Source organism: Hemiscyllium ocellatum, chromosome 2, assembly GCF_020745735.1.
Source record: "Hemiscyllium ocellatum isolate sHemOce1 chromosome 2, sHemOce1.pat.X.cur, whole genome shotgun sequence".
NCBI classification, from domain to species: Eukaryota; Metazoa; Chordata; class Chondrichthyes; order Orectolobiformes; family Hemiscylliidae; genus Hemiscyllium; species Hemiscyllium ocellatum.
Window position 1 is genome coordinate 10,218,290 of NC_083402.1, and position 144,179 is coordinate 10,362,468.

At 43.2% G+C, this 144,179-nt stretch overlaps 3 protein-coding genes across 4 annotated transcripts; 1 reads left to right on the top strand and 2 right to left on the bottom strand.

The window, feature by feature from the left end:
• Positions 1–23,695: 23,695 nt before the first annotated feature.
• haus3 (HAUS augmin-like complex, subunit 3) lies at positions 23,696–59,572 on the bottom strand. The gene is made up of 5 exons (XM_060842721.1): positions 59,434–59,572; positions 55,435–56,433; positions 40,236–40,675; positions 28,728–28,953; positions 23,696–24,726 (listed from the first exon to the last, which is right to left on the bottom strand). The coding sequence occupies exons 2-5, from the start codon at positions 56,347–56,349 to the stop codon at positions 24,493–24,495; spliced, it is 1,815 nt and encodes a 604-aa protein (XP_060698704.1). The 5' UTR covers positions 56,350–56,433; positions 59,434–59,572; the 3' UTR covers positions 23,696–24,492.
• A 544-nt stretch (positions 59,573–60,116) lies between these two features.
• prelid1a (PRELI domain containing 1a) lies at positions 60,117–88,389 on the top strand. 2 transcript variants are annotated; one of them, XM_060842735.1, is made up of 6 exons: positions 60,117–60,310; positions 67,245–67,391; positions 69,515–69,740; positions 71,306–71,419; positions 73,357–73,435; positions 86,765–88,389. In XM_060842735.1, the coding sequence occupies exons 2-6, from the start codon at positions 67,300–67,302 to the stop codon at positions 86,902–86,904; spliced, it is 651 nt and encodes a 216-aa protein (XP_060698718.1). In that variant the 5' UTR covers positions 60,117–60,310; positions 67,245–67,299; the 3' UTR covers positions 86,905–88,389. The 2 variants fall into 2 exon arrangements, with proteins under 2 accessions (XP_060698718.1, XP_060698728.1); XM_060842745.1 differs by having other exon boundaries at positions 60,121–60,203.
• Positions 88,390–95,468: 7,079 nt separating this feature from the next.
• mxd4 (MAX dimerization protein 4) lies at positions 95,469–118,025 on the bottom strand. Its single transcript, XM_060834530.1, has 6 exons — positions 117,705–118,025; positions 117,501–117,588; positions 109,964–109,993; positions 104,246–104,360; positions 102,049–102,217; positions 95,469–100,289 (listed from the first exon to the last, which is right to left on the bottom strand). The coding sequence occupies exons 1-6, from the start codon at positions 117,766–117,768 to the stop codon at positions 100,135–100,137; spliced, it is 621 nt and encodes a 206-aa protein (XP_060690513.1). The 5' UTR covers positions 117,769–118,025; the 3' UTR covers positions 95,469–100,134.
• Between the last annotated feature and the right edge of the window lie 26,154 nt (positions 118,026–144,179).

Here is a 144,179-nt window from a genome sequence, read left to right on the forward strand (position 1 = left end):
GGTCAAGCCCTGCACCAGGTTTTTAGCGAAAAATGCAAGTTGCCACTTATTTGAAAATAAGGCCATAAAGACACAGGAGCAGAGGCACACCATTCAGGCCCATTGAGTCTGCTCTGCCGTTCACTGAGGCATGGCTGATCTGATCATCCTCACCTTTACTTTTGTGCCTTTTGCCCATAACTCTTAATTCACTTACTGAGAATACCAGTATCTATCTCAGCCTTGAATATACTTAACAACCCAGCCTGGGGTAAAGCATTCCATGGATTCACTCCCCTCTGAGAGAAGAAATTCCTCCTCATCTCTGTCTTAACTGTGTGACCCCTTTTCTGAGATGATACTCTCTGGTCCCAGACTATCTCACAAGGGGAAACAACCTTTCCACATCTCCACTATGAAGACCCCTATGAATCATTTTTGTTTCAATAAGGTCACATCTCATTCTTCTAAACTCCAATGAATACAGACTCAGCTTACTCAACTGCTCCCCATAGGCCAGACCCTCCATATCTGGTATCAGCCTGGTGGACTGCCTGGAAAGTGAAGGTGATGTGTTTCATATAACATATTAAATTTAGGTCAAAATGTAGGATTTCCAAAAGACTTTTTCCAATTATTCCTTCGTATGATGTGAGCATCATACCTTGCTGGCCATTGTCCATTGCTAATTTCTATTGTGCTGATTGGCTTGGTCAGTCATATTGCAGATTACTTAGCCAATCACCTCCTTGGTTTGGACAATGCAAAATGCTAAGTGACTATGAAGTCTGCCACTGACATTGTGCTTCAAAGTAAACCCATAGTGTGGAAAACAGATATTTCACAAGGATCTGCATAAATGTGAGTCTTTCCATTTTGTCCACTTGATCTGATACAGAATTACATTGAATCCACAAACAGGAACAGCCCTTTGGCATAATTGGTCTACGTTGCTGTTTATGTTACACAGGAGTCTCCATCATCACACATCATCCGACCTTACCAAGATATCCATCGATTCTTTTTTCCATCAGATGCTTATCTGTCTTCCCCCTTCCTTAATGCTTTCATGCTAATCACTCAATCACTCGGTGGAAGCAAGTTCCGTATCCCCACTTCTTTCTGCATAAAGAAGTTTCTTTGAATTCCATGTTAGATTGATTAGTGACTACCTTGTATTTGACACAAGTTTCAAACACTCCTTGTAGCAGCAATATTTTTCTACATATCTGCCATGCCAAATCCTCAGAATTTTAAAGGCTTTTTTGTCAAGTCACCTAATAGTCTTCTCTTTCCTCCAAAGGCTGCCCATGTGTGGAACCACAGGAGATGAGTATTTTGCATCAGTGTTTACTATGGAGGAGAATATGGAGGGTAGAGAATTTGGGGAAATAAAAAGTGATGTCTTTAAAGGTGTTCATAATACAGGGGTAGTGATGCTGAACTTTGTTACAAGTTACAAAAGTGATTGTTGGGTCCCTTGCTGAGATATTTGTATAATAGATAGCCATGGATGAGGTGCCAGAGACTGGAAGGTGGCTAATGTGTGCCATTATTTAAGAAAGATGGTAAGAAAGATCCAGGAAACTACAGACCAGTGAGCCTGACATCAATGGTGAGTAAGTTGTTGGAGTGGATTCTGATGGACAGGATTTACATTTATTTGGAAAGGCAAGGGCTGATTAGGGATGGTCAAAATGGTTTAATATGTGGGAAATTATATCTCACTAACTTGATTGAGTTTTGTAAAGAAATTATGAAAACCATTGATGAAGGCAGAGCAGTGCATGTTGCCTATATGGACTTCAATAAGATATTCGACAAGGTTCCTCATGGTAGACTGGTTAACAAGTTTAGGTCACATGGAATACAGGAAGAACTAGCCATTTGGATACAAATTGGATCAAAGGTAGAAGACAGAGGATGGTGGTGGAGGGTTGCTTTTCAGACTGGAGGCCTGTGACCAGCACTGTACCCCAAGGATCAGTGCTGGTCCACTGCTTTTTGTCATTTACATAAATGATTTGGATGTAAACATAGTAGGTATTGTCAATAAGTTTACAGATGAAACCAAAACAGGAGTAGTGGACAACGAAGGTTACCTCAGACTAAAATGGGATCTAGATCAAACGAGCAATTGGGCCAAGGAGTGACAGATGGAATTTAATTTAGATAAATGTGAGATGCAACATTTTGGAAAGGCAAATCAGGGAAGGACTTATACGCTTAATGGTAAGGTCCTAGGGAGTGTTGCTGAACAAAGAGACCTTGGAGTGTAGGTTCATAGTTCCTTGAAAGTGGAGTTGCAGTTAGATAGGACAATGAAGAAGGCGTTTGGTATGCTTTCCTTTATTGGTCAGAGCATCAAGTATAGAGTTGGGAGGTCATGTTGTGGCTGTACAGGACATTGGTTCAGCCACTTTTAGAATACTGTATGCAGTTCTGGTCTCCCTGCTACAGGAAGGATGTTGTGAAACTCAGAAGTGTTCAGAAAAGGATGTTGTCAGAGTTGGAGAGTTTGAACTATAGGAAGCGGCTAAATAGGCTGAGGCTATTTTCCCTGGAGGGTCGGAGGCTGAGGGGTGACCTTATAGAGGTTTATAAAATCATGAGGGACATGAATAGAGTGGGTAGTCAAGGTTTTTTTCCCAAAGTAGGGGATCCCAAAACTGGATGGGTATAGGTTTAAGGTGAGAGGGGCAAGATATAAAAAGGGACCTTTTTCACGCAGAGGGTGGTACGTGTATAGAATGAGTTGCCAAAGGAGGTGGTGGAGGCTGGTACAATTCCAACATTTGAAAGGTATCTGGATGAGTATATGAATATGAAGGGGTTAGAAGGTGTTACGACACGGAGGTGAACCTCTCTGTTAATTAAACCAGACAGCCAGAAAAGCTCACCTCACCTCGTAATCTGTTAAAATGTGAGTGACAGAGAACTCATAAAATCCATTCTTTAAAGAAAATAATTTCAATTTACTTTTTAACTCTAACAGTGAACATTAAACAACTATTCACAGTTTTAAGCCCCCCCATTTGTCTTAACTGCTTATTATCTGTCTTCAACCCTATAACTCTGCTGTTCCAATAAGACACTTATTAAACTTACATTAATGTAATTTCAAACCACACAGACCCTGTTTTCTTCTGTGACTTCACTCTTCCAGCTGCTGAACTCCCTGGGTTGTCTTCATTTTTTTTTACTGCAAGTATGTTTCATATGAAAAGGTCCCTTTGATAGAGAGTGCTCCCTAATTTCTTGGAGAGCAAGATGATAGCCCTCCCTTCATTTCTGTCTCAATGGCAGTTGCTCTCTGGCCAATTTTTAAAAGATCCACATTTTAAAACACCCCTCAACACTGGATCATCTCACTGGTTTGATGCTAGCAAAACAATATAATCAAATTTGATTGGGTTTCAGTATTCTGGGGCATAATTTAAATTGATTGGTTAAATTCAAATTGTTGTCAAAACTGCAACCAAAACTCAGGTATCCATTTCACAATTAAATGTTACATCTCTTCAATTTTACAGTACACTCTGGGACTGCCATCTAGTCCTATAAACAGGTGCTTGTAATCTCTCAGTTCACTCTTTCTTAAAGGTACAGTACACGCCTTCATCTTCATAACAAGGGTCATGGACCAAATGTTGACAAATGGGTCGAGATTAATTTAGAATATCTGATCAGCATGGCTGAATTGGACTGAAGGGACTGTTTCCATGCTGTATATCTCTATGACTGTATGGATCTGTGGCATTCTTTTGTGATAGTTCAACCCTCTTTGTATTAATTGTGCATAAATTTTGTTTAATTGTGTCAGCTATGGCTTAGCTGGTAGCACTCTCACCTCTGACTCAGCAAATATTGGATTCAAAGCCCACTCATCAGTGCAGGGATGGAAGGTGTCAATATGGATTCCTCATATATTGAAGCAGTCCATATTAAAATACATCAAGATCTGGACAATATCCATGCCTGGGCTGACAAATGGCAAGTAACATGTGGTCCACACAAAGGCAAGGCTATGGCCATCTCCAATAAGAGACAATCTAACCGCTGCCCTTTGACGTTCAATGGTGTTACTATCACTGAATCCTCTACTATCAACATCCTGGGGGTTACCACTGATGAGAAACTCAACTGGACTCACCATATAAAAACAGTGCCTACAAGAGCAGGTCAGAGGCTAGGAATATTACGGTGAGTAACTCACCTCCTGACTCCCCAAAACCTGTCCATCATCTACAAGGCACAAGTCAGGAGTGTGATGGAACACTTCTCACATGCCTGGATGAGTATAGCTCCAACAACACTCCAGAAGCTTGATACCATTAAGGGAGGCCTCCCCTCCTACTGGCACTGTGGGCAAACCCACAGCAGGTGGACTGCAACAGTTCAAAAAGGCACCTCACCACCACATTCTCAAGGCCAAACAGGGATGGACAATAAATGCTGGCTCAGACAGAGGCACCCACATCCCACAAGTCAACATTAACATTCCAATGTTAGACTGTTTAAGGAACTTTTAAACCCAGACCTTGCTGGTCCTCTTGGGTAGGCATAAAAGATCACATGGTCCTACTTTGGAGGAGGACAGGGAAGTTTTCCATGGCACCTGAATCAAGGCTTATCCCTTAGTCAACATCATAAATACAGACTGTCTGGTCTTATCACATTTTGATTGTGGAGGCTTGGCGTACATCAATCAACTGACACATTTCCCAAATTACAACAGTATCTACACTTCAAAAATGCTTTGTTGACTGTAAAGTGCTTTGAGACATCCTGTTATCATGAAAAACATTGTATAAATGCAAGCCTTCCTTTTTTGGTTCTATGTAGGTGATAGCCATTAACTAGGAATTCATCTATAAAGAGACAGATTTAAACTGTGGTTGTCAGGTTAGGACATGCATTCTTGTAATGTGTAATACTTATATTGTTCCATCCTTCAACTGGCTTTCTAGAATCTTTAATATTTCATTTTCTTTGTAAATTTATTTCGCATTTCTTTCATAGGCTCTGCATCATTTTGGTAAAATTGTGACTAGAATGGTGCAGATTAGCCATAATTTTATTGAATGGTAGAGCAGGCTCCAAAGGTTGATGGCCTTCTCCTGCTCCTAATTTATTTCTTTTTAGGGCGTCACTGGCTAGGCCAGCATTTATTGCTCAGAGGTCATTTAAGAGTCAACCACGTTGCTGTGGGTCTGGAGTCACACGTAGGCCAGACCAGGTAAAGAGGTTTCCTCCTTTAAAGGACATTAGTGAACCAGATAGGTCTTTCCAACACTCGACAGTGGTTTTGTGTTCATCAGATTTCAGATTTTTATTGAATTCAAATTCCACCATATGCTGTGGCAGGATTCAAATCCAGGTCCCCAGAATATTACCTGGGTCTCTGGATTTCCTGATGAAGGGCTTTTGCCCAAAACGTCGATTTTCTTGCTCCTCAGATGCTGCCTCTCCTACTGTGCTTTTCTAGCACCACTCTGATCTAAACTCTGGATGAATAAGCCAGCGGTAATATCACGAGGCCATCACCTCTCTGGAATTCATTTGTTTAAATGTACTCCAAGTATGATAAACATACGTTTAGCATTAGCATTATTTTACAGCTTTTAAATTCTATTCCTCAAGTAATGAACTACAGTGTTATGCTGCACTTTTGTGACCATGTTTAGCTTCAATGAAACTTGCCCCCAGAAGCATCCATGAACAAGATCGGCACAAAGTCCAGTTATTACGTCAGTCTCCAAACACGTTAAATTGTCAAATAATACATAAAAATGATTAGCACGCACGTTCGGAATTTCGGTATCAGCTATTTTGTAATCAGGAGGCAAACAAAATGTTCTGTGACGTAACCACCTCGCAGCCCCATCATTTCATCCACTTCATGCAACAGTAAAGGTCAGCACACAACTGGAAAGCTTTAAAAGTTGAATTGCTTCTCTACTGAACTGCATAAATTACATTAACAAGACTCAGAACAAAAATAGAAAATGTATCTTTGAACAGTGCAAAGTACAAAATAAAGAACAGCATATTGTTTATCAAAGCAATTTGTCGAGTGTTTCTGATCCATATCCTGTAAATTGCCAGGTTGCTTTTTCTGTAATTGCTTCTGTAATTTTGCAGGTTCTCAGATGCAATAGTTCTTTGTTACAACTACTTTACTATGCTAACCACATCGCCTTGATTGTTCTTGTCCCTAGTTTAAGACCCTCGAGTGCAGCAAAATGCATAATTTATCATTCCTTTGCCAATAAGTAGGAACTGGTTTACCCATTCTATTTGCTGTACTTTAAGATCATTAACTACTCAATTTCTGTGAACCATATCTTCAGTTCCTCCTGTGATGCAAACTGCAATTTTATCTAGACAGGTTAATTACTAAGGCAGCACGTCTGTCAATTCTGGCCTAGTTCATAAATTAATATCTAAAATTAGTTGGAAATCTTTGGCATCTCTTTGGCTTGCACTTTGGTGACCCACTGTGTGAGCAACAAATTCTTTCCATGGGTCAGTGCTAGGTTAAGTAAGTGGGAAAAACTGTGGCAAATGGAGTTCAATGTGGGGGGAGTGCAAAGTCATCAACTTTAGACTTAAGAAAGAATGCTGGGAATGATTTATCAATGGAGACATAAAAGATTTGAGCAATGTGGATGACTCTTAAATCACCTCTGAGCAATAAATGCTGGCCTAGCCAGTGACGCCATAATAAAAATTAAATTAGGAGCAAGAATAGGCCATTATCTGTTGGAGCCAGATCTACCATTTGAGATGGCAACATGGTGGCTCAGTGGTTAGCACCGCTGCCGCACAGCGTCAGGGACTCAGGTTCAATTCCAGCCTCGGGCAACTGTCTGTCTGGAGTTTGCACATTCTCCTCATGTCTGTATGAGTTTGCTCCGGTTTTCTCCCACAGTCCACAAAGATGTGCAGGTTAGGTGAATTGGCCATGCTAAATTGCCGATAGTGTTCAGGGATGTGTAGGTTAGGTGCATTAGTTAGGGTAATGGGTCTGGGTGGACTCTCATCAGAGGGTCTAACGGTGATGCAAGTTTCAAAGAACCATGTATCTGAACCCCTAGGTCCCTCTGTTTGACAACACTAGCTGGTGTTGTTATGACACTGTGGCCGTAGGAGGTCCTGGTTTATTTTAGAGAGAGATTGGGGACAGGCATTGAGCAGTCATTAAGAGATAAACATCTTATGAGCTGTTGGGATGTTTTAAGTTGGAACAATAGAAGCAGCCCGAGTGGGTGTGGTCAAGGTCTTACAGATCCAAGATTTTTAATTAACTTTCAGTAGTTGTTGCTGGTGTTTCAACAGGATTCGAAGGCAGTGAATCTCTCCTAGCTGCTACATTCTCTCTCTCTACACAGACTTTAGTAAAGCCTTTGACAAGGTTCTGCATGATAGACTAATTCGTAAAGTTAGATCACATGAACTAAAGGGTGAGCTTGCCAATTGGATACAAAATTGGCTTGATAGTTGGAGACAGAAGGTGGTAGTGCAGCGTTATTTTTAAGGAAAAAAAATATTATAAAGGGAGGATGAGGCAAGCACAGCTGACTAGGGAAGTCAGGGACAACATAAAAACAAAAGAGGAAGCATATAATGTGGTGAAGGACAGTGGGAAACCAGAGGATTGGGAAGCTTACAAAGATCAACAGAGGGCAACAAAAAAAGGAGACAGAAGATTAAATATGAGGGTAAGCTAGCCAGAAATATAAAGGAAAACTATGGTAGCCATCATCAAGGAGATGGTGCTAGAAAAACTTAGTGGCCTGCAAGTGCAAAAATCAGCTGGACCAGATGAACTACACCCCAGAATTCTAAGGGAGATAGCTGAAGAGATAGTGCAGGCATTAGTGGTGATCTTTTAGGAATCGCTAGAATCAGGAAAGGTCCCAGCGGACTGGAATTCACTAATGTGACACTTGTGTTTAAAAAGGGAGTAAGGCAAAAAACTGAAAATTACAGACTGATTAGCCTTACCTCAGTCGTGGATAAGATCCTGGAATCCATTGTGACAGAAGAGATTTCTGAATACTTGAAAGGGTTTCCAAAAAATAGGGAAAAGTCAGCGTGATTTCATCAAGGGAGGTCATGCCTAATAAATCTACTAGAATTCTTTGAGGAACTAATGAGCAGGTTAGACCAAGGAGAGCCAATGGATGTTATCTACCTGGACTTCAAGAAGGCCTTTGACAAGGTGCGGCACAGGAAACTAGGTATTAGCAAGGAAAGAAGCTTGGCTGTCTGGCAGGAAGCAGAGAATGGTATAAAAGGGTTCTCAGGATGGCAGTCAGGGACAGGTGGTGTTCTGCAAGAGTTAGTGTTGGGAACACAACTTTTCACTTTGTACATTAATGATCTAGATGAAAGAACTGAGAACATTCTGGCTAAGTTTGCAGACAATACAAAGATAGGTAGAGGGACAGGTAGCATTGAGGAGGCGGGGAGGCTGCAGAGGGATTTGGACAGTTTAGATGAGTGGGCAAAGAAGTGGCAGATGGAGTACAACGTGGCAAAGTGTGAGGCCATATACTTTGGTAGGAAGAATAGAGGTATGGACTATTTTCTTAATAGGGAGAAAATTCAGAAGTTTGAAGTACAAAGACACTTGGGAGTTCAGGTCCAGGATTCTCTCAAGGTAAACTTACAGGCTGTTAGGAAGAGAAATACAATGATGGCATTTATTTTGAGAGGACTTGAAAATAAAAGCAGGGATATACTTCTGAGGCTCTGGTCAAACCACATTTGGAATATTGTGCACAGTTTTGGGCCCCATATCTCAGGAAGGACGTACTGATCCTGTAGCATGTTGAGAGGAGGTTCACGAGAATGATCCCAGTAATGAAGAGCTGAGGAACATTTGAGGACTCTGGGTTGATACTCGATGGAGTTTAGAAGGATCGGAGGGGAACCTAATTGAAACACATAAAATACTGAATGGCCTGGACCACTGGTAGGAGAGACTAATATACGAGCGCACAGCCTTGGAGTAAAGGGAAGACCTTTTAGAATGGAAATAAGGAGAAACCTCTTCAGCCAGAGAGTGGTGAATCTACGGAATTCATTGCCACAGAAGGCTGTGGAGGCCAGGTCATTGAATATATTGAAGACTGAGATAGATATGTTCTTGATTATCAAAGGGATCAAGGGTTACGGGAGGAAAGCGAGACAATGGGGTTGAGAAACTTATCAGCCATGACTGAATGGTGGAGCACTCGATGGGCTGAATGGCCTTATTTCTGCTCGTATATCTTATGGTTATGATCTTTTTTAGACTGCAGGTCTGCAACCATCAATATTCCACAGGGATTGTTGCTGGGTCTACTGTTGGTGTCTTTTGAAGTTCTATCCTCCTGGATTGGAGAATCAGAGGGTATAGGTTTAGGGTGAGAGGGGAAAGATATAAAAGGGACCTATGGGGCAACGTTTTCACACAGAGGATGTTGCATGTCTAGAATGAGCTGCCAGAGGAAGTGGTCGAAGCTGGTACAATTACAGTATTAAAAAGGCATCTGGATGGCTATATGAATAGGAAGGGTGTAGAGGAATATGTGTCAAATGCTGGCAAATGGGACTGGATTAGGTTAGGATATCTGGTCAGCATGAACGAGTTGGACCAAAGGCTCTGTTTCCAAGCTGCACATCTCTATGACTCTATGGACTGCATGTGAGACAATTTGTTTTCTGAATTTGCTTTGCCAAGCGTCTGTTTATGGGAGGTTACTATATTGAAACAGTTACTATTTAGTAATAAAATAATCTATTATTCTGTTACGCTACCCAATAGAGTTAAGTCAATCCAAGTTACTCTTTCTTTTGTTGTATTTCATCTAAGTGTTTGAATAAATTATGTTTTCCTTAACTTCAAGATGTTTGACCAAACAAATTGCATCTGGAACACAGCACCTCACACTTACCTTTAAAATAAGAAAATGTTAGGGGCTCGGCTACTTTCTGAATATATTTTGAGGGGGTCCCCTCTGGCCCATAGCACTCTGTAAGTCCTGCCCTTGTTTGTTTTACTAAAATGCAATGCCTCACATTTAGACAAATCAAACTCCATCTGCCACTCATCAGCCAATTGGCTAACTGACCTCATTGTTGACAACAATTTTGGTGTAATCTGCAAACGTACTAACCATGCCTCCAAATCGCATCCAAATCATTTACATAAATGACAAATCACAGTAGACCCAGCACCAATCCCTGCGGAATATTGATGGTCGCTAGCCTTCAATCCATGAAAAAACCCTACACTACCACCCTGGAAAGTTCACCCTAAAGCCCATGTGATCTAACTTTATTAATTAGTCTATCATGCAGAATCTTGTCAAAGGCTTTTCTAAAGTCCACGTAGACAACACCTACCACTCTGCGCACATCAATCTTTTTGGTTACATCCTCAATCTAGAAGGATGGGGAAGGCTGAATGGCCTACTCCTATTCCAGTATTTCTATCTTCCCAACGCTTTATATTATTTTGCTTCTATCTTCCCCATTAAGAAATACTTTAGTTAAAAATGACAAACATAGAAAATAGCACAAGTAGGCCACTCGGCCCTTCAAGGCTGCTCTGCCATTTGTCATATTCATGGCTGACCATCCAACTGAATAGCCTGTTCCTGCTTTTTCTCCATATCCTTTGATCCCAAATTTTGCTTGATATTATGTATATTTTATTTATATATTATGTGTTCTCATTGTCGTTTTACTTACATTAATTTTATTTAGTCCCTGTCTCCTATCCACTATTAATTTACTCGGAACCTCTAGCAAGCTATCCTTCTTTTTGACTCTAAATACTGAGGCATCTTTGGATTAGGTCAGGCAGCATCCAAGGAGCAGGAGACTTGTAGAGGGAGGAAGAAAGCTTCTTCAAGGAAGGCATCCTTGCAAGAGGATTCGCAGTAGGTTAAAATCTTCTAGGAGAAAGTGAGGACTGCAGATGCTGGAGATCAGAGCTGAAAATGTGTTGCTGGAAAAGCACAGCAGGTCAGGCAGCATCCAAGGAGCAGGAGATTGTAGAGGGAGGATGCTCCTTGGATGCTGCCTGACCTGCTGCGCTTTTCCAGCAACACATTTTCAGCTCTGATCTCCAGCATCTGTAGTCCTCACTTTCTCCTATCTTTGGATTATCCCAGGCTATGAAGTGCATCAATTGATAATCGATTTATGCACAGCACAATATCAGAAGCAATAAAGAGATAATTGACAAACTTTAGGGTGGTGATAACTAACTGAGGAGTAAAAAGTGAGGTCTGCAGATGCTGGAGATCAGAGCTGAAAATGTGTTGCTGGTTAAAGCACAGCAGGTTAGGCAGCATCCAAGGAACAGGAAATTCGACGTTTCGGGCCAGAGCCCTTCATCAGGATTCCTGATGAAGGGCTCTGGCCCGAAACGTCGAATTTCCTGTTCCTTGGATGCTGCCTAACCTGCTGTGCTTTAACCAGCAACACATTTTCAGCTTCATAACTAACTGAGGACCTTGTTACAGGACAAAAGATTCCGCAACACTTCTTCAAGCTGAACCACAGAATCTTCAACACGCGGCTGAAATAGGGCCTCAGCTCATCTTAATAATGCCACAATTGTTCAGTATCACATGATAAATCATTGTAGACCATCTGTTCAGGGTGAGCCAATAGACAGCATCCTCTTTTGTACACTGCTACTATCTAAAATACAGGAATAGCCTTGAACTCATAAGCTTATGCCAGAGAAGGAACCTAGCCAGGCTTATACAACAAGCAGACTCAAAGTCAACACCACAGCAAAATGATCTGGATGTTGGAAATCTGAAATAAAACCAAAAATGCTGGAAATGTTCAGCAGTGAGTGCGGAGAGAGAAACAGATTTAAAATTTCAGACATATCACTGTTCCTTCAGTGTCACTCAGTCAAAATCCTAACATCGCAGGTGGACCTACACCAAATGGATTGCAGCAATTCAAAAAGATGGTTCACCCCCACCTTCTCAAAGACAAAGGAGCATGGGTAATAAATGCTGTCCCAGACAGCATCACTCTAATCCTGTATGTGAATAAAAACAAGGCTCTGCAGTCTTTCATCAGAATGTCTGATTTCAACTCCGCTGCCCCAATTCTATGCATCTGTAGTCCTCAGGAAATCAGGGTTCATATGACAAATGCTTTTTGTTATCCCATCGTACCTCCTTAAGAGTAAACCTGATTTAATAGAAGGACATTTATGCTGTGCATTTGTGGCAAAATCAAAGTTCGCTCACTATGGTGACTCCTTGTGACAACTCACAGCATTTGTTGTCTCCCAGGTTTTGCATTCTCCTCATATGCTCATATCGAATGGCTTTGATAATCTGCTGAGCCTGTGTAGATAACTGCTTGCAGTAAAGATTGAATCCAGAACACCAGTTATGAGACTCTCTGCTCTCCATCTTCTAACTTCAATGCTAACCAAATAGAAAAAAAAAGTCATGAATCCTAACTGTTCTCAGATTTTTAAAATTCCTTCCTATTTGATATAATGACACTACTTTTAATATATAAAATTACTACAAAAAAAATCATTCTTTGCTTAAGCACAAATTGAAAGTTGCATTTATTACTCAACATGATACTTCTCATCGAATATCCTACAGTTTAATTTATATCAAACATAAACCTTTTGAACTGATTCAATAGTGACTCAAACATTATCTATTCCTATTTATTTACTGCACTACGTCTTTTAGTAACATGAATTAATCAAGTTAAATAAGACACAAAGGCAAATATCGAGCAGATAACTGAATCACAATTGGAGTTAGAACAATTTCTAAGAATATCCTATTTACCTTACAAAATTTCATGTACCTCTATAAACAGTTAAAATTATGCAAAGCATTGGTGAGGAAAATCATTTTAATTCTTTACACACTGATTTATTTCTTAATTTCTTTAAAATTATAAAGTTTATTAGCACAGGTATATGTGCTAATTATTGTTCAAATTATTGCAAGATGTTACAGGAGATTTTCTTCAGTCAGATGGGAAGTCTTCCAATGTACTGGGTAGTGTTCCCTACCTACCATTTCAGGTCTTGATGGCCAAAGAAGGTGCCATGATGTGACCAAGCAACCAAATTACAACACACCTATGGCAGGTGGTAAAAGTAGAAGCATTTACTGGCCAGCCAGAACCATGTAGGCATAAGCTTCCTCATATTAACATATTCTTCATGCAGGTTCTTGCCAGAAGCAAACGTCTTCCAACAGTTTAGCTCATTTGACTGGACTGGTCTGTAATACCAATTTAGAATTGTGATACCAAATGTCTGAGGTTACCATGAAGAAATCTTCTTCTCAACCTCTCCCCTCACCGGAGGTGTGGTGACCCTCAGGTTCAGCCTCAAAGAGCATACCTACTGTCTGCTAAGACAATGGTGACTTTACCTTTATTAATCAGCTTTACTGTGCCTACCCTCCATAATCCCTCACAAACAGCATGAGCCTGAAAGTGCTAATCAAGAATTATTTTTCAGAAATTTAAGAATGTAAATGGTATTTTTAATTGTGCCTTACAATATAATTAAAAAATTGTTCGTATTATCAGAACCAATCCATAACTGTAAAGTATTTTCTGGGTCTGTACATGATATTCCTTAAGAACGTATTAGATTCCTTATAGACAACTAGCAATAGTTCATTAGTAACTAAATTTACAAAGATTGTCTCAGGAAGGGATCAAGTTATGGCCTTGCTTTTGCTGAATAAAACAGTATAAATCATTTCAGAAAGTAGCATTTCTATGAATGGGATGGTTCATATTTGGAGCAAGCAATAGACCAGGGAGAAATTTTTTAAAACTTTTATTATATTTGTTTTAACTTTTTTCCATTTTGACACAAGATAAAAAAGAATGTCACCAAACAAGTACAAAGAGCACATCACTTTATGATAACAGTTGAACATAAACTATAAACAACAAAAATACCAGGCAGGGCCCAATCATTTAGTCATTCAGTATGGATCTATAGGTGTAGTTTGAGAAGTAGAGAGTGAAATGCAAAGATTAAAAAATGCAGGTTCACAAATAAGTAAAAAGGATAGTGAACATGTAAACAACTTCAATGGCATGGTGGCACAGAGGTCAGCATCAAGAGCCTGGGTTGACCCCAGCCTCGGGTGACTGGCTGTGCAGAGTTTGCACGTTCTCCCTGTCTCTGCATGGGTTTTCTTCCAGTCCAAAGATGTGCAGGCTTGGTAGATTAGCCATTATAGATGCTGGGTTACAGAGATGGAATGGAATGTTCTTTGGGCATTGGTACAAATTTAATGAGCTGAATGGCCTCCATATGCACTGTAGGGATTCTATGTTGATGAGAGCTAACAATAAACATAATTCCCTCTGGTGAGTGAGGTTATAAACCTATATCATGGAGGCAACTGATAATGTGGTGATACAAAAAAAAGAGCAATCATAATGCATAAGAAACATAGAAAATGGCAAGATTAAATTAAAATATAAAATAATAAAAGGATTGCACAATTAGGTTAATGATTATTTGGCATTGTAATTATTTGAAAATGTAGTCTCCTAAATTTACAGACTAGAAATGAAAGGTCTACTAAGATCTGCATTGTTATTAAAGTCCATAGAAATAGATGTGGTCAGTTTGAGTCCATTAAATTCATAAACTGCTTATAAAATACATTATGGGGATTGAGCTATCTTTAGTCTATTTGTTCCATATCTCGTTTTCAGATGAGTGATTTTTCTCCTTGATTCCATCACAGGCTTAGTTTTATGTGGTTGTGTCAAGAGATAGTGGCAATATTAGGTGTTTTAAGATACGGAGCAAAGGTAATCTCTGCAAACCGAAGCTGATAACTGTATAAATAAATTTAGACCTTGTGATAAATTTGTTCACTCTCTACCATGTGCAAATAATTAATAAACACATTAAAATCATCAGGATTCAACTCATGAAGATGCAGTGAAAAAAGTTGGAAAAAATTTAAATTGCAAAATTTGCAAGATCCAGCAACTTCACTTATTGGTCTTGATTTTAAAACTGCTGCTCAGAGAAAGAGCATCCAAAAGAAACAAGGTTAACATACAACTAACACCAGAGACCTCTGCTCAAAAGACAACTCCAGTAAGCAGCTCCAGTGCAACACCACCTTTTTCAGTGTTTGCCTCAAATTAGAAAGTAAACAACTAGATGTGAATCACAAAAGATGGCTCTGCATATTAGCTGAAAGAACCTGAAGGCATCAAGGAAGTGCAGAAAATTGAATTGAATTTAGTCATATGTACCGAGGTACAGTGAAAAGATTTGTCTTATGAGCAATACAGGGAGATCACACAGCTAAGTAGTATAAATAGTAAATAAGAGGTACGCAGCGGCATAAAACACTGGTACAGGCAATTGTTAAGAGTTCGACTTCATTCGCTACCTTAACAACAGGAGAGCAGAAACTGTTGCGAAACCGCTGGTGCGTGTTCAGGCTTCTGTACCTTCTCCCTGATTAAGTAAAGGTTGTAGGAAAACATTGCTAGGGTGGGATGGATCTTTAAGAATGCTGGTGGCCTTTCCTTGACAGCGGGCCTGGTAGATGGATTCTACAGATGAGAGGTTGGCCTTTGTGATTGTCCAGGCCAGGTTTACAAGAATAGTTCAAGGGATGAGGAGCTTCAGTTATGAAGGTAAGACTGAAGAAGTTTGGCCTGTTTTCCTTATGAAAGGTAGGAGGGGGATATCTAATTGAGGTATTCACAATCATGACAGGTCTTGTCTAAGGAGGGAGAAGCTGTTCCCAACTCAAGGGATTGAAAACAAAAAGACACAGATTGGCAACTAGTAAAAAGAGTCAAAAGCATCACCAGCAATTTGTTAAGTATGGAATACACTGCCTGAGTGTGTGGTGGAGGCAGATTTAATTGAAGCAATGAAAGGAAAATTAGAATGCTATTTTAAAAGGCAAACACGTAAGGTCACAAAGTAGAGACCATTTGGGTTACACAATGGCCTCCTTCTTCACTGTAACAATGCTGCAATGTTGAGGGGCAGAACGTGTAACAGGCCATTTAACAATACCAAATGCTGTACAGAATGAACAATGTCAACCACTGCAATCTCTTGGTTCAAGATGTTTTGTTGTAACCATTGTCAGATAGAATATGTCAAAGTAAGGCACACATCACGTAGCAGCCAACACAGATTTCAAGACAGGAAACTGTCTCTGATCAGTGCCTTCAGACTTTTTGTGACTAGCCTCATAGTGGTCTTTGAACAATGCATTAACAGTTCTATGAAAGCATGACAACTTTAACTAATAAAATGAAATTGGAGAATGGCTTAGGAAGCAATAGTTGGGACAGTGCAGAACTAAATCTGAGAATGCAGCCAGGAAGCTATAATATGTGCAAGATAAAATGAGGAACGCAGGGGGAAGGCGAAATTTAATATACAAGAAAAATAATAAAAATGCTCTTTGGTGAAATAATTAAAAGTGAAATGGAATTAGTCCTATTTGTTATTAGATGAGAGCAGTTTCACATATTTGTTCACCGTTTAAGGACAAACAAAATGAAAAGAACGTTTAACTATTGGGTAGTTAGTTCAAAGTTATTCATGATTTCTACAGAGGTTTGGCTAGGCTATGCATGTTGTATCAATATCATCAAGATTGTATCGAACTATGAATGCCAGTGTTTTCTATTCATTTGCATTACTGCCTCAATTCAACCTTGCAGCACTTCTGCTTCATTTGTATAACCATATACCCAAGGGGACACAGTCTGCAACTTTCAACTGAAAGTTTTGGTGTGCTCATGTAATGACAAGCTCATGCACAAGAGTATTGTCCATGTCTGTAACATCACTTACCAACTTACACAATGAGCTGCAGTTTGTGCACATTAGATTACCTACAGTGTGGAAACAGGCCCTTCGGCCCAACAAGTCCACACTGACCCTCCAAAGAGTAACCCACCCAGACCCATTTCCCTCTGACTAATGCACCTAACACTACGGGCAATTTAGCATGGCCAATTTAACCTGACCTGCACATCTTTAGACTGTGGGAGGAAACCGGAGCACTCGGAGGTAACCCATGCAGACAAGGGGAGAATGTGCAAACTCCACACAGACAGTCACCCAAGGCTGGAATTGAACCTGGGCCCCTGGTGCTGTGAGGCAGCAGTGTTAACCACTGAGCCACCATGTCACCCCAATCTGCAAAGAGATTTTGCCCCTTCATTTTACAATAGTTTCATATCATAAAACTGGCACCAAATACAATGGAAGGAGAGCTTAATTATACATCGTTGCTTTCCCTACAAATCACACAATGCAGAAAGATTCTTTTCAGCTCATTGTGTCTGTGGGACAAGGTTGCTTGGGCAGGGGGATGGGCAATAGATTTGGGAGGTTAGACGAGGAGGAACAAAGGGAGTTAAAATCATGGAGAGGTATGGTGGCCCTGACCTTTCATAATGGATGTTTACCCCTCCACATCTTTTCAAAGAATATTCTTAGAACACTTTCAGACTCCCACCCCTCTGATCATATCAACCACATTACAGAATGGACCATGTATTAGTTGGAGCTTATTTCTTGAAACATGGGTGGCATTGGCAGGGCCAGCAATTTTTTTTTTTGGCTATTTCTAATGACTAAATGGCTTCCTACAGGCCATTTTAGATTGCACCCCATAACAGGTATCAGTGAAGCACTTTTGTTTTACAAAAATTGTTGATAGTTGAGATGATCACCAATATTGAGATTCATAATCCCAGACACATTTTCCAAATCAACCTGTTGTGATATTGTTACATAATATCTGGAGAAGGTGGGACTTGATCCAGGCCTCCTAGCTCAGAGTGGGGGACACTATCACTGTGCCACAAGAGCACACGATTCCAAATTTATTAACCAAATTTGGATTATTAGTCCAGTGATATTATCACTTTGCCATTTTCGCTCCTGTCCTGCATTGACCAGCTCAATTGTCCCTTTTTTAAAAAAATAGCAATTAGGCTGTCAATTCAGATGCTCACACACCTGTTGTTTAATGGGGAATGGGTTGAGAACAGGTGAGATGCCCCACCAAAACAACAGTTGGCAGGGGCTGTAAAATCTTGCCCAATGATCTAACCAAGGCCTAACGAGTCACTTGAATGGTTCAGCAAAATTTTATTTTTGCACTGCACTGTGCACTTCCATTTAAAAACAAGGACTCCATATCAACAGCTTAATTAACTTGCCCAGCCACCTCCCAGGTTCTGTTGCTATCCAAGCTTGCACTCTTTCAGTTGCATCATATAGCTTACATATTATCATATATTCTGATGCAGGGTTCTCCTCCAGACTTCAATTTCAGTTCTCACATATTGCCCCAATGTTCATCGTTGCAAAAACTTGCATACCTGGGAATACATTATACAGTCAGCTTTGTTTACAGTTGCACTTTTGAAACAAAACTACAACAAGACCATTTTTTTTGTCAGTTTAGGTGAGAAAACATCAAAAGTGCACCAGTACAAGGCAGCACCTCATCTCTCAGTACATTTTTCTCCACGTCAGCATCAGTGAACCATCCACGAGAAGGCATAGATAGACCCGTAAGCACAAGAAGCAGCCTGCTATCTCAATGGCCATCAATTATTCAAAATGAAGCCAGGCAACAACTGCTGCACATGGGAAAGAAAATGAAATTACTGAGAGTAGTGATGACAGCTAAATTGCATATTGAAGTGTGGTACATAGACCATTATGAGATGATCTCTATATTAGGCTGGAATGTAACAGACAAATTAAAAGGTTGAGGGTACTAATTACTTTGCCTGCCACAGGAATAGTTATTACAGCTTCTGCAAGCTCATCTGAGACAGGGTAGTGTAGTGTCAAAGTTCTGGGGATTAGTTCAAATTCCACCACAGAAAATAGTAAAATTCAGATTCAACAAAATCTGGAATTTTTAAAAAGAAAGCTAGGCTAACTCCAACCATGTAACCATCATCCATTATTACAAAAGGCCAAATGGGTTAATTAACGTCCTTAAGGAACAGCTCTTGTGGTACAGTGGCAGTACACCAAATTCTGAACCAGGAGGCCAGCATTCCAATTCTCACCTGCTCAAGAGGGGATCCCTAAACAGGTTGATTAGTAAATATCTTAGAAGAGGATAATTTGGCCTGTGTGTAACTCCTGGCCCATGGCAATGTAATTGGCTCTTAACCACCCTGAAACAGCCAAACAAGCTCTTCAGTTCCAGAGCAATTAGGGAAGGAAGATAAATGTGGGCCTAGCTAGCATTCAAAGAACAAATGTATTAAACTAAAAGGCTCATTTAGAGAGCCTTCAGAAGTATTGTGTAGAATGAGAAAGATTGCTCAACAAGCTCTCCCTGCTTTTTCTCTCATACCTCAACAACCAAGCAAACTGCATTATGTTGGAATAAATGAGCTTATTTTAAAATAATGCAGCTAACCATAAGTCCAAGCAGCAAAATTTGGACATTTAGCCCGAGTCTGCTCCACCATTCAATCTGATAACCCTCAATTCAATTTCCTGCATTTTTCTCACAAAATTGGATTCCCTTACTGATTCAGAACGAACCCAGTGAACCCTGGTCTAATTGCCTCAAATAACAGTATATTCTACCATTGACAAAGAAACCAAAACTGTACACAGTATTCTAGGTGTGGTCTGACAGTGATCAGACATCTAACTTACCATTAAATGTTTTTGGCACAGTCTCCCAGTTTGAAAAAAAAACAAAGTTTGCAAAAGAGTTTCTTTGGAGCAGTTGCTATATATAGTGTCTTGGAGCAATAGAGATTTGCAGCATGGAAAAAGACCCTTCAGCCCAACTTGTCTATGCTGACCAGATATCCCAAATTAATCTAGTCCCATTTGGCAGCATTTGGCCCATAATCCTTCTAAATGCTTGCTATTCATATACCCATCCAGATACCTTTTAAATGCTATTTCTTCTGGCAGCTCATTTCATATACACATTCCCTCTGCATGAAAAAGTTTTTCCTTAAATCCCTTTTAAATCTTTTTCGCTCTCACCTTAAACCTATATTTTCTAGTTTTGAACTCCCCTACCTTGGAGAAAAGACCTTGACTATTGACCCTATTCACGATCATGATATTACAAACCTCTATGAAAAGGTCACCGTCACCCTCCCTCCCTCCCTCTCTTCCCTCCCACCCCACCTCCTGAGGGACACCCGGATTAAACTTATCAAATTCCTTCTCAAACGTGAAGTTTGTTCATTTTGCTCAGGTTATCATTCATACTATTGATCTTTGCTCAAATTTTTGTCATTCAACTTGGGGCGGAGGCTCAGGAATGAAGATGTCTTATTGGGAGAGGTTATCAGATGGAACCAAACTCATTGGCGTTCAACAGAATGAACTATGATCTCTTAAATCTCTCCCCTCTCATCTTAAACTTATGCCTTTAGTTTTGGACCACCCCTACCACAGGGAAAAGACGTCTATTTACCCTATCCATGCCCCTCATGATTTTAAGTTACTCCTCAGCCTCTGACACTGCAAGGAAAATAACCCCAGTCCATTCAGCCTCTCCCTGTAGAAATTGACATCCTTGTAAAATACTTTGAACACTTTCAAGTTTCACATCCTTCCGATAGCAGGGAAATCAGAATTACACACAGTACACACAATCTCCTGTACAACCACATGACCTTCCAGCTTCTATAGTCAATGCACTGACCAATAAAGGCAATCATAATAAACGCCTTCACTATCCTGTCTACCTGCAACTCCACTTCGAAGGAGTTATGAACCCGTACTCCAAGGTCTCTGTTTAGCAACACTCCCCAGGACCTTACCATTAAGCATACAAGTCCTGCCCTAATTTACCTGTCCAAAATATAGCACCTCACATTTATCTAATTTAAACCCATCTGCATCTCCTCAGCACACTGACCCATCTGCTCAAGGTCCCATGGCACCTAGGTAACCTTCTTCACAGTCCTCTACACCATCAGCTTACATTTTTACAGAAACCAGAAAGTGGGGAATACATCCTCTTTTACATCACCTAAAGCAGTTTCCAATTTGGAGACAACACAAAGAGTATGTATGTTTTTTTAAAATAAGGTTATTCGAGAAAGTAGGCATTACAGACTAGACAGTATTTATTGCGCATCCCAATTACATTTGAGAAGTTAGAGCTTGAACTTCTTTAGCTATTAGGTGTAGGTACATCCTCAGTTCTATTAAGAAAGTAGTTCAGGATTTTGACTGAGCAAATCGAGGAAACAGAAATACAGTTTGAAAAAAAAGTCAGGATGGTGCCTGGCTTGGAGAGGAGTGCTATGTGGTAACGTTCCCATGTATTTTCCATCCTCATCCTGCTGGGTGGTAGAGCATGAGTTTTTTGGGAAATTTCCACATTGCTAAGCTCCAGAGCTTTACATGTGCTAGAATAGTTTGGTTAAGAGCAGGGTTAATTCTGGAGCACAGGTCTTTAGTACAATTGCTGGAACGTTATCACGTCCCATAACCTTTGCAGTATCTAGTGCCTTTGGTTTTTCCTGGATATCATGTGGAGTGAGTAAGCAGTGATAGAGGACCTCTGGAGGCAAGCAAATATCAGTCTGAAAATTTAAATTGTTTCAGTCTCATTATTTGCACCGGCATGCTGACCCGTCACATCATGGTGGATAATATTATTTGTGGAGGTTCTTTCTCCAGATAGTTAATTGTCCAACATCATCATTCATGACTGAATGTCACACACAGTCATGCAGCACAAAAAAGGCCCTTTAGCTCATTGGCATGCTAATCCCAATTTCCTGTATTGTTCCATATCCTTGAATGTTATGGCATATAAATATAAATAAAGGAGGTTAAGGTTTCCGGCTTCCACTTTCCCAGACTGTGCATTCCAGATTTCCACCACCCAGAGTGAAAAAGATTTTTCTCAAATTCCCTCCATTGATTTCCTGCTCTTTACCCTAAAACTATGTCCTCTTGTGATTGACCCCTCAACCAACCAGCAGGAACAGCTACTCCTTACCACTATTAGTCTCCCCAGTCTTCTCTGCTCTAAAAAAGAGCAATCCAAAGCTATCTAGACTCTTTATAGCCCAATTGCTCCATCCCAGGCAATATCCTGGTGAACCTCCTCCCAGTTGTGGTCTAACTGCACTATACAACTCCAAAATCACTTTGTACTCTACTCCAATGCTGGTTGTGGGATCACAGATCTATCACATACTACTTTTGCCATTTGACACACCAGTTTTGTGTTGCAGCTTCACAGACTCAAACCTCTTTAGATATGGCTGATGCTGCTCCTGAATGCTCTCCTGCAGTCTTCATTGAATCAGGATCGGTTCCCAGTACAATAGCAATAGTAGAGTGCAGGATATGCCAGGTAGTAAAGTCTCAGATTGTAACCGAATACAATTCTGCTGCTACTGGTTCCCAGTGTCTCAAAGATGCCCCAGATGAGTTGAGTGCTGAACTTCATTTTCAATAGGATGACAGGACTTTGGCCATCCAAGGACTGTGCACTACTTACAGTTTCATCTGTTCATTGAAGTATTGGTACGAGTAACAGACAGACTGGTCATGCCAATATCAAGTAGGTTTCTCCTCTCATTAGTTCCCTCATCAGCTGTAGCAGACTTAGTAGAGCAACTAAGCACCCAACTAGCTTGGCCTGCTGTTACCAAAGCCACCGTTGGCAGTGGACTTTGAAACTCCTGAATTATCCTTAGCTCGTCACCTTTACTGTTTCTTTCAAGTGGCATTCTGCGAGGAATATTGATTCATCAACTTCAACACATTCATGATAGAAACACGCTGCTGATTGCTTAGTCTATTTTTCAGTTGATCCAAATGAAACCTCATGCAGTTCTGAGTCATATTTAAGTGTCTCTAGCAATTCCATTCTGACTGTACTGCCACCTCTACAGACCCAAGAGATAATGGAGGAGTTTAGAGCATTGCAAAACTGTCAGGCTGTTCCATGCCTAGAATGTGGAACAGCTCTCAATAGCGTTCTAGTTTTTCCCCCAGCTCTCAGAAGACCTGGTGGATTGACAGGGTTGGGGTTGCTGTTGTTACTTGTTGTCTTGGCTGATACTAAGCACTCTGCTTTCATTCCTTTAAAAGAAAAACTTTCCTTAAGAACCTTGATGCAACCATGTGACTAGTTAGCTATATTTCAAGAGTCCAGTTAAAAATCAACCACATTGCTGTGTATCTGGAGCCGTATGTGGATTAGATCAGGCAATTTTCCTTCCCGAATGGTTCCCTTAAATTGATAAATTTATGATAAGTCCTCTGGATTACTAGTGCCAATGACATTACCACAACACTACCACCTCACAAAACTGTCAAACAAAAAAAAAACCCAAAAAGGAAACTGGAGATGCCAAGGCCTCATTGTTGTGGATCCTTACTGCTGACAAAGTCATAAAGCTGTCTCTTTCAGAAATCCCAGAAGCAATATAATCAGAGAGATAGTCACCTGAACAAGTTTCAGCTGCTTATTCCTCATCTTTGTGCTAGAAGGAATAAGGCAAGGTTCAAGAAAATAGTCCCCAATAAACCAAAATATTAAAGTTAAAACTGGCTCTGTAAAAATTAAGACTGGGCCTTAGATACATAATTAGGGTAATCAAAGCTTTAGGCTGAAAAATTAGTCAAAAATATTAAAACAAAATCAACTGATTACTATAATCTGCAAATTTATTGTCAAAGATGTTAATAAATCAAACAAACCAAAATGGTAGCTCAACTCCACCCACAGATTTGCAGTTAATGAGCTCCTCACACTTCAATGCAGCACTGAAGAAATTCTCCCTCAGTGGAGGTGCTTTTTCAAATAAACCATGGCTTCAATGGTTTACAATGCTAGAGTACTGTACATGAGATTTTCTACTGTACCCCAACATGGAGCGCCAAACATTATCAAAATGTAATTGCTGTGCACAAAATCATAATAGTTGCTTATATAACAGCTACACAAGATTAATTCATTACACATGAAATGTTTTCAGACAGCTTAGGATGCAAAATGTGCCACATACTGCTAATTTTGTTGTTCTATAATAAGAAAAATCATAAATATATATTTAAGAATACAGGAACTTCAGATACTTTGATCAGATATATTTACTTTTATGGTTAGGAGTGTAATGAGGATTGTTGAAACCTCCAAATCACCACAAGGAGAGTCTAGAGTTGCATTTTAATTGAAGTAAATTAAAAATAAAGCATAAATTCTGATTAAAAAGGCCTGCAATATCTTACACATGCATACAAAACAAATTTTAAAAAGTGCTAGAAGAATATTTTATTAAGAGCATTAAATGCTCAATCAGTATTCACATTTCCCTAGAAACTACGTCTTTCATGTTTTTGAAATGTTACTATACAACCATTTAGAGCTGTTCAGGTTCGAGGTAGGCTTTTTTCCAGAAGCGATTAACCACGTGTTAGAAACATTATCTGCTTGCTGGTACACATTAGCTCTCCGACCCAATATTCTGAGCTCTAATTTTCCTCTCCAAATTATCCACAATCGCTTTCAATTTATCAGGGTCTTGGAAGAAAAAAACATACAGAATTCTCTCGCCTCGAAGATTCAAGTTGCTTGCCAGAATTTGCCGTTTTGATTTAATGTTATCAGCTACATTCCCAATAATTTGTGGCAGCCTCTGCAGTTGACATTCCAATCTTTGAAGTGGTTCTGACAGTTCCTTCAAAATAAAAAGATAAAAGTTTAGATTGGTACCAGTGGAAACTAATTAAAACACTTAAAACGTGTAAATATTTATTTCAACAATGATGTGAATAATTAGTCCTGTCACATTTTGCTGCTCATTTATTTAAAATGCATTTAGAATTTTCTATGGATCAATTATCATAGTCAAGGAAAAGAAAAAAAAAAGTGTGCGCACACAGGTATCAATCACTTAGGTCAACATGTCTGAAATCTACCACAAAAATAGAAAAAAATACATCAGCCGTCTTCTTCTCTCTCCCCTATTTCAAATTTTCATACAAAATGTATTTCTGAGTACAAGTTCATTAAAGTCCACATAGAACCTAACCAACAGAAATCCACAGGATATTAATAGTCAAGTTAGTATATTAATGGCAACAGTACCTCCTTAAATACTGGATTTCTAGTTAAATTTTCATTAAAGTACTTGTTGCAAGTTTATACATCACTCTATGCAAAGAGTTAATAAAGTCACCGATGTATAAAAACAGGCCTATGACCACAAATGGAAATTTTGTCAACACTCTGGGACTTGGGACTTGCTAATAGCTACAAAATATGGAAGTCAAAATGGGAATGGATGGGCACATTAATATCCAAGCAATGAGCACTTTCTTTGAAATCTGTCTGCTCTACTTTCAGCATCATTAAAAAAAAACTATCATTCTTTATCCATGACAAAGTCATTGTTTAGAATTCAAGTTAAGTTACACTATAAGTGCTCCTTCCTACATTAGTTTGTTGGCATAACCATCGGAATTAAGACTTTGTAGAAGCTCTCTCGGGTATGTAGTGCTGGAAAAGAACAGGTCAGGCAGCATCTTGCTCCTCAGATGAACTTGCAGCGTGGGTTGGGTTGGTACCTGGGACTTCGATGTTGTGGCCATTACAGAGACGTGGGTAGAACAGGGACAAGAATGGTTGTTGCACATTCCAGGGTTCAAATGTTTTAGTAGGATCAGACATGGGGGTAAAAAAGGGGGAGGCGTGGCATTACTTGTCAAAGATAGTATCACAGCAGTGGAATGGACGATGGAAGAGGACTTGCCATCTGAGGTAGTTTGGGCTGAGGTTAGAAATAGGAAAGGTGAGGTCACCCTGTTAGGTGTTTTCTACGGGCCTCCTAATAGTCCTAGAGAAGTAGAGGATAATATTGCGAGGATGATTCAGGAAAAGAGTGAAGGTAGCAGGGTGGTTGTTATGGGGGACTTTAACTTCCCAGATATTGACTGGGAGAGCTATAGCTCGAGTTCATTAGATGGGTCGGTGTTTGTACAATGTGTGCAGGAGGGTTTCCTGACACAATATGTCGACAGGCCAACAAGAGGGGAGGCTATATTGGATTTGGTTCTAGGTAATGAACCAGGCCAGGTGTTAGACTTGGAGGTAGGTGAGCACTTCGGGGACAGTGACCACAACTCGGTGACTTTTACTTTAGTGATGGAGAGGGATAATCGTGCGCCGCAGGGCAAGAGTTATAGCTGGGGGCAGGGAAATTATGATGCAGTGAGGCATGACTTAGGATGTGTGGATTGGAAAAACAGGCTTCAAGAGAAGAACACTAATGAGATGTGGGGATTGTTCAAGGAGCAGCTACTGCGTGTCCTCGATAGGTATGTACCAGTCAGGCATAGTGTAAAGGGCCTTGTGAGGCAGCCGTGGTTTAGTAAGGAATTGGAGTCCCTTGTGAAAGGGAAGAAGGCGGCATATGTAAAGATGAGGCGTGAAGGTTCAGTAGGGGCGATTGAGAGTTATAAGGTAGCCAGGAAGGAGCTAAAGAGGGAGCTAAGAGAAGCGAGAAGGGGACATGAAAAGTCTTTAGCTGGTAGGATTAGGGAAAACCCAAAGGCTTTCTATAGGTATGTCAAGAATAAAAGGATGACTAGGGTAGGTATCGGTCCAGTCAAGGATAGTAGTGGGAAGTTGTGTGTGGAGGCGGAGGAGATTGGAGAGACATTAAATCAGTACTTTTCATCAGTATTCACTCAGGAACAGGACACTGTTGCTGATGTGAATATGGAATCACAAATAATTAGAATGGATGCCCTGGAAATATGCAGGGAAGAGGTTTTGGGAATATTGGAAAGGATGAATATAGATAAGTCTCCTGGGCCTGATGGCATTTACCCCAGGATCCTATGGGAAGCTAGGGAGGAGATAGCAGAGCCATTGGCCTGGATTTTTATGTCGTCATTGTCAACGGGAATAGTACCAGAGGACTGGAGGATAGCGAATCTGGTCCCATTGTTCAAGAAAGGGAGTAGGGATAGCCCTAGTAACTATAGGCCAGTGAGTCTGACTTCAGTGGTGGGCAAAGTCTTAGAGAGAATGGTAAGGGATAAGATTTATGAACATCTGGGTAGGAATAACGTGATCAGGGATAGCCAGCATGGTTTTGTGAAGGGCAGGTCGTGCCTCACAAACTTTATTGAGTTCTTTGAGAAGGTGACTAAGGAAGTGGACGAGGGTAAAGCAGTAGATGTTGTTGTGTATATGGATTTTAGTAAGGCGTTCGATAAGGTTCCCCATGGTAGGCTAATGCTAAAACTACGGAGGTATGGCATTGAGGATACATTAGAGGTTTGGATTAGGAATTGGCTGGCTGGAAGGAGACAGAGGGTAGTAGTTGATGGATTATGTTCATCTTGGAGCGCAGTTACTAGCGGTGTACCACAAGGATCTGTTTTGGGACCATTGCTTTTTGTTATCTTTATAAATGATCTAGAGGAAGGACTTGAAAGCTGGGTAAGCAAGTTTGCAGATGACACAAAAGTCGGTGGAGTTGTGGATAGTGGGGAAGGAAGTGGTAGGTTACAGCGGGATATAGATAAGTTGCAGAGCTGGGCGGAAATGTGGCAAATGGAATTCAATGTAGCTAAGTGCGAAGTCGTTCACTTTGGTAGGAATAACAAGATGATGGATTACTGGGCTAATGGTAGGCTACTTGGTAGTGTGGATGAGCAGAGGGATCTTGGTGTCCATGTACACAGATCTCTGAAAGTTGCCACCCAGGTAAATAGTGCTGTGAGGAAGGCATATGGTGTACTGGGCTTTATTGGCAGAGGAATTGAGTTCCGGAGTCCTGAGGTCATGTTGCAGTTGTATAAGACTCTGGTGAGGCCTCATCTGGAGTATTGTGTGCAGTTTTGGTCGCCATACTATAGGAAGGATGTGGAAGCTTTAGAACGAGTGCAGAGGAGGTTTACCAGGATGTTGCCTGGAATGGTAGGAAAATCTTATGAGGAAAGGCTGAGGCACTTGGGGCTGTTCTCATTGGAGAAGAGAAGGTTTAGGGGAGATCTGATAGAAGTGTATAAGATGATTAGGGGTTTAGATAGGGTAGATACTAAGAACCTTTTACCGCTAATGGAGTCAGGTGTTACTAGGGGACATAGCTTTAAATTAAGGGGTGGTAGGTATAGGACAGATGTTAGGGGTAGATTCTTCACACAGCGGGTTGTGAGTTCATGGAATGCCCTGCCCGTATCAGTGGTGAACTCTCCTTCTTTATGGTCATTTAAGCGGGCATTGGATAGGCATTTGGAAGTTATTGGGCTAGTATAGGTTAGGTAGGATTCAGTCGGCGCAACATCGAGGGCCGAAGGGCCTGTACTGCGCTGTATCCTTCTATGTTCTATGTTCTGACCTGCTATGCTTTTCTAGCACCACACACTCTACTCTGATCTCCAGCATCTGCAATCCTCACTTTCTCCCTCTGTAGAAACTCTACAGGGTACAGACTATTGTGATCTGTCTGTAGAATAATTTATGTATTCCCGTAATTCATCCAAATTTTCTGAAGCACTTTCACTCAAATCTAGAGAATTCTTCACAATCGCTTTTGATTGGAAGTATCAAATAACTGTCCCCACCATTTTTCAACACTTGACCAATTCACCCACTTGTCCTATACTGATCAAAACGGTACACAGACAAGCAGGTATTTATAATCAAATAGATTACATGGAAAATTACCTCACAATGAAGCAGAAGTTGCATGGAACCAGAATACATAACACTCCGGAGTCTCTCAATATCAGACTCCAATGCAGACCAAAGGTAAGAGTGCTCACGCTGTGTTGTTCCCAATTGGTCCTTTAATGAAATAACTTCTTGCTGTAGATTTTTGGCTTCCTGTTCTAGACCACTGTAAGTTCTGAATAGTTGCTGTTTGTTGTTTACATCAAACATCTGACAGAGTCTGAAAAGGTTAAAAGTTTGAGGTAATATGTAGATCAGAGCAAGAAAATAAACCCACAGATTATTTCTGCAGCAAGCAGATTTTTCGTATTATCTGAATTCTTAAAGTTAAATGTTGACATTCCTCCTCCAACGTCAAATCCACACCTGCTGCCACCAACCAGAATAAATGAAAATTTGTAAATAATTTTGCCTTTTTGATTGTGGACTGAAATGGATTAGGACTGCTTAAAAACCAAGGGATTACTGCATTTTTAAAAGCAAGCGATCAGCACATTTTGTTACTTGTTAGTTACATTGTCATTTGTTCAACCAGTGGGAGTGGCAAAGATGGTGGGGATGTTTAGTTGCAAAAAAATGGAATCAAGGAGTGTGAATAAAATGAGATTTGGTTAACAGTAAGTAGTTGACAACCGCCTTCAGCCTGCCAACAACTGCACAATTGGTTCTCGGGTAGCCAAACAGCTTGTTGTTAATATAAGCAAAATATCAAGAAGCCCAAAAGACATCTAGCACACAACCACCTGATGGAGCGGCGCTCCAAAAGCTAGTGTACTTCCTATTAAACCCTGTTGAACTATAACCTGGCGTTGAGAGATTTTTAAATCTAGATATAAAGGTTGGTGTCCTTATTCTGCAATTTAAATTTTAAGAAACTAATTCCTGAAGAACACCTATTTATCTTTCCTCACCATTTTCTACAACTTGTAACTTTTAACATTAATTAGAGTCTTTAAGAACTGTGAAGCTACTGTTGTGTCTCCTATAAACTAGTACTTGGAGGAGAGATTGACAAGGAGCAAGAGCCAGAAAGGCAAAGGATTTTCTCAGCAAACCCCTTGGACAGAGACCATTGAACTGTCTTCAGAGATTTGACTCAACCAATAACAACGTTTCTTTGCAGGTCTGCTCCTGGGTCCACGTATATGCAAGGGGCTTTTTTTAAAAAAAACAAGGGTGACATTTGGGTTTTAGTGAGTAGGATTTATGTCAATTGTTCACAACCTTTTACCGGTAGAGTCATTAGAGATGTACAGCACAGAAACAGACCCTTTGATCCAACTCATCCATGACGACCAGATATTCTAAACTAAATTAATCTGGTCCTGTTTGCCAGTATTTAGCCCATATCCCTCTAAACCCTTCCTATTCATATATCTATCCAGATGCCTTTTAAATTTGTACTTGTAACAGCTTTCGCCACTTCCTCTGGCAGTTCATTCCATACACACACCATCCTCTGCATGAAAAGTTTCCCTTGAAGTCCCTTTTAAACTATTCCCCTCTCACCTTAAACCTATGTCCTGTAATTTTGGACTCCACTATCCTGGGGAAAGAACCTCAACTATTCAAGCTATCCATGCCCCTCATGATTTTAATAAACCTCTATAAAAAGGGTCAACTTCTGACTCTCCAGGGAAAACAGGCCTATTCAGCCTCTGAATAGCTCCAACCCTCCAATCCTGGAAAATCCTTGGTAATCTTTTCTGAACCCTTTCAAGTTTCACAACATCCTTTCTACAGCAGTGAAGACCAGACCTAAATACAGTTCTAAAAGTGGCCTAACCAACGTCCTCTACAGCCATAACATGACCTCCTATTTGTATACACAATCACTGAACAATAAGGTAAGTGTACTAAACACCTTCACTACTGTCTTCAAGCTACAAATCTATTTATTTGTAATCATTAGCAATTAAGTACAGAAACTGGTCTGAGAGAGAAAATAATACATCAACACATGGCACTTCAGTACAGTTCTGAGAGGTAACTACTCTACTGAAGATGTTGCCTAACAAAGGAAGTGTTAAAACCTAGTCCACCTTACAATCCATGGAAAAACAGATTTATCCTGGTGTAAACATCATTCCTCCCTAAACACATTCTACAAAAACAGATTCCACCTGCCATTTATTCTTTTGTTACTTATTAGACATTACCCAATATATGTAAGTAAACGGGCAAGCTATTTTGTAACAGCTAATCCAACTTTTGAAGGTACGAGGTTCCAAAGGCGGTCTCTGCACATTAATTTCAGCAACTAAAATGGAAAAGTTTATGCTAACCCACTAATTAAGTTTTGGTTTAAAAATAAAAGTTTATAGAAAACCAGATGAGCTATGTTGTCAAGTTGTTTTCCAGTATTTCCATGGATTTGCTCACAGTAAACAATGTGGTTGAATCCTGATTGCATTAGGAAACAGTCAAACAAGTCAGTTTGTGGACAAATACGGATGGGCAACAAATGCTCGTGAGGCCCACATCTCTAGAATAAAAAGGAAGACAGTGTTTTCTACCATGTAATATAATCTCTGTAATATAACTGTCATGAATGACACTTGAAATGAGTTTAACTGAAGTTTCAAATTAGTGCCAAGAACATCAGAAGTATTTTAATGCCCTTATTTCAATGAAAATTAAGTTTTGCATTCTAAATGTCACAGGTATTCGATGTTATCTTTTATATCTAAAAGCACTGCATAGAACATGCAGAGCCTTATAGATATTAATGGTAGGTGGGCATTTTGTTAGCATAGTTGAAAAAAAGTCTTGGTCCCCAGAAGTAATGTTAGCTCAAAACTTCAGCAGGTCTGGCAGTCCGCAATCTTTTGACACTGGTTTGTAGTGGTCAGTTAACAGATTACAAACTGTTCTGAAGGCAACCCATTGGGCTCAAAATATTAACTGCTTTCTCTCCATAGGATCTGCTGAGATTGTCCAGCAACTTGATTTTGTTTCAGATTTCCAATTCTTTTAGTTCAGCACAAAAAAAATGTTCAAACAAGAAAATGTTTTCATTGCTTGTCAACCTAGACAAGAGAAATGGGAGGTGTCAGAAGACTGACTGCTTGATCTGGAAACACACTCGATGCTAGGAACGTGGCAGTGGAATGGAGCCCTGAGGTCTGGGAAGACTGTTCCTGAAGTATACAGAATAGCAAGGCACAAGGGTTTGCCAATGTTTGCAGAAAGGGACTGCAGATTGTGGAAATGGTCAGCTTCCAAGAATGTTCCCTACCTAAGGTTTTTGAAAACATTGAAATAATCAGATCACAAACACCTTTCACACTTAGCAATATCCGTTTCCTAATTTGGTATGGCATAGTATGGTCTGAAGCAGCTTGAATGATTGCATGTACAATGAAGAATGCTTATACCCATAGGAAACTGTCAATATGAAATTTTAAAGCAGTTTCCCAATAGCAGAAATATCACCAGCCCTTACCAGATTTAAAAGTGTATTTTACGGTCTTTGGAAACCACGTGCTCCCAGAAAGACATGCTACACAGGAACTAACTTGACAGTTTGGGGACTTCGCTGAAAATGCACCAGCAGCATGTAATACCTCAGAACAGATATTTTACTAACCAGTAGGTCTATAGTGTTAAAAAGCAATTATACAGGGCTAAAAAGACTTGAAAAGCCAGGCAATGTCTGATATTTTGTTGGCAGGTGATTAATATGAAGTGTTACATAACATTTTACTCTCTCCATGAACATTAGAGATGTGGGGACTGTTTTCCAAGTATTTCCTAGTTGGATTTGTTGTGAACAGAGGAGTTAAGAGTCGGACATTTGGATCCTCCCGTCTTTGTGACATGATTTATTTATTTAATATTATATCAGCATCAAATTCATGTAGTCCATTATTAATTTGAGAGATAGGCAGAATAGCTTTCTAGCTTGATAACAGGTTCCTGTTAGAGGCAAACACCATTCATGCTGTTCCTGCATAGTAATGATGCCAGGTATATAGACCATATGTCCCATACAAATCAAACCACAATCTGTTCCAAACAAGGTCGGTCCTGATGGTTCCCAAGCAGCCTGCACTTGCAAAATCCACAACAATATTCAATGTTAGAAGTCATTCTGCAATTGGACAACATTTGCTGAACAATATTCAGTGTGTAAAGAATAACACTGACAAACAAGGTAGGATTGCCAGGCTCTCAGTGTGGCACACTTGCAATTACAGAAAGGTACAAATACTAATATGGACAGAAAATACTAATACTTTGCGGACAGAAAGAGCACACACACTATACCGGTTTCAACTCAACAAAACTGATGGTGGCCATTTACTGATTCATTTCTCAGAACCATTTCTGATTAAGGGTAACTATATGCAAAACATTAACACTGCTTCCTCCCCAGAGATGCTGCCAGACTTGAATTTTTCCAGCAATTTCTGATTTTGTTTGATTTTCAACATCCGCAGTTTATTGGATTTTTGTACAGCATTGTTTTCCCCTCAAATTGGTATTTTTACAAAACGTTGTCGACCAGAAGACAAAAACTTTTAACAAAATACATTTTTTCTCAGCAATACTCAAGATCTCAAATATTGTGGAAGTCAACTTAAGAAATTACCGATAGTTGAGAACAGGCTGCTCAAACAAGCGAGGTTGCATTGGATCAAGCTAGACAAATGGCAGTTGATTTTGCTCATGTTAAATGGGCAAAAGTGGGATTGATTAGAAACTCAACTGGACTAACCACGTAAACACAGTGGCTACAAAAGCAGGTCGAGACTAGGGATACTACCGCAGGTTACTCACCCCAAAAGTCTACCCACCACTTACATGGCACAAGTCAGGCATGTGATGGAATACTCCCCACCTACTTGATGAGTGCAGCTCCAACACCATAAGCAGCTTGACACCACCCAGGACAAAGCATCCCACTTGATTATTTGGAGATGTGGTGCCATTCAATCCCTCTACCAATCAGCACTCAGTAGCAGCAGTGTATTATCTAAAAGATGCACTGCAGAAATTCTAAGATCCTTCGACAGCCCCTTCGAAACCCACGACCACTTCCATCCGGAAGGACAAGGGCAGCAAATATATGGGAAATGTCACCACTGCAAGTTCCTCTCCGAGCCACTCATCATCCTCACTTGGAAATATATCATCTCTCCTTCAGTCGTTGGGTCAAAACCCTGGAATTCCCTCCCTACCAGCATTCTGGGTCAACTCACAGCAAGTGGACAACAGTGATTCAAGGAGGCAGCTCACCACCACCTTCAAAAGGGCAGAGAGAGAGATGGGGCTATCAATGCTGGTCAGCCAGCAACGCCCATGTCCCACAAATGAATTTTAAAAAGCCTAATGTGGTATATGCATCATTCTGATGATTCTATTAAAGAGACATTAAGCACTGGACTGGAAAGCTGGAAAGGACAGATAACAGATCTGAGCACACAACTAAGTTAAAGAGATTTAATGCTCAAGATATCCTGAGGTTATCAGATGAAAACCTCAAATACAGAGCTTGGAACTAGGATATAAAGTCAGGCTGCCTGAAAGGAGACATGGCACAGTTAGCCATGACTTAAATAAATAATGGAACAAGTAAATAGCTTACCCATGATTATTTTTTTTTAAAAAAAGAAAATAATATTGCCCACAGATTCCAAGTGAGCTTAAGAATGTTTTGTTAGAATCAAAGACTTACTGCAGATATTCAATTCAGCCAATCAGTTGTTCAGACTTTTTGAAAGAGTAGCCCTGCTTCGTCCCATACAAACTTAGATACACCAGATTTTTGTAAGTTCCAAAGCTGCAAGTACCTGCCAAAGTGCTTTTGAAGTTCAGGAATCAACTTTACCACTTTAACTAAGGAGGCCCAGACCCTGAAAAGCAGTAAGACGACTTCTCAACCCCCTCACTCCACTCTTTTACAATGACTTGAATCTAGGACTTCATCTCTATCAAGACTTCAGCATTTTGACAATTTCTTGGCAACAGTTAACATTCCTTGTTTATAGAACAGGCCTCATTTTGCAACCCCATGTGGAAGCATCCAGGCAAATCTCATCTATACCCTTTCAAAGATTAGCACCTCTTTCCTGAAAGACGATACGCAGAAACAGCCACAACACATTAGCTATCATTTTTGTCTCTGCTCATGTGATTTTTGTCTTTATATTCTTTGCTTCCATTTACAAACGCAGGTAGTCCATATACTCTTTTGAAACCACCTTACCAAGTTGCCCTGCTACTTTTAAAAAGGATATCCATGTACCAAGTTTAACTGCTCATTAGTGTTTTTCAGAGTTGTACAATTTAAAAGATCCTGCCTTTTCACAGTGCTAAAATGCATGATTTTGCACTTCTTCACAATGACCTCCATCTGCCATGCTTTTGACCATTTCCCCACCTGAAGCCTATTAGCTATCTTCATAATCTACTGCCATGGCAAGTTCTGTGCCATATGAAAAATATTTTTGTGTAGGAAGCAGGAAAGTTAAGAGCAATGGAACCAAAATTAGTACCTAGGGAAAAAATTGACTATAAAATAGCTAGTCTGAAAAACATTCATCTTCCACCCTTTTTCTTCCTGTAACTGAGCCAATTCCTTTTGCCCATCAGTTGTGCCTAAATTCAATACATTTCAATGTTAGTATGCCTCCTGCATGGCAATTTATTAAATTCCTTCCTAATGTTCACACATCCCCTAAGAATTCGATCAAGTTGGTTTAACAATTTACCTTTAACAAGGTTCAGTATGGTAGACAATAGTAAAGTTAAATCACATGGGATTCAGGGTGAACTTGCCAATTCGATACACAAAAAAAAGGCTTAACAGTGGGAGACAGTGGTGGTGGAGGGCTGTTTTTCAGACCGGAGGCATGTTATCAGCAATGTTCCACACTGTCAGTGCTGGGTTCACTTTTGTCCATCACTTATATAAATGACTTGGATGAGAAGTTAGGAGACATGGTTATTAACTTTACAGATGGCACCAAAATTCATATTATATAGTCGACTACCTCAAACCAGATTATAAAGAAGGATCAGCAGAAGAAAGACTGGAGAGTCAGGAGAAGGCAAAGCATCCCAAAGGCACATTCTCTGTGAACTTTAAGACACTACAGTTTCATTTGTTGTTTTCTTATAATTTGGATTTATATAAGCAGAATTTGTTTATTGAAACAAGAGACCAGTAGAATTTAGTTCAGCCGGCTTGGCGGTGGAAATGTTCGGGTTGTTAGTAATTCTCTTAATTTGTTCACTGTTAGGGCTTAAATAATTGCTTTACTTTTAAAAAAAAGTAACAAGTTAAGTATCAGGGATTCCTTTCATTTAACCATTAACAGATTTCAGATTTAATTATTTGAAGTTACCATAGAATAGTCTAATTGGTTAGGACTTGTGTTTCAGTTTAATTGTCAGAGGCAGACCTTTTCCCCTTCATCACATGCTATATAATTCTTTGACGTTTGCGTCACATTAGACAGGATAGTGAAGGCACACTTGCCTTCATTGCTACAACCTGGAGTATAGGAGTTGGGATATCATGTTGAGATTGTACAGCACATTGAGGCCTCTTCTGGGAGTACGGCGTTCAAATCTGGTCACCTTGTTATACAGGAGGATATTATTCAGCTGGAGAATGTTCAGAAAAAGATTTACCAGAATGTTGCCAGGAATGGAGTGTTTGAATTTGAGGGGGTCTGGGATATTTTTTCCACTGAAGTATACAAGATTGAGGGTGACCTTCGAGGTTTACACAGTCATGAGGGTCTTGATAAGTGAACTGCAGACATATCTGCTCTAGGATAAAGGGATTGCAAGACTAGATGGCATTTTTTTTTAAAAAGGCAAGAGGAGAAAAATTTAAAAAGGACAAAGAGGCAATTTTTCCTTTTTCCAAAAAAAAACAGATGTGCGTATCCAGAGGAAATTGGTACAGTTATCCAAATGTCTTTTAAACATTGTTAAGTACATGAATAAGAAATGCGAGGGATAAGGGCCAATGTCAAGAGTGTGGGATGGAGAAGCACAGCTGGTCAGACAGCATCCGAGAAGCAGGAAAATTGACGTTTTGAGCAAAAGCCCTTCACCAGGAAGGAGGCTTGTGGATCCGCGTGGGGTGGGGGGGCAGAGAGAAATACAATAGGTACATGAAGGTGGGGGAGAAGGTGATAGGTCGGATAGGGTGGAGCAGATAGATGGGAAAGGTGATGGACAGGTCAAGAGGGCAGTGCTAAACTGGAGGCTGGGACTGGGATAATGTTGGGGAGGGGATATGGGCCAAGTATAGGCAGGTGAGACTATTTAGTTTGGAATTATGGTTGGCATGGACAGAAGGGTCTGTTTTCTTGCTGTACAACTTGAGCAGACCCTTGCTGCCTCTCCTCAATTCAAATCTATTTGTCCAAATTAAAGTTTATTTTGTCCTTGATAACTGTTTCCAACAACTAACAGAGAATAGGAAGGCTGGTGCCTTGTTCATCCTGCTGTCAGAATGGTATAACAGATTGCTAGTACAGGGCTGATCGGGGAGGACCCACGGTTAAATGCAAGTCAAAATTGGGTAGAGGAGGAAAGTCACTCTGAAAAAGGGAATGATGACTCAGATTGTACAGCAATTTTCATCATTTTACTAGTGTTTAAACAAACGAGAACCTTTGAAAAATCTACTTTGCAAATTGCTACAAGATTCGTTCTGTATTAAAAAGTGAGGTCTGCAGATGCTGGAGATCAGAGCTGAAAATGTTGCTGGTTAAAGCACAGCAGGTTAAGCAGCATCCAAGAAATAGGAAATTCGACGTTTCGGGCCCTTCATGAGGATTCATTCTCCCATGTTTGTCAAGATTCTTCCAGACAGTTGACACACAGAACATAGGACCTCCCACTTCCAAACCTTCCTAACAGACTCGATCTTCAGTTTGTTTTTTAAGAATTGGTTAGCTAACAGAAAGCACATTATATAGAGTATTTTTCAGCTGGCAACTATAACTAGTGGAATACCACAACCATTCATAATCTTGGTGATTTGGATGGAGGGACAGAATGAACAATAGCAAGATAGGTAGAAAATTAAGCAAGGTAAAGAATCTGCAAAATGATATGGATAGATTAAAGGTATAGACAAAATTTGGCAGATGGCGTGTAGTATGGGAGAATATAAACTTGACCACTTTGGCATGAGGACAAAAGTAGTAAACTGCATGAATGAGAGATATTGCAGAGCTGTGCAGCAGCGAGATTGCAGCATCCTGGTAGATGAATCACAACATGTTGGCATGCAGGTTCAACAAGTGATTAGGAAGACAAATGGAACATTGGTATCTTGGGAGAGGAAAGGAACAAATGAGTACCTAATATTAAGTATTACATTTGGCTGAAGCTTAGAATATGTGAGAGAATCAAATCAGGAAGATTGTATTCAGATTTTGTCTGGTTTGAAAAACTGATCTAATTCAATTAGCAGCAGCTCACAGAAGGTTCACTTGACTTATTCCTGAGACAAAAGGCTTATAATATACAGAAAGGTTGAACAGGTTGACCCTATATCCACTAGAGTTAAGAATGAAAGGAGATTTAATTGAAATGCACAAGATTCTGTATCCACTTTGAGTTCCTTCAGAGAGAGATAATTCCTCAAGTGGCCACTAGAACTAGGGAGAGTTCAAGAACAAGAACTGTTTTAAAAATAAAAACATAGATGTAGAGGTATTTTTCTCAGGGTTACATCCATTGAATTCTCTACTTCCAAAAAACACGTGGAAGCTGGATCACTGAAGTTATTCTCACTGGACTGAGACTTTTGGTGGACAAGCAAGTTTGGGAGGTGGGCAGATTGTGAACAGATCTAGGCACCACAATTTATGAATTAAAAATTTGTCTTGGGAGGGAGAGAGTACAACCTAAGTTAACCCTGATACCCTGAGGTATCAGAAGTTAGTTATGAGGAGAAATTATACAAATAAAGCTTAGAAGGTTAAGGAGCGTCCTCAAGATAAGGTAGATAAATTATTTCCAATCGTTGGAAATTTTAAAATTAAGGATCAACCAAGATTTGAGGACAGGCCATTTGGGAGCAATACTAGGACACACTTCTACACACTAAAGGGTGGTAGATGTTGGAACACTTCCACAAAAACAGTTGTTTATTTTGGATTAGTTTAGCAAAGAAATATTATTAAGGAAACAAAGACCTTGGAGCGCAGGTTCATAGTTCCTTGAAAATGGAGAGAGATGCAGGTAGATAGGATAGTGAAGGAGATGTTTGGTATGCTTTTCCTTATTGGTCAGAGCAGAGTATAGGAGTTGGGAGGTCACGCTGAGGCTGTACAGGACATTGGTTAGGCCTCTTTTGGAATACTGCTTGCAATTCTGGTCTCCTTCCTATCAGAAGGACATTGTGAAACCTGAAAGGGTTCAGAAAAGATTTACAAGGATGTTGCCAGGGTTGGAAAATTTGAGCTATAGGGAGCAGTTGAATAGGCTAGGGCTGTTTTCCCTGGAGTGTCGGAGGCCGCGGGGTGACCTTATCGAGTTTTATAAAATCACAAGGGGCATGAATGGGGTAAATGGACAAGGTCTTTTTCCTGGGGTAGGGAGTCCAGAACTAAAGAGCATAGGTTTAGGGTGAGAGGGGAAACATGAGAGACTTATGGGGCAAGATTTTCACAGAGGGTGGTGCATGAATGGAATGAGCTCCAGAGGCAGTGGTGGAACCTGGGACAATTACAGCATTTAAAAAAGCATCTGGATAGGTATATGAATTAGTGGAGTTTAGAGGGATATGGACCAAGTGATGGCAAATGGGACTAAATTAGGTTAGGATATCTGGTTGGCACAGATGCCTTGGGCCGAAGGGTTTGTTTCCGTGTTGTACATCTCTACGACTCTATGACAGACACATTACTCACTATTTCATTGAACAATGGAACACGCGAGGGGCTGAATGGCCTACTCCTTTCCCTATGATCAGAAAATGGAGTTGAGACAATCAGATCAAATATATTCAGTGGGGAGCAGGTTTGGACATTCAAATTGCCTACTCTACTTTGAAGACCAGCAGGGCTATATCTAATATACAGCCCTGGCTGTCATGGGGCATTATGTCAAGTATACTGCAGGACTGAGGTTGCAGAAGTTACATGGCCTTGTCTTTAAAGGACAGTAGTGAAGTTAAACCTTTACTTGAAATTAAATCAGTAAATCTCAAGATCAGTTATTCCAGCCTGCTGACTTCCACATTAAATTTACTAAATTCAAATTTCATAACTTGCTACGGTAGGAATTTAGCAAAGCATGCGGGGTAGCGATCTGGACATTTACTTTTGCTTCTGTTTTAAATTCTGTCTTGTGTATACTAAGATGGCACTAGATAATGGCAATTTTGTACAGTTTTCACTGTGTTCATGTACTGGAGTACACATGACAAATCCAAATCTAAAATGGCAGCTGGGTTAGCCACTAAGCAGAACACTGAATACATTAATAGCCTGTCAATTGTACATTTTTCAAACTTATTTTTACCTGATAGTAGAGGCATCACTCGAATCAATTATGCTTCGTTGTTTACTGCTTGGTTGGAGCGATTTATCAGACAGCATGTCCAAACGTTTCAAGAAATCTCCCTTGCATTGTACAAGCTCGGAAGTCAGGTTTTCAAGTTGTCGATGAACATCTCTGTGTTTACACAATTCTATTTCATATGCTAGATGAAGTAATTCAAATCGAGTTTTCTGTTTGAGTAACTGTTTTGCAACCTGGTCCTGCTTGGAGGTGTAGTAGTCTTGACGAGCCATCTGCAGATCAAAATTTCCCTTCACCACAGGCATGTTCAACAGTTGTGCATTCTCCACAATCAAGTCAGGAAGTTGCTTATTAACTAGATGTTCTGTTTGGACATTTACAGGAATCAGTTCTCTGGTTAAACTGCTCTTCTTTGCTTTTGCATCATTCAAGGCAATTAACTATTGAGGGAAAAAAAATAGGTTATGTAGCAGGTGTTTGGTGCTATGGGAGTTGAATATTAGAGATGTGTTAATAAAGCTTTCAGTTTGAAATGATAAGCATAAAAATGTCAAATTTCATACAATTTTACTACACAAGGAAGTAATCCATTTATGAACATACAAACATTCAAAGTAAAAACAGAAACACGCAATTCTAATCTTAGAGTCTGCTCTACCATTCGATAAGATAATTGGTGAGCGGTTTGTGTTTCAAATTACTCATTTCTATCGATTCCCTACCCAACTACAATCTATTCACTGGTCTTAAAAATATTCAAGAACTTCACTCCTCACTCAATTCAGAAACCAATACAGCCCGTCAACCTCAAAATACCCTGGCTGTTGCCTTTAGACGACAAGACAGGAGCAAAATTAGGCCAATCAAACCATTGAGCCAGCTCCACGATTAGATCATGCCTGATGTTTCTCAATCCCATTCTCTTGCCTTTTCCCTGTAAAGCTTGATCTCCTCATTAACTTATTTCCATCTGAAATACACCCACTCAATGACTTGGCCTCCACAGCTCTCTGCAGCAAGGAGCTCCACAGATATCATCCTTGGCTGAAGAAATTCCCTCTCATCTCAGTTCTAAAAAAGGCTATCCCCACACTCTGACAGTGTCCCTGGATGGTAGTCTCTCCAATTAGTAGAAACATTTTCTCCAAATCCACTCAGTCCTCTGTATTCTGTAAGGTTCAATCAAATCCCCCCCCGCTTTCTAAACTCCATAGGATACAGACCTAGAGTCCTCAATTGCTCATGACAAGCCCTTCAGCCCCACTACCATTTTTGTAAACCTTCTCTGGACCCCCTCAAACTGCTCAATATTCCAAATGCAGTCTGACCAGAGCATTACACACCCTCAGCAATATATCTGTTTGGTTTCTAGGCCTCTTGAAATGAATGCTAACGTTGTACGTGTGTTCCTAACTGCCAACTCAATCTGCACGTTAATGCAAGTGTCATAGGGTCATAGAGATGACCAACACTGAAACAGACCTTTCGGTTCAAACCATCTATGCTGACCAGATATTCTAAATTAATCTAGATCCATTTGTCAGCACTTGGCCCTTCCTATTCATAAATCCATCCAGATGCCTTTTGAATGTTGTAACTGTACCAGCCTCCTATACTTCCTCTGGCAGCTCAATCCATATATACACCACCCTCTGCTTGAAAAGGTTGCCCCTTAGATTCCTTTTATATCTTTCCCCTCCCACCCTAAACCCATGTCCTTTAGTTCTGAACTCTCCCACCCCAGGGAAAATATCTTGTCTATTTATGTTATCCATGCCCCCTCTGATTTTATAAACCTCTACAAGATCACCCCTTGGCCTCCGACACTCCAAGGAAAACAGCCCCAGCCTCTTCAGGCTCTCACTCCAGCTCAAACTCTCTGGTCCTGAACTAAGACTCCCAAATCCCTTTGTGCTTCAGATTGCCAAAGCCTATATTTTGAAAATACTCTATGTCTATATTCTTCCTACCAAAGTGCATAATCTCACATTTTTCCAAATTGCATCCCATCTGTCACTTCTTTGCTCACTCTCCTAGCCTGTCCAAGTCCTTCTGCTGTCTCCCTGTTTCCTCAACACTGCCCCTCCAACTTTGTCATCTACAAATAGCAACCATGCCTCTGGTTCCATTGTCCAGATCATTAACCTATAACATGAACAGCTGTGCTCCCAACAGACCTCTGCAGAACTCCACTAGTCACTGGCTGCCATCCTGAAAAAGACCCCTTTATCCCAGTCTCTGCCTTCTGCCAGTCAGCCATCCTTTATCCAACTCAGTACCTTACCCTAACGCCATGGGTTATCTTACTTCGCAACCCCTGTCCAACAACTTGCCAAAAGGCTTCTAGAAATCCAAATAGATCACCTCATTTTCCATCAGCCCAATGTTCACTCTTGCCTTAGTCTTACTTTTCAGATATCTAAAAACACTCTTGCAATCTTTTATATTACTAGCTAGTTTACTTGTATTTCATCTTCTACCTCCACCACTTTTCTTTTTAAGTTTCCCTTCACTGGTTTTTAAAGGCTTCCCACCAATCTTCAATCTCATTGTTTACCTAGCTCTTTCACTTCTCTCTGGGCTCTACCATTTTTTTTTATTAGATTAGACTTACAGTGTGGAAACAGGCCCTTCGGCCCAACAAGTCCACACCGACCCGCCGAAGCGCAACCCACCCATAACCCTACATTTACCCCTTACCTAACACTACGGGCAATTTAGCTTGGCCAATTCACCTGACCCGCACATCTTTGGACTGTGGGAGGAAACCGGAGCACCCGGAGGAAACCCACGCAGACACGGGGAGAACGTGCAAACTCCACACAGTCAGTCGCCTGAGTCGGGAATTGAACCCGGGTCTACAGGCACTGTGAGGCAGCAGTGCTAACCACTGTGCCACCGTGCCGCCCACATTTATCCACTCACCTCTGTTCCCCTGCCTCCAGAATAAATCTTTTTTTCCTATCTGCTAACAGCGCTGAAGAGGAATCATTGGACTTAAATTGTTAACTCTGCTTTCTTCCCACAGATGCTGCCAGACGTGGTGAGCTCCTCCACAAATTCCTAACTTTGCTCCAAGGCTTGAACCAGTTTTCTTTTGTGTCTCGAGTTGCGGTATTTGCATATGAAACACTGTTGCTTCTAGCTAACATAATTAGTTCAACTGATTCTCTTAAAATTTGGTAAATTAGCCTTTAAGATACTCAAAAGGTAGAGAGAGGGTGGTGGTGGTGGAGGGTTGATTTTCAGATTGGAGGCCTGTGACTAGTGGAATGCCACAAGGATCGATGCTGGGTCCACTACTTTTTGTCATTTACATAAATGATTTGGATGGGAGCATAAGAGGTATAGTTAGTAATTTTGCAGATGACACCAAAATTGGAGGTGTAGTGGACAGCAAAGAAGGTTACCTCAGATTACAACAAGATCTTGGTCAGATGGGCCATTGGGCTGAGAAGTGGCAAAGAAAGGAGAGATGCTGCACTTTGGGAAAGCAAATTTTAGCAGGACTTAAACACTTAATGGTAAGGTCCTATGGAGTGTTGCTGAACAAAGACCTTGGAGTGCAGGTTCATAGCTCCTTGAATGTGGAGTCGCAGGTAGATAGGATCACGAAGGCAGCATTCAGTATGCTTTCCTTTATTGGTCAGAGTATTGAGTACAGGAGTTGGGAGGTCATGTTGCGGCTGTTCAGAACATTGGTTAGGCCACTGTTGGAATATTGCGTGCAATTCTGGTCTCTTTCCTATCCAAAAGAATGTGAAACTTGAAAGGGTTCAGAAAAGATTTAAGGATTTTGCCAGGGTTGGAGGATTTGAGCTATAGGGAGAGGCTGAACAGGCTGGGGCTGTTTCCCCTAGAGCATCAGGGGCTGAGGGGTGACCTTATAGAGGTTTACAAAATCATGTGGGGCATGGATAGGATAAATAGATAAAATCTTTTTCCCTGGGGTGCACGAGTTCAGAACTAGAGGGCACAGGTTTAAGGCGAGAGGGGAAAAAAAGAGAAAAGAGACCTAAGAGGCAACTTTATAACTCGAGGGTGGTACGTGTATGGAATGAGCTGACAGAAGTAGTGGTGGAGGGTGATACAATTGCAACATTTATTTGGCATCTGGATGGGTATATGAATAGGAAGGGTTTGGAGGGATATGGGCCGGGTGGTGGCAGGTGGGACTAGATTGGGTTGGGATATCTGGTCGGCATGGATGGGTTGGATCGAAGGGTTGGTTTTGTGCTGTACATCTCTATGACCCTGTAATTGTAGCCTAATCACCAAATTATATTTAAAATGTTTAATTTTAGATTTTGCACATGAGGGTAATCGACTATAGCTGAAGTTCCTAGCCTTTGCACCAGGAATAACATTAACCTACTAAACATAGCAATTGAGTGTAACCAGAACACCTTTTTGGATTTTGTAGAAAATAGTTGGGACTGTTCCTAGAAAGTACCATTCATGTAATCACTCCATATCTCTCCATACGTCACCAACCTTCATGTCATCAACACACTTACTAACCCACCCTTATATATTAAAAACCTCAGAGCATTTTGTCACATCCTCAAAAGAATTCAATAAGGTTCAAGAGGCATGACCCACCCCTCAAAGGCATGATGACCATCTCTAATCAAACTACACATTTCCAAATAACCATAAACCCGGTCTCATGTAGTCATTTGCAGGGTGGAGCATCCAGATAAGACAACATACATATTGATTGATATTCTGATTGTAATAGTCACGCAAAGTTAAAAATCTCACAACACCAGGTTTTAGTCCAACAGGTTTAATTGGAAGCACACTAGCTTTCGGATCAACGCTCCTTCATCAGGTGATAGTTACACTATCACCTGATGAGCTTCAGTGAGTCTCTCTCTCTCACTGCACCCCCCAGAGACAGCAATCTTCTTCCTGACCTCTCCGCCCCCACCCCACTCCAACCTATCACCCTCACCTTGACCTCCTTCCACCTATCACATCTCTATCACCCCTCCCCCCTAACTTTTATCTTAGCCTGCCTGGCACATTCTCCTCATTCCTGAAGAAGGGCTCTGGCCCGAAACGTCGAATTTCCTGTTCCTTGGATGCTGCCTAACCTGCTGCGCTTTAACCAGCAACACATTTTCAGCTCAGTTGTGAGATTTTTAACTTTGTACACCCCAGTCCAACACCGGCATCTCCAAATCAATTAGAATGTCAATAGTAAAGATGAAGGCATCTGCTGTTACACAATTAACGTCCTTAACCTTGTAAAGTGGCTTCACATAATGAACATTTTTCATCTTGTTAACTGACTTTACTTACTGAATGTTTCTTCATCTTGTTAAAGGGCTTTACATAATGAATGCTCTTTCACCTCATGATCCCACTAGCCTTGCCTCCAGCACCTCATTGTTCACCGCAAGCCCTTATCTGATCAGAGTCATGCTAGCTAAACTTTTTTGTTTCATAAAACTGAACTCTCTCCCTATCTGCTCATACCCTAAAAACATTCTCAAAAGGCACAGAAATCTGTTCCCCAGATTCCCGTAGTAACCTTGGGTATATCCCATCTGGTCCAGGGGATTTATCTATTCTTATGCTTTCCAAAGAAGGAAGATGTACTGGAAACTTAACATCAACCTGTTCAAGCATATCAGCCAGTTTCATGCTGTCCTCACAAGTGACAAGTTCCCTCTTACTAGTGGATACTGAAGCAAAGTAGTCATTAAATAACTCAGCTACCTTCTGGGACAAGTTCTTTCCACTGTCCCGGATTAGCCATACCTTCACTCTCGCCACCCTCTTGTGCCTCCAGAAGTACAGAACGTCTCAGGGTTTTCCTTAATCCTACCCCCCGAAGCTTTTTCATGCCCCTAAGTCCATTCTGGAGTTCCTTCCTGGCTAGGTCTATTTGACCTTTGTTTCCACAACCTTGAGCAATCTTCCTTCTTCCTCTTGAAGAAATGTTCAACATCTCATCATACAAGGTTCCTTCACCCGACCATCCCTTCCTTGCTTCACTCACAGCAAGTGCTCCCTAAACAAGCTCCACATTTCTGTCATGCATTTCTGAGAATCTGTTCCCAATTTATGCTCCACAGTTCCTGCCTAATAGCATTGTAATTCCCCCTCCCCCAATTTCCCATACCATCTGCTCCTATCCCTCTCCATGAGGATAGTAAAGGTCAGGGAGTTGTAATCACTATAATTATAGATTTTCCTCTGCAGATTTTCTCCAGGTCGGATAAGATTCTGCTGCGCAAACCTCTTTAGACAGGCACCTTTCAGAGAGCTCTTCAGCTAGCAAGCTATATTTGTGGATGCCCTTGGCAGTTTTTTTAAACTGTTCAAAATGTCCATCTTTATACCAAGAGATCAGATAATTTCATTATCAAAATATTAATATTAAAACAAAATTCAAATTTGATTGAATTTTGGTATCTTAGGGCATAATTTAAATTGATTGGCAGAATTTAAATTTGTTTTATTTCATGACAACTAATGTGGAGCTATGTTTCAAAAAAAGTGTTACATTTTTACTTTGTTCAAGACTCTTTGCTTGGTCAGTCCTTCCTACCTTTTCAATTCTCAAAAGGTATAGTACACACCTACATAACACTATCACCTAAATGCTCACCCACAGATCGGACACATGGCCTAGTTCGTTGCCAAGCACCAAATCCAAAATGGCCTATATACATATTAAGTCAAGAATCCTTCCTTGACACCTGACAAAAACAGCTCCATCCAAAATATTTAAATTATGGAGGTCCCAATCAATATTAGGAGGTTGAAGTCACCCAATGTCAACAATCCTGTTACTTCTGCACCTTTCCAAAATCTGGCTTCCAATCTGCTCCTCTCTGTTGCTATGGGGGGGGGGGGGGGGTCTATAGACAACTCCCAATAAAGTGACTGCTCCTTTCCGGTTTCTGACTTCCATCCATACTGACTCACTGAACAAGCCCTCCTCAATTACCTCCTTTTTTTTCAGCTGTGATACTATCCATGATTAGCAATGCTACTCCCCCACCTTTTTTTTTAACCCACCTTCTTAATCCTTTTGAAACAACTAAACCCTGGAACATCCAAGAACCATTCCTGCCAGTGATATTCAAGTCTCCGTAATGGCCACAACATCATACCTCCAAGTAATGATCCACGCTCTAAGCTCGTCACCCTTTCTCCTGACACTTGCGTTTTATTGGACACTTCGACCCAGCACACTGGCTGCACATTTGCCCTATCAATTGTCTATTGCTCCCCAGACTTTCTGCATGCAATATCTGCCTGTTCACCGGCTACCCCATCTTCTGATCCATAGCTCCAGTTCCCAGCCCCGCCACGCTAATTTAAACCTTACCAAAGAGCTCTAGCAAACTTCCCGCTCAGGCTATTGGTACCCCTCCAGTTTACTCATATAGGTCCCACTTTCACCAGAAGGTATCCCAATGATCTATATATCTGAAGTCCTCACTCCTACACTAACTCTGCAGCCATGCGTTTAGCTATACTCAATTCCTAGCGTGTGGCAGGAGTAGCAATCCGGAGATTACTACTCTGCTCGCCCTCCCCTTTAGCGTCCAACCTAACTCCCTATGTTCACTTTTCAGGTCCTCATCCCGTTTCATTGATACCAATGTGTACCACAACTTCTGGCTGCTTGTCCTCCCCCTTAAGAATCCTGAAAACTGGATCCAAGACATCCCTGACCCTGTCACCTGGGAGGCAACATACTATCTGGGAGTCTCATGTACAATCACAGAAATCTCCTGTCTGTTCCTCTAACCCCATTGAATGTCCTATTGTAATGCTAAGTGATTAAACTGTATTACATCTCCAGAGAGAGCGAGTAGTACAATGTTAAAGGCTTAAACCGTACCGTCTTTCTCCAAGAAGCTGAACATTCTGGAAGTGGGTGGAGGCGATATACTGTTTCACAGACAGCATGCAAGGATTTCAATAACTATCCATTGTAATCCACACTTCATTTGAGCAGCCGTTTACTGGTATTCTACTATTATCAAATTAAATTCTCATTCAGCACCTTCCACTCAAACACTTCCATAGCCACCCCCCAGCCAATCAAATTTATTTGCATTATAATCCCCCAATACTGAAATTTATCACACTAACATAGTCTGTGGAAGTAGCAAGCCAGAACTCATTGCAGGGCGGCCTCGAAGCTAGCACATATCACACCTACATTGTCTTGGGGAAGTCAGTCAGGAAATCTTTTGCATAATGTAAATGTCTTAATCCTGGGGAATCATTATCTCCAAGGATGACCTCATTCTACTATTGTAGGTGGGGTGACATGCGGTTATTGGGGGAAAGAGGAAAAGGATCTGTGAGCATGATCAACTGACCTGTACAAAAAGGGATGTGTTTCCTTTGCTTGGGGCCTCTTTTGACCCAACTTCACACACCTGCGAAATGTGCGAAAGGGGGTCATCTAGCTTGTACAGACTTTAATAAAATTTTAACTGTTTGTAGAAGTTGGTGTGCACGAATTGCATCTAACAAGTAAAACCTCAGGAAAAGAACCTAACACGATCACTCTCCTATTTTCCCCCTTCCCTTCTGGGCGACAGAGCCAGGCTCATGCTAGAGACCTGGCTGCTGGGGCTTTCCCCAGCAGGTTTCCCCCGATGGCATCCAAAGCATTTTACTTATTATAATCTTAGAAGTCCCTCAGCAGAGAGTCTCTCTAGGATTGAAGGGACATAGGTCAGAAGTGGAGATGTTCACCGATTATTGGTTCTAAACATTGCTCATTCAGATACTGAAGCTGGCCACATTCCAATGCAGCAATGGCTTGGATTGAAATACGGCAAATAACACTCGAGCCACACAAATGCCAGGCAATGATCAGCTACAATTCAATATAAACAGCTTACTCAATACCTCTACTTTGTCAATTTTAAACCTAATGACTGGATTATTCTCTTTCATCATTACCTCATACCTTGCTTGTGACTGAGGACACCCCTTAACCACCTCAGTCATATTGTGTAAATCCCTTATTTGCTCCCTACTCAGAACCAGTCCTCCTTTTAAACTGGTTGTGTGTCTATAGCAAAATCTGGAATACCCCTCCCTCTATTTTCCCCCAGAAAGCCCACTGATCATTACATATGTAGCTTGGCTCTCAGTTGTTATATTTTCTACCCAACTATCATAATCATAGACTACACGCTTATACAAAGTGTAAGTTAACACACCAACGTTATTTACATTCTCACCATTAAAGACACAAGATAAAGACATCACATCCAAATTCAAGTTGTTAGTCTCTATGTAAAAATGATGAATTCTGGTTTTTCTTCCTCCTCAAGCGAAAGAACTTTTGGTTACTCTCTCAAGTTTTACTTAACTTGAAAATCAGGTCACCTGTAAAGCTTTTCTTCAAACAAGCAACACTAGCCTATCTTTGCCCCAGTGAATCTCTGTGGAACACTATAATCAAACTCAACACTCAGGACTACATTAAAATAAAAATAGCAAGAAAGAAAGCAGAAATAGCAAGTAAGTTTTCCTGGTTCTTGACAAGCTCTGTATAGACCACAGCTCAAAGCAACTGTGTAGACGAGGAGGTAGTGAGGCCCAAAGACTGCCTTCATTGTCAACACATTTACTAAAGCTCACCATCTCTATTTGAACAAGAAATGTGACTTACTGGACAAGGTGGATGTAAAGTCACACAAGCTCATGAAACCACAGATCGAGCATAAAATTAGAATTTGTAAATGTCTTTGGTGAAAAAACTACACTTCCCTTATTGTCTTTTGCTCTATTCCATTGCTTACTTTTAAATCAGTGATGAGTGCACTAAATTCAGCTTACTATAAATCACATTAAAATTCAGACTGTAACCTACCTCTTAACAAGAACAACATGAAATGTCTGAACATTCTCTCTCTCACTGGAAAGGCAATTGAAAGCCTAAGTGACAACCAGTACTTGGCAGATTGTTAATTTTGTCTAAAGTAGGACTATAGGTGCAGGAAAATTGCAGCCATCCAAATAGAAGACAAACAAACATTTGAATTGTTCTGCTAAAAATGTTCCAAATACAATTTTTAAAAGTCATCTTAGTTGTAACACCATTTACTTTTCCTCAAAGCATTCTTTAATGTGTTTCTTTATAACATCCGAGTAGGATGCTTTGCAGGCAGCTATAAACATTGCCGAGACAATTTCCCTCCTCAAACCACTAACTGCTGGGTTTGCATAATTCAGAAGGTCTTATTTTTATCATTCTGTTATAACTACACCAATGTCTATGCAGAGTTTAAAAAAGTATTTATTGCTGTTGCTTCAATATTTCACTCCACGTTAAGAAGGCATAAAAGCAGAGAAGGACAAACAGAAATATACACAAAGCATCAAAAGTTAAGGAGATAACAGTCGCTGAATGCTATTCTCATGAAATGTTTACAACAGATTCATTTAAGCAGAGGTTGCTAACTCCTGACAAAAACTCTACAGCTCAACCAGAAACTAAAGTTTAGAACTGTATGTTCCTTTGTCTATAAAGGTTAGAATCAAAAGAAAAAAAAAGAAGTGTTTTCATCAACCACCAATACCACCAGAATGAGACAGGTTCCAAGAAAACAAGATATAGGATCTCAAAGCTAACTACAGCAAAAGCCCAACTGGTTCACTGAATTTTTTTTTGGATTAGTCTTTTTCTTTCCCTCTCTGGTTGGGGACATCAGCATCACTGGCATTTATCTCCCATCCGCAATTACCAATTTGGTGGGGAGCTGCCTTCTTGAACTGCTGCAGTCTATTTAGCATAGCTGAGTTCAGAGATTTGGCATTCTGGGATTGTGATCAAGCAAACACTGAAGGGATGGCATATATTTCCAAGTCAGGAGAAAAGGTGTCTTGGAGAGCAACTTGTGGTGTTTTCACCTGCCTGCTATCTTGTTCATCTGGATGGTACAGTCATGGGTAAGGATCCCTACTGTTTAGGGAACCTTAGGTGAATTTCTGCAATGGATTTTGTGGATAATATACATTGATGCTACAGTGGTGGGAATTTTTGTGGATTTGGTGCCCATCAAGTAGATTGCAAAGACCCAAATGGTTTACCGAAATTGTTTAGATTAGCCTCAAGCGGATTGCTTTGCTCTCTATCTGCCAAGCTGACTGCTGTGCATCCAGGTGAACAGTATTCCATCACACTTCTGATGACTGTTTTGTAGATGGTGGACAGACAGGCGAGTCACATCATAGCATTCCTAGTCTCTGATACGGATAGAAGAGTAGGTCAATGATATTTAACCAACATGTTAGGAGACAACTTATACACCAAACAATTGAGCTGAAAATTTGTTGCTGGTTAAAGCACAGCAGGTCAGGCAGCATCCAAGGAACAGGAAATTCGACGTTTCGGGCCAGAGCCCTTCATCAGGAATAAGGAGAGGGTGCCAGGCAGGCTAAAATAAAAAGGTAGGAGGAGGGACTTGGGGGAGGGGCAATGGAGATGTGATAGGTGGAAGGAGGTCAAGGTGAGGGTGATAGGCCGGAGTGGGGTGGGGGCGGAGAGGTCAGGAAGAGGATTGCAGGTTAGGAGGGCGGTGCTGAGTTCAAGGGAATCGACTGAGACAAGGTGGGGGGAGGGGAAATGAGGAAACGGGAGAAATCGGAGTTCATCCCTCGTGGTTGGAGGGTTCCCAGACGGAAGATGAGGCGCTCTTCCTCCAACCGTCGTGTTATGATGTTCTGGCGATGGAGGAGTCCAAGGACCTGCATGTCTTCGGTGGAGTGGGAGGGAGAGTTAAAGTGTTGAGCCAAGGGGTGGTTGGTCCAGGCATCCCAGAGGTGTTCCCTGAAGCGTTCTGCAAGTAGGCGGCCCTTCTCCCCAATATAGAGGAGGCCACATCGGGTGCAGCGGATGCAATAGATGATGTGTGTGGAGGTGCAGGTGAATTTGTGGCGGATATGGAAGGGTCCCTTGGGGTCTTGGAGAGAGGTAAGGGAGGAGGTGTGGGCTCAAGTTTTGCATTTCCTGCGGTTGCAGGGGAAGGTGCCGGGAGTGGAGGTTGGGTTGGTGGGGGGTGTGGACCTGACGAGGGAGTCACGAAGGGAGTGGTCTTTGCGGAACGCTGATAGGGGAGGGGAGGAAAATATATCCCTGGTGGTGGGGTCCGTTTGGAGGTGGCGGAAATGACAGCGGATGATACGCTGTATACGGAGGTTGGTGGGGTGGTAGGTGAGAATCAGTGGGGTTCTGTCTTGGTGGCAGTTGGAGGGGCGGGGCTCAAGAGCGGAGGAGCGGGAAGTGGAGGAGATACGGTGGAGGGCATCGTCGATCACGTCTGGGGGGAATCTGCGGTCCTTGGAGGAGGCCATCTGGGCTGTACATTTGAGGCAAACCAGTGAAGATAATCAACATAGTTCACAGAAGAGTTTCGGAAAACTCAAGGAACTAAATCTGATAAGAGCTTTTGTTCACATCCTTTCATATAGATTCAATCAATCAATCAATAAGCACATCAACCTGGACCCAATATACCGACCACTGCAGTGGACAGCTGGAACTGACAACCAGAAGCGGCAGATTCAAACCACTATAAATGCTGGAGGAAACATCACAGAAGCCCTTCACAGGAGGCTCCCAAGCACTGAGGATGTCACCCAGACAGGGGACGAAACGTCTGCAACACAAATTCCCAGCTCAGCGAACAGAACCACAACGAGTACCCGAGCTACAAATCTTCTCCGACTTTGTCCTTAACCTTGTTAACTAGCTTCACATAATGAACACTTTTCACCTGGTTTACTGAATGCTTCTTCATCTTGTTAAAAGGCTTTACATCATGAATGTTTTTTCACCTCATCAGCCCACTTCCCTTGCCTCCAGCACCTCATTGTTCACTGCAAGTCCTTATCTGATCCAAGTCATGCTAGCTGAATCTGTTTCATAAAACTCGAAATTGAACTCTTTCCCTACCTGCTCATACCCCATACACATTCTCACTGTGATGTAACAACACCCATAGCACTGATCAGAAGGTCTGATGTCTACAGAAACAGTAACATAGATGCAGAAGATGCTGGTCATGATTTTCCAAAGCTCCCTAGACAAGAAAACCACCGCAGAAGATAAGAAGTTGGCAAATCTAATACTGCTATTCCAGAAAACAAACAGTAGTGCAGGCCAGTTCTTAACTTTTTTTTTAAATTTCACTCTGAGAACAGACTGATGGGTAATAAGTACCAGTCCAGCAAATTATTTCCAAAAGTTTTTTTTAAAATTAAAAGAACCCTGCCGATATCCTTCAACCTTTTGTGTTTCCGTGAAGTAATCTCTCACACTCCAGTGAATATAGATAGACACAAGAAAGCAGGAGTATTTGCAATACCGGGACAATCAGGGTAATGGGTCAATTAGGACTAAAGACGAGGAGTGAATTTCTTCAGTCAAAGAAATGCAAATCTTTAGATTTCAGTATCTCGAAAGATTCTTCCCCCCCCACCCCACCAATATATTTAAGTGAGAGGCATTTTGCTGACTCAGACAAAGGGAGAAAGAAAAAAAAGGGTGCAGGCAGGAAAATGGAGATCAACATATCAAATAGCAAAGAAGTTTCAGTGAATATAATTATGAGCTGAGTAGCTCAATGAAAATCGATTATGGATATGACAGAACAAGGAGTTTAAAATACCAAAACTGAACAAGTAACAAGATTACACAAAATAAACAAAAAGTAGCATTTTGCTTGTAATGAAGCCCAGCAAGAATGCAATCACCAATTTGCAAGAAACAGGTCAGAGTTGAGTACAAAAAAAAATAAGTATGTGTAAAAATAAAATCTTATGTTTACCTCACATTTAAAGTGCTTTGCAAAAGAAGCTGGATCCCTTAAAACTCTGCCTGAATTGAATGTTTTAGGGAATCTCACTAACACCCCTACTATTGTCTATGCAATGATAGAGCAAAATAGAAACGTTAAGGCAGAGGAGGAGGCAATTCAGTCGATATTGGCCAGGAGTTTCACAACTAAACCTGCTTTTGTATTGTATTCAATTAAAAAAAATAGTATCCTCGATTTCATTAAAGGCCTTCTCAACATGTCTTGTGACTTTCATAAGTGGTATATACATCCACAGGTCTCTAATCCCTGATCCCCTTTAAAACTGTACCAATTGGATCTAATTATCTCATTCAAATCAACAAATCATGTCACATATACTGCTACACCAGCCTCTAAGTCATTCCTGATCACTTCTTTCCATTCTGATAAAACAATTATTTTGCAATCTTCATATGCATGTTGCCAGTTTCCTTACTCTCCATGGGCCTTAAATTGGACTTCTTCAAACATGTTTTGGTGAGGAAAAAGCCAGACAGCCAAACTAAAATTATTTTGCAATAGCACACACAATGTTACAAGAGTTTTGATAAGTATTCTATCAAACATTTCACAAGATGGCAAAAGGTGAGAAATCCCATCAGAAACGAATTTCCAGAACACTTCCACCCCCCCCCCCCCAACAATGTATTATTACGTGGGATGCAGGTTTCATAAACATCTCCAACAATTGTTGCTCATCCCCAATTGTCCTCAAACTGAATGGCTTGCTAGGCTATTTCAGCAGTAATCACAGTTATGCCTCAAGTCACATATATGCCAGACCAGGTAAGGATTGGGAGATTTCCTTCCCTAAAAAAGGACATTAACAATACAGATGAGTTTTTACAATTAGTGCTTTCATGGTCAGCATTTCTGAAATTCTTTCAATTTTCTTTACTAACAAAGCAAATTCCATCAGCTGCTGCGCTGGGATTTAAACCAGAGCATCCCAGAGGCTTAGCTTGGGCCTTTGAGTTGCATGACTGGAAAAATATCTCCCCCTTGTCCGGTGCAGGTCCAAATCCTAGCATTTTTCTTTTAAAGTTTAAAAAAGTGTGGGCAGTTGGAGAAAAATGAAATACAAAAAAAAACTGGCAACAATAAATTCTGAAGCCGCCAGATTGTGGTAAACCTCCAATTCATTCAATAACGTCCTCTTGGAAAGGAAATCCACCACCCTTACCTTGGTCTAGGTTTCATGGTTCCAGTATTAAATGCCTTATGAAGCATCCAGTTATATTTTGTTTAAGTGAAACAGAAGATGATTTGGGCAGACATGAGCCTTCAAACTAAGCAAAAGACTATAAAAAAAAATCAAGATTTTCATTATTCAAGAACTAGCTTACCTTTCTGTTTCGCATCAAGGAGATTAGTTGCTCCATATGCTGCAGTCTAGCCTTGGTGCTCTGTTCTTTTGCTTTTGCTAAAATTAACCGTTGCTGACCACTGTTGTATGCTGCTTGAATTCGAGCCATTTGTTGTTGATAGTCTGTGCGTACCTCACTGCACTCTCCCTGTAAGGATTGAGAGGTTATGTCCACCAGTTGAAACTTTTTTATGTCGGAGCTCTCAACTAGCTCAGTTATGCCTTTAAAAAGCTGTTTCTTTGTATATTCAGTAAGAGCTGCTGTGCATTGCTCTTCCTGCTGCAGATAGTTATCCAGTAAAAGCTGAGACAGAAATATGGTCTTATGCACAGGTCGCCTTTCTGATCCAGTAGTTGAATATATGGCAGTAAGCTGCTGAACTTCTTCAAATACCTTTGACAGAGTAACATTAAATTTAGCATTTTCAGCAACCAACTGTTCTTGTGTCTCTCTCAACAACTTGGCACATTCTTCCTCCTCATCTCTTAATCTCATTGGCATATGATGTATTCCCGAAGCCATTAACTGTTGCTTATTCCGTCGCTGGACCTTAAGTTTACGAATCAGTTGTAGCGCCTTGACTTCCTCTTCCAACTTCTCAACCGTCATTTCTGGCAGGTTGCTGTGTCTTGACTCTGCACCCTTAGGGCAGGTTGCCAAGACCTTATCCAAGTCTTTCTGGCTCAGATAATTTTTTGGTCCAAGGCTTTGTAACTCAGTCAACTCTTCTGCAGTCAATACATGCTGTTCATTTATACTATGACAGAACCATTCGATCAATTTCTTTTCATCTCCAATATCAAACCACCAATCAAAATTCTCTCCATTCAGTTGACTGGCTTTAGGATAAGCAATTCTCCTTAAAGTCTCTACAAATATTTTCCCACCACTCATAGTGGTTAGTGCATTACCATCTGTTCTGGGGTCTGAATGAATGGAGTTTTAAAATATCCAACTGCAAAGTGGTATGTTGTATGTCTGCATTAATCCCAAGCAGAAACATTGCATTAACAAAAATAACTAACATTTCTAAAATCAAAACAAAATCAGATTAAAAAAAGGGACAAAGGTTCAAACAAATTCATACCTTCAGCGACAATGTTTCCTTTAACAAGGAAAAACATTATTTTCGTCAATACTTGAAATAACAATTAAAAGAAATTATATTTTCTCAAAGACAAGACAATGCATTCCAGAGATTTAGATTAGAAGTATTGTCTTTTTTTCCAATGTTAGGATGAATGAATTTTTCACCGATTGCTGGAATGCTACTTGGAAGGGGAAGCAGTTCACCTGGGCAAGGCAGACACAAGTGGCATTTACCAAGAAGTTGTAAGATTTTAAGAAACTTGAGGGAATACAATAAATTTAAGTGACTTTTACAGCACATATATGTAAATACACATAACATGTTGAATGAAGTTGATGAACTGCAGTCTCAGATTGTAGCATAATGTTATGATATACCTGGTTAAAGAAAAAGACAGCACTCAGTACTAAACTTTGCAGAATATAGCATGCTGTCAAAAGATAGGAAAAAAGAGGAAGAAGGTCCTACAGTATAATTTATTATAAATGACATGATTATGCTGGGGAAAGAGAGAGAGAGAGAAAATATTAAAGGCAGAATCTATTTATAGTTAAAATCAAATGCTAGAAAAATCCATCAGGTCTGGCAGCAACTGTGGAGAGAGAGAGACAGAGCTAACACCATGAGTCCAAGACATCAGAAGAAAAACTATCATCCTCCTGGGCATTTTCTACTGACAAGACAGTTGCACATTTGCAAGGAAACTATTGAAAAGTGCAAAATAATATTAATAGAAGAGTGGGGGATATTATTTACCCTAATACAGACTTTGATAGTAATGTAAAACAAAGCTGTAGATGCTAGAAATCAGAAAATTATTGAACAAACTGAGTAGGTTTGACAGTGGCTTGAAGAGAAAGCAGAGTTACTGTTTCAACTCCAATGACCTTTCTCCAGAAGAGTCTTTGATCGTCTAAGAGTGGATGTTTAATGGTTTTGTACATGGTTGTACACAATTTTGTTCAGGAGAAAATTCCTCACCAATATTCTATTCCAACTAGAAAAGAGACATTTATGCCAAAGTCATTGGAAAAAGGAAGTAATCAAAATACTGAAGGAGCTACATAAATTGTTAAAATGATGCTAGCCTTTAAAGTTAATAAGTGACTGGAATCGGATGAGATGCATCACTGGGTAATGATGATGTGGAGGTGCCAGTGTTGAACTGGGGTGGATAAGTTAAGCCACAACACCAGGTTTAGTCCAACAGCCACCTGACAAAGAAGCAGCACTCTGAAAGCTTGTACTTTCAAATAAACACGTTGGACTATAACCTGATGTTGAGAATTTTTTGACTTGGTTCACTGGGTCATGAGGGTGGAAAAAAAATGTCAATAATCTTCCATGCTTGCTTAGGTGCTCACAAGACAACTGGAGAACTTAAATGCTATGCATAACCATTGTAGACAGTAGAAGAGCTTGAGTTAGTGAATAGAATCTTAAGATTTGTAATTAGCAACAATAATGACAAATGCAAGGTGTTATGATGAATTTTTATAGGAACTATAATTTGGCTTCCATTGGAGTAATGTACAATTCTGCCCCCCAAGCATGATGTGAAGACACTGGAGACACTGCAGAGAAGATCCAAGAGAATGATTTTCAGGATGACGAACTTCAGCAAGGTGAACAGATTAGAGACGGGTGAAATTGAGGACTGCAGATGCTGGAGATTAGAGTTGAGAATGTGGTGCTGGAAAAGCATAGCAGGTCAGGCAGCATCAAAGAAGCAGGAAAATCGACATTATGGGCAAAATCCTTTCATCAGGATGGGATCAGTCATTTGCTAGTAGTGTTGCTGCAAAAAAAATTGAAGCTTTACGTCCTTGTACTCACTGGTCATACTTCACAATTACCAAATCAAAGAGAAAAATTGCATGAGGATTAGATTAGATTTAGATTCCCTACAGTGTGGAAACAAGCCCTTCGGCCTAACCAGTCCACACCGACTCTCCAAAGAGTAACCCACCCAGACCCATTTCCCTCTAACTAGTGAACCCAACACTACGGGCAATTTAGCATGGCCGATTCACCTGACCTGCACATCTTTGGACTGGGGGAGGAAATCCACACAGACACAGGGAGAATGTGCAAACTCCACACAGTCAGTCGACAGAGGCTGTAATCAAACCTGGTGCTGTGATGCAGCAGTGGTAACCACTGAGCAAGTGGATTAACAAAAACCTGCAAAACGTATTTCTAAGCATTTTTTTTTAAATAATGCATTTATAGGGTGCAGGAATTGCTGTCAAGACCAGTATTTATTGCCCATCTCTAATTGCCCAGAGTTGATGCAGGAGTGTTCCAATGGATGAACCAGGAGACGTTGGTTCAAATCCTACCCACTCGAGAGGTAATAACATCTCAAATATATTTAGAGTAAGGCTCAGTTAAAAGGACATTAGTGAAGCAGAGAGTTTTTTTTAACCTCCGACTATGATTTAGTGATTAGACTCTTAATATTTTAGTTTTTTGGGGTAGCTCTTTTCTTTGAGGGAGTAATGAACGAGATGAAATTTGCTGATGGGACACTCCCGGGCGGAGTAAAACTGCTCCGGTTCTTGAAAACACCAAAAGAGAGAGAGGGAGGTAGGGTTAGCCGCCGAAGGGCGGAACGGCCCGGAGGGGCCGAGTGGCCTCAGGCACACGCACGTGACCCATCGCGGGGGGGGGGGGGGGGGAGAAAAAGGCGGGAAATCAGACCGGGCAGCATCTCGAGCACCGCAGATGGGAAGCAATCCGGGTGGTGTCTCACATCCACACACACACACTGACTGAGAGGGTCCGGCATGGGGGGTCCCTCCACAGCCCGAACCCGGGGCGGGTAGGCCTCAGGCATCACTGAGGTAAACGTGAGGGAAGAGGGGGAACCCCAGCCCGATTCTCACCTCCCGGCTCTCCGTACAATGTCGGTACACTATCCTGAAGCGCGATCCAGTTCAACCGAGCCTTGTTCGATAATTTTTTTTATCTCTGTAAACACACTCAAACTTTCCCGCCACTCCTCATCCGTCCGCCGGTTTCCGTTAGCGCGTCTGCGCATTTCATGCAGGTGGGGGGGAAACAACGAGTTCATCGGGGAGACAAGAGGGGACAACATTGCCGACGGCGCCCAGCAGCTGGGAGGACCGGGTTTCACAGGACCAAGCCGCTGGGAGGACCTGGTTTACAGCGCCCTGACGGTGGGAGGACTGGGTTGACAAGACCAAGCCGCTGGGAGGACCTGGTTCACGGACCAAGCCGCTGGGAGGACCTGGTTTACAGCGCCCTGACGGTGGGAGGACCGGGTTGACAGGACTAAGCCGCTGGGAGGACCTGGTTTACAGCGCCCTGACGGTGGGAGGACCGGGTGTACAGCGCCGCGCTAGTGCGGGGCTAGTGTTCAGTGGGCCCCGCAGCTGGGCGGGACCAGGTTTGCGGCGCCCCGCCGGTGAGAGGACCGCGTGTATAGCGTCCCCATCGGTGGGAGGACCGAATTTACGGCGGCCCCCGCCGCTGGGAGGACCGCTCACAGCGCCACCAGCGGGTGGGAGGTCGCCTTGGGAGGAGTGTGGGGGCGGGGACAGAGCTTCCTTGCGCTGGAAGGGGATGGCGAGCGAAGTGTGCCGCGGGCCGGTGGTGATGGGCGGCGAGGAGTAACGGCACATGGGGGGGCCGGGTGAGAGGAAACGCTGCTTCGAAGAGGGTCCAGAAGAGTTTGGAGGGGCAGGGGAGCGAGCTGGAGGTGGTAGCGGTGCTGGCGGGCCGAGCCTGGCCATGGTTAAGGTGAGTGAGTGTCAGGCTGGGGCCTGCTGGCAGCACCAGGAGGTCACACTGACTCTGCTCTCAATGAGAAAAGGCTCCTTCCCCACCTGGAAGACCGAAACTGCCACCTTCTCAACTCAGACTGAGCCATCACAGTGTTTAGGTGATCACTTAAACCGCCAGAGCATACCAGGCCCTTGTGGCGTGGTGGTAGTGTCCCTACCTCTGAGTCAGGAGGCCCAGGCTCAAAGGTGTGTGACAGCATCTGCTGAGATAGCAACTATTTCCCCCCGTTCCAGGAAAATTGCAAGGGATGTGGGTGAGGGCCTTTGTGGCGTGGTGGTAGTGTCCCTATCTCTGGGCCGGAATACCTGCACTCACGTCCTGCCTGCTTCCAGAGTTGTCTCATCACGTGAAACCCTGAACTGCGGATGCTGGAGATCTAAACATAAATTGCCGGAGAAATTCAGCAGGTCTGACAGCACCACGGCATGAAAACAGACTTAACATTTTGTGTCCTGTCACTGTTCAGTTCACGGCACGGTGGCTCAGTGCTGCCTTAGAGTGCCAGGGACCCAGGTTCAATTCCCACCTCGGATGACTGTCTGTGTGGAGTTTGCACATTCGCTGCGTGAATTTCCTCCGGGTGCTCCAGTTTCCTCCCACAATCCAAAGATGCGCAGGTCAGCTGAATTGGCATGCTAAATTGCCCCATAGTGTTAGGTGCATTAGTCAAGGGTAAATATAGGGGAATGGGTTGGGTGGATGTGGGCTTGTTGGGCCGAAGAACCTGTTTCCATACTGTAGGGAATCGAATCTAATTAATCATTTTTAAAAATGTTGACGGTGTTTTCTCCTCACAGGTGCTGCCAGACCTGTTGAGTTTCTCCAGCAATTTTTGTTTCTCTGTCATAACATGTCTGAACAGATTGAATGTAATATCTACAAGTGCTGGAAAGTAAAACTAGGGTAGATAGGTGCTTGATCAGCGGACTGAGGAGCCTTACTTTTTGCTGTAAAACTCTATGACTCTGATTGGCATTAGAGCAGGTGCAGAAAAAACTCATTAAGGGATTTTTTTTAGATTAGATTACTTACAGTGTGGAAACAGGCCCTTCAGCCCAACAAGTCCACACCGACCCGCCGAAGCGCCACCCACCCATACCCCTACATTTACCCCTTACCTAACACTACGGGCAATTTAACATGGCCAATTCACCTGACCCGCACATCTTTGGACAGTGGGAGGAAACCGGAGCACCCGGAGGAAACCCACGCAGACACGGGGAGAACGTGCAAACTCCACACAGTCAGTCGCCTGAGTCGGGAATTGAACCCGGGTCTCTGGCGCTGTGAGGCAGCTGTGCCACCGTTTCATTTGTGATGAGTTTCATTTTTCATGGGTTGAAGAGTTTTCCTTGGAAAAGAGGATGTTTGATTTGAAGTATCCAGAGTCACTGTGGGTCTGGCACTATAGGTATGTGGAAAACAAAACTGTTCCCACATATAGATGGATGGAGAACATAAGGGAGGAGAAAGTGAGGACTGCAGATGCTGGAGATCAGAGCTGAAAATGTGTTGCTGGAAAAGCGCAGCAGGTTAGGCAGCATCCAAGGAACAGGAGATTCGACGTTTCGGGCATAAGCCCTTCTTCCTGAAGAAGGGCTTATGCCCGAAACGTCGAAACACCTGTTCCTTGGATGCTGCCTGACCTGCTGCGCTTTTCGGAGAACATAAGGGCTCAATTTCAAAGAAATTGGCAAACACAAGGGCGAGATGATGAAAAGAGTTTTCATGCAGTGAAGAGTTAGGATCTGTAAGGCACTGCCTGATAGTGTGGTGGAAACATGTTCATTCAAGGCACTTCAGAGGGAGTTTGATTACTATCTGCAGAGGAAGAAAGTGCAAGATTACAAGGAGATAAACTGGGGAAGTGGCACTTGTTAAATTGCCCATTCGGACAGCCAGCACAGACAAACCGATCTTCACACCAACAGTGTTCTCCGTCATATGAAGGGCTTATGCTCGAAACGTCGAATTCTCTATTCCTGAGATGCTGCCTAACCTGCTGTGCTTTAACCAGCAACACATTTTCATATGGGGCACTATAACATTATGAATGGGGCAGACCTAACAACTAAAGACTGGGCATCCATGAGGTGCAGTGGGCTGTCAGCTGCAGCAGAATAATACTTAAAACACAAACTGCAGTCTCATAGCTCAGCATGACCTCTAACTCACCTTTACCATCAAACAAAGGGATGAACCCTGGCTCAGTGAAGAGTTCAGGAGGACATGCCAGGATCAGCACCCAGCATACCTGAAAGTGAAGTGTCAACATGGTGAAGCTTCAAAACAAAGACCACTTGTATGCCAACCAGTATCAGCAGCACGTGATAGACAGAGCTAAACTTTCCTGCAAAGAGCGGATCAGATCGAAGCCCTGCAGTTCTCCCACATTCAGTTGTGAATTAACCAACTCACTGGAGGAAGAGGATGCTGCTGCACAAATATTCCCATTGTCAGTGATGGAGGAACCCAGCACGTCAGTGCAAAAGACAAAGTTGAAGCATTCACAGCAATCTTTACTCAGAAGTGCTGAATGGGTGATTCTTCTCTGCCTCCTCCAGTGGTCCCCAGCATTACAGATACCAGTTTTCAGCCAATTTGATCCACATGATATCCAGAAATAGCTGAAGACAGTGAACACTGCTAAGTCTTATGTGTATTGACAGCACTCTGACGATGGAACTGCAGACATGCACTCCAGAAATTGTCACCTCCCTAGCCAAGCTATTCCAGTGCAGCTACAACATTGGCATCAACCTGATGTGGAAGTTTGGCTAGGTATGTCCTGTACACAAAAAACAGGATAAATCCAAACCAGCTGATTGCCACCGCATCATTCTATTCCCGATCATCAATAAAGTGACGGAAGGTGTTATCAAGTGCTATCAAGCAGCAGTAACCTTCGCATTGCCCATTTGGGTTCCACCACAGCCACTCAGCTCCTGACCTCATTACTCCCTTGGTTCAAACATGGACAAAACAGCAGCATTCCTGAAGTGAGGTCAGAAATTGAGAAGGATACTCCTTCACAGTAACCTTCGCTGGTTCGGGAGTTGAACTCCAATAGTTGGTGTCTCTCTACATTACAAACTGGGCAACTGAGCTGACCATAAAGCTGTATGTCAGCAATTCATAATTATTTATCTGTAGCTAGAATCTATGTAGTTGTAATAAATAGTAACCCTTGTGAAGCACAGTTACCTGGTCGATGCTTTCTATCGGTCTGAATCTGAAAGACAGCTAAATTGGGGAACTCTGCGTACTTTTTTAAATGTGTAACGTTTGAGATTACATGAGAAATAGCATGCCAACCCAGTGTCTGGTGACAGGGTAGGGTCATTGGGCTAGTAATCCATCAGTCAGATAAACATTTTGCATTTTAAACAATAACCCAAACCACAGGATACAAAAATTGGTGACAGTAATATCCTATACATGGTAGTTTGGTTGAAGACCTTCCTAGAAATTATTCAAAACCCCAAAATTGATGCAATTCCTGCAGCAAGTGACGTCAATCTGAAAGCTACATTGAGTCACTTCCTGAGTTTCAGGTTACATTTCTTGCACGATCTTACTCACTGTGGTTAAAGGCCCAAGGTAGCACATCCAGCTGGCTACTGAAAGCTGTTTGGTAATGAAGCAGTGGAGACAATTAACATTCAAACTATTTGATATATAATTTAGAACATTTGCTGGAAGAGGGATTGTATTATTCTGTCCGTATTTGATGCCCCCGTACTGGGAAGGAACTCTCCGAGATGGGACAATTTACAGATTTGAAAAAGTCAAGGTCTGCCGTAGTGAGCACAGAATCCAGGCTGACATGTCGCTGCAAGACTGAGAGAATGAGACATCAACGGTTCTGTTTGCCCTCTCATATGGGGACATAAAAGGTTCAATGACCAGCTTAGAGAAACAGCTTTCCTGGCTGATATTAATTGCATAATCAACAGCATTTTTTAAAAAAATAATGATTTGCACATTATGTCAATGCTATTTTTGGGAGCTGTGGTCAAATTGGCTCCTGCGAATTCTACATTACATAGTTGCTAAACTTCATAAATGAAGCATTGGATGTAAAGTGTTTTAGGACATCCTAAGGCTGTGAAACCAAACTGTTTGCAGCCTTGGTGTTATATTTGAACCTGAGATGCAACCAATTTTTCCCACCAACAGTAATGTCACCTATCTTTCCAATTGTACTATTGTCCATCTCCACCCTGTCTCAGCTCATGTATCTTCACAGCCTTCAGTCATGCCCTTGTTTCTTCTCCCATTTGATCTGTCAACATACGTCTGGTCAGCCACCCACCATTCTCTAAATTTGATGTTATCACCTCTGTGCTCATAGATCTGCATTGAGTCACGCAGAGCAGGATGATTCCCAGTATAATCCTAATCTACTAGTGTCACCAGTTTTATGCAGAGGCTGTGCTACAGATGCAAGAATTTCCAGAATTCCCTTGTCTGAATATGATTTAGCAGTGTGTAAAGACAAAGGTGAACTCGATGCTGTTTTAATATGTGAGGAGTAGAAGTTCAGCCTGGCAAGTTGGCTGGATATTTGATGCTCAGTGAGACAATTTTCATCTCTATCTGGCCTTGTCTGTAAAGAATGGTTATCTGTGGACATCTCAGGACCGTTACAACTGTATCTGAATTTGTGGTGCTTAATGACTATAACTTGCGGTTAAAAATATGATTCCACTGCTGATGTTGTGAGACAGCACAAGAAATGGCGCTGTGTGCGCCCAGTGGCACTTGAGCTTTCTGGTCTCTTTTTTCCTGCTCCACACCTGTTTTTCCCAGTCTTCTGTTTTATCACATGGAGTTTTTTTGTGCATTAAACATTCTCTCTGCCCTCTTTACTGTCTCTCTCTCTCTCGTCCCCAGTTCAACAATGAGCTGCATTCTGTGCACTATGTTGCTAAACTCCTTTTAGATTTGTGTAATAGAACATAGAACACTACAACGCAGTACAGGCCCTTCGGCCCTCAATGTTGCACTGCCCTGTCATACTAAGCTGAAGCCCATCCACCTACACTATTCCTTGTACGTCCATTTGCCTGTCCAATGGCGACTGAAATGCACTTAAACTTGGTGAATCTACTACCGTTGCAGGCAAAGCATTCCATACCCTTACACTGCTCTGAGTAATTTCACACAATTGCCCAAGGCCAATTCAAATCTGAAGGGGCAAAACAGAGGAAACCATACATGAAGCAGGAAGTCTCACTAGAAAATTAAATGTTAATAAGTCTTAAGGCATAAGATGTAGGAGCAGACATAGGCCATTCAGCCCACCAAGACTGCTGTGCCATTGAATGAGGTCATGGCTGATCGGATAATCCTCAGCTCCTTTCAGTTAGCAAATAAATGATTTTCTGTTTCCGCTTTTATTATGTACAGTTTTACCCTTTCACTGCCTTAACTTTACATCTCCACCTCAAACCCATCCAGCTTACCCACAGCCCATTTCATTCATTGATCCACATCTCTTTGAATCTGTTTATCTCTAGGGCATTTATTACTTCTCCATGTGGTTTGATAGGATCTGTGTGAAGTGATAAATCATTCTGTGAAGGTTCTGCCATTGGCAAAACTGATACAATATTATGGATATCCTTTATACAGATTTATTATCATCAGCAAATTTAAAACACAAATTGTTGATAAGGTGGGCAAATTCAATGCAATCACATTCTTTCTCCGAGTGGCACTGACCAATCTTATTCCATCCTTTTCTGTTGCTGAGAGAGATTTTCAGCACAGTTGGCTGATTTGTCATTTATTCCATGAGCCTTAAAATTTTCACCAGTGGAACAAAGCCTTCTGAAAATCCAAGTAAATGTTGTTTTGTAGATAATATTTCATCCAAATATCTAACTTACTTCCCAAATGTATTTCCACGGTTGCGTTGTTTGGTTGCTTGTCCGTATGTTACTACGGAGTGAAATGTCAAGCTTCAAGCTACAAATAGCTCCTCACCAGCAAACTGGTGCTCAAAGCCCTGGTAATTCAATTCTGTCTCCTATCTCATTCCGTACTGTGATTTATGACCCTAGCAACTTGATAAATGCCTCCTTTTAACAAAGTTTCCCACGTACCATGCACTACCCAACTTGGAATTGTGTCACCATTCCGTCACTGTTACTTGATCAAAGTCCAGGACCTCCCTTCCAAGCAACACTGTAGATGTATCTTCACCACCTGGACTGCCCCAGTTCAAACACACGGCTCACCACCAGAGCAAATAGGGATGGACAATAAATGCGGGCTCAGTCAGTGACACCCACATCTCACAAACAAATAAATAATCTCAAGTTGATTTCCAGACATGTTATCAGTTTTTAACAACCATCAGCAATGATTACATGGTTGCCAGTAGACTTTTTATTGAATTCAAATTCAGTCTGTGACATGTGATTTGTACCCATGTCTCCAAAGGAGTTTGTGTGTGTGTATTTTTAATACTCCAGTGACACTACACCACCACCACCTCCTCTGTGGAGCAATCCATTCAGCCTTTAATAGAAAAGTAGTCCGCTTAGAGGATTATGTGGTTCTCCGTTTGATGCCTGTAGGATTTCAACAGCTTAAATAGAGAGAAATAATTTCATCTGGTGAGCGAGTCCAGAACAGAGACATAATTTGGGTCACTTGGGAAGCATCCTTATCAGTGGAGGCCGGGGTCAATTGCACATTTTCAAAACTGGAATTGATGGATTTTTGTTAACTGAGGGTTACAGTACCAAGGTGAAGTCGAGATGCACAATCTGATTAAACACATTCAATACAATCTGAATCCTCTTATTTATTCTTTCCAGCATGACAGGAAACAAATGCAGTTGTGGTTAGATGTCTAACTTTCTGTTCCTCTCTACAGGTGATTGTATAGTTCCCGTACGTATGTGAAGGCTGAAAGGCCTTGGGTAGTAACCATGGTGAAACACTTCTTTGATATATCTACTCTCAAGAGCACGTGGGACCAAGTTGCCTCTGCATTTTGGCAACGATATCCAAATCCATTCAGGTAGGTCTCTGCTATTGTAACTACCATTTGTTTATGATTTGGAGATGCCGGTGTTGGACTGGGGTGGACAAAGTTAAAAATCACACAACACCAGGTTATAGTCCAGCAGGTTTAATTGGAAGCACTAGCTTTCAGAGCGACGCTCCTTCATCAGGTGATTGTCTGATGAAGGAATCACTCAATCACCTGATGAAGGAGCGACGCTCCAAAAGCTAGTGTGCTTCCAATTAAACCTGCAGGACTATAACCTGGTGTTGTGTGATTTTTAACCATTTCTCTAGGTGGTCTGCGGGGTTTTTTTGGGTGTAGAGCAGAGGATTTCTATCAGCCCCAAACCATTTTTGAATGTTTCAAGTTAAGCTGCTCTACTGAGACTAGTTCACTCCCACATCCTTTCCAGCCTTTCTGTTCTGAAGTGCCAGTAATTTTATGACCCAGTGACACATCTATTTGCCATGTTTACTGAGAAACCGTTGGCGCAGATATTGTCAGAGCCTTCACAATGGAACTGGATCAATACTTGTGAAGGAGAAGTGTTGCACACACATTGCACAGAAAGCTGGTGCACAGATGCAGCAGGTAATCAGGAAGGCTAGTGCAATGTTGGCCCTCATTTCAAGGGGGTTGGAGCATAAGAACAGAGAAATCTTATTGTACCTGTTCAAGGTGCTGGGGAGACCAGGTGTGGAGAACTGTAAGCAGCTTATTTAAGGTTCCCTTGTTTAAGGAAGTACATGATTTCATTGGAGGCAGTTCAGAAGTAGGTTTACTGGGATGGTCTCTCATATGGAGACATGTCAAGTTGAAACAGGTTGAGAATCTACCCATTGGAATTGAGGTGATCACATTGAAACACATAACATTCTTAAGGAACTTGACAAAGTGAATGTTGAGAAAATATTCCCCCTCTTGGAAGAGTCTAGAACCATGATGGTGTAATCTCAAAATTAAGGGCTCCAATTTAATATGGGGATGAAGAATTTCTCGCAGAGGGTTGAGAGTTTGGGACTCCTTGTCACAGAGATCAGTGGGGGCAAAGTCATGTACAGCACAGAAGCAGACCCTTCAGTCCAACTTATCCATGCCAATCAGCTATCCCAACCTAACCTAGTCCCACTTGCCAGCACCCGACCCATATCCCTCCAAACCCTTCCTATTCATATACCCATCCAGATGCCTTTTAAATATTGCAGTTGTACTAGCCTCCCCCACTTTCTCTGGTAACTCATTCCATGCATGTACCACCTTCTGAAAAAGTTGCCCCTTCGGTCCCCTTTATACCTTTCCCCTCTCACCCTAAACCTAGGCCCTCGTGTTCTGGACTCCCCCACCCCAGGGAAAAGACCTTATCTATTTATCTTATCCATGCCCCTCATAATTTTATGAACCTCTATAAGGTCACTCCTCAGCCTCCGATGCTCCAGGGAAAACAGCCCCAGCTTATTCAGCCTCTCCCTATAGCTCAAATCCTCCCACTCTGGCCAGTCTTTCTGTAAATTTAAGGTTGAAATAGATAGATAGATTATTGATCTTTTGGAGAATCAAGAGTTATGGGGAAAAGGCAGGAAGGTGGGCGTAAGCAGTATCAGATCAGCCAAGATTCTATTGAATGGCAGAGCAAGCTGAAGGGGCCAAATGGCCAATTGCTGTTCCTATTTCTTATGGTTTTATGATCTAAATATGGTAAAAGTATGGAAATAACTGGACTTCCCTTCACAAGAGTGGAGGAAGTTCTAAGTCAAGAGGCTTCATCTTGTGCTGTAGCTATCTGAGATTCCAACCACCCTACTGCTGTTCCATTCTCCATACATTGGTGTGGCCCATTTAATTACCAGTGAGAAGGCAGAATCAGATTGGGTTTCCCTTATGTGCATTTGAAGAACCACATTGATATTAAATAATGTATGTGGTCTGTTAACTTCAGCTGTTTGTATTATAAATGAACAATGTGTTGTTTGTATCGTGGCTGAACAGTTTTTAAAATATTATGATTGCATAATGTGTTGTTACAATATGCCTAACATCAAATCAGTAAGAAGAAAATTGATGAAAACACAGAAATAATAAATGTATTATATTCTGTTTAAATATAATTCCAAAGTGTGCGCATTTCTCCATTTCAGCAAACATGTATTAACTGAAGACGTGATTTACCGTGAGGTAACCTCGGACAACAAGCTACTTTCTAGACGTCTGTTTACAAAGACTAACCGCCTGCCTCGTTGGGGAGAGATGGTGTTCCCTGCTAACCTGGCACAATCTGTCTTTGTTGTCGAGGATTCCATAGTTGATCTTCAAAACCGAACATTTACCACATTAACATGGAATATTAATCACACCCGCCTCATGGTAAGTTCATATCCATGCTGACTGCTCAAGATTGTGCTTCCTGTTTTCTCAAGCATTTCATATGAGTTTATTTTTAAAGGAAATGCATCATTGATCACGAATTTGAATAAAGATCCAGCTATTTTTGTTGATTTTGTTCAGTGATGGTGAATACAGTAAATATCAAACTCAGCAGTTGTACTCTCCTATCTGAGTCAGAAGATTGTATGACTTGAGATCTAAAAAAGTATAATTTAGGATTGTGTCGTGGAGTTGCTACTTTGTGAATGATATGTCAAGTTAAGGCCATGCTTGTTTCTTCAGGCCAGAGATCCCATAACAGCTTCTGAGAAGAGAAGGAAGATCTCCTGCCATCCTAACGTATAAAATAGGCACCGGATTAGGCCAGTAATAATTCTTCGGCCAGAACTACTAGCCAGATTCATAAACATTACAGTTAAATTATACATAGCGAGTTCCAACAAAGAGCAACAAATGGGTCATAGGCCAGTATTGGACCTAAACTATACCCAGAGTCAAAATGTGTGGTGCTGGAAAAGCACAGCTAATCACGCAGTATCCGAGGAGCAGGAGAGTTGATGTCTCAAGCATAAGCTCTTCATCAGGAACGAAGAGTGACAGATGCAGTTTACAATAAGCATGAAGTATTGCACTTTGGGAAAACAAACAAAAGCAAGACTTATGCATTTAAAAGTAGGGCCTTGGGTAGTGTCGCTGCCTGACCGGCTGTGCTTTTCCAGCATCACTCTCGACTCTGATCTCCAGCATGTGCAGTCCTCACTTTCTCCTGAAATATACTCAGTCTACCTCTCAGTGTCAGGAAGGATAACTATGTCAAAAATTTGAGCAACAGGTGAAGCTAACCATTTTACTCTGCAACTAGGCAGTATGGACATGAACAGTATGCTCCATAAACAGGATGCTGAGTCCAGTCAGAAACATGCCCTGCCTATCACACAACATGATGTGTGAATTTCCATGCCAGTGCAATGGCAGATACATAGGCTACACATCCCGTTGACTCGTGGTTCATATCAAGCAACACATCCCTCCAGTTGTTTGCAACAGGCAAAATACTAACTGTACTCAACCAGTCTGTGCTTGCTTGAGCAAAACTCTACATACTGTCCATTGTTAGATAGCATTCACAATTGGATAGAATGTGCTAAACAGTAATGTGTGTGCAAAGAATTGCACTAACAAGCCGTTTAAGATTTTCAATCGGACTCACAATGTGGCTCACTTGTACTGACTGGAATATGTTTTTGTAGGGACTTGCCCTCTGAAGGACAGAGAAACATGTCCAGGCATTATGCCAGCTTTGAATTAAACAGAAGTGTAAGGGATGGTGGGTCTCTGGAGGGTTCTCCACAGTAACACCTCCACTACCAACCAAACAGCACTTTTCTAATGCAAATAAATGTAACATCAAGAGAAAGTTTATTGTCGGAAGTTTGATTCAAATCTTGTGGTAAATGTGGCTTTTCAACCCATTTGAAGATCACAGAAGAAAAGTTTCAATGATTTCAGACTTGTCAAACTGCATTTTTTTTTATCAACTTCAGCAGGTAGAGGAGAAATGTATTTATCGTCCAAATCCAGAAAATCTGGCATGGACACACGTACAACGTGAGGCGTGGGTCACTTCAAATGTGTTTGGTTTTTCTCGAGCAATACAGGTAATGGCCCATCAGTTTTTCTGTTCTTTCATCAGTTATTCTGTAAAGCAACATGTAAAATGTTATCAACCCAACACGGGACTTGTTTTCATTGATGGAAGATTTAGAATCCATAGAATCCCTACATTACAGAAAGAAGCTATTTGACCCTTCGATTCATTACCGACCCTCCTAAGAACATCCCGCTCAGGCCCCCCCCCACTCTACAGTCTGAGAAGGTTTACTAGATTAATCCTGATTCTGGAGGAATTTTCTTGAGAGGTTGAATAGTTTAGGTCTACACTATTGGAATTTAGAGGAATGAGAAGTGACCTTATTGAAACGTAAAGGACTTTTAGGGGTTTGACACGCTAGCTGTAGAGACATTGTTTCCCCCCTGTGGGAGAATCTAGGAGCAGAGGGCATAATTTCAGATTCAGGGGTCACCAAGTTAGGACAGACATGAGAAGGGATTTCTCCTTTCAGGGTGCAGTGGAATTCTTTACCACAGAGGGCTGTTGAGGCTGGGTTGTTAAGTATATTCAAGGCGGAGATAAATGTTTAATCAGGAAGCTTATCAAGGGTTATTGGTAAAAAGCAAAATAAGTGGAGTTGATTATCAGATCCGCCATGATCTCATTGAATGGTGATGTGGACTGGATGGTGCAAAAGACTCTGTTCCTATGTCCTATAGAAGAATATTATCTAAATAGTAAGAGACTGCATAGAGATGGAGAGAGATCTGGGTAACCTCATGCATGATTGGAAAATGTTAGTACACAAGTTCAGTGAGTAATTAGGAACGCAAATGGAATGTTGTGTTTATTCTGTGGAGAATTGAAATATAAGAGTGGAGAGGTTTTCTCGCCGCTGTACAAGGTCTTGGTGAGGCCACATCTGGAGTTCTGTGTACAGTTTTTTAAAACAAGGAAACAATGACATCAGAAGTAGTTCAGAGAAGGTTCATTCAACTCGCTCCGGGAATGACTGGGTTGTCCTATAAGGAAAATTGGACAGACAAGGCTTGTAATGTAAGATCCTGGGGATGGGGGGGGGGGGTCTAAGGTGGTAGATACTGAGAGTTTGTTTGTTCCTGTGAAGAGATTGGAGCTCACGGACATAGTTTCAAAATAGGAGGTCACCTTTTTAAAGTGAAGCTGAGAAGTTGTTTTTCCTCTCAGATGTTTGCTAGCTTATGGAATTCTCTTCCCCAGGAAGTAATGCAAGGTCAGTCATTGATTTTATTTAAAGTTGAGTTGGAGTTTTGACAGATAAGTGAGTCAAGGACTACAGGACAGGAAACTGAGCTTGAGACCACAACTAAATCAACCTTGACCCTATTGAATAGCAGAACTGTCTAATCCTGATTTCGAGTCCTAAGTTTCCATGGAACATGAGGGAAAAATGCAGCAAGTGGGGATCTAGAATGCACTGCCTGAGATTGTGATGGGGCCACGGTCAATCATGACCTTCAAAAGATAAATGGAGAAATAGAAAGAGAAGATTAGCAGGACCACAGGGAAAGGATGGTGGGATTGGGACTCACTCAGCTGGTCTTGCAGATAGCCAGCATGGACACTACGGGACAGAATGGCCTCCTTCAAAACTTTGGCCATTCCATATTTTTCACGGGCCTTTGGGATAAATGAGAAACTAGTCTACAGTGTGTCGGTGGGCTCATTCGTTGTCGGTTTATATTGACATAATGAGCAGTTCTCTGAATAGTGATTAACTCAGATCCATTTTCCCCTGCATTGGCCTTTGAAACTAATCCTTCACGTGAAGGAAGTTGCTTCTTTCACATTAGGCCTCCAAGTATCTACACCAGAATCCATTGTATCTTCACAGGTTACCGCTATTTGTATAAACACCCACAAGCGATTGACACATTTAAATGTGAAATTGCTCATTTAGAAATAAAGTGAAGTTTTGATTAAAGTTTTTTGTTTGTATTATAGGAATTTGGTCTTGCCAGATTTAGAAGAAATCAGTTAAAAGCAACAGAAGGATTTGAATATATTCTTGCTCATTTACAAGGTGAGTAAATGAATTATAATATCCTTTTGTTTTATGTCCTTCCCAGGCCTGTCTTTGTACATTTATTTTGCTGAAGAGCTTTTTCTGATGGGGTGGAACTTGGCCATTGCTTTTCCAGAATCAAAACACCTTTTACTGGAGATAACCGTAATTTGTGAAAGAACCATAGAATGCCAGATGGTGGTGATATGATGCAAAACCTATATGCGAAATAGTCTGTTGCAATGAAGCCTTGGTTGAAATACTTTGCAAATTGCAAAAGATACAGCTGAGTTCTAATCAAACCTTACAGTGGAGTCAGTGGTTGCTAATCATCCAGCAGGGTTTTGCAACAGTCTAACCATTCCCCCCCAAAAATGGACTGCTGGTTTTGTCCTTTATGTTGTGAATTCCACAACATGAAACCTTCAGCAACCTTCTCTGACTAAAAAGGCTGAGCCTAGCCTGGGCTAAGCAATGAGTTCTTTTTTTTCCTTATTGTGAGTGACTTATCGAAATTTGAATAAAATTGTCGCCACTCTGAATGATCACACATCAAAGGCAATTTTTGTACAAATGAAAACAACAAATCCAGTTTATTTTCCATTAATTAATTTGCAGTAGACAAAAATCATAGACCAATACATCTCAAATGTATCTATTACAAAATTTTATCTGTAAATGTTCAAAGAAGGATTAGCCTCTGCTGTTAAAAGCATCTTGCTTTGACTCATTCAGCTTCCCTTTTTGTATGTCAAATAGCAGTTTTTCAATAATAAATTGGATGGAATTGTGTGCATTTACATATCACCGTGATTTGGCTATGAAGACCTATGGGCGGCACAGTGGCACAGTTATGGGCGGCACAGTGGTTAGCACTGCTGCCTCACAGCGTCAGAGACCTGGGTTCAATTCCCGCCTCAGGCGACTGACTGTGTGGAGTTTGCACGTTCTCCCTGTGTCTGCGTGGGTTTCCTCCGGGTGCTCCGGTTTCCTCCCACAGTCACAAAGATGTGCGGGTCAGGTGAATTGGCCATGCTACATTGCCCGTAGTGTTAGGTGAAGGGGTAAATGTAGGGGTATGGGAGGGTTGCGCTTCGGCGGGTCGGTGTGGACTTGTTGGGCTGAAGGGCCTGTTTCCACACTGTAAGTAATCTAAAAAAAAACCTGGTGACACTTCACACATCAGTACAGTTTGGTTTGATGCACCTTGGCAATTCTCGACACAGATGCACTGAAAAGTAACAAAAACAGAAAGTACTGGTGAAACTCAGTAGGTCTGGCAATGACTTTGGAGAGAAAAACAATTAATGTTTTGAATCTGACACGAGTCTTCCTCTGAAGAGGAGTCATCTCAGAGTCAGTGTTAATTCCGTTTCTCTCTCAGCAGATGCTGATAAGTGGATTTAAGGATTACCTGATCAGCCATGATCTAATTGAATTATGGAGCAGGCTTGATGGGCTGAATGGCCTGCTTCTGCTCCTGTACTTCCTGGTCTTATCCTTTCCCATTTTATACATTTAAAGAAGCTTTTACTTTTTTCTTCATATTACTTCCTAGTCAATCTTCAATGTTCATTTTTTTCTTCCTTTTTTTGGCCATCTTTTGTTGGTGTTTAAATCTTTCCCAATCTGTTGGCTTACCATTAATCTTCCCTCATGTATTTTTTTTTTCTTTCAATTTGATAAAATGATTAACTTGCTTGGTTAAACGTGGTTGGTTTTCCCCTTCCTAGAATCCTTCTTCCTCACTGAAATATATTTTTGTGGTGAACTATAGACTACTTTCTGAAACACCTGCCAGGTTCATTAGCCATTTTTTCCCTGCAGACTTTCTCTCCAATCTTCTGCAGCACCCATTCCTATGTTATTACTCGTATTTAAATTTATCACAGTTGTTTCTGATCCAGGTTTTTTGCTTTTGAAATGAATGCTAAATTCTACTATGTTACGATTACTGTTCCCTCCAGGATATTTTACTGAGAGATCTTGGATTAAACCTACCTCATTATACATCACCAGATCACGGGTTATATCCACTCACATTGTTCTAAGAAACTGTCCCTAATGCATTGTATGAACTTTTCCTCACCAGTGGGTGGCACAGTGGTTAGCACTGCTGCCTCACAGCGCCAGAGACCAGGGTTCAATCCCTAACTCAGGCGACTGACTGTGTGGAGTTTGCACGTTCTCCCTGTGTCTGCGTGGGTTTCCTCTGGGTACTCCAGTTTCCTCCCACAGTCCAAAGATGTGCAGGTCAGGTGAATTGGCCATGCTAAATTGCCCATAGTGTTAGGTAAGGGGTAAATGTAGGGGTATGGGTGGGTTGCGCTTCGGTGGGTCGGTGTGGACTTGTTGGGCCGAAGGGTCTGTTTCCACACTAAGTAATCTAACCTAATCTAATCTTTAAAAAAAAGTAATCTAATCTAATCTAAACTTTTTCTATGCCAATTTGATTTTCCCAATCTACATGAAGATTAAAGTCACCCATGATTAATGTACTGTCTTTTCCTCATTACCCCTTGATTTATCTTCTGTCCTACAATACTGCTTCTCTTCAGGAGATTAATGAACTGCTGTCTTTCTCCCCTTGTTATATCTTACCATTATTTATATGAATTCTACTTCATTAATCCAGCATCATTTTTTGCTGTCATACTTATTCAATCTTGGACTGACAAAGCTACACCACCACCCTTTCCGTTTCTGCCTGTCTTTTGGAAGAGTTGCAGACCCCTGAATATTGATTTTTCAGCTTTGATCTCATTGTAACCATGTTTCTACTATAGGATCACACCCATCAATCTCTCTTTTGCTGATAATTCATTTATTTTGATCTTTTGCATATTTAAAAATACGTTAATTTTGCTGTTTGATTATTTTCCATTGACTCTAGTTGTTAATTTTGTAATGTGTCCCTCTCTGTTCTACTGTATTGTGAAATGCTGCTATACCCTTTGTAAACCTACACACACAGATCCCTTTGGAGCCCACCTATTTAATTTAAAACTCTTTCTACAGCTTTAGGTATTCGATTTTGCCAAAACACCAGTCCCAGCACAGTTAAATGAGACCCATCCCATCGGAACACCTTCTTTATACCCCAGTACTGGTGCCAGTGTTCCATGAACTGAAACTCAATCTTTGAGTCAAGCGTTTAACTCCTTGACTCTGTTAAAAAATACCTGATGCCTCGTTTACCCATGGTTCAGGTAGTAATCCTGAGAATATCACCTTAGAAAGTCTCATTTTAGCCCTAACTGTTCAAATTCTTTCAGCAGAACATCCTTTCTAATCCTGTTCAAAGTCTTTGGTATCACTGGTGATGACGACAACTGGAGCCCTGCTTTCCTGCTTTTAAGTTCCTTTTCAGCTGTGAGGGGATATTCTCAAGCCTGGCACTGGGCAGGGAGCAGAGTCTTTGAGACTCTCACTCATGGCTGCATAGAGCAGTGATTATTCCCCTGCCACTGCAACATTCCCATTTCCCCCCTCTACTTAAATGGCTCCCTGTACCACAGTGCCATGGTCAGTTTGCTCATCCTCCCTGCAGAGCCTACTCTTAGCCAAATAGTTTGCAAGAACTTCGTAACTATTGGATAGTTATTACCTGCAGTCACACCCTCCTGTCCCTCATCACCAATCCTTGGGCGTTGTGACCACCTCCAGAAGAAAGCGTGCAGGTAACTTCTCCCCCTCCCTGATATGGTGCAATGTCTGTGGCTCAAACTGCAGCTGCTCAACTCAAATCCCAACTTCCTTGAGCCAAAGTGCTGCTTTGCCAGGAGCTGCAGTCTGAGCTGCAGGCAATGCACCCCATGTTTGGGGATGTCCTGGCACCATGAAAGGCAGTAGAGAAATGCAAGTCTCTATTATTGTTAGCGAGTTTTTAGAAGATTTGTAGCTCAGTTTGATGTTCTGGATGTGGGTTTGCTCGCTGAGCTAGAAGGTTTGTTTTCAGACATTTTGTCACCGCACTTTATCTTCAGTGAGCCTCAGAATGAAGCACCAGTGGTGTAGCCCGCTTTCTATTTATATGTTTGAGTGTCCTAGGGTTGGTGATGTAATTTCCTGCTCTGCATTAGAACATTATTTCAACAACCCACCACACACTCCAGCATAGAGGAACTACAGCAGAGCAGAGGAAAGTCACCAATACAGTGTATTCAAAAAGAATGGGTACCCAATGAACACAGTCCGCCGATTTCTCAGCAACAAACCCAAACAAGCAGACAAAACATGTCAGAAACCCAAGCCACTCTCCCCTACATCAAAGGCATCTCAGAAATGACTGTCAGACTACTCAGACCCCTTGGCATCACGGTAGACCACAAACCCACCAACACACTAAAACAGCAGCAAATGAACTTGAAAGACCCTATACAGACAACAAGCAAAACTAATGTCATTTACAAAATACCTTGCAAGGACTGTAACAAACACTACATTGGACAAAACAGGCAGAAAACTAGCCACCAGGATACCTGAACATCAACTAGCCACAAAATGACATGACCCTCTCTCACTAGTATCCTTACATACAGATGAGGAAAGACACCACTTTGACTGGCACAACACATCCATCCTAGGACAAGCCAAGCAGAGACACGCATGAGAACTCCTAGAAGCATGACGTTCCAACCGGAACTCTATCAACAAACACATTGACTTGGACCCCATTTACAACCCCCTGAGAAACAAAAACCAGGAAATGACATCACCATAGGAAATGTCACCACAGGAAATGACACCATCAACCCTAGGAAACTCAAACATCTAGAAAGCGGGCTACACAACCAGTGCTTCATTCAGAAGCTCACTGAAGATATTGCCTAGTATGGTGACGAAACACCTGAAAACGAACCTTCTAGCTCAGCAAGCAAACCTACATCCAGAATCCCTATTATTGTCTTTTTGGTTCCAAATATGCGAAATGCCTTGGAAACCTTCTTCCTGCTGTCTGCAGCCTCTCCTACAGCAACAGAAATTGGGGATAATAGGTAGGTATTCAAATCACCAGGATGTGACCATTAATGTCCCACAAGGATGTGTTTGGACTTAAATCGTTCACGTGATTTATTAAAAACCTGAATAATTACATAGAAAATTTTATATATGTACAATATATATCTCCAAATTTGCTGATAACACAAAGTTAGGCGGTATTGTAAACAGTGTAAGTGATAGTACAACGTTATAAAGGGACATAGGTGAATAGAGAGCCTAGGTGAATGGGTACAACTGTGCCTGATTCTGTTTAATGTAAGCAAGTGTGAGGTTATCCATTTTAGATCAAGAAAAAGATAGATCAGAATACTTTTCTAAATGGTATGAAGTTAAATATAGTGGATGTCCAAAGAGACACAAGCAAGAACAAAAAATAATCAAGGAAACTAATGCAACACTGGCCTTTATACCCAGGGGACTGGAGTACAAGGATGCAGCAAGTATGCTGCATTTATAAAACCCTGATTATACCAGACTTGGAGAGCTGTGAGCAGGTCTGGGCACCACACCTCACGGAGGATGGATTGTAGGGAGTACATGATAGATTTATAAAAACAATATCTCGACTTCAGGGCTTGAGCTATGAAGAGAGCTATGAATTAGGCCTGTTTTCTCGAGAATTTAGAAGGTTAAAGGGTAATCTGAACAAACTTTTCCCGCCTCAGGCGACTGACTGTGTGGAGTTTGCACGTTCTCCCTGTGTCTGCGTGGGTTTCCTCCGGGTGCTCCGGTTTCCTCCCACAGTCCAAAGATGTGCGGGTCAGGTGAATTGGCCATGCTGAATTGCTCGTAGTGTTAGGTTAGGGGTATGGGTGGGTTGCGCTTCGGTGGGTCGGTGTGGACTTGTTGGGCCTAAGGGCCTGTTTCCACACTGTAAGTAATCTAATCTAATCTAAAGTCTTCAAGATATTAACAGGAAAAGACGGGGTAGATTGAGATAAGTTATTTCAATTGGTTGGGGATTCTAGAACTAGTGGGCATTGTCTGAGAATTGAGGCCAGACTATTCAATAAGAGATTTTAGGATAGAAAGGGTGGTAGATATTTGGAACTCTCTTCCATATGTGCCAGTTGATGCTCAATCAGTTGTTAATTTTAAATCTGAGATTTTGTTTCAGCAAACATATTAAGGGGTAAGGGCTAAAGACAGTATATGAAGTCTGGCCACAATCTCATTGGATGGCAGAACAGGCATGAGAGGCTGAATAGCCTACTTTTGTTCGATGTAACCTCTGACTGTGGTACACAATAATTAAGCTGCTGTTCAGGAAGTTTACTACCCAAAAATAAAGACTTAAGAACCAAGGTCAGAGCTCGGCCAGAGGCTAGGAATGCTGCAGTGAGTAGCTCACCTCCTTTCTCCCATCTACGAGGCACAAGTTACTTCCCTTGGATGGGTGCAGCTCTAACAACAGTCAAGAACCTTGACACCATCCAGGACAACACAGCCCACCTGACTGGCACTCCATCCACAAACATCCACACCCTCCACCACCGATGGTCAGTAGCAGCAGTATGAACTAAATACAAGATACACCACAGGAATTCACTGAAGATTTATAGACAGCACATTTCAGACCCACTACCACCTAGAAGGATAGTGGCAGCATATACATGGGAATACCACCACGTGCACGTTCCCCTTCAAGTCATTCACCAACCTGACGTGGAAATATACCCTTCTGGGTCATTGGGTCAAAATTCTAGAACACCCTCTCGAATGATATTCTGGGTCAACCTACAACACATGGATAGCAGCAACTCAAGATCACAACTCATCATCACTTTCACAAGGGCAGTTAGGGACATGCAATAAATGCTGGTTCAGCCACCGGCGCCCACATCCCGTGGAAAGCTTTAGTTAGCATTAGATTAGACTTACAGTGTGGAAACAGGCCCTTCGGCCCAACAAGTCCACACCGACCCGCCGAAGCGCAACCCACCCATACCCCTACATTTACCCCTTACCTAACACTACGGGCAATTTAGCATGGCCAATTCACCTGACCCGCACATCTTTGGACTGTGGGAGGAAACCGGAGCACCCGGAGGAAACCCACGCTGACACGGGGAGAACGTGCAAACTCCACACAGTCAGTCGCCTGAGTCGAGAATTGAACCCGGGTCTCAGGCGCTGTGAGGCAGCAGTGCTAACCGTGCCGCCCACATTAGTAGCAGCATGTTTATTCTTTGATTGAATGCAGTTAAACAATAGAGCCAATTGCATTGTGAAAGACTACTTACAATTGTAACATCTGTCTGACATGGTAATTGTTCTTATAAGTTTGAATCTTTCTCTTTAACTCCTTTGTTTAAATTTATCAAAGATCTGCAGCTATCTGTTCCATTAGTGGGCGAGTATCAGCACACTTGTAACAGGTGCAGTTAGATTTGTTATAAGCAACTTGCCTGAATACAGACCAAACTCACTCCCACCCTCTGCTACAATGTAGCACTTAAATTTAAAATAGAACAAATAATTCGGATGTTGGAGATCAAACAAAAACAGAATTTGCAGGTGAAACTCTGGTCTAGCAGCATCTGCAGGGCGAAAGCAGAGTTAACGTTATGAGTCCGATGACTGTTCATCAGAACTGTTAGCAGTTAAGGAAAGATATTTATGCTGAAGACAAGCTTAAGGGGTGAGGGGGCTGAAAGATGAGCGGTAGGTGGAAACAGAACTCACAAAGAGAGATAAGGAAAGGGGAGGCGGATGTCGGAATTACTAATGGTAGGCCAGGGCAGAAGAGAAGTTGAATAAGTGAGAACGAGAGCTGAGAGAATGGGTGAGCTGTGCTGAAAACAATCCATGTCATGAACGAACCCACACTCTATCCGCAAAAATGACCCTGAGCCCCCAGCTGCCTGCTACTTCCCTCACCACTGTGTTCCCACGCCAATATCTGTGCCTCAGATCTGCTGCAGCGATCCAGTGGACCTCAGTGCAAGCTCCAAAACTGAAAGCACTTCTAATTTTGGAAATCAGAAATAAGACCAAAGCAGAAATTGCTGGAAAAGTTCAGCAGATCTGGCAGCATCTGTGGAGAGAAACCCGAGCTAACGTTTCAGAAGAGTAGCATCTCATTTTCTGCTTGTGCCCCTGCAGCCTGTAGGACTCAACATCAAGTTCAGTAATGTTAGAGCCTAATTCCATCATTCCATGTTTTTTTTAAACCACCCCAAAACCATGGTCATGTCAAGATATGGGTTGCTTTCAGCACAGTCTATTCATTCTTTCCATCTCTCATCTCTCATTATCACTTATTCAACTACTTCTGTCTTGGCCTCTATCAATAATCTCTTGGTCTATCTACCCCTTTCATTATCTCTCCCTTTCCCTCTGTATAGCTCTGTCTCCACTCACTTCTTGCCACCCCTCCCCCAACTTGTCTTCAGCGTACATACCACTTTTTCATGGCTACTGTCAGTTCTGATGAAAAGTCACTGGACCCGAAATATTAACTCTGCTTTCACCCCACGATGCCAAAGACGTGCTGAGTTTTGCCATCAGCTTCTGGTTTTGTAGCATTTAACCTTGTAACGTTCTTTCACTGGTCCCTAGGAACATCTCAAAATGTCTTTGTGTTTTCTTGCTGAAGTCTGTCTGGGAGTGTGAGGAATAGGGTGAAGATGTTATGATGCTTCTCATAAATATGGAAATGAGTCAGTGTATAATATGTAGGTTTTTATACTTCAGTTCCTCGGAATGGAATTGTACCATACAATTTTTTTTTGTTTGGTGATGATCACTTGAACACTTTGATCTACGATATTTCTTGTCCCTTTTCTAAGATTTCATTTTTAAACAGCGATTATTCAAGTGGAATTTCAGACTATCAGAAAGCAACTTAGTACTAGCCTCTTTAACCTGATGACGTTTAGCACATGGCTGCTTCTAGTTGTTGAATAATTCACATTTCAAAAACATCTTTCACAGGAACACCATAAAACAAAGCATGATACCATGTCACTCGAGATGTTAGATAAGGTGACCAACAAAGATGGAGGCTCTGCATCAAGAGCCTTCTCAGGAGAAGCTAGAAATAGGCAATAAGTGCAACCACGCTAGTGAAGCCCATGTACTGAGAACAAATCCACAGTCAGCGTATCTGTAACGCGAGGGTTGTGTTCTTGTGCAACTCCGTGTTACAGAAAAATCACGCTTTGGCAACAGCGCTTAAAGTGTTGGCGATGTGACCGCGTTACAGCCAACACAAGTTTTAAGCGTTCATGCTTTAGAAACGGTGTTCCCAAGTTGTCAGTCGCATTATAGCAAATTCACGTTAATGAAACACACCTTAGAGCAGAACAACCTGCCCAAGTCACAGGAAGATTTCATACAGTTGTTTGCCAGGTATTTGAGTTGCTTATTCATTCAACGATGCAAAATGACTTCTGCTCTTTGGGTATGAACATTAACTTTAACAAAAGTACTTCAATTTAACTCTAAACTAAAATAGTTCTCCTCCTCTTCCCTCCCCACCACAATATCTGATTTTGCTTTCCCTGATCTACAGGAGGAGCACTTCCTGTAGCAGCTTGTTCCCAGAAAATCTTATGAGCGTATGAATTAAGACACAGAAGAAAGCCAATCAGGGTCCTGTGTTTGCTCTTGACATTCACTAAAGTCATGGCGGATCTGTTTGTATAGCAAATTCCATGTTCTCATCTACTGCAGGTAACCTTGGATACTCCTGCCTAACAAGAGTCTATCGGTCTTAAAAAGTTTCAATGATTCCACCTATACAGTCTTCTGAGGCAGAGATGTCTGAACTTGTACAACCCTGTGAGACAAAACAATCCACACGTCTCTGCCCTCAAAGGCTGAGCCCTACTTTTAAAACAGTGGCCCCTAGTTCGGGACTCACCTCAGAAATGGAATCATCCTTTCCACATTTACCTTTTCAAGACCATTCAGGATCTTTTACAGAATACTTAATGGATTCTCAAACTCTTAACATTCGCCTGTACCTGTGTTTTTGTTTTTGCCACTGTTTACCTATTATTTACTTACCTACGCTACTTAACTCTGTGATCTGCCTGTATTGCTCGCAAGACAAAGCTTTTCACTGTGCCTCGATACACGTGACAATAAATTCAATTCAAATTCAAACTCCCATCCTGAGAAGACAATCGTCTGTTAAATGCACAAAGTCAGAATTCCCCACTCCCACTTCATCAAAGTTCCCCCAAAATGCAGCAGTGGCCACACTCGACTCTCTTTTTGCAGGTGCTGCAACATTCGCTTCTGCTTTTTGCGACTGGAGAGGAGCAGGTTAGGAGAAGATTCCAGCTGCAACATTACCCCTGATCCTGTGATCGGTTTCTTTGTGTACTGACGTATAAAATAGCGGTGTTTGTATCTTATTTTAAACCATTAAGGGAAGTCCGTTGTATTAATCTTAAGACTAGACAGAACTGAAACTGCTTCTCTAAATTAATCCCAGTGCTTTCTTGAGGAGTATATGTTTTAGGGTAAAAGTATAGTGACTAACCCAGTGACAGGGATGTTTCAGCCACGGTCCCTACATATGGCTGTATGAAATAGAGCAGGACTAAGGCTTTTGGCCTTTGAGCCTACTCCACTATTCGGTAAGATCATCCCTGTGGTGACATGGTGCTCTCACTGAGCTGGCCATCTCGAACCCCAGGCACAAACTCTGATAAGAAGGGTTTTCTGTCAGAAGTTCGATTGTCTGTGAAATTCTCTTCTCCCCAGAGCAAAGGAGGGTGGGTTGTCGGATATTTTAAAGGCTGAGTTAGCTGTCTTCTTGACTAACAAGGCATATGGGGAAAGAGGAAATTGGAATTCAGGTCAGATATAGATGATCATATCAAATAATGAAGCAAGATTACAGGGCCAAATGGCCTACTCCTCATTCATTTTTATGAATGTGACAAAATGATACTTGTCACAATTGTGTGCTCTGCTGCAAATCGTGCATCTTTATGATAGTGTTAGTTCACATAGCTAACACCATCTGTAATTATGACGAGTAGGTCCTGATATCAGTCATTCTGCAATGCTGATTTGTCACAGGCCCTGCTATTTAGATCACCTAATTGGTGCTTGCTCTCTTAAATTTACACATTAAGCAGCACAGTGCTGTTCCCCCAATAGCTTTGTCTTCGTTTAAAGTTAATTGAACTGCAGTTAAAATATTCGAAGCTCACTGTACAGAATATAGATTTCAGGTGATTCAAAATGCATTTGCATCTTTATCATTTGACCTCTCTTGCCAAAACATATTGACCATAAGACATAGGAGTGGAAGTAAGGCCATTCGGCCCATCGAGTCCACTCCGCCATTCAATCATGGCTGATGGGCATTTCAACTCCACTTACCAGCATTCTCCCCGTAGCCCTTAATTCCTCGTGACCACAATGATTTATGATATTTTCTGTAAAGGAAGTCATGCATTTTGTAACAGTAAGTTACTCAAAAGTTGGTCCCTACCCAGTGGCTGCAGTCTGACTGGTGGGTGGTGAGTCAGGACAGGACTGCAGACAGCTTGGATGAGAAGATACTGCTTCCATTGGCATAATTTCAGCTGATTGGCAGCTTCAATGCTGGAGAGACTGTGGTGGGCAAACTTGGAACATTACAGCACAACATAGGCTCTTCGGCCCTTGATGTTGCACTGACCTGTGAAACCAATCTGAAGCCTATTAACCGACACTATTCCATTCTCATTCATATGTTTATCCAATGACCATTTGGAATGCCCTTAACGTTGGCGAATCTACTACTGTTGCAGGCAGTGCATTCCACGCCCCTACTATTCTCTGAGTAAAGAAACTACCTCTGACATCTGTTCTATATCTATCACTCCTCAATTTAAAGCTATGTCCCCTCATGTTAGACATCACCATCCGAGGAAAAAGGCTCACACTATCAAACGTGCTGTCATTCCAAGAGATGGCAGCAGAATCACTATTGAAGGTCAGTTTGCTTTACAACTCCAACATCCTGCAATTCCTTTTGATCAAGAGACCAAAAACACCTGGTCTGAGCACTGCACAACCTCCCCCATGCCCCTTGACTTTGAGCACGGCCATTCTGATAGGCCTCCCAGTGTACAATACTTGTATTTGGTTGTGTTCATCAGTCTTCTTCTGTAATTGGACCCATTAAGTCATCATCCCAGCTCACTACAGAGGTAACAATGGACTACCTCACACTCCAAGAAAATGATGCCAGCATCATCCATGCCTTGGCTGCAGTGCCCTCATTCCTATCGGAAACACCAATAAATCAGGAAATGGCAGGGACGGAGCAACTCAGAAAAATTACAGTCACCAGTCATAATTACTCAGTAAATTGTCAGAGCTGTGAGCTGATGAATGTGCGAGTCCTTGCTCGACTTCATTTCAGGGTCATTAAGATATCAAACATAACTCCGTTTTCAAAAAGGAAGGAAGGCAGAAAGCAGGAAACCTTTGGCCAGTTAACTTAACATCTGCCACAGAGAAAATATTATCAGCTGCTGTGCCAAGCTCAACTTCACAGCCCTAAACTCTCTCTGCATTCATGGGGTGTGGGGCTTGCTGGCTGGGCCAACACTTACTGCCTCTGATTACCCTTGAGAAGGTGGTCATGGGCTTTCTTTTTGAACTGCTCAAATCCGTGTGGTAGAGGGGCACTCACAATGCCCCTAGGGTAGGAGTTCCAGTTGTTATGCCCAGCGACACGTTTCCAAGTCAAGATGAAGAGTGGCTTGGAGTGGAATTTGCAGTATTCCCATGTATCTGCTGCCCTTGTCCTTCTGGATGGAAGTGGTTGTGGCTATGGAAGTTTTTGGAGGTGTACAGTGAGACAAGTTGAAGCCTCTGTTACCAGGTCAATTTACACATGACAAAGCTAAACACAGCAGCATTGACCAGTTATTCTGTTTTTGACATATGTGGTCTAGAGAGAAATATTGGGAGAACTTTCAGCTTCTTGTTCTTAATATAGTGCCACAGGGATATAAATTGCTCAGTTTCAACCACTAGAACAAGCAGGTTGCACCTGAATTTAACATTTCAGTTAGTCCTGTGAAGTTGAAAGATTTATTTGACAAGAGAGGTATTGCAAGTGCTGGAAATCTGAAGACCAATGCAGGAATACTCAGCAGATCAGGTTGCACCTGTGGGGAGGGGAATAAAGCTAATGTTTCAGTTCGATGACCCTGTGTCAGAAAAAGATTTGTATTATTTTAGAGATGTTAATTTGCGACCAGGAGCACTTGGGTTTTTATCGAATTAATATTGAGGAAACCACTTTGGGTGCAACTTAAATAGGGCAATTCATTTGACACCCTACTTACATTGCTGGCTCTATTTTTCCATAATATTTTCCAGGTGAGTTGCCACCTAAAACTCTGAAAGAAACTGCAAAAGAGGCGACTGAGAAGGCAAAGGAGACTGCACTGGCAGCCACAGAAAAAGCCAAGGATCTGGCATCCAAAGCAGCACCACAGAAGGCAAAACAGTTTGTCTGATCCAGGAAGAAAGACCATGTTTGCACATTGCATCTTTAGTCCATTTGAGAATGAAATAATCTGTTTTGTTTTTAGAAAGAAAAAAGCAACTGTTTATAGCGCAAGCACCAAATGTTTCATGTTTCTTGATGGTCTTTACTTGTGTGCACAGAATGTTTACAGCATTAACGTTTCTTTTAATTTTGACTGTGTCCATGACAGAAACAGCCTTAGTATTCCCAATCGGTTAAAGGAATACTGTGCAGGTATGTTACCAAGCCTTTCAAAACAGCTTCCAGAGGCTTTATGATCTTTTTCATCTCTCCCAATAACGCTTATTTCAATGGAATGATTTATTCTTTGTTTTAATTTTTCAAATATTCTTTTAACTAATAAATTAAGCAAACAATATTCCATGACAATGAAGTGATACACAGCTAGGACAATGTTTCAGTTAAACACTGATGAAAATGAACATTCCTATCGGGAGTTCCCTTCCTGGATATTTTGTTTTGTCCCTTGGGCATTATGGATTAAACTGGGCACCAAGTTTTTAACAAATAAAATTAAGGTGGTGATGTTCTGTCTGATCTGTTCTTAATCAGATGCTGAATTATTTATTTTCAATTGTTTTCTTTTGTCTAAATTCAAGAAATTGTCTCATTGGCTACTTAGACGTAATATGCAAAGCTTTGATTCTTGATGTCGTACTAGATTTCTTAAATGAATTTAACTTTTTTGAAGTGTCAAACATAACAGTAGACCATCAAAAGTAGACAATCTGGCTGCCGAAATAAATCCTGGCCAAGGACATGTGCTGACTTAGTATCTGAAAATATGTGTCAATATTTCAGATTTAAGCTCATCCATCTTAATCAAGTACTTGATTATTTATTTTAATTCTTGATCTGATATTATGGCAAGACATGCAAATGAGACTATGTAGACATGTCCAGTTCCTATGCTCCATCAATCTGGCAAATAATAGGAATCCTTATATAGAGCTGAGTGCAATGGAGGGACAGGGAGAGCCATGGCTTTTCTTTTACCCTGCGTGTGTTCTACTGTCTCACTGTTTTCTTTTGTTTAGCACTGTAGCTTTACAGCTTTGCCATCTGTGTTAAGTTCCATGAAGGGTCTTGTCTATCTGTCCTCTCTACTTCTCAGATGCTGCTGCATATTTCCAGAAAATCCTCTCTGCTCAGGTAACAGAAGCTGTAGGGCCCTCATGTTTTTCTCCAGCAGCCTGCATTTCATAGCTTCAGAGTTTGTGCGATAAGAAGGGGGACTAGAATGCTAGCAGGTTTCCTCAAGATGAAGAAAATAATTTTGTACAAGCCCTTGCTGCTGAAAACTCTTTAACCTTGAATGTGCTACTATTGTCTAACTGGACGGGTAATGTTTACCAATTTATTCTGTATTTTTAGAAAGAGTTTCTTAAGATTTAATAGTTTGTCAAACCTTCAGAACTACCTTTCTTAATGGTTAATAAATGTCAATGAAAAATCTCAGTGAAATATTGCACTTTTCAACCCCAGCAGAGCTGGTACTACACAGATGAGTGTTGTCTTTATGTCATAAAGCTGGGAGTGCTGGAGTAATCCTAGTCTGAAATGTCAAAGAAGTAATGACGGACAGATGCTCTCCCTACTGGTGATGGAAGACCTGCTGGGTTTCTCTAGTGCTTTCAGTTTTTATTTCAGATTTCCAGCAGCAATCATACATGCATTTAATATACCCCGTTGTAGTGTTCATGTTCAGAACCCAGTGCTAAAAGAATCCATTGTTACCCTTAGGCCCGAAAGGCTGAAACTGGGAACGAGTAAAAAAAGAAAAGCCTTGTGTTTATATAGCTGTAGTTGTACCTTTAGAATCTCAAGGCAAGAACCAGAAAAAAAAATGTAGAAAATGCATAGCAAGATCCCACAAACAGCTGTTTTTGTGAACGGTTGAGAGAGAGAAATAAATATTGGCCAACGCACCCGGGAGAGCACTTCCTTGAAACAGGCGATGGGAACATCTTCCTTCGTCCACCTGGAAGAGCTTTAACATCACAATGGATGGATTGCACTTGCTGACAACTTATGATAGCGTCGGTGTAGATCACACGCATGAGTGCAGTTTGACTCATGACCTTGTGACTTGAATAAGAGCATAATCAGAGTGAGTCATTGCTCCCGCTGCATGTAACAAAGGTGGAAAATTGCTACTATTGTTGGAATGGGCAGAATGCCTGAGGAAAGGTCTTCACCTGATCTGTGAGCACTGGGCTCAGCTTTAAATAACCAATTGCTGACTTGTTTCTCTGTCTCACTTAGTTTGGTAAGAGCTGCAAACTTAATGAGTTTGCATGGAAACTTTGTATCCTTGTTAGTACAAATTAGGAACAGCAGAGATAGGAGCCCTGAGAGTCACCACTCCTTCCCTGCCTGATTCTGCCATGTCTCGAAGCCCTTACATTTTACTGGACAATTGACTGGTCTTGTTTCCTGTTAACTTAATCTGGTGTTTAATCCACAAATATTGGTCATGAAAGTCATGCTGACCAGAGTCGGGATATCTGGTCAGCATGGACAAGTTGGACCGAAGGCTCTGTTTCCGTGCTGTATTATCTCTATGACTCTAAGAGGTAATATTGAAAAGCATAAACGACTATGTTCAAGGCAAGGGACCTGTACTAGTGGTCCACCCATGAATTCACATCCCACGTTAGAACTAGGAATTTGATGATAAGATGTTGAATGTTTGAAAGGTGATCAAAAGCAGCCATGGTGAGTTACTGCAATGAATCCTGGAGATGGTCCACACTGCTGCCACTGCACCCTGCTGTAGGGAGGTTGGAAAGACTTGGTTGGTAGATTGGGGTGCCTTGCTTTGTCTGGATGGTGTGAAATTTCTTCAGTGTTGCTGGCTGTCCACTCATCCAAGATACTCTTGACCAGGAGATAATGACTGAATGCACTTCTGTCCTTCAGTGCCTCATGGAAAAGCCAGTTTTGAGCTTCTACATCTGTTCTGCATCTATCCAGTTTAAGACTTTGGTTGTGCCTTATGTATGAAGGTAGGACTAGGACTCCACGAGGACTGAGGTAGGAAAGGCTGGGACAGGTGCATCTGCGAAAGGCAGATTGATCAAGATGATCAAGATCAAGGGAAGTAGATTTTCCACCTTGGGGTTGGGGAGCTCACCAATAATAGAATAGAATGTAATAGAATAGAAGCAGGAGTAGGCCATTTGGCCCATCAAACCTGGTCTACCATTCATTAAGATCATGACTGACATATCCATTGTCTCTGCTCCTCCAACCTACATTATCCCCATAACCCTTAATTCCCCTATCATGCAAAAATTCTGTCCGTGTCTTGAATATACTTAATCAAGCTGCTTCCTTAACCAGAAAATTCCATAGATTCATTATTCTCTGAGAAAAGCAATTCCTCCTCATCTCTGTCCTAAATCTATTTTGCCTTAATCTTGAGGCCATAGAATCATAGAGATGTACAGCACGGAAACAGATACTTCATCCAACCTGTCCATGCCGACCAGATATCCCAACCCAATCTAGTCCCATCTGCCAGCACCCGGCCCATATCCCTCCAAACCCTTCTTCTACCCATCCAGATGCCAAATAAAGGTTGCAATTGTATCAGCCTCCACCACATCCTCTGGCAGTTCATTCCACATGTACCACCCTCTGTATGAAAAAGTTACCCCTTAGGTCTCTTTTATATCTTTCCCCTCTCACCCTAAACCTATGACCTCTAGTTCTGGACTCCCCGACCCACATAATTTTGTAAACCTCTATAAAGTCACCCCTCAGCCTCAGACACTCCAGGGAAAACAGCCCCAGTATGTTTAGACTCCCCCTGTAGCTCAAATCCTCCAACCCTGGCAATATCCTTGTAAATCTTTTCTGAACCCTTTCAAGTTTCACAACATCTTTCCAATAGGAAGGAGACTAGAATTGCACACAATATTCCAACAGTGGCCTAATCAATGTCCTGTACAACCACAACATGACCTCTCAACTCCTGTACTCAATACTCTGACCAATAAGAGAAAGCATACCAAATGCCTGCTTCACTATCCTATCTACCGGTGACTCCACTTTCAAAGGAGCTATGAACCTGTACTCCAGGTCTCCCTAGTCTCACCCACCAACAGAAACAACTTGCCTGCCTCTCTCTTATCTATCCCTTTCATCATTTTATATGTTTCTGTAGGATCCCCTCTCATTCTCTAAATCCTAATGAGTTGAGGCCCAAGCAGCTCAACCTCTCCCCGTAGGGTAACCCCCCTCATCTCCAGAACCAACCTGGTGAACCTCCTCTGCACCCCCTTCCAAAGCCAGTCTATCCTTCCTCAAGTAAGGAGACCAGAACTGTGCACAATACTCCAGGCGCGGCCTCACCAACACCTTGTACAATTGCAGCAGAAACACCCTGCTCTTAAACTCAATCCCTCCAGCAATGAAAGACCATATTCCATTTGCCTTCCTGAGGACCTGTTACAGCTGCAAATCAACTTTTGTGATTCCTGTATGAGCTCTCCAAGTCCCTCTGCACAACAGCATGCTGCAATCTTTCACCATTTAAACAATACTCTGACCAGTTAATTTTACTATCCAAGTGGATAACCTCACATTTACCAACACTGTACTCCATCTGCCAGATCCCTTACCTGCTCACTTAACCTATCGAAATCTGTCTGCAGACCCTCCCCATCCTCTGCACAGTTTACCTTTCCACTCAAGTTGGTGTCATCAGCAAACTTGGATATGTTACACTTTGTGTCCTCTTCCAAATCATTTATATATATCATGAACAGTCGGTCCAACACCAACCCCTGCAGCACCCCGCTCACCACTGATCTCTAACCAGAGAAACACTCACTTATCCCAATGCTCTGCTTTCTATTGGTTAATCCAGTCCTCTATCCAGGCCAGTACATTCCCTGCAATTCCATGCATTCTTATCGTATGGATGAGTCTTTTATGCAGCACCTTATCAAACACCTTCTGAACGTCCAAGTATAAAACATCCATCAAGTATACAAGTTCCCCTCCATCCACTGCACTTGTTACATCCTCAAAGAACTCCAGTAAGTTTGTCAAACATGACCTTCCCTTCCTAAATCCATTCTGCGCCTGCCTGATAGAACCCTTTCCATCCAGATGTCTCACTATTTCTGTTATAGCCTCCAGCATTTTCCAGACTACAGATGTTAAGCTGACTGGCCTATATACACCTTTTTTTAAAAACAGTAATGTGACACTTGCTGTCTTCCAGTCCACCAGGTCTTGTCCCGAGTCCAATGAATTTTGGTAAATTACCACAAACACATCTACTAAAACCTCTCATTTCTTTCAGCACGTGAGATGCATTCCATCAGGACCAGGGGATTTACCTACCTTTATACCCTGAAGTGTGCTCAACACTACCCCTTTAGTGATAACAATTGAATTGAGGTTCTCATCTCCCATCATATCCTTAATATCATTCTCTGGCATGTTAGGCATATCTTCCACTGTGAAGACTGACACAAAATAGTTATCAATGCCTCAGCCGTTTCAGCATTACCCAATAATAATTCCCTTTTCTCACCCTGCAAGGGACCTATGTCCACTTTCGTCACTCTTTATAAAAACCTTTCCTACCCGTCTTTATATTCTGTGCTAGTTTGCATTCATAATCTACCTTTCTTTATTGCTTGCTTCATGGATTTTTTTCCTTACTACTTAAAATGTTCCCAATCTTCCAGTTTCCCACTATTCTTGGCTACTTCGCAAGCCGGAGCTTTTAAATTGTATGCCTTCCTTTATTTCCTTGGTTTTCCAAGGCTGGATCTTCCTACCCTTGCTATCCTGATTTTTGACTGGAATATACTTGCCTTGAGTACTGTGAAAAACCTCTTTGGAAGTCTTCCTCGGTTCCTCAACTATTCCACCATATTACTTGCGTTCCTAGTTTAATTTAGCCAACACCTTCCTTATTATGGACTTTGGACCCCAAGATCCCTCTGTATATCAATGCTCCCAAGGATCCTGCCATTTACGATGCACTTTCCTCTTGTATTTAATCAAAAATGCATCATCTCACTTGCCCAGATTAAACTCCATCTGCCATTTCCCTGCTCCACTTTCCACTGATCTATAACCTGCTCTATCTTTTGATAATCTTTCTCAATATCCAAACTCCAATGTTAATTTCATCTGCAAACTTAGTAAGCCAGACCACTGACATTTTCATCCAGAGATACCAGCACTGAACATTGTAGAATATCACTGGTCACAGATCTCCATTCAGAAAAACATCCATCCTTCGGGTGGGGGAAAAGAACGGTGGCACGGTGGTTAGCACTGCTGCCTCGCAGCGCCAGAGACCCAGGTTCAATTCCCACCTCAGGCAACCGTGTGTGGAGTTTGCACATTCTCCCAACATCTGCGTGAGCACCCTTTGGTGGCTCCGGTTTCCTCCCACAGTCCAAAAATGTGCAGATTTGGTAAATTGGCCATGCTAAATTGCCTGTAGTGTTAGGTGAAGGGGTAAACCTAGGGGAACGGGTCTGGGTGGGTTGCTCTTTGGAGGGTTGGTGTGGACTTGTTGGGCCGAAGGGCCCGTTTCCACACTAAGTAATCTAATCTAATCAAACTACTCCTGCCTTTGACCAAGCCAATTTTGTATCCAACTCACTATCCATGCGACTTAATCTTCTGGACCAGCCCACCACGAGGGACATATGAAAAAAAAATCAATAGGCTATTCTCAAGTCTTCCCAACAGCTCTCAAATGTATCATTTCAGTACAGTAATTCTCCTTGATCAGTAATGCTACTCCTCATCCCCATCGCACCTGAGGTTTCTAAACCCTGGAACGTTGAGCTGCCCGTCCTGCCTTTCTCTCAACCAAGTCTCTGTAATAACAACATAGTCGTTCCTGTTATACTCATTGCAATAACAGGAATACACTTCAAACCACTAATCTTGCAGTGTTCATCAAGCCAACCCTATCTTGTTCCTACTACTTACATGACTCTACGTTTTCATTAATCCACTGCACATGCAGACCCACCCGATTAGTTTAAACTTTTCCCTGTAGCAAACTTCCCTGCCAGGACACTTATGCCCCTCCAGTTTAGGTGGATCCAGTCCTTGTACAGATTCCTCCTGCCCTGAAAGAGATCCCAATCTTCCAGAATCCCTCCATCATACACCAACTCCTTAGCCATGCATTCAACTACACTAGCTTACTCCTTCTGGGCTCACTAGCATGTAGCACAGAGTAAGCTTGAGATTAGAACCCTTGAGGTCCTGCTTTTTAAACTTCCTACCCTACTTTGAACTCTTCAGTGCCTCATTTCTCTTTCGGCCTATGTTATTAGTACCAATATGGACCACAACCTCTTGGCTACTAGACATCCTTAACCCTGGCACCAGAGAAGGCAATGTACCAGCCTAGAATCTTGCTTGCAGCCACAGATGTGCCTCTGACTACAGCATCTCCTATTACTAGCATTCACCCGCACTTTGCCCTCCCTGCTATACAACAGAGCCAGTCATAGTACCATGGATCTGACTGCCGCTGTTGCCTGTTCTGCAAGTTGCTAAGTTTGGATCTGAGAGTGTTGTTAAACAATAGCATAAAGTCTCATCCCCTTACCCAGCAAGATTGTCGGACTTAGAAAAGGAAATGGGAGAAGACTACCAAACTTTACTCATATCTGGTCGGAGTACAGAAAAGTCAGAAATAGAGAATAAAAATAAAAACACTTCCAAAATTTAGGAGCTGCAGAAATTAAATTTCAGGGTCAGTTGATCCCATTCCAGGCTAGAGAGATTGCGACAGTGCAGTAATACCACCATTACAGAAATAGTCAGCAATTTAGCCCTTCACTTCTACTCCAACTTTCAACGAGATCACAGCTGATCATCCAACTCAGAAACCTGTTATCACCTTCTCCCTTTAACCAAGGGCTGTATCCAACTCCTTGAAAACATTTAATGTTTTGGTACCAACTGCTTTCTGTGACAGGGAATTCCACAACTGGTGCTTTGTAGTTAAATGGAGAGTGGATTAAATTACCCAGCTCCATGAGGAGATGCACAATTTCTGGCACCTCTACCTCAGATTTTGAAAAACCTATTTTTTTTTTAAAAAAAAAGAGATCAATAGTCTTTCTAAGAATAAAAAGCTGCGAAGATTTAATTGAGCTTTTCAAAAACTTCTCAACTTGTTTAGTTAGGATAAAGCAATTAAATTATAAAGTTGCAATGCATGCTGGAATGCAACAGCATTCACCAGCTTTAGTTTACATGCTTCACTAAGATATACTCAACAGTCCATACTCTGTTTGAAAGGGGCTGTCCCAAGGAAACATTGTAGATGACAGAGACAGAGAGGGAGAGTGTACGCAGACTGAAATGGACACACCAAGACCTTTGAAAAAGGAGAGGCTATTAATTGTTAGGGACCCGACCATATTTACAGGAAGCAACAAAGTCCAGGAGTGTGATCTTAGATGCAAAATGCACCTCAGGAAATGCTCATGTCAAACGTTTAAGCCAGCACAAAACAGCAGACCAAAATGATGTAAAAAAATGTTTTATTATATTACAATGAAAGAATGATACAACACATTACCTTCAGTGTGCTACAGGTGGGTAGCCAGCACCATGTATGTGCGAATTTATATTATACATCTTAGGAGCTATATAAAGCATTCTCTACTGAAGGGAGCTCCTCAACAGTACATATTCACAAGTCTCTGGCACAGAACCCATCCAGTGTACCTTAAGCCGTTCACAAGCCCTCCTCCCTAACCAACACCATCTCATCCACACACCCAAAAGAATAAAGTTAATCTGGTCAACAGAAACTGCAGTTGCTCAAACTTCCAACCAACCACCAGCAAGTGCCCTGGGAGCTTTGAAAGGAAGTAGAGAGAGAGTTAACTTCTCTCAATTCCAACAATTCACAAAAAGCAAGACACTTCCATGTGGCGGCAGAAGGAAAACAGATCTTCCCCACATTCTAAAAAATAAAGCTCTTTTTAAAAGACATTGAAAAATGTAAAGCCAGTGATTGTGGAACAGTAAGAGGTTTAATACTGCAATGATGTTCCCCTTCCTGGAAGGCCTGGTAACTATGAATGGGCTCAATTATCAGAGTAGGCCAACATTATACTGAAGAAAACAATACAAGGCTCATTATCTAATGCTTTGCAACAATCAAATCTTACAAATTTGAGGGAATTCAGTTTTGGTCTATTGGAGACCTTAAAGTCTACATTGACTTCCCAATTCCACTTTGCCACCCACCCACCCCTCCCCTACCAAAGATAAAAATACATTTTATGCTAAAGTTTCCTATTACTTGAGGAAATAAAGCCCAGCGTCTAACTGCAGTGGGTCACTTTGTTCAAACTGGTGTCAACAAAAATCTAGGTCCAAGGCAACAGCATCTTGCAACTGTGCACAATTACCATCAGTAGACAGGCACACGCTGGGGTGTGGTGGTGGTGGTGGTGGGGGGGGGGGGGGGGGGGGGGGGGGGGGAGAAGCGGTGTTTTTAAACTCCCACTAGTTTAGCTTACATGAGCCCAGCTGCGAAGCTGATGGAAGAGGAGTTTAGTTTTGGGCAGCTGAGTCGATGGAGAATGTCAGCAGTGTCAGAGCTGGCCAGGAAACTTGGACTCTCAGCTACGTTCCAACGTGGACCTTCTGCCAGACTTAACAGTTTGGAGCCAGTCAACTTTCAACAACTAAGTTACAAGTGAGTTTATCCACAACTCCCCCTCCCCAAAATCACTGGCTGTGAAACACCGGGATCACACAGAACAGTTCAAGCTGGCCACTGTCTCTGGAATAAGGGCATTAGCAATGCTCTGGGATACACCCTCCACCTCCAAATCAATGCGCACCACAACAGTCCTCCACTACATATGGATAGCTGACCTACAGTGACACCAACAAAATTCAGGCAATAACTGGCTGCGGGGATAGGGCAGAGAGAGACAAGGCTCATTTAAAATGAAATGACTCACATCCTGTTCCACAGCATCGGGCTTGAACCTGCAACATGAATTGCTGCACCTCAGATCCAAGAATCCAGTTTTTGAATCCCACCTGTCTTATAGCCATGTGAAAGCAGCGTCAAACGCCTATCAGGATTGGGACCCCTTACCCAGAGTAAAGCACTCACCACCTACTCCCGTGTCTTTGACATGAGGAGAGAGCACTCAAGGCCAAAAGCAAAATCGCACCAACCCCAAATACAGGACACAACCCTAATCTACTCCCTCAGAGAGTCAGGGTTTTACACACTCAGCACCCAGAGAAATATCTACCTATCATGCCCCAACCCCACCCACACAAAACCATACAAGTCAGAGCACTGAACAGAAATGCAGCTACCAGACAGTGATCAAATAGCAAGAGTACAGCAAAGGATACACTGGTTAGCACACCAACCAAGGTAGCCTTTGCTCCAAACACCCTCAGCCACAATAAAGTTCAGTACCCACACCAAAGAACTCTGCAGCAAAGCAATAGAAAGCCATTTAACCCATTGAGCACATCCCATCACTCAATTAGATTAGACTGATCTCTTATTTCAAAAATTCACTTAAATCACTTTCATATTCTAAGTCAGGTGATGCCAGCTTTGAAAGTTTCCACTGAAAGACCGTCCACTAGTTTGCCCACGTGCCCCTGGAAAGGGCCAGCATTGGGCTTAATGGGCGAAGGAGATCTTCAACAGTAACCAGGCTCGCCAGAAACAAAACCGGTTCTGGACTCCTAAACACACCAACGGTACTGCCAACAGGGTGGCAATGTCACTCCAGGTGCTGTCTTAAAACTTAACTTCAAGGAAGAGGACCCTCACATCAGAATCTTTACCAAGGGAGGAAACTTACAAGTAAACAGATTTGAAAAAAAAAACACACCATCACAAAATAAAGTCAACCCAACTCAATATTGCACACCTCCTAACTGGTGACCCAGGAATGTACACTCTGAGCAAGTCTTCCCTCCAATCAGTAAGGCAGCACCATTCCATTCAGAGGCCACTACTCTAGAAGTCTTGTTGACTAAGCCCACATCACCAGCTGCCCCCCTCTCCACACCAACCCAAACCCCTCCAACAGCAAATAGACAAAGCTGAGCCAATTCCCCCCTGTTCAGTTGTAGGACTGAGTTGAGCCCACTGTTAAAAAAGGCACAAACAGCAAACTCCAGGCAGATCAGTCAAACTGGGAAAGCCAATCCTGCTACTCACACTCAGATGTGGGACGAGGATTGTATTTTTAAAGATGCCAGAGGAAAATGCCCAGAAAGGAGGGACTAACACACGCGCGCGCACACACACACAACCAGCATAGCTGTGACACTTGCTACCTATTAGAGTCACCTTTCATCTCCTTCTCCGTGGTTCTGTGCGAGAGTTTTGCGTTTAGTAAACAGCTTTCCTTTGTTTTTATTTGATCACAGCATTCCGTCGCTCAGGAAAGGACCGGACGGACTGTACATGTCACATTGGAATTTGATCCTATTAACAGTCACATGTGTTTAATGATGATAAAGTAAAATTTCTATTGCTTTCATGATTCAGAAATTGGCATCCAGAGAGGAAATAAAACCACCTTCAAAATAAAATTGCTGGAAATTCTGCAGTCTGTCAATCGAATACCACTGAGCTACATCCCTGTTGAGGCATTTAGAGCGATTTTTCTTTCATTACAGGAACCAGCAATAACAATAGGATTCAATAAACTCTTACTTTTATTAAAAGATTTTGTTTCTTTTAAAATTCAGCTGCCATGTTCTAACCTTTGACCTGCCCCCACCAGGAGATCAGGGTTTTGGGTGAAGTTGGGGGGGAGTGGGAGTAAGGAGCATGATCACAGAAAAGGTCACGTGAACTGCAACCTCAGAACTACCCAGTTAGCGGCAAGTTTGGAAGCAGCCGCTTCGGAGAGTGCAAACAAGGACAAGAGCTGCCGTGAAGTTCTCACCATTGTATCCGCAAGGGACAGATGCAAATGCCAGCAATCGGAAAGCCACAGGGCTCTCGGAGGAATACCAAGGCACAGAATGACAATGGCAGAAAGTCTGAGACTCTGATCTAGGTCCTGTACCATTTTAGTCCCATCTCACCGCCCCCCCCCCACCCTCCCTGACAAGCATGGTTTAGATAACATTTAGGAAAATATAATACAAAATTTTGATACAGGAAATTGAGACTACACTGGCTAAAATTACTTGACTATTACTTTTGCAATTTTTTTCAGTTTTTTTTAAAAACCTTCTCTAGATGAGAAAGGCATCTCTCTCTAGAGAGAGTGATGTATATGTAAATGATTGATCAGTTTGTCTAGAAGCCATGCTCTAATGACTAAAACCAAGCAGACAGGGAAAGCAAAGACTTTTAGTATCACTAACATTTCAGGAGAAGCAGTCGAAATGACACGGGTAACGAAACTGCTACGAGCCCGGTGTATAATCACGGAAAGCAGAAGCAAAATTCTCAAATTCTTTTTGCTCGATACGCCTATTGCTGCAGTTTCTTTTTCAAAATGAAAGCCCTGTATTAACGCGCGAAGTCTTGATGATTAACAAGGAGACAATAAATGCACTGTGCTTAGCCTTGATAGGAATACTGTCGAGTTGTTTTAAAAACAAAACATATTCTGCATCAGGAAGGTAGACAGCTGACAGGAGATAGGAGATACACAGGTGAACGCTCCTCACAGAGCTGCACAGTGGAAAACCAGCCCTGGATAACACCAACAAAACTCACTTGGGTCAAGCTAGCCACGCCACCTCCCTCCTCATTCTTACCACGGGCAGATCGGAACAGGGCGACAGAATAAAAACCAAATTTAAAAAAAAAACAGGAGTACAGCAATACTCTACTTTCAAGCCTAATCATTAGAGCTGGCTTTTCCCCCACCCCCCCCCCCCCCAACTTTGCCCTTCACCTGCCCGGCCACTTATTGCCAATACCACCCTGCACTTCTTCACACCCTTGTGTCAAGAGTCAAATCGTCGGAATGGATGAGCCAGGTTCTCAAAGAACTGCAGGAGGGTAACAGCAAATGCAAGTGCTCTTGTGGTTGGGGTGTCTGTTAAAGAGTGGCAGTCAACATCCCAGGAGAAAACAAAACTTTTTTTTATATATAGATATAGATATATATATGTATAAGTGCCCTGCGTTGACAATGTGGTCCTCTGCTGGTAACCAAAGTGGTCACTATGAGGGTCTTGGTGCGATTGTGTGAGAGTCTGCATAGCCGCTGTCACTTGAACTGCTCCGGAAGCTGTAGTGGTCATCAACATCACTGGCACTGCCAACACTGTCCAGCTCACCAGGAATAAACTCCATACCTTCGATGTCAACATCGGCTTCTGTGTAAGAGCACAGGTGAAAAAAAAATCAAACTAGGGTCGAAGGCTTTACTAATGATATAAACTGACTTAGCGGTCATTTGCTCCGATTCGTTCACAGGATGTGGGTGTTGGAGGGCAGGCCAGGATTTATTACACATCCAGGAAGGAGGAAGGGGAGGACTGCACAGGGTGGAGATCAGAGTCGAGAGTTTGGCACTGGAAAAGTGCGGCAGGTCAGGCAGCACCTGAGGAGCAGGAGGAGAATCAACATTTCGGGCATAAGCCCTACCATCAGGACATCTTCCTATCCCGAAACGTCAATTCTCCTGCTCCTCGGATGCTGCCAGACCTGTGCGCTTTTCCAGCATCACACAACTTTATTATTCATCCTTAATTATCCCAGAGTGCAGCTATAGTCACCCACATCGCTGTGCCTCTGGAGTCACATGTAGACCAGATTTCCTTCCCTAAATAAAAACTTATGTTAATGAACCAAATGGGTTTATCCAACAATTGACAATGGTCCTCATTAGACTCTTAATGAGAGTTCAGATGCCACCATCTGCCTTGGCAGAATTCAAAAAATGGGTCCCTGGAACATCACTTTGGATAGTGATCCAGGGACAAAGGCCTCAAAAAGGACCATCACACACCTCTCCTCTTTCTCCACCCCTCCACCCCCACCCCCCCAAACCTCTCATTTCATTACATCTGGAAAATTATGGTCCACTTACTTTCCTACCAGGCTATCCCTCTGCAGATACCGATTTATCCTGACCACTTGCCTGTCCTCCCATCTCAGTCAGTCAGACTCCAGACCCAAACTAGGATAGCTGCTTCCAAGACCCTGTGCAATAGCCCGGCCAATCACGGTCATTCCAAAACTGCCCTGCAGCTTCTAGACACATGGGTATTATTCACAGAATTGTTACAGAGCAGCAAGAGGCTATTCAGCCCATCATGCCCACACTGGCTCTATGCCCTGGTGCCAATTTCCTGCCTTTCCTCTCCCACTCACTGTCCCTATGCACTATTACTATCCAAGTAACCATCCGATGTCCCTCTGGAATCCCTCAATTGAAGCTGCCTCCAGCCATTCCCAGGTACTGCATTCATTAGTTCAGCAGGTGACATGCTCATCCCCAAGATTACTGACCTTTTAAGAAATGCCTTGCACTTCAGTTGACAAGAACAACGAGTATTTATATAGCACCTTTAACTGAACAGAACATCCCAGTGCCCCCAATGTGGAGATGTCAGTTTTCTTTTGAGAATGAGGGCGCAGTGTTGTAGGGAGTGGAAAGCAGGAAGCAGAGAGCTATGAAGGGCATAGGGAGGGAACACAGCCAGGACTGAAGTGAGGGGCAGACAGAGGGAGCACAATGCCTTTCTGACGGTAGTTTGGGGCCGCACAATGGCTCAGTGATTAGCACTGCTGCCTCACAGCGCCAGGGACCAGGGCTCAATTCCAGCCTCAGGCCACGTGGAGTTTACACATTCTCCCCGGGTCTGCGTGGGTTTCCTCCGGGGTGCTCTGGTTTCCTCCCACAGTCCAAAGATGTGCAGGTGAAGGTGAACTGACCATGCTAAATTGCCCATAGAGTCCAGGGATGTGTAGCTTAGGCACACTAGTCAGGGGAAATGTAGAGTAACAGGGTAGGGGGATGGATCTGGTGGGTTACTCTTTGTAGGGCCTGTTTCCACACTGTAGGGAGTGTTTAATGACCTTGGTTGACTGGTGGAGCTCGCTGGCGTTCTGGCCCGCGGCCAGCCTTACCTTGCTCAGAATCGGAGCGGTCAGTGGAGATAGCTGAGCCCAGGCTGTCAGTACGGAGTCGCTCCATCCCCTGGACAGCCAGCTGTTCCAGCCGACGCCTCAGGTACCGCCGCTCGCGCTGCAGCTGCTCCTTCTGGTGGAGCGCCTTCTTGTCCTGCTCCTCCAACTTCTGTGGGCGAGACAGAGGGGGAACGAATGAAGACAGACTCGCGTTTTACAGTACCCTTCACAACCCCACAGCACCCGAAGGCTCGATCTAGTCACTAGCACGAAAGTCGGAGAATGACGGCTGAGTGACAGGTATTGGACGCAGGGCCCAAGCAAGAACTTTGTTCTCAATAACAGTCTCACTAAGAACGTAAGAACCAGCAGCAGGAGTGGGTAGTCCCACCATTAGACCTGCTCTGCCATTCAAGAAGATCATGACTGATCGTTTGTGGCTTCAGCTCTACTTACCCACCCTCTCACCAAAACCCTCAACTTCTTTAAAAGGAAAGATCATGTTTCTTTTGAACAGTAAAAAAAGTTTACTGAAGTAGCCTCAACTGCTTCACTGGGCAGGGAGTTCCACAGATTCACAACCCTTTGGGTGAAGAAATCGCTTCTCAATTCAGTCCTAAATCTGCTCCCCCTAATCTTGTGTCGGGGTGACTCCTCTTAACAGTACAGCAGGCACTCGGTCTGTGTCAGCCTGGACTCTGTAAGACCACAAGATGCCAGAGGCAAAGCAGGCTAGTCACACTATTGACTTAAAACGACAAGAACATGACTTCAGGTTATACAGCATTGAAACAGACCCTTCAGTCCAACTCATCCATGCCGACCAGAGATATCTTAAATTAATCTAGTCTCATCTGCCATAACATGCTCATACCCCACCAAACCCCTCCTATTTATATCCATCCCAGATGCCTTTTAAAATGTTGCAATTGTACCAACCTCCACCATTTCCCCTGGAGCTCATTCTATAAATGCACCACCCTCTGCATGAAAAAGTTGCCTCTTTAGATCCCTCGAGTCTTTCCCCTCTCACCTTAAACCTATGCTCTCCTGTTTTGGACTCTCCTGCCCTGGGAAGAGACATTGCCTCCTCACCTTATCCATGCCTCGCGCGATTTTATAAACCTCCAGAGGGTCACTCCCTCAGTCTCTGACACTCAGAAGAAAACAGCTCCAGCCTATTCAGCGTCTGTTGCTCAAACCCTCCAACTGTGGCAACAGCCTGGTTAATCTTCTCTGAACCGTTTCACAACATCCTTCCTACAGCAGGAGGATCAGAACTGAACACAGTATTCCAAAAGCAGCCTTCCCAATCTGTTCAGCTGCAACATGACATCCCAACTCTTATACTCAAATGGTCTGTGCAATGAAGGGAAGCCTCCTTAACTACCCTGACTACCAGTGACCCCAGCTCATGGAACCATGCTCTAAACCCCAAGGTCTCCTCCTGGGGTAGGAGCCATCTGCTTCATTCCAAACCAGGAGTGCAGCCCAACAAGCATCACCAGGCACTCAAGAAATATGGTATTTTCCATTCTTTGATGTTGGCATTGCCAGTTGGCAAGTGTCACACAAAGTGCCCCTGAAATGTGCACGTTGCTGAAGGTATTCCAGAGAGCAGTTAGGAGCCCAGCATATTACTGTGGGCCTGGAGTCACACGTAGACCTAACCAAGTAACAGTGGCAGATTTCCTTCCCTAAAACAAAAGAGAAAAAAAAATAGGGATTTAGGGAATCAGATGGGTTTTCACAACAGTCACCCCGAGGCCAGCTTTGCGGTGAATTCAAAGTTTCACCAGCTGCCAGGGAGAGATTCAAACCCCACACCACCAGACCATTAGCTTGGGGCTCTGGGATTACTAGAGCAGTCACATCACCATCTTACACTGCTTTTTGACCTGGCTCGAGACAGAATCCACTCAGCTGTACTCCCTGCCTCACAAATCCTTTCCCCTGCTGGGAGAGAACCATACCCGGCTGTCAAAGTTACCATCAAACCTACCACCACCGCTCGCTCCTGCGGCACATTCCGTGATCACAACCTACTGCAACCTTAAAATAAAACCCTCACCTCCCTGCCGGTTCTTTCACCGGTCATCCAATTAAAAAACTAAAAAGAGAACAAATGAGGTAAGTGCGCTGCTGAAGATCTGCACAAGGAGGGAAAACAGTGCACCCAGAGCGAGTGTCCGTTTACCTTGATGTGAGTCCGTGCTCGTTTCAGTAGGCTCAGAGTGGTGTGTCTCGAACAGTCAGGCCCAAGTGGTACCAGCTCCTTCAGCTGCTCCAGGTATAACCTCAGCTTTGCCCTCCTGTAAATGAAAACAGCACTGCTCAGTGACCACTGCAAACAAGTCAAAAACCAGCACGTGCAGGAATGCCTTCAGCAACGTAAATTCTGGTCAATGCCAGACAGAGGGCGAGGGGGTCTGGAGTACCACACACAGCTCTGGCCCCCGTGAGGGGTTAGTTGCACTGCAGGCAGTTCAGCAGAGGTTCACTGGGTCAATTGTAGAGAGAGTGTTGTCTTATTAAGCAAGCAACACAGGGGAGGTTGTGGAGGGAGTGGCAATGTCTCTGGATGAGTCATCCAGAACACTAGGCTAATATCATGGCTGAATTGAATACAAAAAACCTGAAGTGATCTTGTAGCTACTGCTAAATGATGTAAAAACTCATCTGGTTCACTCACCTCAGTGTGGGGTATCTGCCCTTACCCAGTGTTGCCTACATGAGAGTTCCAGTCCCACAACAGTGGTGCTGGCTTAACCACCCTGTGGATAATGAGGAACAAGGAAATTGATTGATTGATTGAACGAACGGAGACTGGCCTTTCAACTCACCCACCCTTCGAGGTGGTAGTGGGGTGATCAATACCTCTGTTCCATTAGGAAGTGAGATCGGGGCGGGGGGGGGGGGGGGGGGGGGGGGGGGGGGGGGAAAAGAAGAGAAACAGTGTGAAGAGCTGCCACGCCAGCACCCGACCCGCCCCATTCTCGTGACCACCATCTCTCAAGTGTAACCGCCTCTGGTATCCCCATCGTTCTATACAGCCGCATACAGACTCCTCCTCCGAGGGAGGAAGAGAGAGGTATCCCGGTCTGCAAGGGACCAATGAAATTCAAGAGCCAACACATCAGAGCACTGACCAGCACCACAAATTACATTGCCCACAGAAAATTAATACAAGGATAAACCAGGAACGCTGCACTAAACCCAAAGAGACCACTGGAACATGGATGGTGCTACACTGGCCTCAGCACCTGGGATAGGGAGGACTGTATCAGCCAGTATCCCCAACCAGACACCCAGAAAGCCCAGACCCCAAAAGGAATGAGATTTAGCAGTAACCCTCCCGTTTCCTAAAACAAACAGTACTGCTTCCATTCAGAGGGTTGCACACTATTCAGGAGGCAACCTGTAACACAGCAGCAGAGGAACAGCGAGTTACTCAAAAAGGGAAGTCTCCCAGAGTTATCACAGGGCACGAGCTGGAGGTTAAGGATAAAAGGGTTTGCTGTTATTCACAAGTGGCTCCTTTGCTGATGACAGGGCACAGTGTGGAAACTTTGACTCTTGTCTCAGTCTCCCTGCAGACTGAGTATTTTCTGTACATTTTGCTTCCTTGTTCCTGCTCAGAGGTAACAGCAGTCACAACGAGTGGGAGAGTACTGTCGTTGGGTACACACACACACTGGAACAGAAAGGCAGGGGGAGGAAAAACAGCCGAGTGTGACATTTCAACTCAAATAGAAAAACAGGTAAGATACAAGGATACAGGCAGGAAGCTCACCCCTGTGTGAGATCTAATACAGGTCAGAGTTACCAAAAGAGAAACACGAGGAGGAGGAGGAGGAAGACAAAGAAAGATCATGATTATCTCTCTGAAAAACCACAACTTGCACCATGAACTTTCACAGCCAAACACTGCACAGAATCCTCTTAAATCGAACAGAGAAGTTTCCTTTTTGAAAGGAAAGAATATAGTTTAAGGTGGTAATAAATGGTGTAATTTTATATGGCACCTCCCCCACTGTCTCAGCAATACCTTCAATGCTCCACCTACATAGTGAGACAACATAGTGTCTCAAAATAGGCAGTGCAACATTAGCAGCAGCACACAGCGTGCAGCAAGGTCTCCAGGAAAAATAAACAGTTTACAGGTTTCTTATGTAACTGGAGACAGAGAAACATTGGTCAGAATACCGACAGCTCTCCCCTCATCCTTTTCAAATACTGGCCATGGATCTGTAACATCTTCACTTCAGGCATGACATCGGATTCATGTCTCACCTGGAAGATGTAACTACCATTACAGAGGGTGAAGCAGCGAGGTAGGAAGGGAGGAGAGTGAAGGACACAGATTGAAGCAGAAGACAAGCCTGCTTAAAATGTGTTTCTTTTTTAAAGATACAATTTCATAGGGCGTGGGTGTAGCTGGCTGGGCCAGCACTTACTGCCTGTTCCTGGTTGCCCTTTGAGAAGGTTTAGGTAAGTTGCCTTCTTCAACTGCCACAGTCAGTGAGTGGCTCAGTGGTTAGCATTGCTGCCTCTCAGCATCAGGGACCCGGGTTCAATCTCACCCTCCAGTGACTGTGCAAACTCCACGCAGTCTCCTAGTGTCTGCCTGGGTTTCCTCTGGGTGCTCCAGTTTCCTCCCACTGTCCAAAGACAGTGCAAATTAGATGGACTGGATATGTTAAATTGCCCATATTGTGTCCAGAGATGTGGAGGTTAGGTGTGTTAGCCATGGAAAATGCAGGGATAGACTAGAAGGGAGGGGGGTGGGGAGCTCTTCGGATGATCAGTGGGGTCTGGTTAGCCTACAGTGCGAAAGCAGACCATTCGGCCTTTCTATGGAAGTGTGCTTCCAATGTGGTAAAGGGCTGAAGGTCACAGAATGGGGATGTCTCATTGCGATGGTCACAATGTGGATTGTGACTCAGCGATGCATTCCCTACGGGCACTGTGGCTTCACCTACAGCATAAGGACTGCAGCAGTTCAAGGGGGCAGCTCACCATCGCCTTTACAAGAGGCAACTAGGGACGGGCAATAAAACGCAGGATCAGCAGTGAGACAGTCACATTCCATGAACGAGTAAAGATAGACATTTTACCTGCTGTATAGGTGGTGATTGTTATGAAGGTGTAGGTGTGTACTGTACCTTAGAGAGGAAGCTAGCAAGGACTGACAAAGCACACCGTATGCTGAGCAATTTAACATTCGGTTGAAACAAATAGCTGGTGCTGCATTGCCGAGAAACAAAAACAAATTCAAGTTCGGCCAGTTTAAATTTCGCCCCAGATACCAAAATCCAATCAAATTTGAATTTAGTGTTTTGATGACATCAAACCAATGAAGTGATCTGATATTTTGGGGTATAAAAACCAGACATTTTGAACAATTGGGGGAGAACTGCCAGGAAAACCAACAAGTATAGACTGTGAGCCAAATAGTTCACTGAAAGGTACCTGGTCTAAGACAGACCTGGGAAGCAGAATTCTGAAGAAAAGATGACAGGAAAATCTATAATGGTAAATTAACAAAGCTGACCTGAATAGGGGATTATTTTTTAAGAAAAGGACCAGTGCTGTAGAGTGGGGGTGGGTAAAAGATAGGTTTAAGTAAAAGGCATTGTAAATAGTTGTCTAATGTGCTCTTCTGGACTTAAAAGAATGAAACGGTTAATTTTTAGTTTAAATAGTGACCTCTGGGATAGCTCTCTGCCTCTAGAAATGTTGAGAGATTAAAAGCGCGAGATGAGCTTCGGTGTGCCGGGGTTAAGTTAGCAGAGGGGGTTTACCCCATGTCATAACAGGGATCATATGAAATTCAGTATTCTTGCATTTGACATGATGACACGACAGACCTTTATATTGCTTTTTATATAAAAAAAATGGACAGGAGAACAGAGGGATTTGTATCCCATGACCGTCAGTAAATTTTGAATTCAATAAAAATCTGGAATAATCAACGAGACTAAAAAGGTGACCACGTAACCGCTGACAATAGTTGTGAAAAAACCCTCATCAGGCTCACTGCTACCCTTCGGGAAAAGGAATCCGCCATCCTTACTTTGTCTGGTCTACCTGGGACTCCAGACTGTGGTCAACTTAACTGCCCTCTGGGCAATTGGGGATAGGCTATCAATGCTAGTCTAGACAGGGGCACCCACATCACACAAGCAAATAAAAACAAAAACCAAGTAGGATAAAAAAGGGGTGGTAAATGCAGACACGGAACATTGCCCTAGAAAGGGTTTCCAGCACAGGCCATTCAGCCCATTTGTTCATACTAGGTCATTCTCCCATTGCTTAAAGTCTTGCTGCCTGCCCCCAGGGAGATGTTGGGACAGAGCAAGGCTGACACAAATCCCCCCCTCAACTCTGTGCAACAGGGTGAGAATCCACACAATCTCTCACTGCTTCCCTCGGAGGGAAACCAGCAGCCCAGCTTTCACACCTCAGCTGTTGGGAAGATGGTAATGGTCAAGACAATAATGAAAGATTGAAGTACAAAGAGCAGGCTCAGGAACACTATCCCCCTCTGGCCTTCTCCAGTCTCCATTACATGGATGGCTAGTCTATTACTGCCTTTTCCTACTCACCCTCAGCAACCCTGAAGAATACCCTAGGCCTTTGCAGGGAAGGCAATGGCCTAGTGGTATTATCACTAGACTGTTAATCCAGTGACCCAAGTAATGTTCCGACGACCCAGGTTCCAGTCCACCCACAGCAGATGGTGTAATTTGAACACAGTAAAATCTGGAATTAAGAGTCTAATGACCACAAATCCATTGTTGAAAATCCCATCTGGTTCACGAGTGCCCTTTGGGGAAGGACACTGCCATCCTGAACCAGTCCAGCCTACATGTGACTCCAGACTCTCAGCAATGTGAGAATGAGCAATAAATACTGACCCTGTCAGCGTTGTCCTCATCCCATGAATAAAAAACCTTCCACCTCCTTGCTTGACAAGAATCCACACACTTCAGCCTTAAGAATATTCATCGACTCAGATTCCAGTGAGAGAACAAACTCTCCTTTCCCCCACCTCTCAGACAGATGTCCTCCTTTCTGCTTTCATACGTGGAAACCTCATTTACTTTTTTTAAAAAAATACGCAGTGACCCCTAACTTCATAAGGAAACTCCTTCTCCAGATCAGCCCCTTCAGGGCCTTGTTTTAATGAAGTCACCTTCCAGCATTCTCATGATGGACTGAGCTGTTAATGGATCACAGCATTTAGTTACAGTCCAATCAATTCATTGGCTTCAGTCAGTCAGTCAACAACAGGCCCACACATGAAGAGAATGGTCCAATCCAAAGTCAGTGGCTCCACCTAAACAGGACACGCAACACATCTTGAACTGAACGAAATCAACATTAACTCATCCCTCGGTGTCTCTGGACAGCCCATTCCTTGGCCTGGCTGCTTGCTCAGAAACAATGCCTCCTGGATACATGCGTTTCTCCATCACCCCACACAATAAAAAATCCCAGACCTACAGGTGCTGGAAAAAGATTATGCACTTCCTTTCACATCAGTGAGCAGAGTGATCTTACCACCATCCGCCACTACTCCCACCACCACACACCTCCCCTCCAAACCTCCCAAACAATACAGCTGAGTCACCAAGAACAAACCCTGCGTTACCTCGACACACCCAGGATCAGCTCGCGACAGCAGGGAGGCTGAAGGCTACAGGTGCCTTTAAATACTCGGAGGCCGGAGCTAGACAAACGTCTGAAACAACTCATCACAAAGCTACCAGGAAGAAAGAAAAAGTGCCGTTTGAAAAACTGCAACAAAGATCTCCATCCTGACACATGATCGGGGTGAGAGATGGCTGCTGTTTAAAAATCTATGCCAATTATTCACAATCTGTCATGAATCCGGTCCCTCCACACTCACCTGTGCTTTTCCAGCTCGTTGTGAGAGGATCTGTAAGAAAAGAACACAAAAAGAAAACATGGATTAATAACTGATAAATTTAAGCAAACAGCAAGGATGCTCTCTTTAAAACGATGCAGTTTATTTGCTTTAACAGTAACTTTCGTAAAGGAAGTTTATTAAACACAAGGTTGGGATGGGGGAGCTTTACAAAGTCAGGGTTAGGATGCTTCTTACGAATAGCTGGATTTTCTAACTGCAGGGACACACTGCTCACGCATTTAGCAGTCTCAGGGGGCTAAGACCCTACTGGGTTTGGGAACTTGCCAATTTTGAGAGACACAAAAATAAAATGACACGTCAACCAATGAAGATGGGAGTCTCAGGAAAACCAACTGATAAAGCGCTCAGCGTGAATGGCCACGCTATTGCTAATATTCACTTCATACGTTTGGTTTGGTTTTCATCCGTCGCCCCCTACCCACCAACGCGACCTGTTCAAGATAATTTGAAAAGAAATAGAGCTCAAATCTAGTAGGCCAGAGCGCAAAGTTTCTTCAGACTTTGAATGTAAAGGATCAGAAATAGTTATCAATGATGCTTTCCCAATTCTGACATGTGAGAAACAGTGTGGGCTCATGGGAAGGGGGAGGTTGAAAATACAATAGAGAGTCAAGAGGAATACAGAAGGTTCAGGGGAGAAGTGCAAAGGCAAGTAAAGAGAAGGAAAGAGAAATTATAGGACTGTCAGCTAGCGTGGAGGGTTACCCTGAAGTCCTCTACAGGAGCATAAATAGTCAGTAAGTGTGGTAAAAAGAGGTAGGGTTGATTACAACCAGAAGATAAACTTATGGAGGCAGAGGGCAGGGCTGAGGTGTTCAATACAATGCATCTGTCTTTACCAGAGAGGGAGATGCTACACAAGCTACTATTGAATTGAATATGGATGTACTATCACTTGTGATATAGTGAACAAAACAGCAATCCAGATTTGATCAATATATCGTTTCAGTTGCATGACACTGACCTTTTGTTATAAATTCTGTGCCTTTTAATCCTGCCCCACTAGCTACCTGACAAAAGGAGCAGTGCTCCAAAAGCTAGTGCTTCCAAATAAACCTGTGGGACTATAACCTGGTGTGTGATTTGTAACTTAATTAAAATACAGCGAAAAGCTTCAACTGGTGACAGAGGAGGAAGCTCGGTCACAAAGAGGATTCAAGATTGTGCACATGGAGAGACGGTTTACGCTGGAACGAGAGCAGCCTGTGGTCACATGTAGAGAGTTAGTAAATCACAGCCACCACCAGCCTGTCTCACAGCAGCTCCCTCACTCCCAGAGAGTCCTGGCTGCTTCACAATCAAACTCTGGGGAAGGAAAGATGTGTCAGGCCCACGACAGAAGGCAAGAGCAGCACTTACTGGCAGCTCTTCGACATAATAGACAGGGCACAATAATTAGTCTGAGACAGCACACAATCCAAGGCACACGAAAAGGCCCTTCAGCCCATTGGGTCCATGCTGGTGGAATACAAACGAACCCCCTCACGTTTCTGATGGCAGCACTCGCCCCATAGCCTCGTATGCCTTGGCTGAAGGGCCTCAATCTGTGCAACAGACCTCGATGATTCTGTTCCTGCTCATCTGAAACACAGGACGTGGCCATTCAGCCCATCATGGCCAACCTGAGAGGATTCAGCAGCTGACAGCATTCAATATTCCTTCCTGGATCTCCTCCCTCTGCACAAACTGCATTACAAGATGTTGCAAACACCTGTCCCTCCCAAGGTAACCCTCTGTTTACTCCTTCAGCTCAGAGTCACCAGAGGAAGCTGCACCTCAGAGACTTCACTCAAACAAGAGGGAATAAAAAGGGGAGGTAGAAGTGACTATTCCAGCCAGTTCCATCACACAGATGACATACAGCAATGTCATTACTGTGCCCTACATACCACAAGAATATCCACCAACTCCAACACAACCTACAGCTTCTCGGGGAGGGTGGGGGAATCTGGGTTCTCGATTTCTATTACTTTTCTGCATCATCTAATGTAGAAACCAGTGTAATTCTTCCTTGTTCTGGATTAGCCTCCAGAGGGGACTGATCCTCTGTACCTAACCGCCTGAATGCTTTAACAGCTCCATCAGATCCCCTGAAACAAACGGGAGGGGGATATATACAATTTACCGCCTGCACCACACAGTGTAGGAGTAGTGGGCCATTCAGCCCATTGAATGGCAGCAGAGATTCAATGAGATTGTGGATGATCTGATAATCTGCAAGTGCGTTTGCTGCCCTCCCCTGTAGTGCTGGATTCCCTGACTGATTAAAAACCTGTCTTTCAGCCTTGACAGCCCATTTGTGGTAGAGAGTTCCACAAATTCACCATCCAAGAAACTCCTCCTAAACCTGTCATTGAATGGGAGATGCTGTATCGAGATTATGCCCCGGTCGGTATCATGCTGTCATGAATAAGTAACAGAGCTCAGGTGATGTCAGGCAAAGCCAGAGATACCTGTTCCCTGGAGAGGAAAGTCCCAGGGATTCTGCTGCAGTGGAATTGGACGGTAACACCCTCAAAACTCCACGCCCAAATAGGTTCGTGCATCTCCGGCCTCCTTATTGAATCAGTACGATACTGCCTCAGTATCGACACCCTGCTGAGCAGAGCCAGTACATCAGCTTTCAACAAGAATCTCTGATGATGACAGTCCTTGTGCCAAGACTAATTCTGTGGGAACCCAGGTTTAAATTAATAAATCTGGAATTATAAAACTAGTCTCAGTGATGACGACAGTGAAACCATTGTCAATTGCTGTAAAGACCCCTCTGACAGCATGATGGAATACTCCCCACCTGACCCCAACACCACAAACGTGAAGCCAACCACCAGCAACCATTGGTGCCAGATACTCCATCAGTCTGTACCATTCATAAGGTACACTACAGGAAATCACCGAGGTTCCTTATTCTGCACTTTCTAAATTCACCACCACTTCCATGTGGAAGGACAAGGGCAGCAGATGCATGGGAACACTGCCCCCTGCAAGTTCCTCTCCGAGCCACTCACCATCCTGACTCAAATATAATCACTGTTCCTTCACTGTCACTGGGTCAAAGTCTTGGAATTCCCTCCCCCAGGGTATTTTGAGACTTTCTACAGCACACGGACAGCAGCAATTCAACACAGTTCCCCACCTTCAAAGGGTGAACTAGGGATGGGCAGATACTGGAGCAGCCTGCAGTTTCCACATCTCAAACTAAATAAAACCAGCCAAGGGTTTTATCGGCTCTGCTGGATTAGCTCCTTTTTGCAGGAGGAAGCAGTAACCTGTTAATCTCACCGATTTACACAAAACTGAGCTAGAGCTGTGAGCACACTGTATAATGGAGGTGTAACAAAGTTAGTCAGATTTCCCTCCCTCTGCTTTAGTTACTGTTCACTATTATAGAATTTTTAAAACTGACGTGGACATTACCATCTGGACCAGCACTGCTGCCAATTGCCCTAAGAGCAAGTGCCAAGTTACCTTCTTGGAGATCAGAGAGGCTTCCTCAGTAATTTCAGAGGCAAGTTAAGAGTCAGCCACAATGCTGCGGGCGTGTGAAATGGGATGCCAGACCAGGCAAGGACGGCAGATTTCCATCTCCAAAAGAAGAAATTTTATTCTCAGTCACCCTAACTCAAAACAGCTTTTTATTCCAGACTTGAGGAACTGAATGTGTAATTCACCTAGCAGCTATGATCAGATTTGAACTGGTGGTCTCTTGGTCATTAAGTCCTGGCCCCTAGATTACTGCCACTATGCCCTTTGTAGTTGGACAAGATGTTACTCTATACACATGGAATAATCGCATAGCAACATCCACACCCTTAGAATGAGAAGGAAGCACATTATGATGTTTAAATCTACCCATACCCATAGATAAACTGGGCAGCAGGAAATGGAACTCAATCCAGGTAAGTGAGAGGTGATGCACTTGGATAAATAAGACAAGGGGATTACAACGGTGAACCTCTGGGTTCTTGGAGCGCATGCTCACCAGTCCCTTAGGTATCAGGGAAGGTGGGTAATGTAGTAAGGTGGCATATGGAATACTCACCTTTATTGATCAAGGCATAAAGTTTAACAGCAGGGATTTGATGCTGGATCTGTATAAAGTGGTGGGTAGCCATATTTAGAGCAATGTGTGCAGTTCTGGAATCCACACTATAGGAAGGAGAAGGTCAACAGGAGTTTCACGAGGATGTTGCCTGAACTGGAGAGTTTCAGTTATGAAGAGATTGGACAGAGTGGCGCTGTTTCCCATGAAGCAGAAAGGATGGAGGTGGGACTTGGTTGAGATATCTAACATGGAGGGTCATAGATAGGATAGATGGGATCTCCCCCTTTTTGAGAAATCAATGATCCCAGGATAGGGAGGAAACTAACTTCAAGATAAGGAGCAGAAGGCGAACAGGAGAGTCAGGAAAAACCTTTTGCACCCAGACGCTGGTGAGAATCTGGAACTCCCTGTCTCTAAAAACCATGGTAGAGGTAAAACCCCTCACAACAAAGAAGCAGTATTTCAATGTGCACTTGCAAAGACACAAGGCTATGGGCCAGGTTCTGAACAATAGGATTAGACTAGTTTGGTGGCTGCTAATGACCAGCATAGGGACATGATGGGCCAAATAGCCTTTGTCTGTTCTGTCAGCCTCTAGGACTCCATGTGAAGCTGCATTATGTTGTAAGATTTGTGTTTGGGAACAGGAGTTGCTTCGACTTCCTCGTCAACAAAAACTCAACTCTGCCTTGAAGAAATTTGAAGGCAGAGTCTCCGTACGCACTAACACGGAGAAAAAGCTCATTATCAACCTCTTATCCTTAAAATGGAGGCCTCTGTTTTAGCCTCCTCCACAAGGGAAGGCAGCGATCGTCAAGGAGCAGCCCAACCTGCTCAACCTTTCCTTCAGAGGGATCAGCCAGGTGAACTGCTGAATTGTTGCTAATGGAACTAAATCACCCACTGCGTAATTCAGAATCCAAAACTGCACGTGAAGCACTAGATGTGGTCTCACAACAGGCATCAGGTACAGGAACTCCAAACCCCAGTAACCAATGGATTACAGGACAGGCAGCAGCTTGTAGTCCAATAACTGATCTTTCCCAACCAATCACTGCCCTTTTCCTAACCCAAAAGGGGAGCAGAAGGGTCGGCTATTCAACCAGAAGTGAAAGCAGATGTCCAAAGATGTGCAGGTCAGGTGAACTGGCCGTGCTAAATTATCCATAGTGTTAGGTGCAGTAAATGTAGGGGAATGGGTCAGTGTGGACTTGTTGGGTCAAAATGGCCCATTTCCATACTGTAGGGAATCTAACCTAAATCAGACTGGTGGGGCTTTTGTGCAAAAATAATTTAAATTGCTAAGCAGTGACCCCTATTGAGCTGTCATTGATAACACAGCACAAGGTAAAAACAGGGAAAAGCACCAGACAAGTAACCAAGGCAAGGTGCTCCATCCACTAGAGAACAGAAAAATCGCTGAGCAAACCACATCCTGAACAGGTACATGCTTAGAGTCTAGTTATGACAAAATTTAATCTTCTCACCTGTTGGGTAAAACCGTGCCAAGTTGCATCAGACTATGTGACACCACCTAAAAAAGGTGGAGGAAGTTACTCTTACTCAGTCTGAATCATAACCAGTGCCTGTCAGGCAATGGCGGTAAACACCTCTGATTGAGGTGTTAGACAGGCAGTCACCCAGCACTGGCTGTCTCAGTAACCAGCAGACTTAGGAACCATCCCCAACCCTCAACCCCATCCCAGACTCAACTCTGAAACACCAATCCCCCAACAGAAAACAGTGCCGCCAAATGCAGAGAGAAAAAAAAAAATTGTATGCATAAGGGAATTAAACTTGCAAGGTTACAGTAGGGTACTGGGACAGATTGGAGTGAGTTAGAACCGGCAGGGACTTGCATGGTTTGCCTCCTGTGTGCAGTGACCATGCAAGAAAGGATTTCTTGTAGAATGAACATAATCAATCCCAGTCGACAAAATACAGAAGATTGCAGAATCAGAAAAATAGTTCACCTTGGCTCTATACAAAGACTGACAACAGAAATAGAATGGCTTCTAACACATGCCTCAAGTGTTTTTTTTAAAATGGAGTGCAATAAAGAGTAGATAAGGAAGGAAATGATTCCGCAAATAAGTTACAAAGGAAAGCAATTTAAAGTGATCTGCCAAGGACAGGTTGGCACGATGGCTTAGCAGTTAGGACTGCCACCTCACATAACCAGGTATTCAGGTTCAAATCCAGCCTCACACGACTGTGTGTGGAGTTTGCAGTCTCCCCACATCTTGGGGTTTCCTCAGAGTGCTCCAGTTTCTTCCCACACTTCAAAAGATGTGTAGGTTAGATGGATTGGGGGGGGGGGGGGGGGTGCTCTTCAGAGGGCCAGTGTGGACTCAATGGGCTGAATGGCCTACTGGAGGGATTCTATGAATTGAATGAGACACAACAGGAAAGCAGCCTTTACCCAGCAAAAATGAAATAAGTTTGATCACAGATTTTGCAAGGGGGACAGGGGAAGCAGAAGCTGACAAAGAAAAAACAGTAAAAAAAACCTAGCTAGGTGTGGGGAATACACCCAGCAATGCCTGCAGAGGGCTTGCAGCGATACTAGGGGCTGAATGGCCTCCATCCACACTAGTCATTTTGTTGACTCCCCTGAAAATACAGAAAAGGAGAGCACGCAGAGAGCTCAGTGGCATGAGTTGAGTTTGCAAGCGAGGTCTGCGGACAGGGTGAGGGAGAGAAGAAGTGGAACTAAAAAAAGAGAGAGAGGTCCGTGTTAGAAATGATCCTTCAACCCACTTACGAGCAGCAAACAGGGCGCAGGCGCAGCACCGAGCACAGCTACAGACAAAAAAAATGGGAGCCAAAAAATCTAGATGACAGAGAGAAAAAAAAACGCTCAAAATAAAAATGGGCAAAAATTTAAAAATCGACAGAACGAGTAACCTTTCGTTTCTTTTACACCTTATTTAATCTGATCCGAATATGTAACCAGCATCACGTTCAGAAACCTAAGGGAATAAGTCATCTGTGCAAAACCGTTTATCTTTTGGGAGGTTTAGAAGAGAAAGAAATGGGCCCTGGCTATTATTTTCATCTAGATGGATATTTTTAAAAAGGAACAGAAATATCAACAGTTCTTGCATGGTGAAGGAAGCAGACAGTCAAAAAGGAAAAAAAAGGGGGAAAAAAATCTTTTGATAAATTTTTGTTTAAATGGATATTAAATTCAGGATGGAAGAAAAGGATGGGGGGGGGGATTTCATTTTTTTTAATTGAAAAAAAAAGGTGGGTTTACAAAGTGGGAATGTGTAGGAGGTTGCTAGAAGCAGCTGCCCTGTAAAATGTGAAGAGAGAATACTGTACGCGTGGCAGTGTTTATATCCGACCTAAACACAGGCAAGCCCAAATGGAGGAAAATGGCGACTGGGAAAGATTAAAGAGCCAAATATATAATTAAAAAAAAATGAGAAGACCCCCTCCCCGTACCTGTTATTTGGGGTTTTCCTCGTTTTGCCTTTCTTCCTGTTAAATTCGACGTTGCAGGGCAAAATTGACGCGTAGCCGTGTTCTGCCTCTGAAAGGGAAATAAAACAAAATAAATTTTCAAACACAAACATAACTACAGACCTGCACCCCGAGAGATTCGACCACTGCAACCGGCCAGAGGCAAACAAAACCCTGCAATCGTACCTCTCTCCCTTCTCTCGATGTACTCGGCTGCTTCCAGCAAGGTTTGAATATTAAAAAATGCCATTTCTCTCCAGATAAATTGATGGTGTTTTTTTTTAAAAAAATGTATATATAGTTTGTGCGTCTATTTCCTACCCAGTAACAACAAAATTCCCTGTCCGATGATTACGAGTGGAAAATAAAATTTGCAAAATAAAAATCTATACACTATTTTTAACAAAAAAAACAATGAGAGTTAAAAGGAGAAGCAAAGACAACTGAGTGTTAGAGACAAGTTTTTGCAATCCCTCTGTCACCTCAACCTAGCCTGCTAAGCAGCCCAGATGTATTGTGACGCGATTTGATTGACAGATCGAGCTCCGAGTCTTGCTCTCTCCAATAGAGGAGCTCCCCGGAGGAGCAATAACACTCAGGGTAGGTTTCGTCTCGCTCCGTCTCCGCCCCCACCTCCACAACCACCCCCCACACACCCAGACACAGACACAGATGTATCAACAAGTCGCCGTCCGCCCGCAGCTGATTGGCTCCCGTTCGCGTGTATCCGATCGCTGTATCCACCCGCGGGCCCTAGCAACAGAGGCCGCGTGACCCAGCGGACTGCGCTCCCATTGGCGGACGCTGCCGTATGCAAAGCGACACCCTCCTTTTGCCATTGGGTGAGAGGGTCGCGCATCTTAATAAGCTGGGCGGGGCCAGGCCGCGCATCCTAATAAGATGGGCTGAGACAAGTCGCGCATTTTGATGAGGTGGGCGGGGCCAGACCCAGGCCGGCTCCTCCCCGTCCTCCCCTGGCCTGCCCACCCTTGTTGTCGCTCAGCAGTGGACGGTGGGTTCTGGCGGCACGGTGGCATGTTGTAGGCAGGCTCTGCTTGTAGCATCGGTTCTTTCACTAAAGTCACAAAAGATCCCCGTAGAGAGGTTTTGATTTCTCTCCCCATACCTCATCTGCTACAGAAATCTATCTGAGGATGAATCCTTCCATAAAAGTTGCATAGTCCCTTAATCTAAACAGCTGGAATATCTTAGATAGCATTATTTTAAATATACGCACCTGTGTTAACATTGAAAGTAGGAGCAGGCCATTTGGCCCTTCTAGCCTGCTCACCATTCAAAATGAACATTGGCTGATCATCCAACTCAGTCCCCTGTTTATTCCTGATGAAGGGCTTTTGCCCGAAACGTCGATTTCGCTGCTCCTCGGATGCTGCCTGAACTGCTGTGCTCTTCCAGCACCACTGATCCAGAATCTGGTTTCCAGCATCTGCAGTCATTGTTTTTACCTCTTATTTTCTCCCCCTCCACTTTGATCTCTTTCGCTTCAAGAACTACATCTATCTGTCTCTTGAAACATTCAATGTTTTAGCATCAACTTTCTGTAAAAGACAATTCCACAGGTTCGCCACTCTCTGGATGAAGAAACTTCTCCCTATCTCAGTATGAAATGGCCTACTCCATATCTTTAGACTGAAACCAATGGTTCTGGATTCCCCTGGTCATCAGGAATATCATTCCTGTGTTTGTCGAGTCCTGTGAGAATTTTATAGGTTTTTATGAGATCTCTCCTCAGTCTTCAAAACTCCATTCCTGTGTCAGTCCTGCAATCCCAGGATTGCTAAACTTCAATTGTACGCGGTCTATAGCCAGACCATCCTTCCTCAGGTAAGGAGACCAAAACTGCACACAATATGGTCTCCCCAAGGCCCTGTCTAATTGCAGCAAGATATCCCTGTTCCTGTACTTGAATCCTCTCACTGTGAAAGCTGACATGCCATTTGCCTTCCTCACCACCCTGTGCACTTTACTTTGAATAAGTTCACTGTTGTAAAAGGTCACCCAAACCTCATTGCACCTCCCCCCTCCCAATCAATCACTATTCAGATCATAATCTGCCTCTTTTTGCTACCAAAGTGAGTCACCTCACATTTATCCACATTATACTTTATCAGCCGTGTGTTTACCCATTCACTCAGCGTATCCAAATCACACTGAAGCATCTCTGCTTCTTCCTCACAGCTCACCTTCCCACCCAGCTTTGTGTTGTCCCATCCTGCAATCTCATGCTTCACAATTTCATGACCATTGCAATAGGACCCTTTCATCTGTGGTTTCAAAAATAAACTAGAATTTAAATATCACACCAACATGTCCCAAAGGATGTTGCAATCAATCTAGAAGCAGAAGAGTAGCCAATACATGAGGACACAACCACTTACAGAATTCCCTCCAGGCCACTCACCAGCCTGACTTGGAAAATTATCACTGAAAATGTGTTGCTGGAAAAGCACAGCAGGTCAGGCAGCATCCAAAGTGCAGGAGAATCGATGTTTCGGGCATGAGCCCTTCTTCAGGCTAAGGCCCGAAACGTCGATTCTCCTGCACTTTGGATGCTGCCTGACCTGCTGTGCTTTTCCAGCAACACATTTTTAGCTCTGATCTCCAGCATCTGCAGTCCTCACTTTCTCCTTGGAAAATTATCGCCAGGTGTATATATCACTGGTGAATTTCTGCAGTGTGTCTTGTACATAGTACACACTGTGGCGAAAGTGAGGACTGCAGATGCTGGAGATTAAAGTCAAGATTAAAGTGCTGGAAAAGCACAGCAAGTCAGGCAGCATCCGAGGAGCAGAAGCCCTTCATCAGGAAACACTGCTGCTACTGAGTGTCAGTGGTAGATATTTGTGTATGTGGTGCCAATCAAGTGGTGTCAAGCTTTTTGAGTGCTGTCAGAGCTGTACTCATCCAGGCAACTGGGGAGTATTTCATTACACGCCTGATTTGTACATTGCCGAAGGTGGATGGGCTTTGGGGAGTCAGGAGGTGAATTACCCCCAGCAGTATTCCTAGCCTCTGACCTGCTCTTGTAGCCACTGTGTTTATCTCGCTCGGCCAGTTTGGTTTCTGCTCAAATGGTAACTCCAAAGATGTTGAGAGTGGGGAATTCAGTAATGGTAATACAATTAAATGTCAAAGGGTGCTGGTTTGATTGCCTCTCATTGGAGATGATCAGAGCCTGGCATTTGTGTGGTGTGAATGTTATTTGCCACTTGTCAGCCCAAGCCTGGCTATTGTCCAGATCTTGTTGCATTTGAACATGGACTGCTTCAGTGCCTGTAGTGTCGTGAATGATGCTGAACGTTGTGCAGTCATCCCCACCTCTTATTTTATAATGGAGGGAAGCTCATTGATGAAGTAGCTGAAGATGGTTAGGCCAAGGACACTACACTGAGGAACTCCTGCTGAGGTATCTGGAGCTGAGATGGACTAAACTCCAATAACCACAACCATCTTCCAATGGGCCCTGCATGACTCTAATCCTCAGAGTCCAGTTTTGCTGTGGCTACTTGATGCCATACCTGGTCTAACGTGGCCTTGATGTCAAAAGAAGTCTTGAACAAGCCCTGTAATGAAGTCAGGAGCTGAGTGGCCCTGGTGGAACCCAAACTGGGCATCACTGAGCTGGTTATTGCTGAGCAGGTGCTGCTTGATAACACCTTCCATCAGTTTGCTGATGATCTAGAGCAGACTGACAGGGCGGTAACTGGCCGGGGTGGATTTATCCTGCTTTCTGCATACAGGACATTACAGGGTTGGTAACGTCTCCCAGGTTATCTGTTTTGGTGACTGACCTCCCCGTGTGGCCGGTGTCAGAGGTATCAGTCAAAAACCAGGCTAGGTAACATGCATTGCTGGCCACTGCAACACATCTATTCGAGTTCTCGGGCCAAAGGCAAGGCCAAAACACAACCTCCACCATGGGTAGGACAAGGAGCCTGGTGCCAAATCTATTTCCTTCCAGAACAGAGATGAAACCTCATGCTGTTGGTGTCAGACATATCCTCGCCAGATGTCCAGCCAAATGACAGCCACCTTGCTGTAGAAAAACACATATTTACATGAGCTGCCATCAGGAACTATAAATAATGATGGTAGAAGTCAACAATTTATTTCTTTCCATGTGGGATAGGTAATTTATTTGGATTAATGATCTTATTGAATGGCAGAACAGACTCAAGGGGCCAAGTGAACTACTCTTGCTCCTGATTTGTATGTTCCTCAGTATCATGGACTTGACCGGGATATCTCTCACTCTCTCCGCCTGCTGTTGTCAGGATTTTGACCATCAGGTCTTGGAATGGGTCTTGCTGCCCAGAATCTGTGACTCAGGAGCAGGGGCCTGGCTATTGGCAACAGGATCTCTCGAAGCACAGCTAACTCTGTAATTAGCGCTAAGATACATATTTCTGACAATCTCTGGACAGGTTATTGGAAATGGAAATTTCTGCTTTTTAATTCTCTCATGCAATGTGGGCATCGCTGGCTGGGCCAGTATTTATTGCCCGTTCCTTGTTGCCCTTGAGAAGGTGGTGGTGAGCTGCCTTCTTGAACCGTTGCAGTCTATGTGCTGTAGATTGACCCACAATGCCCTTAGAGAGGGATTTCCAGGGTTTTGACCATGCAACAGTGAAGGTATAGAGATATGTTTTCAAGTTAGGATGGTGAGTGGCTTGGAGGGGGAGTTGCAGTGTTTCTATGTATCTGTTGCCCTTGTCCTTCGAGATGGACGTTGTTGTGGGTTTGGACAGTACTACATAGAACAGTAAACCACAGTACAGGCCTCTCAGCCCTCAATGTTGTGCCGACCTTTTATCCTAATCTAAGATCAAATTAACCTACATACCCTTCACTCTACTAACTTCCATGTGCCTATCCAAGAATTGCTTAAATGTCCCTAGTGGATCTGTCTCTACTACCACTGCTGGCAGTGCATTCCACCCACCCACCACTCTCTGTGTAAAGAACCTCCCTCCGACATCTCTCCTAAATCTTCCTCCAATCACCTAGAAATTATGCCCCCTCATGAAAGACATTTCCATCCTGGGAAAAGGTCTCTGGCTATCCACTCTATCTCTGCCTCTCAACATCTTGTACACCTCTATCAAGTCACCTCTCATCCTTCTTCACTCCAATGAGAAAAGCCCTAGCTCCCTCAAATTCTCTTCATAAGACATGCCCTCCAGTCCAAGCAGCATCCTGATAAATCTCCCCTGCACCCTCTCTAAAGCTTCCACATCCTTCCTATAATGAGGCGATCAGAACTAAATACTATATTCCAAGTGTGGTCTAACCAGGGCTCTATAGAGTTGCAGCATAACCTTGTGGCTTTTAAACTCAATTCCCCTGCTAATGAAAGCCAACACATCAGATGCATCCTCACAACCATATCAACCTCAGTGGCAACATTGAGAAATCTATGAATGAGCCTGAATGAGTCTACCATAGGGAACCTTATCAACTTCCTTGCTAAAATCCATGTATACCACATTTATTGCTCTATCTTCATCGATGTGTTTTGTCACATCCTCAAAGAATTCAATAAGGTTTGTGAGGCATGACCTTCCCCTCACAAAGCCATGCTGACTATCTGTAATCAAACGATGGTTTTCCAAGTAATAATAAATTCTGTCTCTCAGAATCTTCTCCAATACTTGGCCCACCACAGACATAAGACTGATTGTCTGAAGAGCCTTGGTGGATTCCTGCAGTGCATCTTGTAGATGGTGGAGGGAGTGGATGTTTATGAATGTGGTGCCAATCAAGCAGGTGCTTTGCCCTGGATGGTGTCAAGCTTCTTGAATGTTGTTGGAGCTGCACCCAATCCAGGTAAGTGAGGAGTATTCCATCACACTCCGGACTTGTGCCTTGCAGATGGTGGACAGGCGTTAAGGAGTCAGAAGGTGGCACAGTGGTTAGCACTGCTGCCTCACAGCGCCAGGGACCTGGGTTCAATTCCCGCCTCAGGCGACTGACTGTGTGGAGTTTGCACGTTCTCCCCGTGTCTGCGTGGGTTTCCACCGGGTGCTCCGGTTTCCTCCCACAGTCCAAAGATGTGCGGGTCAGGTGAATTGGCCATGCTAAATTCCCCATAGTGTTAGGTAAGGGGTATATGTAGGGGTATGGGTGGATTGCGCTTCGGCGGGTCGGTGTGGACTTGTTGGGCCGAAGGGCCTGTTTCCACACTGTAAGTAATCTAATCTAATTCAAAGGTGAGTTCCTCACCGCAATTTATTATTCACAGCTTGTCGTGGTGCCTTGCATACTGTAAAGTATGGATACACTGGATAAATATTAACAGAGTATAAATTGCTGAATTATAACTTGATCAGTTTATCAGTGATTGGAACCTAATTAGAATCAATTACTTTCAAATTACCCCCGCTATTTCTCAACTAGGTCTGTAAAATATTCACAACATACTAATAGACAATGGCGTAGTGTTTAGCAAGGTATGATTGCAAATCGGGAAAAATACACCAATGCAACGGGCATTTCTCCCAAGAGGTCACTACTTAATTAAAGTTAGCATTAAAAAAAAAGTTCTTTACATATAGAAAGATAGGTGAAAAAAAATTACAAAGTTTTGAAACAAAGCATGTCTATGTTTGTGTAGCAATGATCACATAGTCAGCCACAATGAATTACATTGATGTGTTGTTTCATTCCTTGCAAGATCAAAGCCCAATGCAAGTTCCCCAGCCCACTCTCAGTCACTCGGTTGAAAACTTTTCTGCCCAATATGTTGTCTTTGACTGAAAACAAAAACAGCTGACTATGTGGTCATTTTGTGGGATCTTGCTGCACATAATTTGGCTGTTGTGTTTCCAACTGTGCAGCAATGATGACGAAACACAAAAATAACTTAATTGGCGATAGAGCACTTTGAGACTTCCTTGGTTATTTGAAGGATGTAATATAAATTCAAGGCTGTCTGCCTGTCTGTCTTTCAACAACAACAACTTGCATTTATGTCGTGTCTTTCAGATATGAAATATCACTAGGCCCTGCGCTGGATCACTATCATTTGACCCCGAGCCATACAAGGAGATACTTTGATCAGGTGACCAAAACCTTGGTTAAAGCTATGTCTTAAAAAAAGAAATGAGGTCAAGGTCAAGATGAAATGAGCTTTATGAAGGGAATTCCAGAGCTTCAGCAGCCAATGGTGAAACAACAAAATTTGGAAATTTGATAAGGGGACTTATCCACTTTTACACCCTCTAGAATTGATAACAGCTCTTCGTAACTAACCTCAGTCCTTTCTAGTCTAATATCTCTATTCTCAGTCTACTCTATAATATTCTCCTTTACTGAATGAAAACAGATGAGGAATATTTGTTTAGTACCTCTCCGATCTCCACAGGGTCCACACACACTTCACATTTCTGTCTTTGACTGGCTCTATTCCCACCCCAGTCATTCTTTTATTCCTTTTGTCCTTGTAACTGAGTAAATACCATTTGTTTTTCATACATCACTGGCCAGGCCAGTGGTTATTGACCATCTATAGTCGTCCAGAGGGCAGTGCTCTGGCCCGAAACATCAATTTTCCTGCTCCTCGGATGCTGCCTGACCTGCTGTGCTTTTCCAGCAATGCACTCTCAACATTTAAGAGTCAACCACATTGCTGTGGGTCTGGAGTCACATGTAGGCCAGACCAGGTAAGGAGGGCAGTTTCCTTCCCTAAAGGACATTAATGAACCAGGTAGTTTTTCCGATAATGGATTCATGGTCATCATTAGATTCTTTATTCAAATTCCACCATCTGCCATGGCAGGGTTTGTTCCAGGTCCCGGGGCATTCCATGGGTCTCTGGATTAACAGTTCAGGGATAATATCTCTAGGCCATCACCTCCCCCATTCATTCCTGTGCCATTCTCACATGAACTCCTCTGTCTGTATCAATGATTGTACGTCAGTCCTCACCACTGGCAACACTGCTACCTCTACCTTATATCTTCCAGGTACCTGCAGGTTGTCCATAATGATGAGAAATGTCTAGCTTCCCCAAAATCCATTTCCTGGCACATGTGTGGGCCAATGGGCAAAGGTGTCAGAGGAAGGCACTCCTCACTAGTCCAGATACCGACACATTAGTGGAAATGTTAGGCCTAGAATGTGTGCAACTACAATCTGGTGAGCGACACACTATGAAAGCTTCACAGTTGACTGAGGAAGGAACACCCCAGACCACTGCAACACGGAGAACTGCTGGAGACCAGACATGCTCAGTCCTACGCTGAGAGGACCCTGTGCTGTCAGCTCTTGGGAACCTTAGCTACATACATAGGGAAGAACAGGCATGTGGGAGACAGGTATGTGGGAGACAGGTATGTGGGAGACAGGTATGTGGGAGACAATGGCCCTCACTGCCCAGAAGCTGCATCAATGGAGTGAATCATGTGACCACCTGATGCCATGGACAGGTTGATGGTTCACTTGGAGAGCCAGGCCCAGCACCTACTGGGTCTGCTGGAGAAAAATTCATACACATACTCCTTCCTCAGAACTGAAGAAATGGCAGCAGGTGGACAGGGAACCTGGAGTGGACAGCATGTAAACTTTCATCCCAAGAAGACAAAGCAGTGTCAGGAGGCATTCAGCTGGAGGAGGACCACACAAACCTTCCTCAGAACTCTTCTCAGTGCACTCCAGACGTGGCTGGACTTTCCATCTCCAGCTTGCCTGTCCCACTCTGACCCAAGGACGATTCACTAGTCTCCAGCCCATCCTGACCCCGGGGTTGCCTGATCAAACCTCCAGGGGTAAGGGGCTCAGCACAGAGCAGGCTCCCTCCACCCCAGCTGCAAGATCAGGGATGACACTCAGACCATCCCCATTCCCACTTACAAACTCGCTTCCCCCCCACCACCCCGCCCCACCCTTCACATTTATCATCCCTCCTCCTCCCCATTCCAACCTATGGCCTGGAGCCCTGAGTCAAGTGGCAGCAGAGAAGTTGTACTAATTGGCACAGCAATGCAAGGGATGTGAGCAAGCAGGTAGGCGCTATGTGAATGAAGGTTAAGATCGTGTAAGTGAGCAGCCCCAAGGCCTAGCCTGGTCCGATCTGAGCTGTCTGTGTGGACACAGTGTCTTTATCAATGCGAGTGAGCCCTGAAAAGCTAGGCTGAGCTGCCAGACGGTCTTCACGTGGATTGGAGAGGTGCCAGGGTGGCCATGAAGGGTGGCAATTGTCCGGTGCCAATGTCCATGGAAGTGGGGCTCATGCAGCTGGTGCCCACGGCTCATGCCCCGAGACGCAGTTTGATCTTGAGCCATGTGTTGTTCCTTCAGGGGAAGCAATAAGCTGAATCTGTCAGGTACCCACTCAGACCTTATTTGCAGAATTCTCAGTGCCTGCCTTGTTTGGTGTGATCAGTAAGAATTGAAGCTAAATAGTAGCGCCTTGGGTAGTGTTGTAGAACAGAGGGACATAGGGGTGCAGATATATAGTTCTTTGAAGTTTGTGTCACATATAGACAGCATGATTAAAAAGGCATTCAGCATGCCTTGAGTATAGTAGTTGGGAAGTCATGTTGAGGTTGTGCAGGATATTAGATTAGATTACTTACAGCGTGGAAACAGGCCCTTCGGCCCAACAAGTCCACACCGACTCGCCGAAGCGCAACCCACCCGTACCCTACATTTACCCCTTACCTAACACTACGGGCAATTTAGCATGGCCAATTCACATCTTTGGACTGTGGGAGGAAACCGGAGTACCCGGAGGAAAACCCACGCAGACACGGGGAGAACGTGCAAACTCCACACAGTCAGTCGCCTGAGGCGGGAATTGAACCCGGGTGTCTGGCGCTGTGAGGCAGCTGTGCTAACCACTGTGCCACCATGCCGCCCACTAAAGGTGAGACCTCTTCTGGAATACTGTGTCCGGTTCTGGTCACCCTGCTATAGGAAGGATATTATTAAACTAGACAGGGTTCAGAAGAGATTTACCAGGATATTGCTGGTTTTGGAGAGTTTGAATTATAAAGAAAGGCTGAATACAAGAGACTGGGACTTTTTTCACTGCAGCGTAGGAGGTTGAGAAATGACCTAATAGAGGTTTATAAAATAATGAGAGGCATAGATAGAGTTAATGGTAATTGTCTTTTCCCTAGGATGGGGAGTTTCAAGACCAGGGGGTACATTAATAAGATGAGAGGAGAGAGATTTAAAAAAGACACGAGAGGCAAATTCTTTACACAGCGGGTGGTTTACGTGTGGAATGAACTTCCTGAGGAAGGGGTAGATGTGGATATAGTTACAATTTGGATAGATACATGTTTGGAGGGATACGGGCCAGGAGCAGGCAGGTGGGACTAGTTAGTTTTGGGATTATGGTCAGCATGGACTGGTTGGACCGAAGGGTCAGTTTTTGTGGCCTATGACTCTATGAATAATGTGAGTTGCAGCACTCATAAAAGTAAAATCGCCACAGTCCTGCTCTCTTGCTATGTGACGGTGTAGTAGTGATGTCTCTCGGTTAGTAATTGCGAAGCTCAGGCTAATATTTGTCAGGACTCTTGTGATGCAGTGGTAGTGTCCCTACCCCTGGACCAAGAGACCCGAGCTCAAGTCCCACCTACTCCACAGGTGCGTAATAACACTGCTGAACAGGTTGATTAGAACAATAAGTTAAACAGAAAAAGAGAGAGTGGTAGCTAGTGTGGTTTAACCTGAGTGTCACCAGGAGAGAGGGTGAGAAGGAGACTGTTCTGTAGTAACCTCAGCCTGTGTAGGAATTGAACCCATGCTGTCGTTCACATTAGAGACCAGCTGCCCAGCTAAACCAATCTTCCCCCTTTTAATAAAGTGGTTAACAAGCGACAATCTCCCCTAATCAATAACTTGCTGCTGCAGAGCAAGAAACGTGTCTTGTTGCTCAGCTAAAGCATCAACAAATTAGTGAGGTACTTTTTAACTTACTTCTTTATTTTTCCACTTTGTACCTAAGATTTTATACCTAGGTACCTTTGTATCTAAGATGACACCGGGAATGGCGATATTGTACACTTTTCACGGTGTTCCTTAATCCCAGTACTTAAATGCACATGACAATAAATTCTAATTCGAATTCATTTTGATTTCAGCTGATCATCCAACTCAAAAACCTATTTCTGTTCCCCCCCACCCTTATTCTTTGATCCCTTTATTCCCAAGTGCTATATTCAACTCCTTCTTGAAATCTCACAGTGTTTAGGCTTTGACTGCTCTCTGTAGTATGTGATAACACTTACTAGGCCGAGGGGGAATCACTAATTATGGAGCCTGTTGACTTTGAGTTCCCATGGTAACACGCAATGGCCTACAGCTGGAACTCATCACCTGAGCCCCTTATAAAGCCCCTTTCTATGGTTACCTTCGTGCCCGGGTGTCTTTGGAGAGGGAGTGTTGGGTGCCCAATGATGCTCTCAATACCTTCAGGGAAAGGTGGCACCTTGGAGGTGAGGGGGGTACAGTGCTTTGTTTTCTCCTACAACTCCATTTTGATTTAGTGCCTTACCCCTCTCCCTACCTCCCCCTCATCATTGCTGGTTTGCACTAACCATAGCAGACCTTGCTTGTAAATATTTGATTGGCTGAACAGGTGATTACTGGTCGTGATTCACAAAGAAAAAAAAACCCAAAAATAAGGTGATGATGATGTTGGCGGTGGGAAAATCACTCAGTCGAGTGTGATAGGCTTTCAAAAAAGGGGAAAAAAACAAGGAAAAAAAGGAAAGCAGACCATCTAGGGCTCTTGTCATGAAGTCGTAGTGTTCCTTGGTAGTGAACCAAGGAGAATCTGGGTTCAAATCCCACCTGCTCCTGAGGTGAGTAATGATATCTCTGAACAGACAGAATGCGGAATACCGACAAACTAACACATGGAAAAGTGTGGCCAATGGCCCTATTAGACTCAATAAAATCAGGAAAAACAAGAGGGAACATTCATAACCAAAATCCATAAAATAAATAGAAACATTGGCTGATGGATTACAGCTATGAGAACTCTGGAGAATAAGACCCTGTTTATAAAACGGGGATAAAACCTAATTTAAAAAAACACACAAAGCAGACCCACCTTATGGTGTAGTGGTAGTGTCCCTACACTGGAACCAGGAGCCTTGGGTTCAAGTCCCACATGCTCGAGAGGTGTGTAATAACATCACAGAGCAGGTAGATTAGAAACTATAATAAAACAGACCCAGAGATGACTATGCAGAGCTGCCTGTCCTGACCTATGTACACCACAAGTCGTGGCTCTATTTTGGTAATCAATAATATACCATGCTCCTTCCCACTCAGGCTTCCTGAATTATTTAGAATTATAGAATCCTTACAGTGTGAAAACAGGTCACTTGGCCTATACCAACCCTCTTAAGAGCATTCCACCCAGATCCATTCCCCAAACATGTTCCCTGCAATCCTGCATTTCCTCATAATTAATCCACCTACCCTACACATCCTTGGACACGATGGCTAATTTAGCACAGCCAATCCACCTAACCTGCATATCTTTGGATTGTGGGAGGAAACCTATGCAAATAAGGGGAGAACGTGTAAATTCCACACAGACAGTCACCCAAGGGTGGAATTAAACCCAATTCTCTGGCACTGTGAGGCAGGAGTGCTAACCACTGAGCCACTGTACCACCCCAGGAGTTCATGGACTTTGTTTCTGCCCTTCTTTAACATTCATATCTGCACTTCACCGAAGTGATGGGACTGGAAATTTTTGCCGGTTCCTCCATTCCGTAGTCTAGGGGGACTGAAGACCAGTGGAGATACCATCCCAATGGTACACAATCAGTGATCAGTTTACAGGTTAATCTGGAATATAAAGCACATTTATTTAGGCTGGACAGCTGGTTTGTGTTGCCAACAGCACAGGGTCAATTCTCACACCGTCCAAGGTCACTGTCACCTTTCCAACCTCACCTCTTACCAAACCAAGGTCACCACCTGCTGTCTCGCTATCTCTCTCTCTCTCTCTTCAATAAGAGAGCAGCCCTATGGTCCTGCGGGTGGACTTGATCTTTACTTTTAAGCTAGTTACCATTCAAAGAGCAAACCAAGTTCATTTGCCTCAATAATGATCTTCTTCTCCACACATGGCTGGAGGATAAAAATGCATTGCCAAGATGGCACCTCCATCTCTAGCTCAAAACCAACGCAAACTCCACAGGCTCACAACTCTCTGGGTGACGAAATCCCTGAATCGTTTTCAGTTGCTGTGGGATAGAGCCTTGGCTTAACGTCTCCTCTGATTGACATCACCTACAACAAAGCAGACTCCCACCCCAGTGTGCCATTGGATTGGCAACTTGGATGCTTCTTGCGCCTAATCCTGGTTTTAGACTTGAACCCACAAACCTCTGAGTCAGCTGTAAGAGTATCACCCACTGAGACCAGAAACGGGTTCACTCCTCCCTCAACTGCCTCGATTGGGTGAAAATCTGGAGGGGTGTTGGCAGTAGAAGCAGAAATGGTTTGCAACGGGAAAGGTTAGATCATGGAATCCAGGGAGAGCTAGCCACTTGGAAACAAAATTGGCTTGAAGGTAGAAGACAGAGGGTGGTGGTGGAAGGCTGTTTTTCAGACTGGAGGCCCGTGACCAGCATTGTTCCACAAGGATCAGTGCTGGGTCCACATTTTCTCATTTAAATAAATGATTTGAATGTGATAGTAGAAGGGATGGTTCGTAAGTTTACAGGTGGCACAAAATTGGAGGTGTAATAGACAGCGAAGAAGGTTATTTCAGAGTACAAGAGGATCTTGATCAGATGGGCCAGTGGGCTGAGGAGTGGCAGATTTCAATAAATGTGGGGTGCTGCATTTTGGAAAGGCAAATCAGGGCAGGACTCATACACTTAATGGTAAGGTCCTGGGGAGTGTTGCTGGATAAAAAGACCTTGGGGTGTAGTTTCATAGTCCCTTGAAGATGGAGTCACAGGTTGATAGGATAGTGAAGGAGACATTTGGTATGCTCGCTATTATTGGTCAATGCAGTATAGAAGTTAAGATGCCATGTTTCGGCTGTACAGGACATTTGTTAGGCCACTCTTGGAATATTGTGTTCCCTGCTATAGGAAAGGTGTTGCTAAACTTGAAAGGGTTCAGAAAAGGTTTACAAGGATGTTGCCGGAGTTGGAGGGTTTAAATTATAAGATGAAGAGCCAAGATCTTTTTACCAGAGTGGGAAGTTCAAAACTAGAGGACACAGGTTTAGGGTGAGAGGGGAAAGACTTAAAAGAGACCTAAGAGGCAATTTTTTCACGCAGAGGGTGGTATGTGTATGGAATGAGCGGCCAGAGGAAGTGGTGGAGGCTTTTACAACATGTAAAAGGCATCTGGATGGGTATATGAATAGGAAGGGTTTAGAGGGATATGGGCCAACTGTTGGCAAATGGGACTAGATTAGTTTAAAGATATCTGATCAGTATGGACGAGTTGGTCTGAAGGGTCTGTTTATGTGCTGTATATCCCTATGATTTTATGACCAAAGACAGGCACTGAGGAGCAACTAAGGTGAATGAGGTAATTTCAAAACCACCTAAAGATCCAGCCAGTGAGTATGTGTGGTACGTGCAGTACAGGTTCCATAAACTCTCAGTTAGTTATCGGAAAGGCAGTGCATGGGAAATACGTGCCATTAAATTTCAACTGACCTTTGAGCCCATTATTTGGCAATGACAATGGTACTCCAGTTCAAAGTCAATCCTCCAGTCATCTCTGTCAAAAGTGAAAGTAAAAAAAGCAAGGGAAATTAAATTAAAATAAATTTAAAATCACAAGGGCTATGGACAGAGTGGGGAGAGTGAATCTGTTCCCAATTGTTATTTTAATTCTTGCCTGGGTGGGGTATCTCTCTCACAATGCATTAGCCTTGTTTGTTGCCCATCCCTAGTTGCCTCTCACCTGTATGATATTCTTGTACTAACAGAGTCACCCACAGTTTCTGGCCTGTACATTGGTGAACTCGGTGGGTTTTCAGGACAAGCAACAATAGATAGATAGCTAACTTGCAGTGCAGATAGAGGCTATTCAGCCCATCAAATCTGCACCAATCCTCCAAAGTGTGCCAACGCTCCTCCCCACCACCATAACCCTTCATTTCCCATGGCTAATCCACCTAGCCTGCACATCAATGGGCGCTATGGGCAATTTAGCATGACCAATGCACAGTTACACTGGCACCATTCCCCACCTTTTCCTCCACTACATCGATAACTGTATCAGCGCCACCTCATGCTCCCAGGAAGAGGTTTAACAGTTCATCAACTTCACAAACACCTTCCACCCTGACCTCAAGGACCATCTCGGATATCTCCCTCCCCTTCCTGGACCTCTCTGTCTCCATTTCCGGCAATTGACTCAACACAGACATCTTTTCAAACCCATCGCCTCCTACAGCTACCTGGTTACACCACGTCCCAGGCCCCCTCCTGTAAAAATGCTGTCCCTTACTCCCAATTCTTCTGCCTCCACTTCATCTGCTCCCAGGAGGACCAATTCCAATCCAGAGCATCCCAGATGGCCTCGTACTTCAAGGACCACAACTTCTCCTCCCATGTGGTTGACGATGCCCTCCAGCGTATCTCCTCCACTTCCTGCACCTTTGCCCTTGAACTCCACCCCTCCCAATGCAACAAGAACAGAACCCCCCTGGTCCTCACCTTCCGCCCCACCAACCTCTGAATACAGAGCATTATAGACAATAGACAATAGGTGCAGGAGTAGGCCATTCTGCCCTTCGAGCCTGCACCACCATTCAATATGATCATGGCTGATCATCCTTAATTGGTATCCTGTTCCTGCCTTATCTCCATAACCCTTGATTCCACAATCCTTGAGAGCTCTATCCAACTCTTTCTTAAATGATTCCAGAGACTGGGCCTCCACTGCCATCTGGGGCAGAGCATTCCACACAGCCACCACTCTCTGGGTGAAGAAGTTTCTCCACATCTCTGTCCTAAATGGTCCACCCCATATTTCTGAACTGTGTCCTCTGGTTCGGCACTCACCCATCAGCAGAAACATGTTTCCTGCCTCCAGAATGTCCAATCCTTTAATAATCTTATATGTCTCAATCAGATCTCCTCTCAGTCTTCTAAACTCAAGGGTATACAAGCCCAGTCGCTCCAGTCCTTCAACGTAAGGTAGTCCCGCCATTCCAGGAATTGACCTTGTGAACCTACACTGCATTCCCTCAATAGCCAGAATGTCATTCCTCAATTTGGTGACCAGAACTGTACACAGTACTCCAGGTGTGGTCTCACCAGGGCCCTGTACAGCTGCAGAAAAACTTCTTTCCTTCTATACTCAATCCCTCTTGTTATGGAGGCCAGCATGCTATTAGCCTTCTTCACTACCTGCTGTACCTGCATGCTTACCTTCATTGACTGGTGTACAAGAACACCCAGATCTCTTTGTACTGCCCCTTTACCTAAATTGATTCCATTTAGGTAGTAATCTGCCTTCCTGTTCTTGCCACCAAAGTGGATAACCATACATTTATCCACATTAAACTGCATCTGCCATGCATCTGACCACTCACCTAACCTGTACAGGTCACCCTGTAATCTCCTAACATCCTCCTCGCATTTCACCCTGCCACCCAGCTTAGTATCATCAGCAAATTTGCTAATGTTATTGCTAATACCATCTTCTATATCGTTAATATATATTGTAAAAAGCTGCTGTCCCAGCATTGATCCCTGCGGTACCCCACTGGTCACCACCTGCCATTCCAAAATGGAGCCGTTTATCACTACTCTTTGTTTCCTGTCAGCCAACCAACTTTCAATCCAAGTCAGTACTTTGCCCCCAATACCATGCGCCCTAATTTTGCTCACTAACCTCCTATGTGGGACTTTATCAAAAGCTTTCTGAAAGTCCAGGTACACTACATCTACTGGATTTCCTTCGTCCATCTTCAGAGTTACATCCTCAAAAAATTCCAGAAGATTAGTCAAGCATGATTTCCCTTTCATAAATCCATGCTGACTCTGACCTATCCTGTTACTACTATCCAGATGTGTTGTAATTTCATCCTTTATAATAGACTCCATCATCTTTCCCACCACTGAGGTCAGACTAACTGGTCTATAATTTCCTGCTTTCTCTCTCCCACCTTTCTTAAAAAGTGGTACAACATTAGCCACCCTCCAACCCGCAGGAACTGATCCCGAATCTTTCAAACTCTGGAAAATAATCACTAACGCATCCATGATTTCCCGAGCCACCTCCTTCAGTACCCTGGGATGTAGACCATCAGGCCCTGGGGACTTATCAACCTTCAGACCTAACAGTCTCTTCAACACCAAATCCTGGCAAATATAAATTCCCTTCAGTTCAGGCCCTTCAGCCACTGTTACCTCAGGGAGATTGCTTGTGTCTTCCCCAGTGAACACAGATCTGAAGTACCAATTCAATTCTTCTGCCATTTCTTTGTTCCCTGTAATATATTCCCGTTTCTGTCTTCAAGGGCCTAATTTTAGTCTTAACCATTTTTTTTGCCTTTCACATACCTAAAAAAGCTTTTACTAACCTCCTTTATATTTTTGGCCAGTTTACCTTCGTACCTCATTTTTTTTCTCTGCATATTGCCTTCTTAGTAATCCTCTGTTGTTCTTTAAAAGCTTCCCAGTCCTCCGTTTTCCCACTTATCTTTGCTATGTTATACTTTTTCTCTTTTAACTTTATATGTTTCTCAACTTCCCTCGTCAGCCACGGCCGCCCATGGCTCCTCCTAGGATCTTTCTTCCTTTTTGGAATGAACTGATCCTGCATCTTCTGCATTATACCCAGAAATATCTGCCATTGTTCCTCCACTGTCATCCCTGCTAAGGTATTGCACCATTGAACTTTGGCCAGCTCCTCCCTCATAGCTCCATAGTTCCCTTTATTCAACTGAAATATTGTCACTACCAATTGTACCCTCTCCTTCTCAAATTGCAGATTGAAGCTGATTGTATTATGGTCACTACCTCCCAATGGCTCCCTCACTTCGAGGTCCCTGATCAATTCTGGTTCGTTGCACAGTACCAGATCCAGAATTGCCTTCTCCCTGGTAGGCTCCAGTACCAGCTGTTCTAAGAATCCATCTCAGAGACACTCCACAAAGTCTCTTTCTTGAGGTCCAATACCATCCTGATTCTCCCAGTCTACCTGCATGTTGAAATCTCCCATAACAACTGTAATAACATCTTTGCGACAGGCCAATTTCAGTTCCTGATTTAACTTACATCCAACATCTACACTACTGTTTGGGGGCCTGTAGATAACTCCCAAGAGGGTCTTTTTACCCTTAGAATTTCTTAGCTCTATCCACACTGAATCTACATCCCCTGATTCTAGGTCCCCCCGTGCAAGGGACTGAATATCATTCCTTACCAACAGGGCCACTCCACCCCCTCTGCCCGTCAGTCTGTCCTTACGACAGCACGTGTAGCCTTGAATATTTATTTCCCAGGCCCTGTCCACTTGAAGCCACGTCTCAGTTACCCCCACAATATCGTAGCTGCCAATTTCCAAAAGAGCCTCAAGCTCATCCATCTTATTTCTAATGCTTCATGCATTCATGTATAGTATTTTAAATTTGTTATTGCCCTCACCCTTCCCATCAACTCCTATTTCACTCAACCTTACAGCATGATCCCTTTCTGAGTTTTCTGCTTCATTGATACAGTTGTCTTTCTTGGCTTCCCTTGTTCTAACTTTCCCTTCAATTTCCTTCTTAAACATCCAGTTTGTTCCCCCCCCCCTCCCCCCCGCTACTTAGTTTAAACGTAGCTGTGTTGCAGGAACAAACCTGCCTGCCAGAATGCTGGTCCCTAACCTATTAAGATGCAAACCGTCTTTCTTGTATAATTTATGCTTACCACAAAACATACCCCAGTGATCCAAGAATTTAAATCCTTGCTTCCTGCACCAGTTCCCCAGCCACACGTTCAAGTCCATTATCTCCCTGTTCCTGGCCCCTCCAGCCCGAGGAACTGGAAGCAAACCGGAGATAACCACCCTGGACGTCCGGCTTTTCAGCCTTCTTCCTAGTTCTCCGAAGTCCCGCTGTAGTATGTTCCTCCTCTTCTTCCCGACATCATTTGTGCCGACATGTACCACCACTTCTGGCTCTTCACCTTCATCCTTGAAGATTTCCTGCACTCTGTCTGTGATGTCTTTAACCCTGGCACCAGGAAGGCAACACACCATCCTTAAGTCCCATCTGCTGCCACAAAAACCCCGGTCAGTTCCTCTCACTATGGAGTCCCCTATTACCACGGCTCTGTGCGATGTCCGATTCTTCCGCTCTGCCTCCTCGCCAACCTTTGATTGACAGACCTGACCGCCTCGTGGACTGGCGGTGTCATCTGTCTCTACTGTTTCCAAAAGATTCAACTTGTTCCTGACAGGTACTTCCCCCGGGGTCTCTTGCACCTGTCTCCTCTGTGCCTTCCTCATCGTCCGCTCTCTTCTGCTCTCTTCTGGTACGGTCGGTGTAATAACCTCGCTGAAGGTCTTTGTCCAGGAAGATCTCGTTCTCTCGGATGAGCCTAAGGTCCTCGAGTTCTTTCATCAGCGCTGCAATATGCTCTGTCAGTAGCTGAACGTGCACACACTTTCTACACTTATACGAGCCAGACACACCAAAGTCATTGACCTCCCACATCAAGCATGTAGCACACTGAACCAGCTGGGCAGTCATGTCTTCACCCTCTTCAACTGTGGTGTAATCACTTCACTCAACCTCCTTGTCAAAGACTCCTGAGCTAAAGCCTCACACTTCAATCCACAGGAACTTCCTTGGACTCACATTTTAGGGCAAGTCTGTGGGCTTTTAATTTAGGTTAGAGGAGGGAGGGAGGGAGGCCCTACTTTGTAGGAGCTGGGATCTAGAACACACCCACTCAAATAACAATCACTTACCTTCCCGACCGGCTTTGTGCTCCGACTTCACTTCCACCCAGCTCCCGCCGCTCTCTGCTGCAAAAAGTTATCCTCCACCATTTCTGCCACCTACAACCAGATCACACCACCAGCGATATAATTCCACCCCTATCAGCATTCCGCAGAGACCATTCCCTTCAAGAATTCCTCATCTTCCACCTTGGGACCCTCCAACCATATAGCATCACTGTCGATTTCGCCAATTTCCTCATCTCCTCTCCCCCCACCTCATCCCAGATCCAACCCACCAACTCGGCACCGCCCTCTTGACCTGTCTATCTTCCTTCCCACCTATCTGCTCCACCCTTCCCTCTGACCTATCACAATTACCTCCCAACTGCCTCCACCTATCCACCTTCCCAGCTATCTTCCCCCCAGCCCCAGACCCACCCTCCTATTTATCTCTCAGCCCCCTTTCCCACCTCCCCCGCATTCCTGAGGAAGGGCTCCTGCCCGAAATGTTAACTCTCCTGCTCCTCGGATGCTGCCTGACCTGCTGTGGTTTTCCAGCACCACACTTTTCAACTCTGATTCTCCAGTATCTGCAGTCCTCACTTACTCCCAATCCACCCTAACCTGCACATCTTTGGACTGTGGGAGGAAACCAGAGCACCCGGAGGAAACCCACGCAGATGCAGGGAGAATATGCAAACTCCACACAGGCAGTCACTTGAGGCTGGAATCGATCCTGGGTCCCTGGTGCTGTGAGACAGCAGTGCTAACCACTGAGCCACCGTACTGTCCTTGGGCGCCATGCGGTCGCCATTTAAAAACAAAATCCACGTCCTTGTTATCAAGTTCAAAACAGTGGCGTTCAAACCCAGGTCCCCTGCACATTGACCTGGGGTCCTGCACGTTACCATTACACCACCCCCTAGTGGTGGGAGGTGGAGAATGAGAGGGCACCAATTGAAGTTGATTGACAAAGGAAGTAATGGTGACAGGAGGAGAAACCTTTTCCTACAGCAAGTGGTTGAGATTTGGACTGAGCTGTCTGAGCGGGTGGTGGAGGCAGGTTTAATCGAAGCCCTCAAGAGTAAATTGGATTATTATCCAAAAAGCAACAGCATTAAGGGCCGCGAGGCATTTGAAGAGCCAGCACGGAAATGATGGGCCAAATGCTCTTTGCCTTTGCCTGAGCTGTAGCTGTAGCCTGAGCTTATGCGATATGAAACACTGAAACAATATTGTCAGGAAGAGGAAGCCAATTTTCACCGTCCTCCCGTCAAAGCTGATGTATGGCCTGTTGTTGGGAAAGAGACCGACTCTGAGTTCAGGCCATCTGACAGGTCCCACTATTACAGCCAAGTGACCACTGCTGTGTGTAAATTACCACATGCTACCTTAAATTCCACTTCTTATTGAGTAATCTCCCAGTCAATCAAATATTGAAACAATTGTTTGAACTTTACTGCATTTAGCAACTAAAGTAAGAACCCTCACAGAAGCAAGTTAAGCCTCACAGTCCAATTTAACTATTACCCAATTAATGGTAGAATTTAGCTACGATTCCAAACAATAGTGTATGTCTCTGAATGTGTCCAGGATCTTTCTGCTGTGTTTTCTCCAGCGTTCTGTTCCTGAGGAATCCTCGAGTTGAATTCTTAAATAATTTTCCGTCCCTAGGGTTTCAGGTGTGTCTTTATTGATGATCACTTAGATTCAAGATTAGAGTGGTGCTGGAAAAGCACAGCAGGTTTTGCTATTCAGGGGAGACTACGACTCATGGGCACAGCCTTAGAATTAGAGGGGGTCATTTTTAAATGGAGATGAGGAGGCATTTCTTTAGCCAGAGAGTGGTGGGCCTGTGGAATTCACTGTCATGGAGCGCAGTGGAGGCCATAAGACCTTCATCAGGAACCGTTCCTGATGAGGAGCTTTTGCCCGAAACATCGATTCTCCTGCTCCTCGGATGCTGCCTGACCTGCTGTGCTTTTCCAGACAATTCTAATCTAGACTCCTAGTATCCCCGCCTGACAGAAACAAATTCCCAGCGTCCACCCTTTCTAAGCCATGCATTATCTTGTAAGTTTCTATTAGATCTCCCCTCAACCTTCTAAACTCTAATGAATGCAATTACCAGGTTTCTTTAATGAATTCAATCCCGTTCATTATAACACAAAACCTATTCTTAAAATAAGCGGCAAACAATAGCTAACATCTCAAATATGGCATTAGAACGACATCCGCTAATCCCAAACAGAGCCACGCTCAAAGAACACAAAAAGACAACGGTTTCTGCAGAGATGATATCTTAAAAAGAAAGGTGAAAGGGAAAACACTCAGATGGTGGAAGCAAATGGTAGAAGTGATGACTTACAGAGTCCGACAGCACGGAAACAGACCCTTCGGTCCAATATATCCGCACCGATCAAACATCCCAATCTGACCTAGTCCCATTTGCCAGCACTTGGCCCATATCCCTCTGAATCCTTCCTATTCATAGACCTATCTAGATGCCTTATAAATGTTGTAATTGTACCAGCCTCCTCCACTTCCTCTGGCAGCTCACTCTGTACATGCACATCCTCTCTGTGAAAAAGGTCACTGCTCAGGTCCTTTTTAAGTCTTCCTCCTTTCATCTTAAAGCTATGCCCTCTAGTTTTGGACTCCCCTGGAGGAGGACCTTGTCTACCTACCCTATCTATACCCCTCATGATTTGAAAAACCTCTATAAGGTAACCCCTTAGCCTCTGATGCTCCAGGGAAAACAGCCCCAGTCTATTCAGTCTTCCCCAATAACTCAAACCCTCCAGTCCTGGCAACATCCTTATAATCTTTCTGCGCCCTCTCAAGTTTAACAACATCCTTCCTATAGAAGGGCGACCAGAATTGCATGCAGTATCCTAAAAGTGGCCTCTCCAATGTCCTGTACAGCCACAATATGACCTCCCAATTCAATATTCTGACTAATGAAGGCAAGGGTGCCAATGCCTTCTTCACTGTCCTATCTACCTTTGACACACTTTCAAGGAACCCCTAAGTCTCTTTGTTCAACAACACTCCCCAGAACCCTACAGTTACATATATAGGTCCTGCCCTGGTGTGCCTTACCAAGATGCAACATATTTATCTAAATTAAACTCCATCTGCCACTCCTTGGCCCATTGGCCCATCTAATCAAGAACTTGTTGTACTCTGAGATAACCTTTTTCGCTGTCCACTACACCTCCTATTTTGGTATCATCTGCAACCTTAATAAGCATGCCTCCTATGTTCATATCCAAATCATTTATATAAATGATGAAAAGCATTAAACCTAGCACCGATCCCTTGTGACACTCCACTGGTCACCGGCCTCCAGTCTGAAAAGCAACCCTCCACCACCACCCTCTGTTTCCGAGCTTCAAGCCAATTTTGTATCCAGTGGTTAGCTCTCCCGGATCCCATGTGATCTAACCTTGCTAACTAGTCTACCATCAAGAAGCTTGTCGAACACTTTGCTGAAGTCCATTTCGACATCTTCCACTCTGCCTCCATCAATCGCCTTTGTCACCTCTTCAAAAAACTCCAATCAAGTTAGTGAGACCCCATTTCCCCTGATGCACAAAGCTCCATTTGATCCACCAAATTTTGTGTTTTAGTGAAATCAAGTCTGGCTGACAGCTGGAGACCGATGGAAAACCAGATTGAAATAAAGCTGGATGGGCCGAATGGCCTGCCTCTGCTCCTATATTTAATGGTCCGTTACTGTCGGGGAGGAGGTAGCACAGAAGGGTGATCAGGGTTCGTGCTGTCAGGGTTGGAGTGGGTGAGAGGGAGGAGAGAGTACTGGATCTGAGACACCAGGAAGTGCCAAAGTTCAATTTGTCAGGGTGTATCAGGTCATCAGAATCTATTTCCTTTCTGGGCTACGTGTGTGTCACTTTGAGTGTTTTGGAGATGTGTTCGCTGCGAAGCGTAGTGAGCTTTACCCTTGCTATATCCTAACAAACCCACCATTGTGAACTGTCCACCCTGACCTTGACTCGAGTCCATCTTACTGTCCTGTCCATTTCCCGGAACAGCTCCCCACTCACCAAATATTGAACTGACCAGTATCCCTGTCATTGTGCCATCTTTAAAAACCTGTTGGCATTCGGCATGGCAGCCATGAGGAACTCGGTGCCCCTCTCTGTGGGCTTGGACCTGAAGTTTCTGCTGGGGGTTGGGTGGAGGCGTACCATGGGGCACAGGCAGGATGTCCTCTTCCACCAGGACAGCAGAGGCTGTGTCACTGGACCATACCCAGCCTGGTCTGAGGCTGCCATCTGTGTCACTGCCCTCTGGAGAAAGAAGATCAATGACCTTCAGTACTCTCCCCTCCCTCTCACCCACTCCAACCCTGACAGCACGAACCCTGATCACCCTTCTGTGCTACCTCCTCCCCGACAGTAACAGACCATTAAATATAGGAGCAGAGGCAGGCCATTCGGCCCATCCAGTCTGCTCCACCCTGATCTATAAGCCTCAACCCGCACGTTGTTGCCTTTCCCCCCAACCCCTTGATTCCCCTATAAATTAGAAATCTGTTGATGGCAGGCTCGCTGCATCACCCACTTTCACCTCCCTGATTACCTGCCTCTCTCCTTCATTCCAGCCAGGGTCTGTCACAAAGAGTGGAGGCTGGTGGTGACTGCCCTTCAGCTCCTTAGCCCCAGACGTGGAGAGTATCCTGACTTTGTCTGGCCCCCCACTCAGGCAACTGCCTGACTGTGTCCAAGCCCCTGGTCTGCTGCTGAAGACTGTTTTTGACCATCCCCCTGAGCTGGGACCCCCTTGACTGAGGATTGCTGATGATCACGATAAGCTTCCTAACTTTGCACCAGCAGCCCACGGTGAGTCTGGGATCGCTGGCTGAGGGGCAAAGAACACAATGACAATGCAAGGCAGGGGATGCTAGGAACCCCCGAGTAAGCTCAGAGTGAGCGAGCAGTAACACAGCACGGCTTTTATTGTCTTTCAAAAATATACTTTGATCATAAAAAGTATTTTTAGATACATAGTCACAAACGCAGCTTTGTTCTGTATAGTAACATATGAAGAGATTGACTCTATTCAACAAACAAACCAAAGGCATCTCCTACTTATACAAGATCATATTTACATAAAAATGAAGGACCCGGACAATCCAATAATTGAATCTTCAGCAGAAAGACCTCAGACAGTGGTCCTTCCCCACTGCACCTTGGCGGCAGCTGCCCCAAACTTCACCGCGTCCCTCAGCACGTAATCCTGGACCTTGGAATGTGCCAGTCTGTAACACTCGGTCAGCGTCAATTCCACATCTTGGAAGACCAACACGACCTTCAGCAAACTGATGGATCCCCAGGTGCAGTTGATGTTTGTCTCGGTGTGCACTGCGGTGAGCAGATTGTAGAGCACAGAGACCCACGTCACAGAGCTGCTCGGGACAAACCTCAACAAAACCTACTACATCTCTCTCCAGACTTCCTTTACAAAGGCACATCCCAGAAGGAGGTGTTTGACAGTCTCTATTCCCCTCCGCAGCCGCTTCACTGGGCGGTAGCGTCGACAGCTCAGGCATACAAACAGTGAGCAGCTTGGAGCTGCAGCCCAGTCCAGACCATGAGCTGGGGGGAGGACAGGGAAGGGACTGTGTCTGTGTGTGTGTGTGTGTCTGTGTCTGTGTGTGTGTGTGTTGAAAAATGTGTTGCTGGAAAAGCGCAGCAGGTCAGGCAGCATCCAAGGAACAGGAGAATTGACATTTTGGGCACAAGCCCTTCTTCATTCATTCAACGTCGATTCTCCTGCTCCTTGGATGCTGCCTGACCTGCTGCGCTTTTCCAGCAACACATTTTTCAGCTCTGATTTCCAGCATTTGCAGTCCTCACTTTCTCCTAGTCTGCGTGTGTATCTGTATGTGTGTGTTTGTGTGTGTGTGTCTGCGTGTGTGCCTCTATGTGCCTGTGTGTGTGTGCCTGTCTGTGTGTGTGTGTGTGTGTGTGTGTGTGTGTCTGTGTGTGTATGTGCCTGTGTGTAATTGTCTGTGCGCGTGCGTGTGTGTGTGTGTGTCCTGCAGCATGACAATGAGAGTTACTGCACCTTACTGGATTGGGCTCCTATCAGAGTCTGCCCAATTGGTATATAAAAACTTTAGCAACTTCCCAGAAACATCTGCTAAGAGGGCGGGAGAGTGACTTACACTTCCTGTCATTTTCCTCTTTACTGACCACTTTGATCTGTAAAACAGAAAACTAAATCCAGAAAGGTTACTGAGCAGTAATTAACATGGAGACCTTTTCCAAGCCACGTTTTCAAGCAATTAAGGGCCATAAACCCATCCCTTATCATTCTAAACCCTTGCTTGTCCTCCCCCAAGTCAGTGTAAGCTGTGGCTAATCCTGCCACACATTAAACCCGAGACTTCCTTTTCAGTAAATGACCTGATCAAAAACCTTTTTCAATCTGGAAACCTTCCCACTAGTTACATATCTTCCAGCTTTCTACATAGACCATAAACAACTCAATACATATTCCCAATACATGTACACTTTTTCATTAAGTATACGGTATTATAGTGGCTCAGTGGTTAGCACTGCTGCCTCACAGCACTAGGGACCTGGGTTCGATTTCTCCCTCAGGTGTGGACATTCTCCCTGTGTCTGTGTGGATTGTATTCTTTACTCCTCTCTCATTTCTTTTGACAACTATTTTGGGTTCTGCCACTCACACCTCCCCAAGATATATTCCCTTGTTTCTTTG

Excerpts from the sequence above, each read along its gene's own strand:
- haus3 (XM_060842721.1), bottom strand. The coding sequence starts at position 56,349 with ATGAGTGGTGGGAAAATATTTGTAGAGACTTTAAGGAGAATTGCTTAT. Across the intron at positions 28,954-40,235 it reads AGTGATGCCTCTACTATCAG|ACTCTGTCAGATGTTTGATG; the intron begins GTAAAAATAAGT and ends TAACCTTTTCAG. Across the intron at positions 24,727-28,727 it reads AACTTCTGCTTCATTGTGAG|GAACTGTCAGAACCACTTCA; the intron begins GTAATTTTCCAT and ends TTTATTTTGAAG.
- prelid1a (XM_060842735.1), top strand. The coding sequence starts at position 67,300 with ATGGTGAAACACTTCTTTGATATATCTACTCTCAAGAGCACGTGGGAC. Across the intron at positions 69,741-71,305 it reads TTAATCACACCCGCCTCATG|CAGGTAGAGGAGAAATGTAT; the intron begins GTAAGTTCATAT and ends TATCAACTTCAG. Across the intron at positions 73,436-86,764 it reads TATTCTTGCTCATTTACAAG|GTGAGTTGCCACCTAAAACT; the intron begins GTGAGTAAATGA and ends AATATTTTCCAG.
- mxd4 (XM_060834530.1), bottom strand. The coding sequence starts at position 117,768 with ATGGCATTTTTTAATATTCAAACCTTGCTGGAAGCAGCCGAGTACATC. Across the intron at positions 109,994-117,500 it reads AGGAAAACCCCAAATAACAG|ATCCTCTCACAACGAGCTGG; the intron begins GTACGGGGAGGG and ends CTTTTCTTACAG. Across the intron at positions 100,290-102,048 it reads CCGCTCCGATTCTGAGCAAG|AAGCCGATGTTGACATCGAA; the intron begins GTAAGGCTGGCC and ends GCTCTTACACAG.